This window comes from Rattus norvegicus, chromosome 9, assembly GCF_021556685.1.
Source record: "Rattus norvegicus strain SHRSP/BbbUtx chromosome 9, alternate assembly SHRSP_T2T, whole genome shotgun sequence".
NCBI classification, from domain to species: Eukaryota; Metazoa; Chordata; class Mammalia; order Rodentia; family Muridae; genus Rattus; species Rattus norvegicus.
Window position 1 is genome coordinate 74,057,091 of NC_141542.1, and position 116,261 is coordinate 74,173,351.

General features: G+C 41.5%; 3 protein-coding genes, 2 long non-coding RNA genes and 1 other non-coding gene across 19 annotated transcripts; 3 read left to right on the plus strand and 3 right to left on the minus strand.

Annotated features, from left to right (window-relative positions):
* Nucleotides 1-5,277: 5,277 nt before the first annotated feature.
* Nucleotides 5,278-9,970, plus strand: LOC120094688 (uncharacterized). Its single transcript, XR_015629572.1, has 4 exons — nt 5,278-5,350; nt 8,212-8,368; nt 8,661-8,806; nt 9,881-9,970. It is a non-coding gene; the product is annotated as an uncharacterized LOC120094688 (long non-coding RNA).
* Nucleotides 9,831-59,828, minus strand: LOC102549484 (uncharacterized). Of its 7 annotated transcripts, none has more exons than XR_015629571.1 (4): nt 59,771-59,828; nt 59,196-59,310; nt 57,718-57,987; nt 9,831-10,081 (listed from the first exon to the last, which is right to left on the minus strand). It is a non-coding gene; the product is annotated as an uncharacterized LOC102549484 (long non-coding RNA). The 7 variants fall into 7 exon arrangements; XR_015629567.1 differs by having other exon boundaries at nt 59,755-59,828; XR_015629568.1 differs by having other exon boundaries at nt 59,736-59,828.
* Nucleotides 59,829-59,960: 132 nt separating this feature from the next.
* On the plus strand, nt 59,961-68,479 carry C9h2orf69 (similar to human chromosome 2 open reading frame 69). Of its 2 annotated transcripts, none has more exon segments than NM_001108219.1 (2): nt 59,961-60,293; nt 65,836-68,479. In NM_001108219.1, coding segments are annotated over 2 exon segments (1,098 nt in total). In that variant the 5' UTR covers nt 59,961-60,017; the 3' UTR covers nt 66,658-68,479.
* A 2,640-nt stretch (nt 68,480-71,119) lies between these two features.
* On the minus strand, nt 71,120-89,194 carry Tyw5 (tRNA-yW synthesizing protein 5). 7 transcript variants are annotated; one of them, NR_033170.1, is made up of 8 exons: nt 88,843-89,194; nt 83,979-84,114; nt 79,898-79,967; nt 77,151-77,195; nt 76,473-76,610; nt 74,465-74,552; nt 73,701-73,817; nt 71,120-71,632 (listed from the first exon to the last, which is right to left on the minus strand). NR_033170.1 is itself a non-coding variant. In NM_001170473.1 (8 exons), exons 1-8 carry the CDS (start codon nt 88,918-88,920, stop codon nt 71,376-71,378), a joined length of 948 nt encoding a protein of 315 aa, NP_001163944.1. In that variant the 5' UTR covers nt 88,921-89,194; the 3' UTR covers nt 71,120-71,375. The 7 variants fall into 7 exon arrangements, 6 of the variants coding, with proteins under 6 accessions (NP_001163944.1, XP_087421411.1, XP_087421410.1 ...); NM_001170473.1 differs by having other exon boundaries at nt 83,960-84,114; XM_087565285.1 differs by having other exon boundaries at nt 84,022-84,114; nt 88,843-89,169.
* Maip1 (matrix AAA peptidase interacting protein 1) lies at nt 88,907-96,835 on the plus strand. Its single transcript, NM_001004251.1, has 5 exons — nt 88,907-89,687; nt 92,457-92,528; nt 92,901-93,027; nt 94,379-94,526; nt 96,585-96,835. Exons 1-5 carry the CDS (start codon nt 89,238-89,240, stop codon nt 96,661-96,663), a joined length of 876 nt encoding a protein of 291 aa, NP_001004251.1. The 5' UTR covers nt 88,907-89,237; the 3' UTR covers nt 96,664-96,835.
* Nucleotides 96,836-104,669: 7,834 nt separating this feature from the next.
* LOC120094912 (small nucleolar RNA SNORA17) lies at nt 104,670-104,797 on the minus strand. The gene has a single exon (XR_015630040.1). It is a non-coding gene; the product is annotated as a small nucleolar RNA SNORA17 (small nucleolar RNA).
* Nucleotides 104,798-116,261: the final 11,464 nt, after the last annotated feature.

Sequence of the window (116,261 nt, forward strand, 5' to 3'; positions counted from 1 at the left end):
AAAATTATTACTGAAAACTTTCTAAATGCCATGGGCGCAAATTGGAAGGGTGAGTCCTGTAGTCACTGGTGCCGATGTAAAATCCACACCTATTGTTAGTACAGCCTGGAGCTTGGCTTTGCCTAGGGAGCTGACCTGCCCACCTGTGGTTAGATGGTCACAGGCCATTTGTATTTGTAAAAACTCTGTGCCCTGGACTTCTCTTACTTCTGGCCACAGTTTCAACCTCATCCACCCCAAGCCAGAGAGAAGGTAAGTGGGATTAGGTTCTGCTCCCTGGCAAGGGTGAATTCCCTCTCAAATCTGTGTAGTGATGGCCAAGAAAACCCCTACTCAGGCAGCCAAAGAAGAGCTGCCCAGAAAACTGTAAATGTTAATTTTGTTTTCTCTTATAATCTGAACAGAAAACTACTTTTTTATCCAAAATAATTTAGGAAGAAAATATTTAACATTTCCTCTCAACCGACAGGAAGGCAAGTCTGCAGTTCTTCAAGTCTTTTTCTGCCTTAAGTGGAGGAGTTGGGCAATATTTATTGGGCTTAAGCAGGTTTTACTTTTTACAGTTGGTTACTTCAATACTTTTCAATATTCTTCCATTAATCTGATACAATTACTACTTATTTTCAAGCTGATTTATGAGTAATTATACTAAAATGTTTTTAAATTGATTAGTTTTAAAAACTCAGATGCTTGTTTTAGCTTTGTATTTATTTAGTAGTCAGATGTTTTACTGAAGTTTTATCAGAATTGTTTTAAAGACAATTAAAATCATTATTACAGTTTGGACAATTGGGTGATAGTCAACCTCCAAGGAAAAATGATTCTCCCTCTCCCAGAAGGCAGAGCTCTCAGTGAGGGGTGAGCCTTGGGCATCTGTCTCAGCTCTGAGCTGTAATTTTTAATAGTGTTGATCTCTTGCTGGTATCCACAGTTGCTGTAGGTTGATATGTGCAACTGACAGGATAGCCTCAGTGTCTGCTGTGGGTTTTTTTCCTTACAGGCCACTGACACGGAAACTCCAGACAACTTAGAACAATCCAGGCTTTTGTCATTTCTCTTGATTTCCCACCAAATCTATACTATTACTACATCTATACTATGAAGACATCACGCATTTTAGTTACAGGAGATAGATAATCAATCTTGAGTCAACCAGAAAAAAAAATAATCTCTTCCCACTGGCTAGCTTTCATAGTGTTGGAAGGTGCTATTCAGGGTGCTGAAGGTAAAAAATTATCAAAAGACTTATCCAGATGGGAGCTCCATTACCTACAATTATGAATCATCTACCAAGATTCCTGTAGTGCAATAGGGTTCTAAATAGTATAGGGGTAACCAACCACTGTCTAGCAGATTCAAGGACCACTTCACAGGGGAAATCTATCCATAGCACTGTAAATCTGACCTACAGAACCATGGTTGGGGAGTTCGTAGGCCCCAGAAGGGAACCAACTACATTTTTTTTATCTTGCTAAGTAGAGATAATATCAAATACAACATCAAATATCTGGATACTTATCTCCATGCCGGCAAATTGCTTCAGCTCTCAAACCTCATCAGAGAAGATCTTTACGCAGTAGACGGTAGTCAACAGTACAGTGACTAAGTGTCTGTGAAGAACTTAGCCACAGAAAGTCATGTGTGTCATACCTGTCCCCTCTGCCTCCAAGGCTCAGTGACCATGGAAAAAGAGGGGATGGGAATATCATAAAAACTAAAGATCAGAAAGGATTGGACCGAAGACGACAGGACCACTGCGGTCATGAGCTCACAGCAGCTGTGGTTGCCTGTATAAGGCCTATGCAGATCAAGCCAGACAACAGTCCAGTGTGGAAGCGGTGGGGCTCATGAGATTCTGCCCCTACCTGAGGAGCTCTGGAGAGTTGAGGACTTCTTTGGGAAGACGATTCCATTCTCTCTCAGGGTGTGGACTTGTGTAGGTTGGCCATGCTCCAGTGGATAGTCTCACATCCGGGAGCACATGGGTAGCACAAAGAGGACTGGGTAGGTTTAAAGTTAAAGAAGTTGGAACTGGGTGGGGAGGTAAACAGGAGATCTGGACGTTTAGAGGAGGTAAGGGAGTAAATATGATCAAAATATGTTGTATGTATGTGTGGATTATTCAAAGAATTAATAAAAAACATTCTTATTTTAAAAAAGGAAAAAAGTCACAAAAATGCAAGGATCCCCCCCCCCGTGGTGAAACCTTAATACTTAAATTTCTTCCCATATAGTTAAATTTAATTTGATTGAAAACTTCTGGATTGTGACCTTTGAAAGTGACCCAAAGCTTGATATTCATGCGCAGGGATTGCCCATCTTTTACAGCATGTATAGGTACAATGGCCGGAAGTCTCCGACAGAATCACTGGCTGTTTATAAGACACCTGAGGGACTGACTACTGAACTCACTGAAGGTCTCTTAACTTAGTCTAAGAGAAGCATTTTATTCAGTGGCCCAGTTGTATAACTCTAAGGTGACTGTGAGATCATATGACCATCATCTCACAATTTGGAGGCTAAGGCAGGAGGATCGTGAGTTCTAGGCTGACCAGCCTACATAGTATAATCTTGTCTCAAAATCATCAAAGCCACAGCTGCAAAATCGTGTGTGTCTTAGCAATCTCATCTACTTGTTCTTGTCAGTATTTCCTTCCAAAAACCAGAAACCAGACGTTCCTGAGCAAACTCTGAGCCTTTTCACCTCCTCCCCACCCCCCCTTTTAAAGAAAAATCTAGAGAAAGGTAATTAGTGCATGGTTCAAGAGGTTTGGGTGTGCACACACCTGTCCATCTGAGGCTGTTCTGACTATGCCATCTTCCTTGGAGGGCCACCAACAGTTAGATGTTAATGACTTCCAGCTTCAGTGCCTTATGACTCTCTTGACTGTGTAATCTGAAGGAGAATGCTGCTCTACCCTGCTGTGGCAGTCATACATAAACCCAGAGTTATTTTTGAAGTTTACAGGCCTGGTCCGGCCTCCTTAAAAGTCTCCCCATAATGCTACAAAAGCAAATTCAAAGCAAAGGGCTAAAGGGTTTAGGTGGTAATTAAGCCTTTAGTGATGCTATTATACCTCCGTCCCCTGGCAACTTAACAACAGATCTTTTCAGAGCTGGAGGAAAAAGCAGTTGGAGGCAGGCGCTTCAGAGCTTCCAGCAGCCCGACACCATTAATATGGCCGGTGTGAGGAGATAAAAACACGTCACTTGCTCACAGTCAAACTTCCATGGAGCCCTGCACTCATTAGGTCTAAAATTCACAACTCAGTCTCCTGTACTGAAGACCTACTAGGCCATTTATGTGAGCCTGTTTTGCCTAATTAGAAAAAAAAAAGTAAGATTTATATCATCTTATTCCGCCCACGTAAACATGTGTCCTTTTCCACTGTTGGTAAAGCAGGCTCACAGTCTTAACTTGTGCGACCAACCCTCCCCGCACCTTTCAGACTAACTACAAAAGAGGAAACAGGAGCGAAAGCGATTCCCTCTCTTATGTTGTTTCTCAACACATTCTAGCTCCTGGAATAAGAGAGAGAGAGAGCTGATCATGATTCCCAACCCCCCCCCACCCTGAATCTTCTGAAAAGCTTTTGTTCACATTTCCATGTGATTCAATAGCCCCAAATGCTAAAAGACTAAAACTCGCTCTCCTGCAATTTCTTAAGCACACGTGTAGGAAAGAGAATGAACGCTGGCAGGAGACACAGTCCTATGAATCTCAGCAGAAGGAAATTGTTTGGTGTTTGTAATGGGGGTATAATAGCTATAATTCCTTTTGAGCGGCTGCCACTAATAAGCTGATAAAAACTGTGAGTCGAGACCCAGGAATCCATAAGTGTGTGTCTTCCACAAACATCTCTCCAAGTTCATTCAGTCACAGACAGGTAGCCCGACCACAGTGGATGTCACGTGTCTGATACTGAAGTACCCAAACCGCTTGGCTCTTCCCACAAAGGACAAGTGACAGCTGGCTGCATGGTGACTCCAAAAGGTGTTTTGTTTTCCTTTCTTTTCTTTTGGATTCTCTGTGTAGCCTTGGCTGTCCTGGAACTCGCTCTGTAGACGAGGCTGGCTGTGTTTCTTTTTAAAAAATCAGTAATTACTAGGAATTTCACAAACACTTCCAAGTTGGAAGACAGAAACCAAAATGTGCTTCTAGTTAGAGGTGAGTTGGAGTGAAGTCTTCTCATGGAAGCGGTAAAAAATGGCAATCAGAAACTAAGCTACTCTGTTCAGGTGATGGCTGACACTCATCCCCTAGGGACACAAAGCTGCTGACTTGAGTAACAAAACATTTCTATTTAAGTGATTTTAAGCTGCAGATACCGTATGTTTTATGTGTGTTTGAGCATAAAAGCAAATGATATTTAAACTATGCATCACCAAAGGGATGTTTTGGGGGGGGGGTGTGTGACAGACACCTAGTAACATCTCTTGGTAGTGCTGGCCATGAGAAGGAGGCTTGAGTCTCAATCTCCACTGATTTACCATCGGGTGACCCTGTGCCCATCATTCACATGTAATTGTCCAATAGTCCTTGCACAGAAAAAAATGCAGGCTCAATAATAATACTGTAAAGATAGCGTGGACTGTGTGGTAAGAGTGATTTGAACACTGCTTGGCTTTTAGAGAGCTTATTTTTCATGTAACTCTCTGAATAAAAATGATGACGTATAGTCTATGATGCTTATTCCACTAGTGACCAAGCAAGTGGCCCATGAAGGAAACAGTACATGGGGGGTGGGGGGGGGGGGTGAACAGATCCTTCTCAGGATCCTAACAGCACCCTGAACAATCGGCATCTCAGTGATTCGTGCATGAACCAGTGTGCAAACCTGCAGAGCTAAGCTAACACAGCCATTTGAAAAGACCAAGTGTGTACGCCAGAAGAAGTGGTCTATCTCAGTACGCCCACAGGTCCGCTGAGGACCAGGAAGTCCTTCAGGAGTATGGATGCGGTGGGTGGGGCAGCAGTCAGAGCAGCTGCCAGCTGTTCATGCCGCTTTTCCCAGGACCTGCTTTGCTCTGCTCTCAACAGTTTCTTCTGGCTTCTGAGGTAAACGGGCTGCCAAAAAGAGCCCCGGGCTAGAGGCGATAGAATGAACAAAAGGAAAAGGATTCTTTGCTGCCGTCTCTGCAGCTCAGGGTTATTTCCGTGTTCACTAACCATGCAAATCCTACCATCCTGGACAGCAGGGCATTGTGACATGAACACTCAACTCTAATTGTCATCAGACTGGCCGGAGCAGTATCCTGGGTGTACACGGTCGTGTGCACTGGACATGCACATGAGGAACATGATAACAGCACTGGAACAAATGGGCAAATGGCTCTGCCTGCCTGTGAAGTGAGTGGAACTTCCTTGTGGAAGCTCGCTCTTCCACGGGAAGGTGCATGGCCCTTCTCAGCTTAACTTATTCTGCTTTCCAGGCTTCTGTTTAACAAGTAGGCGGATCATTGTGTTGTGAAACTAAGTTCTTGGAGAAATGCAGAAAAGTAGAGGTTATAATATGTTGATTTTTTTTTAATTTAAAAAAAGGCCTGTGACAGCTAAGTAGGTAGATAATAGGTAGATATCGCCATACACCTTGGCCCAGGTGGGTCCTAAAGCAGTTATTTGATTTGTTAAGCTCTTTCTTGTCCTTTGATCACTAAAGTTTCTAAACCAATTTAAAATTAATCTTTCTATGATTCTCCTCCTTGAACTGAGAGACATATTTTCTCATATATGCTACCCAATCATGCCAAAAGTAGGACTTACTCTTTGGTCACAAATGTATTAATCACACACACTTGGGAGGCTACATTAATTCCTTGCAGAACACCAGACATTTGGCAACTTATTTCCCATGCCTGAAACAACATTATAATCAAAAAGAATCAAAATACCTCAAAATATAAGAAAATAACTCAGGATCAGGCTATCACAGTGTGTGCCTTTTTCAAATATCATACCTGAAAAGGAGGAAGGCCCTAGTGAATTCGTTCTTCAAATGTTTAAAGTGGGTTGTTTTGTCTGGGAAAGTTCTCCAAGTGGACGATAGTGCAGTGGCAAAAATGTCCCCTGAATGGCTAAGGTCGGACGCTCTTGCTCTGCAAGTGCACACTGGCCACTGCTCGCCCATTTCCCAGCTGCTTTCCAGCCTACAGGCAGGTTTTCCGCTGCCCGATTATTGAAAACTCAGAAAAATACAATCCCTTGGTTTTTCCAGACATTAATAATGATGAAATAAAGCAACCCAGGCCTCTCTCTTCTGTGTAAACAGAAAAATCACGTTACACAGGGGGTGTGGGTGTGTCCTGGTTTTCATTTGTTTTCAGTGTGTTTATGCAGCTTAATTGTGTCATCAGGCACTTTCCCAACGTAATTATGCTTTTTAACAAATGGTGTTTATGGCAACCCTAACAGTGCAAGGGAAAGGATTAGTCTCATCCACTCGTTCCATGTTCTGATTCCCCATGGACTAGCTAAATCATACGAAGATGCTGTTGGAGAAATTTTCCTTCCCAGCAAAAGGTGGCACAGCCTTTGCTCTTAGAAGGCAGCCAAAAGCAATACCTATTCTTTTTGGTGATTTGGAACAGAAAGATCTGATATGGCCAGCCCATACAGCCTGGGATGACTTCAGGTGATAGACCAAAAACCAGTCCCTGGAGGAGGTGGCTGAGGAGTGGGGCAGGGACAAAGGCCTCTCAGGGCCTATACTCCCAGGCTGCAGTTACCCAAGGAACTCTTGGTGACTGCAGTTACCAAGTCCGAAGAGGACGTACAAGACAAGCATTAGGTTCTCTGGGACCACCTAGCCATGCAGGGCCCTCCTTCCAGAGGAGCTGAACCCCCCACCCTTTCGCACTTACACATCCTCATTTAGTCAGTTTCCCAGGACTGTGGAAGATACTTAGGCATTTCCTTCTCCACCGCCCCCCCACCCCCCAAGGCCAGTCAACCTTGAGAACACATTTTCAAAAAAACAAAACAAAACAAAACAAAACAAAAAAAATCAGGACCTGTTTCTGGTTGTTGTTGTTTTCTTTCCTCTTAATGTAACAAGGGTTTAATGTCACCATTTCTAATCTAGTTTCATTTCTGAAAGTGAAATAATCACCAAATAGCGACTTTGACGGAATAAATTAATTTTTAAATCTATTTTTAATTTTCTAATTATAATTTTTAAACACGGTTTGGAGGAAATTAACATTTATGTGGACATTTGGTTTCTAGCCTAATGTGGCATAAAAGTAAGTAACATAATGAGTGTTAAAAAAAACCCAGGTTCATGATGCTTCGCACATCATCATCATTGTGTAAGGTGTCACAACAGTATTATGTGCGATTATGTCAGATCCAGCCTTCTCCATCTCCGAGTGTTGGCAGGTAGGAGGCTTGTTGGCAAGAGGAGGGTGTTAACCTCAGGATCCTGGACCCATTCCAAGGCTGGTAATTATGTTCTGCCAGCCAAAATTCATTCCATAATTTTAATTGGATGAATCCTTTCTAGCCTACTGCTATGCCTGTCAAACTGTTGCCACATTTCACCCCAGAGGTGTCTGTGTTTTAGTTGCAAGAATCAGTCCCTTTGAGGTTGGCTTATCAGTTGAAATCCCCCAAAGTGTTCTGGGATCTTGTGGAATTAAATATACACTTAGGTAGGGGTGTGTGTGTGTGTGTGTGTGTGTGTGTGTGTGTGTGTGTAGTGAATCTGCACAGAAATGCATGAAGAGATACATATCCATTTCAACGTAAGGATCAATACTCTTCTAACCTCAGCATTTGACCAGGTATTTGGAGTTGGCTTTTAAACCAGAACCTTGTCCTTTGTTTCCCTCATCTTTTTTGCTGAAAACTTGTGTTACTTATAGCTTGAGTTTCCATCTTCCAAAACTCTTCCAATGCCCAAAGTTTCTTCCATGATAGTTAAAAATTGAGGTCCCTGGAGTGGTTCTCAACCTATGGGTTGTGACCATTGGAAGACGCATTATTTCCAGCGGGCTTAGAACCCGAGGAGGTACCGCTCAGTAGCAAACTCACCAGGTGTGAAGTAGCCACAAAAGTAAATGTATGGTGGGGGGGGGGGGGCGTTCCAAGACTATTGGAAACGCGTGTGTTCTGATGTTTGTGACCAACAGGTTGAGAGGCACTGACTTTGGATGACTGATATTGGTAAAAAGCAGGCAGCGTGCTAAATATTCCATGCAACCCTTTCACAGATCTCCAGAGGTCAGCTTATGACACTGGAACTTGTCGGGATTCAGGCTGCAGCATCTTCCCGGAAAAAGATGGCTTCCTACATCCTCTAGCCCTCTTGGCAAAGATCTCTCTTCCAGGAAGGGCCACTGGGGCAGGAAGAAAAATACAGTTCTATAGGTAAATCTTCATGTTACCTTTCCAAGCTCAAATGAATGGGAAGTGGGCCCAGGCCCAGTGTTCTTTGGGGATCTGTCCAACCTGCTTGCCTTCTCACCGTGAGTCACCATGGAGACGGGTCCTTGAGGAGGTCAGCAACAAGACCGAGAGCACTAGTGTGTTCTCCAGTACAGAAGAGCATCACTGTGGGACGAGGCTCTCCCCAGGTTATCTCGCCCACTTCCCTATTTACAGGAGCTGACTGCTCCTCGAGTCTCTCTTTTTTCCATTGTGGCATTCAATTCTTCCATAGAATTGCTTCTGTTGCTGAGTCTACCTGCTGGCCATTGGTGCTTTGGCTTATGACTCCTGTCCAGAAAGAAAGCAGCCCTGTGACAGAGGACAAGTGAGACGCCTGAGCCTTCCGTCGCCCGCCCGCCCTTTCCTCCCACGGCTTCTGTAAGATTACGAGGGGGAGAGCATGCCACTCTGCTTTTTCCATCTTACGAATGGGCAGCGCTTAGATCCTGTAAGAGCTGTCCCTGTGCTGTGTGAGCTGAAGAGGCTAAAGGGGAGACATCCACAACTGTGGCTCATGGAGCTACGGGAGTCTAGGGTTGAGTGTTGCTGAGTTTCCCATTATGCTTCAGAATTTTGAAATACTTTACAGAACAATTCAACTGATTGTGTGTCTTAGTCTCTTTCCTGTTGCTGTGGTAAAATACCCTGACAAAGGCACATTAAGAGAGAGGGAGGTTATTTGACTCTTAACTGGAGGAAGGTCACAGCAGCAGGACTGGGGAGAGCTAGTCACATGACATCCAGTAGGGGAGAGCAGCAGAGTGACACATGGCTGCCAGTGCTGAGCTTCCTTACAGATTTTATGTAGTCCAGGATCTCCTGCTGAGGTAGGGGTTCCAACTGTGGTTAAGATGGGCCTTCCAGCATCAGTTAGTTTAGTCAATACAAGCCCTCACACATCGTCTCACAAACTAACCTCAATTCAGACAATGACTCTAACCATCGCCCTCACACATCTATTTTCTAATTGACTATCATTGGAAGGGTTGGAGAAAACCATGTGGATAACTTCCCTCTGCAAGGCCACCTCCATGTGCGGTGGCAGTGGAGGCCAAGAGAAGGTGACAGGCTGGAGAAACCATGTGGTAGTTAAGAATAGTTGCTGCTCTTGAAGAGGACTGGAGTTCACTTCCCAGCACCAGCAACGGTTGCCTGTGACTAGTTCCAAGGCAGCCAATGCCCTTCCTAGACTCCCCCGGCACTCACGCTCACGCAGGATAAAATAAAATTTTAAAAAGGACCGATGTCCAAATCATGTTACACTTGATAACAGAAACATGCCCATCGCCTATAGTATCAGCATTTGATTAGTTAAATGGTTTTAATCGTTTCAGTCCTAATAACAGAATGAGAGAGAACCTCAGTGACGTGTCCACCAGGAACTGCTTCTTTCATCCTGATATTCTAGACACATAGTTTTGGTTTATTGTTTTGTTTTGTTTAACATAATAGGGAATTCTAGTCAGCTGATCACTTGTCGTGAGGACCGGCACAGCAGAATGGCGGTGTAGTTATTGGCTGGAACTGGGATCACTTAAGCATCTGATTCGCCAAGAGCCACCACATCACATGTAATTCACTGACAGTGCCCCAGTCTGTGATCCACCTTCATTCAGTTCTTGCCCTTCTCTGCTTCCCAGTGTTCCACAGAACCTAGAAATAAAATAAAGAGCATCTGTCCTCTCTGCAAGGCTGTGTTTTCATTGCTGTCAGTTTTGAGTGCCGATAAAAACACTCACAATTTCTGGTAATTTCACTTAAAGAACGAGATTATGTCTAAGGCTGTTACAATCCTAGAACGTATCCTTATATTCAGAAAACTCCATAAAGTGCGGGATGCACTGACCACTAAGTGATAGGAATGGTGTCACCGTGCAAGGTTTTATCATTGAGAACTTAAACTCCCAACGTGAATGCTGAGTGCTGCTGCGATTGGTGAATGCTGAGTGCTGCTGTGATTGGTGAATGCTGAGTGCTGCTGTGATTGGTGAATGCTGAGTGCTGCTGTGATTGGCGAATGCTGAGTGCTGCTGTGATTGGTGAATGCTGAGTGCTGCTGCGATTGGTGAATGCTGAGTGCTATGCTGCGATTGGTGAATGCTGAGTGCTGCTGTGATTGGTGAATGCTGAGTGCTGCTGTGATTGGTGAATGCTGAGTGCTGCTGTGATTGGTGAATGCTGAGTGTTATGCTGTGATTGGTGAATGCTGAGTGCTGCTGTGATTGGTGAATGCTGAATGCTGCTGTGATTGGTGAATGCTGAGTGCTGTTGTGATTGGTGAATGCTGAGTGCTGCTGTGATTGGTGAATGCTGAGTGCTGCTGTGATTGGTGAATGCTGAGTGCTGCTGTGATCGGGAGCAGCCCAGCGATCGCCAGTTACCTCTGTACTTGCAGGCTCCTCTGTCGCTGAGTCACATTTACTCAAGGGTCATTTAATGTGCCTGCATGTCTGCAACTGAAAGGCAATCCTATTGACAGCAAGAAGGTAAAGGCCTGTCCGCGTGAGAATCGCGTGAATGCGTGAGAAGTGAGGGTCTAGTGCTTTCTACCTCCTGATCTCCCCGTCCTGTGTTTGGAAAGAAATGCTCGCTGGAGAGCATCTGCTCAGTTGCTCTTGGGCAGATTTGCGAGCTCTGGTTGCAAGACATTCAGACGGAAAGCTTAATGGTTTTCCTGCTGGCTTGTCCTTTACAGTGCAGCTCAGTGGCTAAAGGAATTTACATTTTCTCAATGTGCTTTTTCATCTCATGTTAGTTTTTAGGAAGAAGTGAGACAGATGAGTTTTCTGTGCTGCTGTTTATAGTGTTTTCTTCATCTTTCCTTGGGCCGGGGTCATTACACAGCACTTTTGGGCTTGAAGTCTAACTCATGGAGACCTTTTTTCTTCTCATTTGTTTTGAGACTAACTCTTTAAGACTAGGTAGCCCAGGTTGGCCTTGAAGTCAAGATCCTCCTATCTCAGCCCCTACATACCCCCAAGTGCTGACTTACAGGCCTAGGACATGAGAACTAGCTTGTGGAAAACATTTGATTGAAGCCTTCCTTTAATCCAAGCATTCAGGTGGCAGAGGTAGGTAGATCTCTGTGAGTTCAAGGCCAGCCTGGTCTACAGAGAAAGTACCAGTTCAGCCAGGGCTACAAGAAAAACCCTATCTCAAAACAAAAACAAAAAACAAACAAAGAAAAAACAGACCTGAGATTTTGAGTGCTGGAGAAATGACTTAGGAGTTAAGAGCACTGGCTGCTCTTCCAGAGGACTGGGATTCAATTCCCAGCACCCACACGGCAGCTCACAACTGTCTGTAACTCTAGTTCCAGGGGATCTGACACCTTTACTCAGACACATGCAGACAAAACACCAAGGCACATAAAAGAAAATTAAATAGATTATAAAAGAAAATTCCTTGGCATTCAGGGCAAAAGGGATCTATTGAGTTCATCTGGCATTTCCTCAAATCTCTCTCACCTAGATAATGTCTCACCTAGAAGGATGCACTGAAGAAAGAATTGTGTTCTAAGAGGGCACACGAAAAGTCCCTTGCAGGTTAACACTGTCCCTATTTCTGCTTTCCTGAGGCCCCTCCCTGAGCTCCAAGGTGTCTTTTAAAACCAGTAATCAATTCAAGTACCTTTCATAACAACATCATTCTTTCTTTTGAAGATTAGTCTGTAGTTCGAAAGGAGAACTAGGGTGTGCTGTCAGAATGAAAGCACTGTGGAATATAACTTTATAAGTTATTGAAAGGGTTTTAATAGTTGATAGAAAGGAAAATAAATACAATCAGACTTTTAAGTCTAGAAGGATCCATCAAAGGTCTTAATTAATACACAAAATGGTTGAGAACCCAGAAGGATGAAATTTTGGGAAGGAGGAGGAAGGAGTCAAGAGTGTGCAATCAAACAGAGTCGACAATTACAGCTCAGACAACAGCAAGGAGGAAAGCAGTATGGTTACCGTGTCATTAACTATTGGGAAGACTGTAACAGCCCTGCCCTGCCCGGGGCATCTGTCACTTCTAACACTGGTATTTTTATTCCTCTATTTTGGGCAAAAAGAGGGCAGTATTCCTTGTGGGGAATTTTGGGTGGCTGTGAGGTGGGTGTATTGGTTTTAGATATGACCAGTTTTTGTTTTCTGTGCTCAACCCATTTTCTATCACAAGTTACAGCATTCGATCTATGATCATAAATTCTGAATGTCCCAGACCTGTCCTCAGCAATAGTTTCAACCACCCACATTTGAAAACCTAGTTCAAATTTTAAAAAAATTAAAAAAATACTAAAAATATCTAAAGATAATAAATTTTGTAAATCAGAAACAAATATATCAAACATCTGAATGCTACTGGTTTTATTAAAATTTACAATTATCATCAGGTTTTATTTATTTATTAATAGAAGATATGACTTATTTCTCTAAAATAAGAATACTTGTGAAGTAATTATTGAAATTATTGAGCATATTTTAAATTATTTAGCTTAGATTGTCTACAGCATTGATAAAAATATAAGAAGGAGAGAAGGTTGAGTAAAAGATACTATAAGACATTTTTCAGAGGGCTGGAGAGATGGCTCAGTGGTTAAGAGCACTGGCCTTTTTTTTTCTTCCAAAAGGACCCTGGTTCAAAACCTAACATGCACACAGCAGCTCACAACTGCTGCAACGCCAGTTCCAAGGGATCTGGCAGCTTTTTCTGCTCTCCGAGGGCACCAGGCATGCACATGGTACACATACTCACAGGCCAAACACCCATACACATTAAACAAATAATAAAATGTTTAAAAATGAAATTTATATGGGGGGGGGACAACCTCAGTTAATTATTTACATATTCAGCAATAAACCAATTGGAAGGCTGCATTCCACAGAGTAACTTGCCCTCTCAAGTATGTCCAGGCTTAGAACAAACACGGTCACTTGAATAAACATGTGTGATATTACTTATTTATTTCTGCATAAGGACATGTATGGTGCATATGCTTGTGTTTGCACGCTTGTTGGCCCACATGGGAAGGCTGCCCTTGCACATGTGCACATGCATATGGAGGCCTGAGGCTGAAGCCGCGAGTCTACCTCAGTTCTCTACACCTCACACACTGAGGCCAGGTCTCTTGCTGATCCCCAAGTTCCCATTCTGGCTAATCTGGCTAGACAGCTTCCTTGTCTTTTTATCCCATTGCAGGTTACAGGCTTACCACAATGTCTGCTTGGCTTTTATGTGGACCTCAGAGGTCTGAACGACAGTCTTCACAATCATGGGGCAACTGGGTTACCTGTGTATTCATCTTCCCAGCCCTTAAGTTATAATGAAAGTAAATATCACACAATATAATTTTTGTGAATGAAAGGCTGCTTCTGACAGGTGTGACGGAACTACCCATGTAATTCCAGCACCAGTGAGGCAGAGGCAGGGTCGCTTACCACAGATTCAAAAGCAATCTGGCCTAATCTTCCAAGCCAGGGGACAGTGACATTCTGCCTCAAGTCCGAAAGGTATTCCTGTATAGACAGTATTTTTACTACTAAATGTAATAGAAACCTAATATATTGTTTCCCTGATAGATTAACTTATTGCAAAGCAATTTAAAATGGAAAGTAACACTGGACACGAATTCCTACAATATTTTCAGCTAAAGAAGTAAATTGTCATGTGCCTCAATTGACTTTATTTTAAATTTAAAATGCCTAGGAGATGAAGTCCAAGATCCCTTCCCTAGTAGCCCTTCCTACTCTGTTCTTTCAGAGTTTCCATCGGCCCTAGTTAGGATTACTGTTGCTGTGATAAACGCCAGGACCGAAGGCAGCGTGGGGAGGAAAGGTTTCGTCTGGATGACACTTGCATTTCACTGTTCATCACCAAAGGAACTCAGGACAGGAGCTCAAACAGGCCAAGAACTCAGAGGCAGGAGCTGATGCAGAGGCCATGGAGGGGTGCTGCTTGCTGGCTTGCTCCTCATGGCTTGCTCAGCCTGCTTTCTCATAGAACCCAGGACCACCTGCTCAGTGATGGCGCTATCCACAGTGCGCTGGGCCCTTCTCCATCATTCACTAGACAATGCTAGTTTTCTCATTTGAGGTTCTTTCCTTTAAGACAATTGTTTTCAACTTTCCTAATGCTGAGGCCCTTTTATATAGCCCCATGTTGTGGTGACCCCCAACAGTTGATTATTTTGTCCCTACCCCATAATTGTAATTTTGCTACTGTTATGAATCCTGATGTGAATACCTGATATGCAGGAGATTACGTGACCCCTGTGAGAGAGTCTTTAACACCCTCCTTCCACAGGTTGAGAAACCTCTCTAAGATGACTCAATTCCATGTCAAGGTGACAGGAAACGAGGAGTACACATGTTTTTTCCAACATTTCCCATTGATTTTATATCTTAGCAGCACATACTCACCACATACCTTCCATGATTGTGAGCCTCTTCTGTTGTCACAGAATTTCAGTCTGTGACTTCACCCCTATCCCGCATGCAATTCCCAGCCTAAAGTCTCCCTAAATTCTACACTCTTTACCATGATTTCTTCTCTGGCTTTCCTGTCCTCAGAATGTCTCACACTTAGGAATGAGGACCAGTCATGCCCTGTTACTACATCATTTCATAGCTGGCCATTTCTCCTGTACTAAGTAAAAATGAGGCAAGTTTTATCGTATTCGTAGTGTCTTGAGTCACGGTGACACTGAAAACTGGCTGCACAGGCAAGTGGTAAATTAATAGATTAACGAGAAGATAAGTGCAAGCAAAAATGAGTAAGTGGACAGATAAATGAACCAACAAAGCAGTGAATGACTGTGTGAAATCCCTCAGTCTTGCCTTTGCCTTTCACAGATTGCTATAGGCATGAGCGTTTGCCTGTGTGTACGTCTGTATCACGTGTACAGGAGCGTGGGGATGTCAGAAGAGGGAGTTGGAGCTCCTGGAACTGAAGCTACTCTTTGTTGTGAGCCACCCCGTGGGTTCTGGGAACTGAACTGGGGCCTCTGCAAGAACAAGCGCTCTTAAATACTGAGCCATCTCTCCAGCCCCTAGCCTTGTCTTTATTAATACTCTGATATGGGACAGTTCCTTATTGTCAGCAGCTTCTCACTTCTACCCACTAAGCTGCGGCTCCTTCAGACGTCGGTTACTCTCCCCACGAGAGAACAGCTACAGTAGATGGGCAGATGACCAGATGCAGAGATTCCGGGAGATAGTGTGAATTAGAAACTTGCCTGCTTCGGTCCAGTACTTTTTCCTTTATAATTTAGCCTTGCCAACATTCAAATTCAACTCACAAAATATTCTTAAAACATGAGGCCAAAACTAAAACTAAGCAAAGTCTAATGAGTCAGATATTTATAAGTAGCACGGGAGTAAAGCTACGCCTGTTTATAAAAACTCACCTGGTTTACCAACGCCGTCTAAAAACACGGTTCGTCTGCAGGCAGTTGCTATGTGATTATGTGACTCTGTCCAAATGTATTCCTAGCAGCTTTTAAAGTTCTTTTCTAAATGCCACTCCATAGCGCCATCTTGTGGATCTTACAGGAATTTGCTAATTTCTGATTAACAGGACGGGTTTTTTTTTCTTTTCCCCAGAAAATGAATAAAAAATAAAGAAACTATGTTTTGAAAAACCAAAATTTTGCTCCTAGAAGTATCCTTCTAAACTCCAAATTAGGGACACAGAGAGATTAGACCTCAAGTTTGGTACTCAGCCAAGAGTCAGCATCTGGCTTGCACTTCAGCTTCCTTTGGCCTCAGGAAAGCCGACTAACCACATATCTTCATTATCACCAGGTGACTGTGTGAGCTACTGCTCTGTACAGTGAATGAGGCGAGGGCGCTCCACTAGGGAAGGCCATCCTGCAGTGCTTTTGATGCTTGAACAATTGTGGGGAACATACAGATATAACTGGGAACTAAAATTTCCTCCTCGTGTGCTAGAAATCCTGGAAGAGCCTAGGGGAGATGGTAAAACTCCATGACGTGAAGAAAGCACAAAACCCTTGGAACTATTAAATTCACAGTAGGGATAAAGACTGATAGTAGTACTTCCCCACAGGGATCAACACCCCATCGCTCTGACCGCACGGTATTTTGTGTTAGAAGGCTATTGACTGTTTCTTCCATCTGACTCATTGAAAACAGCTCTAGAATGCAGATCTAGCCACTGAGAATGGCTACAGTATTATCTGGTTTTGTCTAAATCTCCCTGTCCCTGTAAGAAGGCAGTCCCAGCTGTGAGTAACACACTTTGAGTTACCTAGGGATGTCACTGGTTGGCCCAACGTCGTATATGGAACGAACTTCAGGCTGGACATCAAGGGGAGGGACATCTTTGTCACCCAGAATGCACCATGGAACAAATGGCATTTCCTTTCTGCAGCTCAACTCCTTTAACAGTGTGGGGGTGGGGTGGACTCTGAGCTCTTCAGTACTTACAGTTTGGTTTAACAGATTAAGATTCTGTGAATTGCACGCCCAGTAAGAGCACAGCTTAATTTGAATTTTGCAATCAGCACAAACAGATGATTTGAGCCCTGTGTCTTACATAGCTTTGGGATCTAACAAGGTGATCCTGCCCCTCCTTCATGATTAGAGGTGCAAGATCTATCAGTTAAGGCTTTTACCTTGTCCCAGTACTATTTTTTCTCCCACATACACATCAGAAAATGTTTTCTTTAAGTATATGATGGCAACCTCTAGTTCTGCTCTTTCCAAATCAAGACTCCAATTCTCTGAAGCTTTTATAATGTAAACACTGTAATCACTCAAACTTTATCTTACAGCCTCTCCCTGAAATGGGCCCATAGAATATTTATTCCTTTCCAGGCCCTCAAATGCAAACGGCGACGTTGGATCTTACCTTATGATTTGCCACCCCCTTAAGGATCCACAGTGGCTATATCATTTTGACAATTCTGGAGGCCATATTTGTTTGTACTTTCTGAAGGTCTTGGTGGGCAGTTTCTTTTTTAACAGGATCACTTTTTGGCTTCAGGAAATAACATTAGCTTCAAGTCTATGCTTTAGCCTCTCCTGACATAGAAGCTATCCTTAAGACTTCATGCTTTCTTAGGACTTCTTTTCAAGCCCTTTATTTTCATGGTATTTAATCATACAATAATATATACTAAGAGCCTTAGAACTCTCCTCTGAACAGCAGAATGGCCACTTGCAGACAATCGAGCTTCCTCGGCCAGCCCAGGAAGTGAGTACTTCGCATGAGGCATACGTCTCCTGTTCTTTGGACTGTCGCTGCCATTTCCAAATTAGATATGCTCAACGAAGTAAGGATTAAAAACATTTCCAAACTCTGCTAACAGATTCCCTGGTGCCGCTATGTTCAGACACATTTTTACAATGAAAAGCATGCTCAGTAATCAGTGGACTTGAAAGCCACGGAGTGGGACTGGGATTTCTTGAAAAGATAGTAGCACACAAAAGGTATCTTGAGAAGTAATGAGAAACTCTGGGTAAAACCGGAACCTTCTGCACCAAGAGTCACAGTGATGGCAGGCAGTTTTACCTGCTGCTGGGCTTGTGATTAACCTCTGCCTCCCTCCTAGGGAACAGGACACAGGCCTGGTAAAACCGCAATTCCCTGTGTCCTGAGCTGGCTATCAGCCAATAGTGGGACAAAGGTGCATAGTCAGTTAAAATCTAGGCTTGTTGAGGTGTTCAGCTTAAACTTCGGACATTCTATAAAATGCTGGAAATGTTGGAGATGACATAATTTATTATAATTAAACAGGAAGTTATATTGTCAGGTATTTTGTTTAAAAAAAATAGCCAGGAAACTTTCAGAAATTTGATTTTTACACCACTAGGCTATCTTTATTAATCTTATTGGAGTTATAAATTTTAGTTTGTCATCGACTGATGACAATTTTGTTTCTATTTTAATGCGGCGTAGAAAGGTTTCTCATATCATTGTGATTTTTCTGTTAAACTTACATGCAATGCTGTTTTTTTCTTATTTAAAATTTTAAGTCTATTCAAGCTACTAATCTACTTTTAAAGTTTAGTGAAGAAATACTTTTAAAACGCATTTTCTGTGAAAAAAATATTGAAAATATATAATGCTCTATGAAATCCCCACCATCTCTGTCTCCGTTCCTGTAATCCATGCTTCCTTTTGAAGAGGCCTTTGCCAATGTTTCTGCAAACTATTTTTGTTTGAAAATTTCAGGGTGGAATCGTTGTTTTAGATGAAGGAAACTGTATTCGCAATTACAGCTTATGCAGCAAAAGAAAACCAAAAATTCACTTGGGCATCTATTTGACTCGAGGTCAAAATTAGATTTCCTCTTCCTACAGCATTGAATCTGAACACCCCGAGACACACACACACACACACACACACACACACACACACACACACTTTCTGTAAGTAGACAGAACTCAGGTTGGTGGCGTCAGCTGCAAACTGTAAAATATGCTGCATGAATTCTAGGGTTAAAGTATAATTTTAAGTAAGGAGCTAATTTAATTTTGACCTTATCTTTTAAAGTTATTTTTCATCTTGGTACTGGTGACATTTTTTATACTTTAATTCAATAAAAACAGTGGTTTTCAAAAATTTCAGACTAACAGGATTATAAGTCGGAATCTTTCATGCTCACATCCGGCTGGCGAGGAGCGCAGGTGGGTAATGGTGTCAGTGACTGCAAAGTAAGGTATTGGGGTCTATTATGCTGCAGAGCCCATTGGGCAAAAATGTATTTGAAGAGAGATAATTCCTGCCATTTTCCCTGCATGTGAAATTGTCTTTCTCTGAAAAGGCTTTCATGGGAAATGTTCATAAATCAGTCTGAAGCTGTTCTCTGAATGAGAGCATGTGGGACTGGGTAGAGAAATTGCTCCTTCCTCTCATTATTTGAATGCGTCCCTTCACTTACTGGAGCCTCTCACAAGCAATTGAGAATTCCAACCCATTCCATCCACATTAGTTACTTAATATGTCAGGCTGATGTTTATGTATGAAGTCACAGAGTGTTGAGCTGAAGAGGATCTGAAAAAAGAAATCTCTGATGAGCAAAGAAAGAGGTGTGTCCCAAAGCAAGGAAATGGACTTCTGGAGAAATGAAAAATGCTGAGAGAGCCTCAGAATATAAGACCAACGTGATGGCGATGTGACAGTTTATAGACCTTAGAAACTGGCAGTCCCACTGGGTGATGACAGCACCAGCAAGTGGCTGGCAGTGGATGGGTCACGGTCCTGTACCTTACTCAGTATCTGGCCACATTTCCCATTACTTTCTTTGACTTCCTTGATCCTTGTGTGAGGGAAATGTTGCTTCCCTATGTAAAGGGTATCCACGAATCCCAGACAACGATCATCAAAAAACAAAAAAAATAAATAAATAAATAAAACAAAAACAAAACCAACCCTGCTACCAGTGATGCTGGGCCAAGTTCCATTAGAAGTCATGGCAAAATGTTAAAAGTACTATTTTTTGTCATATGAGAAATTTTCTCATTTAAAGAGAAAATAAAATAACACTTAAAAGAAGGTTTCCTGGTCAGATTATATTCACTGGGCAATGCAGATGTTCAATGCTCTGAGTTCTTACATGGGACAGTATTTGTTGACTTTCTATTATGAAATTATCTCAAGTGCAAAGCAAAAACCGGTTGTATACTGAGCCCCGATGCCTGTCTTCAGAAATGACTGCCGTGTGTGGCCGATTTTATTCCATCTGCACAAGTCTGTGTCTTGCCCCTCCCTCCCACTCACCTTGCCCTTCTAAGGATGTCCTCAACTAAGGGAAGCTCAGCTGTTACATTCCACCCCTCAGTGTCAGAGGAGCTTTGTGAAACGAACTTCTCTGATCTTCGCAGGACTTATGTCTGTTTTGGAAAAGTTCTACTATCTTTACCCTAATTCACTCACCTGTGGCGTTACCTACAGTTTATTCACGAATGTGCTAACGTGAGGACTTGGCTGGCAAAGTGTGAAGGGAACTAATAGTCTGTGTTCATGCTTTATTGTTCTGGAAGTAGCAGTCTAGTGTTAAGTAAGTTAAGACAAGAAGCCTTTTCAAACTCCTCATCCCTACATCCCTTACCCCTCCCCCACCAGGCAAACCTCCCACCCCTGCTCTAGCCTCTTCATTAGCTCTTCATATGGAGATTTTGTTCTTGATTCCAAGTTTCCCAACCCACCCCTTCTAGAAAACTCTAGAAAACAACAAAAGTCTATAGCACTGGGGAAAACAAAACAATAGTAAATTTCTAAAAGTCTGCATGTAAATGGTAGCTAACAAGTTTCATATCTCTCACGTCCCCACGCCATATTCTCCCTGGTACAGATCACTCCAGGTGGGTCTGAGAGAACAGAACACACATGACCACAATTTTATCCCTGAAGGGAGTATTAATAGAAAACAGGCAAACAACCGTCCACACTGCCAGGACTGGGGATGTGGTTTCTAAATTAGATAACACTAATAATATACACATCTCCACGTAAAACTACTGTATATCCCTAGTAACCATCGGGCATTATATTTTTATATATTATCCTAAAATAAATGACCATATGAGATTAGCTTCCCTATAAATCAGTCTGCAAATTAAAAACCGATGCTTAGAACTATAAAAAGATAATCATTGTTTTGTGGTAGTGAGTACTAATTCAAATCCCTTTTAGAGCCATCTGTGGCAATTTAAGTTTTAGATGCTTCAAACTTGACTCTTTTTGGTACTTGGTTGAAATAAACTCAATATTTAAGTCAAACATTATATACCATTGATGGAAAAATATAAAACAATATGTTGCTTTTAAGAAGTATGATGTTTCTTTTGTACTTTAAATTAAACGGTTTGAGCTGTTTATTTCCCCCAATCAAAAACTCAAATTACAATGTCCTATAATACAAAATATTTTCTGTCATTGCTTGTTGGCAGTTGAGAATATAAATGGTTTCTAATTTTAAGGATTCAAAGATTTAATAGCTAGATGAATTGTGTTTTAAAATTCCCATTAACCTATTTTCAAATGAAGAAAACCCACAACTCTAAGAAACTGATTATTATGGGGAAAAGGCCTTGATTTGTAATTGTACCCAAATATGAAAGCCTACATTTTGTAAAGCATAAAAATTACATTCTCTTCAAAAGATTTGCAAATTCTCATAGGCACATAACTTAGAGAATGAGAAGATTGTAATTTGAAAAATTACAGATTTCATTGTTTTTTGATGTGTGAAACCTATAAACAAGTATCAGGAGATTGTATTGCAAAACTGAAACTCTCTTGTTTAGTTTTGTAAAGGACAGTGCCCTATGTGGCTTACACAACCCTAACTTAAAAGAAAAAAATGCAGAGTAATGCAAAAGACATTCTAATCACTGCATCTAATTACAAAGAAGAACTCAGCTGAAATTGTAAGGGTCCCTGGGCGGGCGTGCGGTCTAGTGGTCAGAGCATGGGGTTTCAAGTCAGTAGTCTAAATTTCTATTTTAAACACCACTTTCGAATGTCTCCATGACTTTCAGCATGCCATTAACTTTATTTTTAAATAAGAATCTGAGATCTGTTCTTGATAATTATAAAGCTGTTCTAAAATCCTCCAACACGGCCATCAACCGAACAAAAAACAAAAATAGAAAAGGAGGGACAGGTGAGTTCCTGACTTCTTAGAAACAAACTGTCCTTGACAGGGAGCAAAAGCCACCGGTGTGTTTGTATTTGCCTGTAGGTCTGAGCGGTGCTCTATCTACCCCTGTGCCATCGCTCAGCGGTGTGAGCATGCGCAGTCAGCTCAGAGGTCTGGTAACTTCCTTCAATAACTTCCTGCTCCTTTGTGTCTGAGGAAGGAGCGTCCCCACAAGAGCCATGCTGCGTCTTTTATACAGACTTTTGCTGTCAGCTCTCCCGCCACTTGTCTGTTTTGCATTCTCCTGTGGTGTTTTTCAGTGTCCCTCCAAATGTAGTCAGGCGAATGTCCATGGGTGTTTTCTTTAACCTACTGCAGCGGTGTTTCTAGGGATCCCTGTAGGTGATTCAAATGCTAACACTTCCATTTGTCTCTGTATCACAGGAATTTCCCCTTGAAATAACTGACATTTGAATTTGGGAAACGTGATTCCCCCTCTCTTGGAACACCCCCCCCCTTTTTTTATTCTTTTCTCCTTCCCTCTTTTGCTTCGTTGGCATTTTTGAGTCGGATATTCTTCTTTGGATTTTAGTCCTCGTTCAGCTAGAGTGTGCCCTATGGTTGAAATGGAGTCTACAAATTAGAAACAAAGCGCAGAATCAGGAAAAGGGCAAGCTATTGCTACAGTACACAATGAAACTATTCAAATTTGGCCCATATTTAACCTCACCGAACATAATCTATCGCACAATTTGCAGTATGAATGTAGCCTTTAAAAAAAAAATCCATTTATCAAGATAACGCTCCATAAATGGAAACAGAGGCCGCGGAGAGTAAAGTGAAGCGACCCACGATGGGCGGCTGTTTTATGTTTTCTGATTGGAAACGCAGCCAGGGATACCTTGCGGAAGCACCTCCGGCGCTGTTAAGTGGTCCAAATCTCAGGTGGGAAATCACAGAGTTAAAGGATCAAATCCCAGCAGGATCAGTTTGGTCTCTGGCTTTGTGTAGGATTGAAAGGGGCCTTTCCCTAAATTACTTTGTGCAGACTATGCAGACTGGAATCCTGCCCCGTGGATTGCAGGGGCCAATGGTGGGTGCCTCTGGATTTCCAGAAGGGCTGAATGTGGAAAGCAAAGAAAACTAATGTAATAAAAATTTAAAACTTGATAGGCTTATTTTCTCTAAAAATGTGGGTTACGGTAAACTAGGTATTTGTACTACATGCAGAGACTCACTTCCAGCCCCTGAGTTGCTCTAGGTATAACTCTGTATTCATAGTCAGGTAAAGGAGGGAAGGAACGGATCTCGCCAGAAACTGCAGCATAGTTTTTATGACCAGTATGTGATCATGGTTCTGTAACACAGTTAACATATTCATAATTTTTAATTCTTTTGTCATTGTTCTTTATTTTACATTTCCTACTGCAAAATGATAATTTTGGGAAAAGATAAAGTTGTAACTTTCATGGTGGTATAAAAATGAACACATGTTAAAGATTTGATTTTACTTATCATATAAAGGACTCAGGCAGGCATCTTTTACTGATTCAGAGAAGCCAGACAGCAGAGATCTTAGAGTAGAGAAATGTTGAGATGAATTACAAATCAAACAAAATAGCTTTGTTGGGAGGAGAAAATTAATGCAAGGCAAGGTAACATTTACATATCTAGCAGTTACCAACAATTAACAGAGTTGTAAAGTATCTCAAAGCCTGTGAAGAGACCTAAAATCTGAAACTCTGAAGGATATGGGATACGGGGTGCAGTCTCTCACTGAGGCACATTTGCTTTACAGACTTCACCTTTGTGGCAGAAACATCCTTGGCCACAAAACTAGATTAGATTGGTCTCATTACTTTGGCTTGATCCTATACATAGGTGTGATAAGACTGTTGGATTTCTATGTGGGCCTTTGTATGTGCATGCATGCATGCTTGTGTGTGTGAGAGGGTGGGTTGTGGTGTTGTATGTATAGTGTGGCTATGGGGAGGGGAGGGAGAGGTGGGAGGGTGTGTGTGTATGTGTGTGTGTATGAGAGAGAGAGAGAGAGAGAGAGAGAGAGAAGTTGTGGTGTTGTGTATGCAATGTGGATGTATGTGTGTGAGGGGGGGAGACAGAGGGAGAAGGAAGAGAGAGAGGTAGAGGGAGGGGGAGAGGGAGAGATAGAGATTGTGGTGTAGTATGTACAGTTTGGATGTGTGTGTGTGTGTGTGTGAGAGAGAGAGAGAGAGAGAGAGAGAGAGAGAGAGAGAGAGAGGAGAGAGGTTGTAGTGTTGTGTGTGTAATGTGGATGTATGTGTGTGAGGCGGGGAGAGGGAGAGGGAGGGGGAGGGGGAATGGGAGAGAGAGAAAGAGAAGTTATGGTGTTGTGTGTACAGTGTGGATATGTGTCTGTGTGTGTGTGAGAGAGAGACACGGGGTAGGGGTAGGAGGAGAGGGAGAGGTTGTGGTGTTGTGTGTTCAGTGTGGATGCCTGTGTGTGAATGTGAGCACTTGTGCCACAGAGCAGGGGTGGAGGTCACAGAACCACTGTGGATGTCAGTTCTTTTTTCCACTTCTGTGTATACCATACCAGCTGCCCCATGAGCCATCCCTCTCAGCCTGTTTTTCTCTTCTTTATCTGTCTTTAGTGTGTTCAACTTGCAGGGCCCCAGTCAATGAACATATACTAAGGGAAGGAAAGTGTTTCCTCTTCTCTTATATTAAAATTAAAACAAAAAACATCCAATAAAAATTTTTAAAGGGCCAAGCAGGGAAAACACCAGTTATAAACAAGTTTTTATTTTAATTTACAAGAGTGTAGTCTACAGATTTTTATGGGTTATAAATGCCTTCTGAGACGAGAGAGAGCTTTTTTTATATATCTGGACAAGGCAACATCAAACCATCAGAACTGTTCCAGACAAAAGCTGTAACCAGGCGTCTGTTCTACTCCACTGCATCTCAGGTCAACTGTTCAGAGTCCCATCAATGTCCTAACGAGAGCTTTGGAAATCCTGATCCAGCACATCAGTATAAAGTACTGAATTATGAAAAAACTTAAAGGTTGTTTAAGCCACAAGAAGCCTGTATCCAAAGCACTTGGCATAGCTCTTCCATGGGATGTAAGATGAACTTTATTGAAGACGAAGCCTAAAACTGACTGACCATTTTGTCAACCTGACACAAACTGAGGTCATCTGAGAAGAAGGAATCTCATTGAGACGATCCCTATAACAGACGAGCCTATAGCAAGCCTCTGGGGCCTGTTCTTGATGATTGATGTGGGTGGGACCATTCCACAGGGGGCAGTGCCACCCCCAGGCTGGAGAGTCTGGGTGCTATAAGAAAGTGGCTGTACAAGCCTCTGCGAGCACGTGTGACATGGCTGGTGTGTCCAGAGGACACCATTATTTTGCAGCATTCCTAACTCTGGCTCTTGGAATCTTTTCACCAACTCTTCCACAATGCTTCCTGCACCTTATGGGGAAGGAGTGTAAAGGCTCAATAATAATATTTCAGAGTTTAATTCACCTAAGACATGCAGTGTGTGGTATACCTTTTAGGGAAATCTGTCGATGAGAAGGTGGTGGTGTTATTGGTTTGGGTTTCCTTGTTGTTTTCACAGACACAGACACACTTGAGATGTTGATATCTGCATCCAGCCTGTCTGGGATGCCAATAATTAGTCAGGGCTTTGTTTGACCTATCATACTCATATGTCAGCCTCTGGAGGACAAGCCCCGTGATAGATGGTCCCTCAATACGTCCTGTTCTGTCACCATGTTTGAATGTTAATGTTCAAATGCTGAATAGAAGAGGATATCAGAAACAACAAAAACCTCATGTGTGTATCCAAAAGAAATCTAGCGTATTTAAATATTAGTTCAACTTTATTATCTTCTGGAACTTTAGAAATATTCAGTCAAAATAAAAATGTACTGAGAGGTAAGGCAGAATAAATCTTCTTACAGAGATTCTATATTTTAATTTGTATAAATCAGATATAGAAAGATTACAACTTCACACTGAAGGTCACAAGTCTTTCTGATCTTGGAGACAGACAGACAGACAGACAGACACAAAAACGACGTACAGCTTCTGTTTTTAAAACTTACATATGGTAGGTATAACATTAAGTAAAAACACTCACCAGTCCATACCAAAGTGCTACTCTCTTCTCCGTGAGTGGAAACAATCAGTTTGAACTTAAAATAGACACCAGAAAAGATCACCAGCTGATACTTCATCACCTCTCCCTCCACAGATATTTACAGAGATCACCCACACTGACTATAAAATACAGATTCCCACTGGGGAATAACTAAATTAGTCACACATAAACCAAAACCAAAGTCAGCTTAGGGCAAAATACAAATGATAATAACAGGGTTCTCTCATCAGTTTGGATTTAGCCCTGATGACCAAGAAAAGATGTGTTGTGGCTTTAAGTGCTATGTACTTCCTTGGCAACCATGTTTGTCCAGCTCTAGTGGGTGGAAAAACCATCACATCTCTGGATTGTATTTCCAAAACTGTAAAAGATCGTGTTCAGCAAAATATAAAAATTATGTCTGTCATACATATACAAAAAGGAAGCCATATCAAGTAAAACCATAAGTGTAAAGTGATAGGTATCATAATTATTTTTAAAAGGTCAAACACATAGGACTAAGGAATAATGAAGTGAATTAAAATTGGATACAAAACTGGCGGTTGTGGTGAGCAATGGAGTAAAAGCCGCCTATACAGATCTATAAACTTAGCAATAATCAACACTTTACAAAGGGTTCCAAAATATCTCAAAGATAACAACCTGGGTAAAACCTGATGATGGCCTTGGAGGGTACACTACAGAAAATGCAAAACGGTTTTCACTGAAACATGTTGTGTGCGTGTGTGTGTGTGTGTGTGTGTGTGTGTGTGGCAATTATATTCTTTATTCTTTGAAACATTTATAATCGAAGTACCTAAATACAAATTTCCTTTCTGTCTTCCAAGGCATATTCAGAACGTAACAATTACTACTTGGTTTTGAATGCTTTATGAATTGAAATAGAGATTTATAGAAGATGCAACATAAATGTGTTTCAAACATGAAATTCTTGAGTAAAAGATGATTATTCTATTATTCCATACTTCTGTGATAACCCTCCCTCATTGTTCCACTGGAAATGCAAAGAGTTGCAGGAAGAATGGAAAACAGATCAATATAGGTTCAAAACTTGGGTGGAATCGGTTCTAGAGTATATTCTATCTATAGAATGCTGTTCATAAATTGTACTGTGTGGTAGGATATACATGGAATCATGGTAGTTTATTTAGTCAACTTCAAAACCACACAGGTAAGACAAGCTGGGTATTCCAGACAAGCCAGGAAAAGAGCTAGGACAAGTAGCAAAGGTTGCACGGGGAACAGATCACAGAATAGGAGAACTGAATGTCAGGTGCAGGAGAGGAAATCAGAGGGTTTCTGAATTTGTATCTTGCCTAATTAATCCCTTAGAATCCACTCGGGGGAAAAATAATCCGCTGAAGCTGAAGAGCAAAGTAGAATTTCTGAAGGGAAGACACAGAACCCAGAACCTAGAGGGCAATTTGTAGTCGGATAATTTTCTTTTAAGGCAGCAAATGCCCACACGAGGACTTGGTTAAAGGGAATTCAATTACAGGGGCACTGGGGATGACTTAAGGCTTCTCATTTGCTCAGAAGCCAGGATGAAAGACTGACTTTCAAGAGTAAACCCAGTTTAAACTTTAAACAAACATGTGTGAGTGAGAGATCTCCTGACTATTAATGCTAACAGAATATGATGAGGTGTTTTACAATGACTTTATCTACTATCAGAAATGTTAGTATGGTTTGCTGAGTTGAACAGTGCATCATGTTGTGATCTGAACGTCTGTGATATTTTCTTGCTTTATTGTCATTGCTCTGTTTTTTGAGACAGTAGCCCTGGCTGTTCTGGAACTCACGCTGGAGACTAGGCTGGCCTCAGACTCAGAGACTCACTTGTCTTTGCACCCAGAGTGTTGGGATTAAAGGCGTGCACCACCACCATTCAGCTGTGCTGTTTAAATTTAGTACCGCATAATAAATTTCCCTCAAACCCAGTAGCTTAAAACAAATATTTAATTATGATTGATCTTTAAATCATAATAAAAAGCAGAGATGGACTGGGTGAATCTCACCCCCGCTGTGGCTTTAAGGCAGTGTGGTCCTGGTCTAGGCTGGTCTATAAGGGCAGATTCCTCTTCCCTAGTCTTTATGCATTTGTTTAGAAGGCCGGGCTTGTGCTCTCCCCTAAAGACACTCAAACTCCTTAAGTGACTGGTGCTCAGGATCCAAAAGGGAGCTGTTTTAGAGGCCAGACTGCGGCTAGAACTTTCTCCAAAATTCAAGAACATTCTTTCATCTAAACCAAAGTCCAGTTTAGACTCCAGGATTGAGGCATAGACCTCTCCACTCAAAGAGAGGGTTTGAAAGGTATGTGGCCATCTTTTATTCTCCACGATGGACTTCTGCTTTGCGGTATGCTCTCTCACACCGGCCTTCTACAGTTTAGTTCCCCAGGAAATCAGACATTGATAGCAGATTTCAATTTTCACATTTTCCAAACTTTTAATGTAAATATTTTCAAAACTGAGTTACCTAACTCAGGAAAATAAGAAACACTCCCACCGATGTTGAAGCTAATCTCTAGCAAACTATTTGAGCTTATTTGCTTTGATCTCCTAAGATCTTCAAACTGGCCCAAAACAATAATTATGTTTCGCTTTCTGCCTGCCTCTTCAGTCCCGATTCTGTATTTACAGCATTGCATCACTAACTGGGAAAGTGCTAGGTTACCAGGCCCCAGGATGTCAGTGCTAAGGTTGTGATAAAAAAAAAAAAATCTGAGGGTATGCAGAAGACAGAACTGTGGGCCAGGGGCTGTCAATTAGCACGGTTTCCACCCTCCGAGCAACCAGCAGTTACCAGGAAAGGGTGGAAGCAAAGGCTACTTCAGCATTGGCTTATAAAGTGGAAGTTTAAAGGTGGTGTCATTGGGGTGCACAATACCGTGGCTTTTGCAGCTGGGGAGATTTGGACATCTCATCTAGGAGTGAAGAAGAGCTACCTCCAAATGGGGCTTGAATTGGCTTTAAAAACTGTGTTCCTGTTTGCAGATGCGAGCCTGTGGGCTAAGATTCCCATTGCTCTCAATGCAGCCTTAGTGATATTTTATAATACTGCACTACCCTGCAGACCATCGCAAACACTACAAACTTCTAAACTACCATTCTCAAGCCCTGCTCTCATTCTCAATCACTGACCCAGCTTCCTTCACAGACGTTCTCAATTTCCTGTCCACCTGTTCCCCAGAGTTCCTTGTGCTCGTGCTCATGCTTCCTCATTAGCACATGCTGTCTCTTTTTAGCTCTAGATCAATACGTGCATTTAAGTTAAACTCCATAAGGAACCAGGCTAAGAATAACTGAAGAAGGCAATCTGACTTCATAAGAAAGTCAATACTCTGTTCTGTCCTTGGGTTGCATGCCATTCACCTGTTAAGCGGGAAAGCCAAGTAATACTTTTTAGAAAGGTGCACCTGAAGACTGGAAAGGAAGTAAGGGTCTAGCCAAAGAAAGAGCAGAAGAAAGAGTGAATTCGGCAGAGAAAGATGAACCTTGATGCTGTGAGAGTTGGGATGCACTGAAAATGTTAAAGAGCAGTGTGGCTGGAGTGGGGATAGGAAGGATGATACTGAAAGGCAGGCAAGCCTACAGGCCACAGACACTTCAGTAATGAATTTCAAACTATGCATTACAGTGAGAGTTACCGGCAGCCAGAATTTGGGGAAAGGGTAGAGTAGCTGAGGAGGATTGGGGGAAATAAGCTTGAGCCCAAGAGCCAACCAACAAACCACTTTTTCACATCATGATTGAGAGATGGAGGGAGACGGATCATGACTTTGAGTCTAGTCAGGCAGGCACGAGGCCTTTTCCCAATAAAACATACAAAAAGCTCAAAACCCAAATCAAAAAAGGCCATATTGTCAGTAGAGTGTCTTCGTGGATATATTAGATGAGGTTGAACCTTTAGGGAAAGGATTCAAAATCAACAATACAGTAAGTTCTTGTATAATTCCCCTAAATAATGAAGTGTGTGTGTGTGTGTGTGTGTGTGTGTGTGTGTGTGTGTGTGCGCGCGCGCGCACGCGCGCGCGCGCGCACGTGCCTGCAAAGTTCTCAGCTCAAACCATAGACTTGAGAACTGGTAGCCCTAAACAGTAATCAAACCACTGGTTATGGCTGGGGCCACTTTGGGGAAATGTGTAAGGGTGAGTGAGCTTAGAGGTGAACCATAATTAAGTGTCGGAAGGTGGACAGAGAAAGCTAACTAGCAAAAGGGTTTAAGAAGGGTTAGTCAGAAAGCTGAGGAGAGAGGGAGCGTGGTGCTCTGGAAGAGACTTGGGAGAGAGAGCATGCAGACAGGAAGGGGTAGGGAGGGGGACAGTGCTTAGCTGGAGAGCAGCTGCCTGGAGTTCAATCACAGCATCTTCAAAGAGCCCCAAACAACAAATGAGTGAGTTCCTGACTGTTGTATAAGGTGTGAGGTATAAACGGAGGCTGAGGATATGGGTTGTACCTAGCAACACGGGTAACACTGGAGGACGGACAACACAGTGCCCTTGAAAGTGAGTACAGGAGAAAACTGGACTGAGTCAATCCATCAGTGAGAATTAAGTTAAAGAGATTCAAGAAGTGCAAAGATGGAGCTAGGGTGGGAGAGAATGGCAGTGCAGGACAGACTGCAGACAGACTCAGAACAGGAGACTGCATGGAGACTATCCCCAGACCGCATGGGAAGAAAGAAAAATGGCACGTATGATCATGTTTCCAATTCCTGCCCAAGGAATTCTGTCCTCAGTATCAGACAATATCATCAATTGATATAAAGAAGGTATGAAATAATTGACTCAAAGGGGAAAACTACATTTATTTATAGTTTAAAAGGTTAAATAAGATAGTATTTACACATACTCTTGATTGTCCCAATTAAGGTTTGTAACTGTGAAAATATGTGAAACTTCTTAGTTGTACTTAACCTGCCCTAAGAGCATGGATATTATTTGTAATAATTACAATTGTATTGTTATAAAATAACAGAAAATAATGTGTGGCAATAAAGGAGTGGCTACATTTTGGGAGGTAATTACATAATGAATCACCATGTGCCTATGAAATAAGTAAGCTTTTGTGATGATAAAGACAGAGTTCTAAGAGTAATTACTGAATAGAGGAACAAAGTATAGAAAAACTCAGCGTTGTGGGAGTTTCTATTAATAGTGTATAGAGAGGGGAGGGACAGACCTAAACTTGAGGACTTTAAGAAAAGCAAATGTTTCCTTACTTACTAGGGTTCAGAACTGAAACATGAGTCAAAGCAACAGGGTAGAAGCCAGACCATGACCTTCATTACGCTGATATATTAACATGTTAACTTCTCCAGTGTCTCTTCAGAAGGCACTGAGAAGCAAGGCTGTGTGTGCTCAAAGGAGCCACTGCAGCCATCACTACAGAATCTAACTGTAAGAAGAAGTAACAGGAAAGAGGGGAACACTGACAGTAAGTGTGAGTGGACAATGTTCTAAGAGTGCTCAATGAACAAAGTGCTGAGCGATCGCCCGCCCGGCACACCCACAGTACACGGAGAAAGAGGAGGGTGCAGTCAGAAGTAATGCAAACTCAGGTCCCGGTAAACCTGAGAAATGACTGTAGGAGCGTGCAGGGGAAAGGTGGGGCAGGGGGAGAACAAGGAATTGAGAAAGCAGATGTAGAGTGGGTTACCCCACACGAGTAATTAAATTCTGAGGACAAGGAAGAGGAGGAAGCAGAAGAAAAATCTTTTTACTAATCTTCAATGTATGGGAGGTGAGGAAGGACATTAAATATTAGTAATGGAAGGAAGTAGATGAGTTATGAAGACTACAGAAGAAAACAAAATGACTCGAAAGCGTTACCCACCTTAGCTCTGAGACATCTGGGTGTGAGAAAGAAAACAGCTAAGTGTCCATAGGGAAAGGCCATAAAAAGCAACCAAGTCAGAGCTCAAAGGCAAGAAACAGGTTCGGGGCACAGGGCAGTGAGCTGGTATAGAGTGAGCCATGCGGGGCGTGACGCAAGGCAGGGTGGGGGAGACATAGAACAGACCGAAATAGGGAGAAGGTAGGCAGATCTTCAACATGAGGTCGCGTAAGCAGTGAGGAAACGACACAAGAGAACTGCATGTCTGAAGGTTTGTGTGAACTAGGCGGGTGAAAAGACCTGTGAGACATGATATTTCTGGTCTCTTTGAGAAAGGTGGCCTTGATTCTAAGTGTAAGCTATCAGTGCTGGTTTGTGGACACTGCAGCGGTGGGGCAGGAATTCACACTGCCTCTTTCAAGAGGTGTGGGCCAAGGGTGCCCCTCAGTATTAGAGCATTTGCCCAACACGCTCAGAGCTGACTTCAATCTCCGAATTGGCAAAGCAAGGATGTGAAGTCGGAAGGTTTTCAGTATTGAGCCATTTTAGTTAATCGTCCTCTCTTCCCATGACTGACGCGGGACTTCATCAGCATTCGTTCTCTTCCTTGGATCCACAAAGCCAGCGTCGTCATTAACATGTCCTCACCTGTCCTCATTTCCCCGGCATGTCAATTCACCTGGCATTTTCTACCCATGCCAAGCTTTCCCACCACCCCGCAAGGACGGGGCGTGGCCTTGTGTCCGTTTCCTACTCTACATCGTCCCTTCCCTGATTGCAGAGTAACCACCAATCTTATTTGTGTGGAAGCTCCATCGGACTGCCACTTTAAACTCTTTCCCTAACCCCTTCAGCAGTCTGGTCTCATAAACATCCCACTTGGCCAAAGGTAAGTTCTTAGGGATGACGCATCTGTCCATAATGCTTCCTATCAGAAAACTGTTACTGGATAGTATAATCCACCAAACAGTAAACACCTATATATTTTTCACCACAAAGGTGTCTCCCCATTCTCTTCCTGTCTTCCTAGTTACTTTTGTCTACTCTAAAAGGATTAGTGTCCGCTAATCCCGTCTCATGTACTCACTTAGTTCCTACTTCCTGGTCCCTTGCTTCCTTTTACAGCTTCTTACTCTCTCCTCTCTGTTCTCTCTTTGCTGTCAAGTAAATCCGGGTTACTTCATGAGTTTTGCTACATCTCCACCACCATGAGATGAGAAATCGTCTCCATTCTTCACCACTACCTGTCATTTGTCACAGAAACACATACTAAAACCTAAACAAAGGGAAACTGTAAGAAAAAAATACACTTCCCAACATTTTGTAATTTAGCAAGACTGTACAAATGCCAACATAAACTCTGGACATTTTTCTTGTTTGGACCCATTTAGCACAGTGGGCAAAGGATTCCTACTTAGGCTGTGACTTGAAGACAGTCATAAATGTTGATCTTCCAGCCACAAAATGTCAAGTCCAAATGACTTGCATGTTTAATGGTAGACCCTCGAGAATGTGCTAACCAGTAAGTAAGTGGTTTTGAAAAATGTAGTCATCTTAGCCTACTTTCTGAGGCTCACAGATCCTCTGAAGCCTAATAATAACACCATTAAAATATGTTGATATGAATTAGGATTTGGGCTAGGCAGTGGTGGCACACACCTTTAATCCCAGCACTTGGATGGCAGAGACAGGCAGATCTCTGTGAGTTCAAGGCCAACCTGGTCTACAGAGCGAGTTCCAGGACAGCCACATATTATACAGTGAAACCATGTCTCAAAAAACTACAAATAAATAAATAATGAAATAATAATGTTTTTAAAGTTAGGATTTGGCAAATATAAAGTTTTCCTTATTTATATTTTTTAATTCCCCCAACGAAAATAGACATTTATAGTTGTTCAAAAACAATCCTATTCTATATACAGCTTAAAGGATCTTATAAAATAAATTCATTGCACAGTGGATTTGTCAAAGAACTGACAACACTGGGTTAGAAATTATAATGACACAAGGCACTCAGTTTTCCCATCTGCAAAATGGGGTGATTAATATTAACCACTCATCCTGCAGCATAGAATAGTATTTGTAAAACTCACAATAGCTGTGAACTTTCTGGGCCCCCTCTGGGTAGTCTCTTATTCAGGCTGTTGTTTTCTTAGACTTGAAGTAGATTTAATGCTGTGGCTGTCTCTTCAGCTATTCTGTTTTCTGGGAGTGAACACCTGCCTGGAATGTACCTAAGGAGTCAGTCCTTTGTTTTCTGATAATTAACGGACTGCAGTGCTGATGGCTGACATCTGGATCCACTTTAAAGCATTCCCTGTGTTTTTCTGGCTCCGGGGAGACTCATGAAGTATAACGCAGTAGATGGAAATGTGGTGATGTGCTTCATTTCGCAACGGCAATTTTACTCTCGCTTTGTTATTTCCCCACTGCGGTGAGTAAGAGCTGCCAGGCTATTGCTGGCTCCGAGAGGTTAAGGGGGCTGAGCTGAGCTCCAGAAATTTAATACACTATATAATGTCTGATTTATTTTTAATCTGGCTTTGACTTGAATTGATAAACTCACTGGGGACTTTTGTGCAGAATCAATATCCAGGGATTGATCTTTATGTTTTTAACTTTTATTTTTAGACACTGGATTCATAGGGAACATTAAAGTTCAAATCTCCCACTTCTGATACCACTAGAGAAAAAGAAACTTGGGAAAACATTTTAATATTACATGTAATTTCCACTAGGGTTTGTTTTCTTGTACTATATACTTTTGTTTCAAATGGTAATTTTTTAGCCTGTTATACTTAACAGAATCTACTTTGACTGAATGCACAGAAAATAACCTTACTGAAAGACAGGAAAGCCCAGAAAATCCCCAGGAAGCTAGAGAACAGCAAGGCGACAGACCAGGTCACTTTAACGCTTAAAGCTCTCCCCAGACCTGGCCAGCAAGAGTGTCTGTGGTGGTCGAACAGACCTGACCCCACAGATGCATGTGTGAATGTGTGGCCACAGGGAGTGGCACTGTTGGGGGTGTGGCCTTGTTGGAGTAGGAAGTGCATCAATCAGAGCCTCTTCCTGGCTCCCTTCAGATCAAGATGTAGAACTCTTGGCTCCTCCATCGCTATATCTGCCTGTGTGCTGCCCTGCTTCTCGCCCTGATGAAAATGGTCTGGTCCTCTGAAAGGGTAAGCCAGCCGCAATTAAACATTTGCCTTTATAACAGTTGCCTTGGTCCTGGTGTATATTCACAGCAATGAAACCCTAAGACAGTAGCTCTCATGACTGATCTGCCAGTATTAAATATGGTTGAGGCTACTCCCCTTGTCCAGCCAGCCACTGCTGCCTTAGGAATTCACCTATCAGGTGCCTTTAACACAAACTGGATTTTTAGCAGTCTCCCTCCCTTAAGATGATAACATTCAAATCACCACCCATGCCAAAGATCAAGAAGCAGTTTTAGGGTCCTCCTTGAGGAAGCCACAGACACCGCGTCTCTCTCTTTTCTTGTTACTATGATAACACACCCTGACAAAAGCACCTTACAGACCAAAGCATTTAGTTTTGCTCTCAGCTCAAAGTGCAGTCCACTATAGTGAGAAGGCAAGTCAGCAGAAGCTTGACTGAAACAACTGGTCCAGTCAGGAAAGATGGAGTCAGGTTTGCCTGTGCTCGGCTCACTTTCTCCACTTACACAATCCGGAGGCTAAGCCAGGAGAGGCACCACCCACAGTCAGAAGGGCTTCCCACCTCAACAAAGTCAACACAATCCCCCAGAAGCCTCCTCCCACTCCCACTATACTGGAGTCTATCAAGTTGACAGTTATCCATCATGCTATGTACGCTCAGAATTCCCTAAGCAAAGAAAAACACAGTTTTAAACGATAAATCCTAGAAAATGTTAAGAAGTCTTGACAGGAAAGAATTACTTTTGCTTAAGAGTACATGTTAAACATTACCTCTTTAAGTCATGGCTTTAGTTAGCCACAAAACAGATACTGTGATGGCTTTAATTATGGGGAAACTGAGGTTCAGAAAGGTTATTTACTAGTCCCTGGCCATTTTGCTGGTAAAACAAAGAATGAAGGTTCCTATTCAAGCCATTTCCACTCATAATCTTGTTAGTTTTGCAGGTGACTCTGATTTCTGCTTTCCCATCTCTAATTCATGCAGAGGCAGAGGGATGCCAAATAGTGCACTGGGGAGTGGTGTGGATACATCAGCTTTGGGAGATGGAACAAGAGGTGTGTTACCTACACAGAAATTTAAAAGCAGTCATAAAGCCAACCAGATAGATCCACTCAGAATCCTGTGGTGAAGCATCATTACTAACCAAGGTGAGCAGTAAAATAGTCCTTCTTCTTGATGGTTCCCCATTTGCTGCTGTACCAATGCATGTAAAAAGTCCTCAATTTTATTGCAAGTTTGTAGGCTGGTGACGTAGGTAACTTGCCTAGGAAACACAAAGACTTGTGTCTAATTCCACTCCTGGTTTCACTATCACCATCACTACCACCACCACTGGAGAAGAGGAGGAGCGAAAGAAGGGGGAAGAGAGAGAGGAGGGGGAGGAAGAGGGGGAAGAGGGGGAGAAGAGGAAGAAGAGGAAGAAGAGGAGGAGGGAGAGGAAGGGGAAGAGGTGATGGTGATGACACTGGTGTTAGTGAAGGAAGTTGTTATCACTTAAAACTTGTCACTGAAGAGCCATAAAGTCTCAGAACAGGATAGACAGTAGCCATTTAAGACACAATATGCCTAAGATGCATATCTTTTAACATGGTTTACAAGAAAACTCCAAGTTCTATTTGGAAACACATCTCCTTTTCAATTTTCCCACGAGGGTGAGATGGTTTCTCTCATCTGCCAGCAACATCTGATACAAAGGCAGAAGCCCCTGGGGAGTTCCTTAGGCAGTAGAGGTTTTCTCTCCAAGGTAGCTGTTGGTAAGAAAGAAGGAAGATGGTCCTAGTGATTTACACAAGGACAGGAAGGAACATTCTAGCTGCAGTCCCAGGAATGGAGAACTTGAAATCTTAATGATATGCTTCACGCTATTGTAAAATTGCATACTGAGTTCATAAATCTGGCATCGAGAGAACCTGTTGGAAATGTTTCACTTTTTTTTTCTAGGGCACAAGATTTGTGTTTTCAAGAATAACCTTCAGCTCACTATGTAGCCCAGGCTGGACTTGAACCCAATCATCTTGCCTCTACCTTCTGAATGCTGGGATTACAGACCTGCCCAGAAGGACACCTAATGATCTAAACTTAATTTTCAGCATTTCTCCATATGGCAAGTGTTAGCATTTCCTCTAGGCTCCACCTAACAGTTACCTAGCAACGGCTAGGTACAAGCCAGGAGCCATTCACATAAGGTGTGTTCAGCTTCTCCCTCTTCCTCTCCTCCCTCTCCCTCTCTGTACCTGTCCTGTCCCTGGCTGGTCTCTTCCTTTTTCTCTCTTCCTTTCTCTCTCTCTGTCTTTCTCTGTCTCCTTCCTTTTTCTGCCTCTACTCCCTTCTCCAGACCCCCTTCCCAGGTCCCAAATAAACTTTCTTTTAAACAAGGCCAACTGCATGGCTGATACTTCAGGGGGATGCCTCAGCTAAGGCCGGCTAAGGCCCCCTCCTGCCACATCCTACCGTGTTTTATAAAACACAACAGCAAGTACAGAACATTATTATTGTTCTTTGTTGCGTGTAGCTTTGCTATCTCCCCTAAGCTCTGGGAATGGGCCACACTGCCAGACTCCACCCAGCTTCCCTTGAATCCATGGATAAAACACACACACACACACACACACACACACACACACACACACACACACACACACACACAAGTCTAGGAAGAGGGAAATTGGTTTCTCAGTGGATCGCGTCACAGGGTTTCAGTGTAGGAAACTGGAACAAAGGAACACAGCCGCCCTGGCAGGGATTCATCCTGCAGGGAAACTGTAAGAAGCAAACAAAAAAGCTGCCTGCCTCCAGTCAGCAAATATCAAAGGATGGATTTTAAAAATTTGATTTAACAATTTTTAGGATAGAAGAGAATATACAGATTTTGCCCAAGCCACATGGGGAACACCTCCCCCCACCCCACCCCCTGCCCTCCAAGGTTCAGAACTAATAAGAGTTTGGGCTCAGAGGCACTGGGAGCCCCTGCTGTAAAGAGACGGGCTGCTGGGAGGAAGGCAGAGAGAGGCAGACAGTAGATGCTGCCGGCTTCCTACAAGCAAAAAATCAAAGGATAGGAATAAATATGGTTTGATTTTATTGTTTTTAAGGTAAAAAAGAATATACAGTAATTGTTTAAATGTTTATGAGTATACAGAAATATTGAGCTCCACAGAATGGAGAAGTTAGGGAGACTGAGTGAAAAAATGCTTTAGAGAAGATTTTAAAAGGTCTTGCTAGGATAATACTCAGAATATTTGAACGTGGGCTCCACGGGAATTCTGGAATTGTTTAGCCTGGTATAACAGATTAGAAGCCTAAGAATAGACTTATACAGTAGGCAGACAGAGATATTAAAATATTGAGGCATTTGATCTTAAAAAATTAGATCGAAGGAAGGGAATAGGGTGCCTAGCCTATCTCAGACAGTAGAAATTTAGGCCTTGAGAATTATATAAAGAGAGGGCCTGGAAATAGGCTCAAACAGTGAGTAGACAGAGATATTGAATAAATACTTTCAGCCTTGAGCTCATGAAGGGCAGGGCAGGGGACAATAGAATCACTGTCTCAACAGATAACATTTGCTTTCTTTTGCTTTGAATTGTTTTAATTAAAAAATGAGTGTGATTTTGAGTTTGGTAGTTATATTAAAATTAATGATTTCCTATTACTGGATCAAGGATGTGTTATTTTGGGAGAAGGGCTCTGCATTTGTGTTGACAGGAAAAGAGAAGAGGCTGTAGTCCCTTCCAGAGTGATGTGGATCAGGTGTGGCCGGGGAGACCCCTTGAAGACTATGAAAGTTCGAGAAAATCGAACAGGACGGGTAAAGATTCATGGTGCTATCCTTCATATGCAACAAATGAAGACTTATTATAAGATTAACTCATCAAAAAAACAGTTGTCTCCCACCTGTTCTAACAGGGAGCAAGATTTCAGCCTTAATTGATCTGTGAACCTTGCAAGAGCCATACAAATAGCTTAACGGTACTAAAATGTTGGTTGTGACATTCATCTATTACAGAATGTACAGCTTTGGTGAGATTCATCCTCAGAGATGCTGAACTGACCACTTGGGCCCCTGCTTCTGGTTGCTGCCCAAAACAGCTTTAGGAATTGCCACCGATTCCAGGTCACCTTGCCTCATCAAAACTTGCAGATGGATCCAGTCAGAACTTCAGGCAAACTCTGAGTCTTTTAAACATACAAAGACTGGATAACAGATACTAAAGCTAGCTTTTTTAAGTCTAACCACATTTTCTAATTTTCCTACCCCTCTCCATCCCTTTAAAGAACTTTTCATCACCTCTATTCATCAGGAAGAAGCTATGGAAGAGTCGTCAGCTCAATTCCTTGGGTTGGGTTATCTGGTAATGATTATTTTACAAATTATATAAAAGTTGTCATTTTAAGGGACAGTTTGGGAATGGTCATAATTTTGAACAGAGAGGAAATAGATGGGATGGATTACTAAATTTTATCCTTGAACAAAGCATTGTGTAGCCATAATCTTTACTGGTAGAAATGTTTATAATTGATGCAAAGTTGAAGTTATAATTGCTTGTATTAGTACAGAATTTATTTTGATACAGAGTTAAGGTTTTTTTTGTAGCAACCTCTTACAGGTTTTTTTTTCTTTTTTTAAAATTGTATTTTTTTATTTTTTTAACCTTATTAACTTGAGTATTTCTTATTTACATTTCAATTAGTATTCCCCTTCCCGATTTCCGGGACAATATCCCCCTAACCCCTCCCACTCCCCTTCTATATGGGCTTCCCCTCCCCATCCTCCCCCCATTACCGCCCTCCCCCCAACAATCCCGTTCACTGAGGGTTCAGTCTTGGCAGGACCAAGGGCTTCCCCTTCCACTGCTGCTCTTAATAGGCTATTCATTGCTACCTATGAGGTTGGAGCCAAGGGTCAGTCCATGTATAGTCTTTGGGTAGTGGCTTAGTCCCTGGAAAGTCTGGTTGTTTGGCATTGTTGTTCATATGGGGTGTCAAGCCCCTTCAAGCTCTTCCAGTCCTTTCTCTGATTCCTTCAACAGAGGTTCCATTCTCAGTTTAGTGGTTTGCTGCTGGCATTCGCCTATATATTTACTGTATTCTGGGTGTATCTCTCAGGAGAGATTTACCTCCGGTTCCTGTCAGTGTGCACTTCTTGGCTTCATCCATCTTATCTAGTTTGGTGGCTGTATATGTATGGGCTACATGTGGGGCAGGCTCTGAATGGGTGTTCCTTCTGCCTCTGTTCTAAACTTTGCCTCCCTATTCCCTGCCAAGTGTATTCTTGTTCCCCTTTTAAAGAAGGAATGAAGCATTCGCATTTTGGTCATCCCTCTTGAGTTTCATGTGTTCTGTGCATCTAGGGCAATTCAAGCATTTAGGTTAATAGCCACTTATCAATGAGTGCATACCATGTGTGTTTTTCTGTGATTGAGTTACCTCACTCAGGACGATATTTTCCAGTTCCCTCCGTTTGCCTATGAATTTCATAAAGTCATTGTTTTTGATAGCTGAGTAGTACTCCACTGTGTAGATGTACCACTTTTTCCGAATCAATCCTCTGTTGAAGGGCATCTGGGTCCTTTCCAGCTTCTGGCTATTATAAATAAGGCTGCGATGAACATAGTGGAGCACGTGTCTTTTTTATATGTTGGGGCATCTTTTTGGGTATATGCCCAGAAGAGGTATAGCTGGATCCTCAGGCAGTTCAATGTCCAATTTTCTGAGGAACCTCCAGACTGATTTCCAGAATGGTTGTACCAGTCTGCAATCTCACCAACACTGGAGGAGTGAGTGTTCCTCTTTCTCCACATCCTCACCAGCATTTGCTGTCACCTGAGTTTTTGATCTTAGCCATTCTCACTGTGTGCAGTGAAATCTCAGGTTTGTTTTGCATTTCCCTTATGACTAAAGATGTTGAACATTTCTTTAGGTGTTTCTCAGCCATTCAGCATTCCTCAGCTGTGAATTCTTTGTTTAGCTTTGAACCCCATTTTTTAAAACAGTTATTTGTCTCCCTGTGGTCTAACTTCTTGAGTTCTTTGTATATTTTGGATATAAGCCCTCTATCTGTTGTAAGATTGGTAAAGATCTTTTCCCAATCTGTTGGTTGCCATTTTGTCCTAACAACAGTGTCCTTTGCCTTACAGAAGCTTTGCACTTTTATGAGATCCCATTTGTCGATTCTTGATCTTAGAGCATAAGCCATTGGTGTTTTGTTCAGGAAATTTTCTCCAGTGCCCATGTGTTCAGGATGTCTCCCCATTTTTTCTTCTCTTAGTTTGAGTGTATCTGGTTTGATGTGGAGGTCCTTGATCCACTTGGACTTAAGCTTTGTACAGGGTGATAAGCATAGATTGATCTGCATTCTTCTACATGTTGACCTCCAGTTGAACCAGCACCATTTGCTGAAAATGCTCTTTTTTCCATTGGATGGTTTTGCCTCCTTTGTCAAAAATCAAGTGACCATAGGTGTGTGGATTCATTTCTGGGTCTTCAAATCTATTCCATTGGTCTATCTGTCTGTCTCTGTACCAATACCATGCAGTTTTTATCACTATTGCTCTATAATACTGCTTGAGTTCAGGGATAGTGATTCCCCCCAGAAGCCCTTTTATGGTTGAGGATAGTTTTAGCTATCCTGGGTTTTTTGTTATTCCAGATGAATTTGCAAATTGTTCTGTCTAACTCTTTGAAGAATTGGATTGGTATTTTGATGGGGACTGCATTGAATCTGTACATCGCTTTTGGTAAAATGGCCATTTTTACTATATTAATCCTGCCAATCCATGAGCATGGGAGATCTTTCCATCTTCTGAGGTCTTCTTCAATTTCTTTCTTCAGAGGCTTGAAGTTCTTATTGTACAGATCTTTTACTTGCTTGGTTAAAGTCACACCGAGGTATTTTATATTATTTGGGACTATTATGAAGGCTGTCGTTTCCTTAATTTCTTTCTCGGCTTGTTTCTCTTTTGTGTAAAGGAAGGCTACTGATTTATTTGAGTTAATTTTATACCCAGCCACTTTGCTGAAGTTGCTTATCAGCTTTAGTAGTTCTCTGGTGGAACTTTTGGGATCACTTAAATATACTATCATATCATCTGCAAATAGTGATATTTTGACTTCTTCTTTTCCAATATGTATCCCTTTGATCTCCTTTTGTTGTCTGATTGCTCTGGCTAGAACTTCAAGAACTATATTGAATAAGTAGGGAGAGAGTGGGCAGCCTTGTCTAGTCCCTGATTTTAGTGGGATTTCTTCAAGTTTCTCTCCATTTAGTTTAATGTTAGCGACTGGTTTGCTGTATATGACTTTTACTATGTTTATGTATGGGCCTTGAATTCCTATTCTTTCCAGGACTTTTATCATGAAGGGGTGTTGAATTTTGTCAAATGCTTTCTCAGCATCTAATGAAATGATCATGTGGTTTTGTTCTTTAGGTTGTTTATATAATGGATCACGTTGATGGTTTTCCATATATTAAACCATCCCTGCATGTGGGGGAGTAAGCCTACTTGATCATGATGGATGATTGTTTTGATGTGCTCTTGGATTCGGTTTGCCAGAATTTTATTGAGTATTTTTGCATCGATATTCATAAGGGAAATTGGTCTGAAGTTCTCTTTCTTTGTTGGGTCTTTGTGTGGTTTAGTTATAAGAGTAATTGTGGCTTCATAGAAGGAATTCAGTAGTGCTCCATCTGTTTCAATTTTGTGGAATAGTTTGGATAATATTGGTATGAGGTCTTCTATGAAGGTCTGATAGAATTCTGCACTAAACCCGTCTGGACCTGGGCTCTTTTTGGTTGGGAGACCTTTAATGACTACTTCTATTTCGTTAGGAGTTATGGGGTTGTTTAAATGGTTTATCTGTTCCTGATTTAACCTTGGTACCTGGTATCTGTCTAGGAAATTGTCCATTTACTGCAGATTTTCAAGTTTTGTTGAAATAGGCTTTTGTAGTAGGATCTGATGATTTTTGAATTTCCTCTGATTCTGTAGTTATGTCTCCCTTTTCATTAGTCTGGCTAAGGGTTTATCTATCTTGTTGATTTTCTCAAAGAACCAACTTTTGGTTCTGTTGATTCTTTCTATGGTCCTTTTTGTTTCTACTTGGTTGATTTCAGCTCTGAGTTTGATTATTTCCTGCCTTCTACTCCTCCTGGGTGTATTTGCTTCTTTTCGTTCTAGAGCTTTTAGGTGTGCTGTCAAGCTGCTGACATATGCTCTCTCCTGTTTCTTTCTGCAGGCACTCAGAGCTATGAGTTTTCCTCTTAGCACAGCTTTCATTGTGTCCCATAACTTTAGGTATGTTGTACCTTCATTTTCATTAAATTCTAAGAAGTCTTTAATTTATTTCTTCATTTCTTCCTTGACCAGGTTATCATTGAGTAGAGCATTGTTCAACTTCCATGTATATGTGGGCGTTCTTCCCCTATTGTTATTGAAGACCAGTTTTAGCCTGTGGTGGTCTGATAGGACGCATGGGATTATTTCTATCTTTCTGTATCTGTTCAGGCCTGTTTTATGACCAATTATATGGTCAATTTTGGAGAAAGTACCATGAGGTGGTGAGAAGAATGTATATCCTTTTGCTTTAGGATAGAATGTTCTATAAATATCTGTTAAGTCCATTTGGTTCATGGCTTCTCTTAGTCTGTCTATGTCTTTATTTAATTTCTGTTTCTGCCCATTGATGAGAGTGGGGTGTTGAAATCTCCTACTATTATTGTGTGAGGTGCAATGTGTGTTTTGAGCTTTAGCAAGGTTTCTTTTATGTATGTAGGTGCACTTGTATTTGGAGCATAGATATTTAGGATTAAGAGTTCATCTTGGTGGATTTTTCCTTAGATGAATATGAAGTATTCTTCCTTATCTTTTTTGATGACTTTTAGTTGAAAATCAATTTTATTTGTATTAGAATGGCTACTCCAGCTTGCTTCTTCTGACCATTTGCTTGGAAAGTTGCTTTCCAGCCTTTCACTCTGAGGTAGTGTTTATCCTTGTCTCTGAGGTGTGTTTCCTGTAGGCAGCAAAATGCAGGGTCCTCGTTGCGTATCCAGTTTGTTAATCTATGTCTTTTTATTGGGGAGTTGAGTCCATTGATGTTGAGAGATATTAAGGAATCGTGATTATTGCTTCCTGGTATATTCATATTTGGATGTGAGATTATGTTTGTGTGCTTTTCTTCTCTTTGTTTTGTTGCCAAGACGATTAGTTTCTTGCTTTTTCTAGGGTGTAGTTTGCCTCCTTATGTTAGGCTTTACCATTTATTATCCTTTGTAGCGCTGGATTTGTAGAAAGATATTGTGTAAATTTGGTTTTGTCCTTGAATATCTTGGTTTCTCCATCTATGTTAATTGAGAGTTTTGCAGGATACAGTAACCTGGGCTGACATTTGTGTTCTCTTAGGGTCTGTATGACATCTGTCCAGGATCTTCTGGCTTTCATAGTCTCTGGTGAGAAGTCTGGTGTGATTCTGATAGGTCTGCCTTTTTATGTTACTTGACCTTTTTCCCTTACTGCTTTTAATATTCTTTCTTTATTTTGTGCATTTGGTGTTTTGACTATTATGTGACAGGAGGTGTTTCTTTTCTGGTCCAATCTATTTGGAGTTCTTTAGGCTTCTTGTATGTTTATGGGCATCTCTTTCTTAAGGTTAGGAAAGTTTTCTTCTATGATTTTGTTGAAGATATTTACTGGTCCTTTGAGCTGGGAGTCTTCACTCTCTTTTATACCTATTATCCTTAGGTTTGATCTTCTCATTGAGTCCTGGATTTCCTGTATGTTTTGGACCAGTAGCTTTTTCCATTTTACATTATCTTTGACCGTTGTGTCAATGATTTCTATGGAATCTTCTGCTCCTGAGATTCTCTTTTCTATCTCTTGTATTCTGTTGGTGATGCTTGTATCTATGCCTCCTTGTCTCTTCCTTTTGTTTTCTATATCCAGGGTTGTTTTCCTGTGTCCTTTCTTTATTGCTTCTATTTCCATTTTTAATTCCTTCACCTGTTTGATTGTGTTTTCCTGGAATTCTTTCAGGGGTTTTTGTGATTCCTCTCTATAGGCTTCTACTTGTTTATGTTTTCCTGCATTTCTCTAAGGGAGTTCTTCATGTGTTTCTTGAAGTCCTCCAGCATCATGATCAAATGTAATTTTAAATCTAGATCTTGCTTTTCTGGTGTGTTTGGATATTCAGTGTTTGCTTCGGTGGGAGAATTGGGCTCCAATGATGCCATGTAGTCTTGGTTTCTGTTGCTTGGGTTCCTGAGCTTGGCCATCAGGTTGTTTCTGGTGTTACCTTGTTCTGCTATTTCTGACAGTGGGTAGCCCATCCTATAGCCCTGTGTGTCAGGAGTGCTGTAGACCTGTTTTCCTGTTTTCTTTCAGCCAGTTATGGGAACAGAGTGTTCTGCTTTCGGGCGTGTAGTCTTTCCTGTCTACTGGTTTTCAGCTGTTCCTGTGGGCCTGTGTTCTGAGTCCACCAGGCAGGTCACTTGGAGCAGAAAAGTTGGTCTTACCTGTGGTCCCTTGGCTCAAGTTGCTCCTGAAGCTGCTGCTTTTGAGCTCTCTGTGAGGGCGGCAACCAGAAGGGCCTGCGCCACCTTTTCCCAGGGCCCCCGTGCACCGGGGTCCCAGATAGCGTTAGGTGTTTCCCTCTGGAGTCAGAAATGTGGGCAGAGTGTTGTCTCTTCTTGCTTTCCAGGCGTTTCTGCCCCTCTGAAGGTTTACCTCTCCCCTCCCCCCATGGGATTTGGGTGCAGAGATCTGTTGACCGGTTCCCTTCAGGTCCGGGCGGTGTCTCTTAAAATTTTATTTAATATATTTTTTACACTCCAGATTTTTATGCCCTTCTCTCAGCCCACCCTCTGACTGTTCCCTATCCCATACCTCCTCCCTTCCCCAGTCTCCACAAGGATGTCCCCAGTCCCACCCCCACTCCACTGGACCTTTAAACTCCCTGGGACTTCCTGTCTCTTGAGGGTTAGGTGCATCTTCTCTGACTGAATCCATACCCAGCAGTCCTCTGCTGTACATGTGTTAGGGGCCTCATCTTAGCTGGTGTATGCTGCCTGGTTGATGGCCCAGTGTCTGAGAGATATAAGAGGTCCAGGTAAATTAAGACTCCTGGTCCTCCTTCAGGGCCGCCTTCCTCCTCAGCTTCTTCCAGCTTTTTCCTAATTCAACCATAGAGTGAAGACGTGGTTTTTCAGATGGCATTACAGACTAAAATCTAAACATAATTTAGGAATAGAATCATAATTCTTTAAGTTAGGAATGATGGTAGAGTACTTTATCTAATTGACAAATAAGATGAACTAGATGTCATTTGTATACCATACTTTGTAATTTACATGATTCTAATTGTTTTGTTCAATTTATGTCTGAGAGAAGAAGGTTTTGTTTTTTGGGTTTTTTTTTTTAACTTTTTTTTAGGACAGAAAAGGTGAGGTATAGGGATGGTTCTGATGCTAAGGTCCTGTTTCCCAATTGGTTCTTGATCTGTCAGTAAAAAAAAAAAAAAAAGCCATGGACCAATTGGTCAGAAGGGATAGGTGGAACTTCCAGGTCCCTGGGAGCAAGAGAGAGATCCAGGGAGAGAAGAGTTTTCCATGCTTCAAAGACAGAAAAGCCAAGCAGCCACGTGAGATCTCAGGAGGAGCAGTGGCCTGTGGCCACTCCTAGAGGCAGGAGCTTGGGGATGTAGCTGAGCAACTGAAGTTCAGGCCAGGTGGAGAGGTGTGGGGCTGAGGATTGATGGGGGCACGCTTTTCCAGGTGGGGATAGGTAGTACTAGCAGTTGTGTCAAAAGGCAAGTTGAAAATGAACAATTGTGTGTATCTGTGTCTTTTATCCATGGATTCAAGGGAAGCTGGATGGGGGCTGGTAGTGTGGCCAATTCCCAGAGCTTAGGTGAGGGAGCAAAGCTACATGCAACAGCTCTTAGGATATTTTTATTTTAAATATAAACTTCTGAATGGATAAGAAAATTGTACAAATAGTAGAACTTAGTGTGACATTAATGAAAAAACTAAATTGAATATACAAAAGAAGCGATCTGAAAATAACATGGCATTGAGAGGCCAGACCTTGGGTTCAGAGTCCATCTTAGAGAACCTGACCTAAGGTTGAACTCAAGTTAACTAATAGGCCAGTAACCTAGCACTAGTTTCCAGTTTACCTCCCCAAAAGACCTGCATATGGCACCAGTTTCCAGTTTATTTCCCAACAAATCTGCACCTCCAGGTTATAAGCCTGCCCCTGAACTTCATTTCCTAACAATCACCAATCAGGAGGAATGCAGAAGTTAAGTTTATGGTTTGGCTCCCAGCACCAGACAATTATGTTAAATGGGCCTTCAATCAGATATGTACCAGGCTACATATCTCCTTCTTGCCTCTATAAATGCTTGTCTGAAACTGGGCTCAGGGGTCCCTCCTTTTCTCCTGCAGCAGAGACTGCCGTGTGGCCCAAGCTCAAGCTTGAATATAGAGCCCCTACTGCGATTGCAATGGAATCGGTTCCTTGGTGGTCTTTTTGGGGCTCACAGGCATTTTCTGGCACAACAACATATTATTCTTATACTTATTGAATTAATAGAAACAATAGCCATTTATATTAGGATTTTAAAAATAGGATGTGTGTGTGTGTGTGTGTGTGTGTGTGTGTGTGTGTGTGTGTGTGTGTACGTATCTAGATATATACATACATATGGAGAGGAGAGAAAGGGAGATTGAATTATAAGGAATTGGCTTGCACAATCAAGAAAGCCAAGAAATCTCAAGATCTATATCTGGCCATGTGTGGGATAAAGAGCTGACTGTCCCAGTCTGTGCCTGAAGGTCTGAAAGTCAGGATAGGCAATGGTGCAAATTCTAGTATAGCTCCATGTCTGCACACAGGGGACCAGTGTGGAAATAGCAAAAGACTGGATGAAAGCCACTCACATTGAGAAGAACTATCTATTTCTCTCCATCACCAACGCAAATGTCTCACCCAGAAACAATGGCGCAGACACATTCCAAAAGATGCTTTGCCATACACCCTATGATCCAGTCAACTCAACCCTGTGCACTGCACTGTGCTTAACAGGTCATATGATTGTAAGGGGATATACATGTGCTCTTACAGTCCACATGTGGAAGAATATAAAACAAATTAAACAACTTTACAAGGGAGCAGGCAAATACCGGATGTGATAGTAGAACTGGACTTGGAAGCACATCAAGGATATAAGGTGTGGTGCCTATGTTTTTTTTTTTTTTTCAATTCTAAAAATGAAAAAAGAAAAGAACCTAAAGTGAAGTGGAAATGTTAAAGGTTCTTGGAAATGTCAGTTGTGTTGGATGGTGTTTTCCTGAAGTGGACCCAAGTGAAAGGCTAAGGCAGACTTATGAAGGAACGTTTCACTGAAGTTCACACAGGTGAAAAAATGTTCAAAAGCAAGCCTGTGAAAGGACACTTGATGAAGAAATCTTCACTAAGGAAATATGTATTGGTCCACCTTATATTGTATAGTTCAGCTCCATTTGTCAGGACTCCATAGAAATGAACCAAAAAATTTCTGGTGGTGTGCTGTGGCTTCTTGCCACTTCCAGGGACTCAGGCTGATCAAAAGAGTGATGCCAACTGAGACAGACTCACACTGACTTGTGCTAATTCAGACTCATGTGCTGAGGCAGATACATGATAAGGCAAGACCTGTGAAGGACACATGGGGTTTGGAGGAAGTATAAAAAGGACTCAATGAACCGTGAGAGGCTTGGTTGGGCTTGCCTGTAGAGCTAGCTGTGTAATGCTTGTTGGTCTCGTGTCTTCACTGATCTTTGCTTCAATGAGAGAGGCACAGCAGAGAACTTTTCCTGATGTTTCCATTGGCCATGACCCCTCCTGCTGACTTGTGCTGATTCAGTTGAGGCCTGGCTGCCTCTGCTAGGTAGTACCAACACTGCTGATTCGTGTTTGCTATCCCGACTCTACTGCTGATTTCCTGACAATGCAGATTAAATTTGTTCCTAAGAACCATTTCTAAACAGTTCTACTTCTCCCATATCCTTTCTTTTCTGCTTCTTCTGGTGGGTGGTAGGCTGGAAGCGGGGCTAAAGAGTTTAATAACCATCATTAAAAACAGGACCCCTGGGGGCTGGGGATTTAGCTCAGTGGTAGAGCGCTTACCTAGGAAGCACAAGGCCCTGGGTTCGGTCCCCAGCTCCAAAAAAAAAAGAACCAAAAAAACAAAAAAACAAAAAAACAAAAAAAACCAGGACCCCTGTTGAAGGAATCAGAGGAAGAACTGGAAGAGCTTAAAGGGGCTCGAGACCCCATATGAACAATTCCAAGCAACCAGAGCTTCCAGGGACTAAGCCACTACCCAAGACTATACATGGACTGACCCTGGACTCTGACTTCATAGGTAGCAATGAATAGCCTAGTAAGAGCAGCAGTGGAAGGGGAAGTCCTTGGTCCTGCCAAGACTGAATCCCCAGTGAACGTGATTATTGGGGGGAGGGCAGTAATGGCGGGAGGATGGGGAGGAGAACACCCATATAGAAGGGGAAGGGGGGGGTTAGGAGGATGTTGGCCCGGAAACCAGGAAAGGGACTAACAATCGAAATGTAAATAAGAAATACTCAAGTTAATAAAGATAACAAAAAAATAGGTTTTGAAAAAATTAAAGTTACACCAAATAAGAAGAAAATCTGAGTAGATGGGACAATTACTGTGCATGTGGCCAAGCCTGGCAGGCTCTGAGCCTCATGATTAATATGAGGAGGAAGAGTTGTTGCACTTGTTAGAGCTCATAGGCAGTCCACATATCTAGAAATGAGCTCAAGCTAGAGTAAGGATTTCTGATAGATTAAAGCTAGCATAGCTAGAAGCTTGTGAAACTGGTTCCCATCTGCCAAAAGGGACCTATGGCTGCCTGTGGCACCTATCAGCATATCAGAGCCCATGCTGGCTTTCAGAGTCCAACCTAGTATCCTGTCCTTTCCCTCCCCCAGATACTCATCTTCCTTAGAATCATCATGATTTCCCCGCCCTACTCTCTCTTTCCTGCTACCCTCCCTCCCTTCTCTATCTCTATCCTTTTGTTCTCATGGACACTCTAGTGTCTTTTTCTCTCTCCACTGCTCTCTCCTACTCTCTAGCTTAACTAGCCCCGGTCATGGCCAGCCTCCTTTTCTTTCCTCTCTACTCAGAATATTTTCTTCCTTTTATGCACACTAAAAACTTTCCCCACTAACCATGAAGCATTGATGTCAGAGTTCACAAACAACCCCTCACAAACAACACTATGTTACCTTTGTGTTTAACAATTTTATTCAAAATTCTAAAATAGAAATAACTGACTGGTAATCTAGATAGTTCTCATATTGGTTTATTTGCTAAAAGCAGTGGCTTTGATGATTCATCTCTTTCATAATGAATAAGACAGTGTTTTAGACATTTTATTTCCTAAACATCTTTCAAATATGCTGCCTTTCCTTTCTGGCCTATTCAGACGCTAATACCATTTACCTAGATGGCCTTTACACATTACTGACTGGTCTCCTTTTCTGCAGGACATTTAAGCAAGACATTATGAAATTTACTTGCTTATAACATCTGCAGTGCAAACTCTTTTGACTGAGTGCACAGCAAAGAAGTTTACTGAAAGATGGGGAAACCCAGAGAATCACTGGGACACTAAAGTACAGTGAGGCAACAAGCTTGGTCACTTTAATGCTTAAAGGTCTCTCTCGACTTGGCCAGTGAGAATAATTGTTGCTACTGATCCACCAACATTAAATATCGTTGAGGCTATTCTGCTTGTCCAGTCAGCCACTGCTGCATTAGTAGTTCAGCTATAATTCCTGAAATGACCTGTAAGCTCCACCTACCCAGGAACCAGCTAACTTCCTGGAATGCTAGGAATCACAGTTCTTGGTAAATAACAAAGCCTCATGGCGACCTATAGGTTTGTCCATATAAGCCCCAGCAACACATAGCTGGAATCCATTCTCAGGTGGGAAACTGCAGGAAATGATCCTGGCCAAAGTCCATCTCTCAGTCAGTATTTAATATTTAATAAAGCTTGCTTCAAATATAGTCCAAAATGGTGGGGCTGGTTTTTCTGGAGAATGTCAGGATTAACAGCCTCGTCAGGGTTTCTAGCAATTATGAAATTATTATGGATACTATGAACTTTACTTGATTAAGATCTGCAATCTCCTCTACCAGCAAAGCTTTCTTCAAGATATGGCTCCGTCCTACCTCTCCAGTGGCATCCCTAAAAATGTTTTCAAACTGTAACACCCAAGTACTCTAAACTCTGAAAGTTTAACCTGTAAAGTTCCCTTAGATCTTCGTAGTGCACACACTGCTAATTGAGCTGGCTAGCCCATACTCATTTCCCTCTCCAACATTCAAACAGCATGAAGTATGCTCTGCTGGGCGTTCTGTTTTTATAGTAGAAGAGGAACTATAGGAAGGCATAGTTCTCTCGTCTGATCAGCTAGCTTGTAAGCTATTGTTGAGAGAGCCTAGATAAACCAAATACATACAATCAAAACAGAAGGCACAGGATACACCCTAAAGAATTTCAGGGCTGTGGCTTTAAGGAGAGAATGCTTAATTCCAGTTTTAGGATATAATGGGGGCACACAACTGAGAAAAGTTAAAAGCACTCAAGAAGAATAACAAGTGGGGTTTAATACTTAGAGATGCCCCAAATTGAAGGTGGAATTTAGGTTCCTATACTACTTGTATATAATGATGTAATGTAAGACTAGAGAGTTGTCCCGCTGAGCATGTAATAGAATGCTGGAAAAAGCGGATACAAGTTAGATGTAAATGCTGGCCAAAGAGTATTTCATTTCGAAGGAACTCCAGTATGGTGAAAGGCAGTAATTAGAAGAAGACCATTCCAATAATAGTGCCATTCCAGGTAAGGAAAAGAAAGTGATTTCTCACCTTCCACAGCCCAAATACTGGCCCTGTTAGTTATTGGTGAGGCAACCTTGATCATGTCATTTAACCTTGCTGCCTACATTTCCTCATTTATTAAATTTATATAATGAGATTTTCAGTGTTCAAATGAGTGATTTATTTCAGCTGCAAGGAATAAAATCCAGATCAAATTAGCATAAATGAATTGATAAAAAGACTACTGACTAGGTAAGTGGAATAAAACAGAAATATATGCCCCTATCAATGTAGCGACTGATCTTTGATAAAGAAATTGGACAATACAAGGGAACAAACCCATTTTTCCCCAACACATGCATCTTTGTATTCACATGAATAAATGTAGACTTGGGACATAAAAATTTTACTCATATTAACTCAAGATTTATTATAGGCTTAAATCTATAATGCAAAATCATAAACTTGCTGGAAAACTGGCAGTTCAGTTTCCTTCGTGAAAGACAGTTAAAGTAGTGTCAACTGAGAGGAAGTTCCTGAAAGGTGCTTTCTGGTGCAGGACTGGTATCCAAAAAGAAATAAGAACTCTTACATCGAAACAAGAGAACAGATAACCCAAATTTTAAAATGGGCAAAGTATGTACAAGAAGTGTATTAGGAAGTGGGTTACAAGCTGTTTGTGTTACATTTTGCCTGTGTCCCTAGAGCTTAAGTGAAGCTCAAGTCAGAAGGAATGGACTCGGGGCTTGAAGACAGCTCCGTGAGAAAAGCTCTTGTTGTACAAGGCTGGCAACGTGAGTTCAATCCCTGTTGTGTTTAGAACTCTTAAAAGCTGTCCTCTATACATGTGTGCAGCTACATACATAAAACACACACACACACACACACACACACACACACACACACTTTTTAAGGTAATGTACTAATTTAAGACAGCAGTCAGATGGTGTCGTGGTTAGGAATCACTGCTCTTACCCAGGTTTACAGGGAGAACAGAGATGTGGAAATATAGTTTGGTGAGGAAAGGAGCATGGCAAGGTAAAGATCACAGGTGAGGTTAAGATCACTTTGTAGCCTAGCCTGGCCTCAAACTTGCCACCATCATCCTGCCTTAGCTTCCTGGGGGCTAGCATTACAGATGTGACTGGCAAAAGGCACTTCAGATTAAGGGACCAAACATGATATAGAGCACCAAGGACTAGTGAGAGAATGGCTAGCGGTCCAAGTACGTAGCTGTGAAGATATATCAGGAGCATTGAGAGCTGTAATTGTGAAGGAGATTGCTAGTATTAAACCGAACCCCTGCTTTGAACTAGGCCATCAGAAAGATGCTGAGGACAGGCCCTGCCCATCGCTTGAAAGGAGAGACTGAGAATGCTGCTGAGGGCTCTTGCTCAACTATAACTCTCCAAGGATGTGTTCCCCAGATCATCCTAGAAGGCACTGAGAGAGACGTGTGCTTGTATGGAGGTAGACTAAGAGAGCTTACTTGTGCCATGGGTGGCTGCAGGACTTCACATAGCCCCTGGGGCCTAGTCGATTCTGTCACAGGCCCCAGATGTCAGGAATGGAACTGCAGAGTGTGGTATTTGCTCTGTATCAGTCAGTCTTGCCTTGATCTGGCATTTCTTTGCTATGCCTCTATTGCCCCCTTTTGTTATGTTGTGCCAGTGTACAATGTGTGTATGTTACTTCTGAACAGGGCTCATGGGACTTGCCTGAATCTCAGGAGAGACTTTGGGCTTTTGAACAGAGTTGACGTTGTTAGACCTTGCAGACTTTTGAGGTCATAATGAATGTGTTTGATATTATCAGATGGCTGCACACCACTGGGGACCAGTCCTAGAATTCTCTGGTTTGAACATGAAATGTCCGCACTGGCTCCCGTGTCTGAACGCTGGGATGTAATACTTCAGAAGGTAGAATATTGGTGAAAGACTGGGCCATTCCAGGAGGGCCCTGACACTTGATATCCTGGCCCCTCTTCTATGTATTTTTTTTCCTTGACTGTGGACATACTCCCACTGCCATGCCTAATTCACCTAGAGGAACTGTATCTCTCTTAAAACCCAGAGCCAGATTAAACCTTTCTTCAATTTTCTTCTGTCAGGTATCCTGTCATTACTATATATGGAAAATCTCTTGAATATTTTGAAAACCTATCAAATGACATCAAAAGCAGTTCCATCATTCTTATCAGCCATGCACGAGCCTCCTAGCGGTGCATGAGCATCACAACTTCCTGTATCATTGTCAACACTTGTTATATATCTTTTTTAACTATATCCCTACTAGTAAGCATGAAGTGATGCAATGGCTTTGGTTTGCATTTCCCTAATGACTAATGCTGAGAACCTCTAACATGAGTCTTGTCCATTGTATGTCTCCTGCGAAATGTAGAACCTTTCTGTATTTTGAAACCTGCCTTGTCTTCATTATTAAGTACCAGGGATTTCTAATGCATTTTGATATATTTCTTATCAGGTTTGCAATTTCCCCATACTTTATTTTCATTTATTTTGGGGACTGTCTTTTTCATTTTTTGACTAGTAGAATACAAAATAAGAAGTTGTATTTAGCTAAAATTAAGTTTGTCTGTTTTTTCTTTTGACTCTTTTTCATTTATTAAAAAGCATTGGTTTATTAATGTATATGATTATTATTGATGAAGATTATTCCTATTTTTCTCAAGATTTTTGTTTGTTTTAGCTAATATAGTCAAGTCTAATTTTCACACTTGATCTTAACCAAAAGGCCAAAAAGCGATCAAGTCTAATTTTTATTCATCATTTTGAATGTAGTACAGAATGGAAAGAACATCTCTATTTTGCATGTCTACTCAGGTGTCCCAACATGTCATTAAAAACGTTTCTTTTGCACTGGATTATTTTGCCACCTATGTTGAAAATCAACTAACCATTGATGTAAGGTTGGTTTCTAGACATTGAATTCCATCTCACTGTTATGTGTTTCTGCCATAATGACTGTAGACACCTTTTTGATCAACACAGGATTGCAGTTTTGAAATGAAAATTTGTGAGTCTTCCAACTTTTATTATTTTTATCAAGATGAATTTGTATTTCAGATCCCTAGCCTTTAGTGTGCATCTCAGGTCCAGCAAAAACGTCTGATATTTTAATGGAGATTGCTCTGAAGTAACAGATCAATTTTGAAAAAAAGTACCAGCTTAAACAATATAACATCTGATTCATTGACAGTGAATTTCTCTCTATTTATGGTTTCTTTAATTTTTAAATAGCTTTGTAGCTTTTAGTATGCATGTTTTATATTTCTTTCACTATATGCACTCATAAATGTGTTTTTTACTAGAGCAAATACAATTTTTATTACTTTTTTGGATTTTCCATTACCAATGAACTGAAAACACTTGGTTGTTGCATATTGATTTTTAACATTGCTTGACTCATTTATTACTTTCCATAGGCTCCTGTAGATTTCCCATACAGCATCAAGCCATCTGCATGTGTTTTGTCTTCCTCTCTAGTCGAGATGCCTTTTTCCTTTTCTAATTGCTTTGGCTAAAACTTCTAGCATGATAATGATTAGAAACGGCAAGAGCAGGCATTTTATCTTGTTCTGATCTTAGGGTTAAAATACTCAATCTTTCAACCATGAAGTATTACATTAGTTGTAAGTTTTTCCTAATGACTTTAATTAGCTTCAGGAAATTCTCTTCTATTACTAGTTTGCAGAATGGTTTTCATCTTGAAAGTATGCTAGATTTTGCCAATATTTTTGTGTGTCTATTAAGATGTCTATGGTATTTTTAGTTTTATGATATTCATATGGTATAGAATGTTGATTTTCAGATGTAAACCATCTTAGATTCCTGGAATATGTCTCTGGAATTCAGGAAGCAGTGTCTTTCTTGCTGTCCTCTTGAGACAGGGTGTTACTATTCAGCTTGGCTGGCCCTAAATTCATCATAATCCTCCTTCCTCAGCCTCTGGGCACTGTGATTACAGGTATGTACCATCATAACCCAGCTATAAATCCCTCTCGATTATGATCCAGAACTCTCTTTACACATCATTGGATTTATCTTGATGATAGTATTTTGTTGAAAACTTAAAAGTTTTTAATCGATTATATTTTTCTTGTCCTTTAACAGCAAGTAAAGATAATGTGTGCACATACCATTAGTTAACCATTATGCAGGAGGTTTCACTGAGTGCTAATCTATATAACTTTGATATACATGCATTGGTGATTGGTTCTAATGCTTTGAATTAATGTAGCCCCCAAAATCAGGAATCTTCATGTCCAAAGCTAAAGGTCCTTGCCCCCATTGGTTTTTGATTGATTAATAAAGAGTCAACGGCTAATGGCTGCACAGGTAGACTGAGGTGGACTTTTGGATTTGCACAAGATAGGGATTGGAAGAGAGAAAGGGAGAGATCACCAGGATGAGGAAGAAGAAAGACCAGACCTAAAGCCCCCACCCCCGATCACATGGGCCACTTCCCCAGTTGTGTTTAGGGTAGCAGAAATGAAATACAGATTTTAAAAGATGTTAACTCAGAATACTGAAGGCGAGTGTTTGCTAGAAGCAAGGAGGATTAGACGGCCCAGCTTTTGAGCTAATCAAGGCATATATAAATGAACTAGTGTGTGCGTGTGAGTGTGTGTGTGTGAGTATGTGTGTATATGCATGTATTCATGTGACCCATTGGGTGTACAGAGTGGCTAGTCAAACTACCACTACCTACATGGTTTATATTTTAATAAAGTGTGCATTCAACAGGAAAGCAGAGTGTAATATGTCATTTTAGCTAGTGAAACTTGCCAAAATAAGCTTGCAAATCCTTAAATGGACTTATTCTCTATCTTCACTCCATCTAGAATGTTTGGGGCAAGTTTCAGCAGAGGCTTGTTATACACACACACCACCACCACAACCACTATAACTGCCACCACCACCACCACCACCACCACCACCACCACCACCACCACCACCACCACAACCATCATTCAAAACAAAGAATAATTGAAAAAAAATTCAGTATTTGGAAGAACATCAATTAAATCACATAGTTTTTCCCTTTCCGTCTCTTAGAGGGAGCCACATTTAAAGATCTTATCTCTTTCTCTTCATCTCCTGGACTTACATAGCCATTTGTAACCTTCAACCAGAAAAGTTAAAATATTTGTAGCCTATGTACCAAATCTGACTTGTGTATACATTTGATACAAAATCAGTTTAATTACATACCAACGTTTATAGGTTAGCAAGGGATTTACCCAGATAAAGACTTGAATGCTGGCAGTGTTACCTTCCTCTTACAGCTGCGCTGTGGAGGTTTGCACACTAACAACAAGATGCCTGCTGAAGATCACAAAGAATCAGAAAGGAGGAACTTTACTCAACTGGGTAGAGTAACTTTGTTCTTGTAAGACCTCTTATTGATATTGGAAGTCTGGTTCTGAGAAAGAATAAAAGGCCAGAAGGTAAAGTCCATTTGTACAGATGACTGTAGGGAAATCGGAATTAGCAGGATCGATTTTGTGGAGATGAAGAAGATGAGAGAAAACATCATGGTCACCAGGAGACACATAAGAAGTAGCTACAGTCTATGACACGGCACATAAACATCACCCATACCTCTGAAGACAAATTGAGAGAGAGCTGCTGCTTTCCTGTGAAAAGGTCCTGCAGGGTTGTAACTCTTTGACTGGGGGAATGGGGAGTTCTCTTTTCTTCTGCTTGTTTCTTTGCTCTTCAGCTCTTCTTTTGTATTTCTCAAAGGCCTCAATTATCTCAGAGATACTAAGACTCCTTTGAAATATTTAGCATTTGCTACAATTATTTTTCTTTCTAAACACAAGTACTTCCTGTTCCCTTCAGCATATGATTATTCATTCATCAGTCCACCTGAAAAAACAAAAACACAGGAATCAGAAGCTACATTAGCAATATATGTCCACACTTGGAGTTGTAGACTACAGCTTAATAGTCTTAACTTTGTGGTAGGAATTAAATAATTTTTCTTGGTTTCTATCTTAGTTACTTTTCTATTGCTATGATAAAACACCATAACCAAGGCAACTCATAAGAGAAAGTATTGAATTGGAGACTCATGGTTCCAGGGGGTTAGAATCCATGAGCCTCTCGATGGGGAGCATGACAGCAGGCAGACATGGTTTGGTGCTAATGTAGTAGCTGAGACCTTGTATCTTGACCTACAAGGATGGAGGAGTAGAGGGCAAACTTAGAATGATGTGGGCTTTCAAAACCCCAAAACCACCCCATAGAAACACTTGCTCCAAGAACTCTACACATCATAACCCTTCTCCAACAGTTTCACCAACTGGGAACTAAGTATTCAAATATGAGTCTGTGGGGGCCATTCTCAAACAAAACACCTCAGTTACATTTACTATGTCAGTTTATATCAAAGTAGATTGGTAAATATCTCTACGAAGCCACTAAGAAAAGGTACAAAGCAATTATATTTTATTTTCTAACTAATACAAGAATTTTAAAACTAGAATAAGGCTTGGGATATGACTTCGACGTTAAGGTGCCTGCCTTTTTCCCCAAGCCTGGGGGCCTGAGTTGGGTTCCCAGCATTCACAGAACACAGAGGCCAGTAGCCTACATCTGTAATCCAGGAGCTGGGAAGGCAGGCACAGGGCAACCCATTGGGCTTCTTGGCTAGCCCAGTCTATTCCATGAGCTTCAGTTTCAGCAAGATACTGTCAAACAATAAATCAATAAATAAAAAGATTTAAAAGATGAAGAGGACTACTATTGGTACACGAAGCTGCTCTCACCTTAAAGGTGAGCCAAATATGAGTTAGCAGAAGTTTTACAGTACCAAAATAGAAAATAGTATATAAATTAAGACCTTTCAAATAAGGAGATATCAGATGGAAGATCTCTGCTATAGGCCTCTGATGCGATCTGATAACAATCCTTAGCTTCTGGGCTGGTGGAAGCTAAGTTAATACATTTCAAATGTTTCATCTGATACTCACCAGGATGCTGGCTGTTCAGGTACACAGGTTGGCTAGGAAAGACTTTTAATTAAAGGAGCTAAAGAGAGCTCAAGATAAATTTTAATCAGGCTTTGGACTTACAACATTATAATTTCTCCCCAGTCACTGAAGTTTTAATCAGCTAATCACTCCTGCAGAAACTTCAAGTTCTGACTTCTTTCCAGGAATCTCCTTCACACCCAAAGTCACTTCAGGCCTACAGCAGCAAACAAACGCATGTGTTTGTTCAATGTACACACACGAAATGTTAAAATAAGATTCACTTTTCCCATCTTTAGCCTAAGTTTGGCTCAGTCCTATTTCTACACTATTTTAAGAAGTTGCTATTCCCGTGACTTTCCTAACGTGGTTTCAAAACCCTAAATAGGACATTCAGTAAGCTGTAAACACCCCTACAGTAAATGTGTGAACAAGTAGGCCCTTCCTCTATCTTCCCTAAACCAGGTGCCCAGCTCCCTCTACCAATTAGAAATGCACTAGACTTGGTGTGGAAGCACAAATTCCCTAACTAGGTAACTTCAGGACATAGGGGATTCCTTTCATTCAGAGCAAGTACAAGACTTCCAGAATCATTCTACTTTGTCTTTGACTAAATATGCCTCACTGTGAGGACGAAACTACCAAAGATTTTATGCAGAACCTGACGAAAGTCGGACCCTGAGCAGCAGCTACTGCGCATGGGCCCAAACAGCTGCCCTCTCTCAACTCTGGCTCTCGGACTTCCGTTCGAACTTCCCGGCTCGGGCTGAGTCCACCAACCACAAACGTCCTTCCTCGGGCCGTGCCCTCCTCTCCCCCTCCTCCCTGACGCACGCGGCGCGCTGACGTCACGGCGATCGGGGCCGTTGGGCTGCTGAGGCCCCGCCCTCGCCGGCCGGTGTGCGGCCCTGGCCGCTCGAGCCCATGAAGGGGTCTCGGTGGCTGCGGTCCCCGGCACTGGTGCTGCTGCTCCTGAGGCCGCTGCTCGCTTCCGGAGACTCCGTGTCCCGCCTGCAGATCCAAACCATGAACCCGGGCGGCGGCGCGCGGGGCTTCCCAGAGGGCAGCCACCGTCTACTGCGCTTCACGGTGCCGGGCTCTGACCCGGAGCGCAGCAATGAACTGCTCCTGCTGACGGCCGGGAAGGGAGACTCCCCTGAGCAGCCGCACCACGTCCTCTACTTCCCCGGGGACGTGCAGGTAACGCGGGCCAGGCCTCCCCGACACGCCCCCGCGGGTTCTCACTTGAGGGTGTGGGGGCGCCCCCTGTTCCTGCCAGATCCCTTTCCGGGGAAGGGGCCTTGGAGGGCCACTGTCCAGAGAGTGGCTGTCAATCCAGGTGCCCCTGGGTGGAAGGAGAGACGTGACAGGGAATGGGACATGTACACACAGCTCCAGTCTCATCTCAGAGGACTCTGTGTGCCCTGACTGACTAAATAAATACGTCCGTTCCTAAAGTGTGACCTCTCCGGCACCCCTAAAACATGGCAGTGGAAGGAATGTAATCGACAAGAATCTAGTGATACTGAGACCCATTTGAATTCAACACATCTGTGTGCTTCATGTTACTTTTTTTTTTTTTTTTTTCCGGAGCTGAGGACCGAACCCAGGGCCTTGCGCTTGCTAGGCAACCGCTCTACCACTGAGCTAAATCCCCAACCCCTGTGTTACTGGTTTTATAGCTGCAGACATAACATCTCTCTGAAGCTGCCCTGAAGCTGGGCTTTAAGCATTGTGCAGTGGATACATTAGCCACGTGAGAATATCTGAATAAGTTCCTATGAAAAGTCGGGTTCTCTATCTCACTAGTTGTATTGCCAAGTGTTGAGTCATGAGTCACCCTAGGTGACTTCCGTCTACCTAGTTGGACAGCGCAGATATAGACAGCATTTCCATTGAAACTCAGTCATCTCAAAGAGTTGTTAGCGCTAGGGTAGATATTCAAGTTAGAATACAGCTAGATGGTTTCCTCATACTAGAAAACAGTTAGTTATTGTTTTGAAATAGGTGCTTTAAAATGATACACCTAAAAATCAGAGTGCTACTATTTTCTCTTGCTCTCAAATCAGTTGACTTGACTAGTTGACTGCTAGTGGAAACTGGAAAAAATTCGAATTTAGATTCAAGAAAATCTACTCATTTTTGGTGCCTTTATTCCCAGAATGAAAAACAAGTGTGTTGCTTCTGACATTAACTTCCCATGACTTGTGACCAACTACTTCATTCCTTCCAGAGGTGGTAGTGGTGGCACCGGTGGTGGTGGTGGTGACGGTGGCTGAGTACTTTCTGTCGTAAAAGTGTGCCAGACAGAGCATCACCTGTCTTATGTGAGGCCTAAAGTGTTCTAGATATAGTTTGAGGATCACCTTTCATTTCCGGTCATCTACTCCATCAGCCTTTAGGATAAGGACAGAGAGGTAATTTGTGCCAAGTGTGAGTTTTATAGAGCATGAGGTCTTCTGGAAAAGAAGTCCACTCTACACTTTTTAGCTGTGAAGTCTGTGCAGATGTTAAATCTCTCCTTTGAAGTACACCTCAGACATAAAATGAAGACACTAGGTGAAACGGCCTCAAGCAAGCTTAAATTCGGTTCCAGCCCTTTCTCGCCTTCCATTCTCGGGATTTTTCTCCACTCTTTCAGTGGTCTCTCTTCATCTTGTGCCTTTACATATTGCCTATGCAGTGGCAAGCCTTGGCATTTATTTAGTCTAGACATTAGTGGATGTTTATGAGTTCACCAATCGCACGCCCTTCCTTCCTTTGGATATTTAGTAGCCTTCTAAAACTAAAAATCTATTGAAGCAGCCTTCCTCATGCAAGTTAGTGAAAATACCTCCTCATACAACCTAGAAATCTGACGTCATCTGTAGACCTTTCATGCCTCCTCTAATCCAGCAGCATGCAGTGTCCCCACCTCTCTGTATCTAAAGTGGTGGACCGCTGGCTGACAGCCAAGGTCTCATTAGTCCACCCTCTTCAAACCATCCAATGGCTTCCTGATCTTCAGCTGTAAGAACCAGAGTCCTCTCAAGTGCTAGGAGTACAGGTGCCATCACAGCTTGCTTTCCTAGAGGGTAAGTGACAAGGGTGTGCCTAGTTCTCTGGGTCTCCTTGCATTTCCTAAGGCAGTTCCCTTCAGCTGGATTCTTGCTTGCTGCTTAGTTGGGCTGTGTACTGTATGTTCTGAAAAGGCATTCCTTTCGTGGTACATTCTTGAGAGAAGTGTGGCTCTTAGCAGTATAGCTGTCCTCATTCTCTGCAGTCTGTTCAAAGGGTAGTCCATCTACTTCACATCCTTAACATGAATGTTTCTCAACCCTTGCAAACATAAAACTTTTCTGAAAAGATTCTTTGGACTTCAGTCCAGGACAATGTGGGATGGACCCCTACATTTGTGCATTCATGAGCATCCAACGGGGCTAAGCACTCCTTGCTCTCTGCAAGAGATACCTTGTTGTCTGCTTCACTGGACACAAGTGAGACATAGCCTCCATTTCATCCCTCCTGCATTATATTGAAGATGCAAACTTTAAAGAAAACCCTTTCCATAGTTAATAGCCTGGGTTGCGAACTCAGTTTGACTAAGGGGGCATCTGGTCCTCATTTCAGGGCATGCAGGTATTTATCCATGGTTCTTGGGTCTGAGCTTTGATACAGCAGTAACAGCCCTAGTTTTTGTTTTGAGGCTCCGTTCCTCAGAAGTCACATTTCCTTTTCTTTAGATCATGTAACCTGAGGCTGCCAGAGGGAGTGATGTTTAGGTTCATCACGCCTTCTATGAGGTACATCTAAATTGAGATCCATAACATCTGCTTTGCTTGCATCCATTGAATAATTAATGTAAGTGATTGTGCAGCTTCAGGACCTTGGGGTTCTCAATTATAAGCTTGCTTGCGTATTTATTTATTTATTTATTTATTTATTTATTTATTTATTTATTTCTAGGTGGTTCAATATGTATAACCCAAGCTGCTCTTGAATTCTGGATCCTCTTGGCTCAGCCTCCTAAGTGCTAATGGCATGTGCTTCCACACTTAGCTTGCAAAAATGAAGTAGGAGGCAGGTTTAAAACCAGTCCAGTGTTCTTCTCAGCTCCATAATGGGTTCAAGGCTAGCCTAGGCTACATGAGACCTTGCTTTAAATAAGCACATTCCTTTTTTTCTAAGAAGCCAGCAAGATGGCTTAGTGGGTAACAGTGCTTACTGCCACACTGGCCAACCTGAGTTCAGTTCCCGAGACCCACATGGTAGAAGGACAGAACAACTCCTCCAGGTCATCCTCTGCCCTCAAATGCGCTAGCACACACAGAACATGTTGGAAACAGTAACAAAAGGCAATGCAGAAGCCCTTCCCTGATATAATCTTATGACAGTGTTTATATGGTAAACTTGGATGTTTAGAAGGAAATGGCAAAAATCCATAAAAAGTCAACCTAAGATCTTCCTGGAATGTATTGAAAACATACATAACAAGCTGCTAATGGACCTATATGACAAACTCTTAATGAAACAGAACTGTTAAGGAGTTGAACATTACAGTGAGAAGATTATCAAAGGACACAAGGATAGTTAACAAAAGTAAAAAATAAAAATGCAGACAGAAAAATGTTTAACTATATCATAATGCAAATGAAATCAAGAGCATTACATAATCTTATTCTACCTGAACTTTTTTTAAATTAACCTTTATCGTTTGCTAAACAATGGTGTGGAAAACAGTGCATCTTGTACATTTCTAGTGTCGGTTCTACTGTTACTGCCAGTAGTATTTTACTGATGTTTAAAGACAATTATGAACATTTGTATTGCTATAGAGTCATACCTTTTAGACTATTTTTAAGGGAAAATTATACCTAAGCTGTGGTTGCTTAATAGAGAAGGAAAGAATATTTTCTTACATACATAATTACATATGTGTGCGTATTATTTGAAGACATGGAACTGCTAGCCAACTAAATTTTAATTATTTCTAATATTGGTGAACTTAAGACCATTTCTTTGTAGATTTAATTTTTTGTAGTTTTTTTCTTTTTTCTTTTTTTTTTCTTTTTTTCGGAGCTGGGGACCAAACCCAGGGCCTTGCGCTTGCTAGGCAAGCGCTCTACCACTGAGCTAAATCCCCAACCCCTGTAGTTTTTTTCAATAGGAAAATGTACATATCACTTAATATTTAAACTACAAAAGGTTTTTTTTGTTTTGTTTTTTGTTTTTTTTTATTAACTTGAGTATTTCTTATATACATTTCGAGTGTTATTCCCTTTCCCGGTTTCCGGGCAAATATCCCCTTCCCCCCTCCCCTTCTTTATGGGTGTTCCCCTCCCCATCCTCCCCCCTTGTCGCCCTCCCCACAACAGTCTAGTTCACTGGGGGTTCAGTCTTAGCAGGACCCAGGGCTTCCCCTTCCACTGGTGCTCTTACTAGGATATTCATTGCTACCTATGAGGTCAGAGTCCAGGGTCAGTCCATGTATAGTCTTTAGGTAGTGGCTTAGTCCCTGGAAGATCTGGTTGCTTGGCATTGTTGTACATATGGGGTCTCGAGCCCCTTCAAGCTCTTCCAGTTCTTTCTCTGATTCCTTCAACGGGGGTCCTATTCTCAATTCAGTGGTTTGCTGCTGGCATACGCCTCTGTGTTTGCTGTATTCTGGCTGTGTCTCTCGGGAGAGATCTACATCCGGCTCCTGTCGGCCTGCACTTCTTTGCTTCATCCATCTTGTCTAATTGGATGGCTGTATATGCATGGGCCACATGTGGGGCAGGCTCTGAATGGGTGTTCCTTCTGTGTCTGTTTTAATCTACAAAAGGTTTTAAAGTGAAAAGATCTCTGACCTTTCTACCTCCAGCCTCCTAGTACTCAGGAGCTAAGATAGGCAAACTACAGCCTGGACCACAGAAGCTGTCTCAAACAAGAACAAACACCCCCATTAGTAAAACTGGGAAAGGAAATTATAGAAGTAGTACAACCAAAACAAAAATATATCATTACTTTATATTAAATGCATCTAAACAAATAAAATCTGTGTACAAACAGGCAAAGGGTAAGGACAGACAAGAGCAAAAACCTAAACGGTAGTAAACAAAGGAGCAAAAGTTTAAAGTCATCCTAATTTTTAATATTAAATTTGAGTCATTTAAACTTGAGCCTCCCTAGACCTGCGAAATTGAACAAATTAAAAAGAAAACCATAGAAGGCAATTTTGTACTCTATTACCAACTTTAAATTATAATTATGTCAGACCTAGTTAGAGATACATACTAAAATTTTCTATGATATTGCAACAAGCAAATTGAAGTCAGACATAGCAGTTGCCAGCAGAATATACATGCCTATGATAGATTTTATAATAAATATTGGAGGACGAGAGCTCACTGAGAAGGAAATATTTTTAAATTATGTCTTGATCAAAAGGTTTGTGATGAAGCAAATTTATATTTTCTGTTGAATTAGGAAACTTTGTTACATACGTACTAAATTAAAATTATAATTTGTAAAACTAAAATTTATCTATTCTAAATTGTTTTATTAGAAATTCTTAATACTTGGTATATTTATTACCCTAAAAAAATTTAGCCTGAGAGTAAAGTCTTCATTCAAAATCTTATAACCAAAAAGTGATAATAGGTTTTTAGGTTTTATTTCTAGTACATTAACTGTAGGTCATCAAAACTTTCTCAGTAATAATGAAAAGCTATTTTTATAGGTAAAAATACACGTTTAATGCTTATTTCATCTTTCTTTTCAGAATTACCATGAGATTATGACTCGTCATCCTGAGAATTATCAATGGGAAAATTGGAGTCTAGAAAATATTGCTACCATTTTAGCCCGCCGTTTTCCCAATAGTTATATTTGGGTAATAAAGTGTTCCCGAATGCATTTGCACAAATTCAGCTGCTATGACAATTTTGTGAAGAGCAACATGTTTGGTGCACCAGAACACAGTCCGGACTTTGGAGCCTTTAAGCACTTATATATGTTACTAGTTAATGCTTTTAAATTAACTCAGAACAGTCTGCTGTCCCAAAGCATGAGTGTTTGGAATAAGGATTGTAAAGCATCTAACTGTGAGTCTAATTCTTCTGCTAGTAATGGTGGCCAGGAGAAAAACGGGAGGACCTGTGAGTATGCTGACGAGCTGTCCATGAGTTTTGCTCCACTGTCATTGGATGGTGCATCGTTTACTTTGATTGGATTCAGTAAAGGCTGTGTTGTTTTGAATCAGTTGCTGTTTGAGTTGAAGGAAGCCAAGAAAGACAAGAACATAGATGCGTTCATCAAAAGTGTAAGAACAATGTACTGGCTGGATGGCGGACATTCTGGAGGAAGCAATACGTGGGTCACATATCCAGAAGTCTTGAAAGAATTTGCTCAAACAGGGATTACTGTTCACACTCATGTAACACCTTACCAAGTACATGATCCAATGAGATCCTGGATTGGAAAGGAGCACAAGAAATTTGTTCAGATACTCGGGGATTTGGGTATGCAAGTGACCAGTCAAATTCATTTTGCGAAGGAAACTCCTTCCATAGAGAATCATTTCAGGGTTCATGAAGTATTCTGAGACTATTAATGTGCTTACTTAATGGGAGAATAAATATTTTGAGTATTATAAATGCAGATGATGAGATGCAAGGTTAACGATGTATCAACAGTTTGTGGGCTAAGAAGATGCACATTCCAAAGTATGAGTGTCAAATGCAATAGGATTCTTTGCTTGTAAATGTGAGCAGTTTTAAATTCTGATTGGATTAGAATTAGTTTGAAATCTAAAAGGGTAATTTGTGCTAACTCTATGACCATTAAAATGAAAGCAACCATGTTAGTTTTTTTAAAAGATAACAAAATTGGTATTGGAAATAGCTGACTTTCCTGAGACCTATTTTAATCTGACTTTGGTAGTAACAGCATTGAGCTGTTGACTAGAGACATTTCACTTCTCTCTGTCCATCACCCTCTCCAGACAACTGCACTCTGCATCCAGACTCCTGGGGTTTCTGAACCCCTGGACTTATTCTCAGTGTTCCACCAAGTGTTTTGTTTTGTTTTGTTTTGTTTTAAAGTCAAAATATATTTATCCCCTCATATCCAAGATCATAGAATTGTATAGTTGGGTTTTAAAACATATTACACTAAGCACTGTAACGTAATTCTTAATTGTCGGTTTTTAATTATTTGTTAGTGTGCTTTCAAAACAAGACAGATTTCACAGACCTAAATCAGCATTTCTTCAGAAGCATGGTTTTGTCTGCCAAGAGAAAATAGCTTTCTTTGGCCAAATGTAAAATTAAATTGATGAGATAAGAAAGGTTACAAAAGAAGGTTTGAAGACACAAATAATTTAAATTTTGGCCCAGAAACTGAATTTGCTTAACACTGCTACATAATTTGGGCACATTTGTCTTTACTAGAAAAATGCATTTTGAGAAACCTAGATCTAATGAATTTCAAACAATATTGGAACATAGCTGTGTAGTTTTAAAAAGTGGTCAGGCACTTTTTTATTTATAAATAATGAAATAACTAAACAAGGAACTAAAACCTCTGCTTTGGGATTGGCAAGAAACTACTAGAGAATGGCACCTCCCAGGCCCAGTGAGCTTGTCTATCAAATAATATGAAAGTGTTAAGTTTTTGATTCCTTCCAAAATTACATCTTAATCAACCTATAACTATATTCCAAATATTCACTCATGATAAAGAATTCCTTCACACACGGTGTTTAAAAATGAACATGATTCCATCAATTAAAGTTGAGTGTACATTTTCATAAGTAATTTTATATTGTTCCACTTTCTTTGAATATCCATTCTTTTGAGATCAACACTACTTCTCACTGTAGAAACAACTCACCTGGCTTCTAACTTACTGTTTCCTTAATGTTAAGCACTGTGACTGGATGGCTATCTTCAATTTTTTAATAATCCTCAAATGTGTCAATAATGTAAAACTGCTTAACTACTGAATGGTCATACAGAGGGGAAAGGCTTTTTAGTTCTCACAGGATTAACTGAAGTAGAAAGAGGGGTTTTTAAGAACTCACTGAGTTAGTTCTTCGCCTCTCCACATAAATGTTCAAATGTTACAAGTTAAAGTGGATGTTGATCAGACAGACACTGAGCCGTGGTCACCTCTGGAGAGTGTTAATACAGAGTGTTAGTACAGATGCTTAGGAGTGGAAATGATTGAGTTGACCCTCACACAGGTATTTCTGTTTAATACTTCAAACTGGTCCTTTTCTTCATCTGTTTAAAATTGTATGTTAATTTTTTATGGTAAACATGCATCCTACTTGATTGTGCCTTTGTAATGAGTCACTGAGACAAATGTGAACGTTGTTACCACTACAGCATGAATGTATAATTATAATTAATAATAATAATCCACAGAAATGTTATTTGGATGTGTTTTCTCTGTTCACCCAGATCATTTGAAAGGAAATGTTACACCTTGATATTTTTGGTGTCTTTTTATCCTCATAAAAGACCTTTGGAATATAGTGTGATACTCTCATTTCTGCAGTGTTCAAGCACTCATGTAGTATAAGGTGAATCTAAGCCACAAGAATTTAACATCAAGTCCCAGCATGTTAGTGGGGAAATACAACAGCTTAGAGCTTAGGAAGGAATGTCTGAAACAGTATTGTAGCTCATTCAGAGGCCTTCAGAGAAACATAAATTAAGGAGTCAGGAATAAGTGGTCTCATCTGTGGTTCACATGCTTAAATGTGTGGGCCTTTCCGTTCTGAGTCATCACCTGAGTGATGGGAACATAAAAGTCATTTTACTCTTTCCTATATTTAAGACACCCACACATTTGTACCTTTTGAACAAGGTTAAAACCAGAGTGCCAGCCTATGAGTTCCTCCTGACCCATTTGTTTCCCAACACTGGAGGAAGGAGTCACATTGACACAGTCCCAAATTCTGTCATAACCTGCCCTTCACCTTGCTGAACCGCCTCTCCTACCCCATAACTCCATAGATTTAACTTTTTATAGGCATGAGATATGCCTTGTTCTTGGGTTCTTTGCAAATGTTCATATAGCTGCTACAAAAGAATAAAAATTTAGCTTTGTTGCATTTCATAGATTGCAAAATTATGAATAATGTATTCATGTGCTAAGACAATAGTGTCATGGAAAGCTAATGTTTTGAACACAATGTACAAAGCTACAGGTCTGTCTCCCCTGTGACTTCTCAGCCTCATCTCAGGCAGTTGCTGTCACTGGGTTGGTTGTGTACCTGGTAGAGTGCATTCTATGTGAGCAGTACATAGAATATGCATTGTACAAATGGCAGCAGTTTTTATGTAATGTAGTTGAACAAATTCGATGCCAACTCAGAACTTTCTGACTCCTTGTTTCACATTTTGTATCAAATTTTGCCTTCTTCCCATTGACTAATACTTTAATTTGCATCCATGTCCGTATATGTTAAGCATCACATTGTTTTGCTGGGAGAAAATTATTTGTTAAGCCCTGAATCAGCTGAAAAAATGGGGTATAATGACTAATATGGTCACTGCCACTGTAATCTCGGTTTCTGTAGCAGAACCAAATTCTGTTCTTGCTTAACCAGAACCATCTGTGCAACCCAGGATGGTTAGATCATTCCTAAAATTCATTCAATAAAAAATTTCAAGTCCAGTGACTTACATTAATGTATATTCATTTGGCCTTAAACTAAGATTTAAAGAAATGTGACCAGGAGGATTGTCTTAAAACTTGTCAAAGAATTCGCTGCAGTGCTACAGTCCACTACAAGCCTAGTTAACAAGTTTGAGAAGAAATACAGAGTAACTAACTAGCACCACCCATATGTGTTTGTTCTTAAGTGGCTTTTGTAGTGTTGTATCAATTATATTTTCAAGATTTGGTTCAGATTGTCACTTTTCTACATGATCCTGGCTTTTGGTATGGTGTCTGAACCGTTAGCCATGCTAGGTAAGTGCTCTGTCACTGTTCCCAGCCCTCTATGTGACTCTGGTGGATTTACTCAAAGCTAACTAAATACTGCATGAACTAAGGACTTCCAACTCTTTCCTGAGAGAAAAATCATTAAATAAGTGCTGTATTCAGGCTGAGAAGTAAAGATTTAAAATAATCTGGTAATTTAATCTATGTTTATCTCAATCATTTGTTTCATCTTCCATTTGCCTAGGATAAGTCAACTTTTTAATATACTTTTCCTTTCTTGTCTATTACCATTTCCGTTGAATGCCTGAAATTAGTTCAACTCTAAACAGGGCATGATTTACTACTACCTTCAAGAGTAAATACTGCCTCTGTAATTAAAATGTATTAAATTGACGGCCTTAGATTACCTTTGATGGACACATGTTCATAAGGTCAGTTCTTCAATGGCACTGAGTGAATGAGGTAAGGGACACACGCACATGCACACACTGCTTACTCTCTTCAAACATTACATTAGCGGGATTTCTCATCTTTAAAAGAAATATCGGAAAAACTAGAAATACCATAGAAGTATTTGAAGGGAATACTTCAAAAAAGGCTAGCATCAAATGAGATTTCCATTGGGTAAGTCCCAGAACTCATGATCTATCACAGTATCTAATTTACTTATTCTTGGTCCTGATAATTCAAAGCACCCTGTTTTCTTAAATATCTAAACTTAACCATTCTGCCCTCTCAATACACTTCCTGCACCTCAAGGAAGAGCAACCCACTCCTATGTGTAATTTTATAGCCTGTGATAACAACAGACTGACTCATTGATGGGCAGGGGAAGACATTCAAAGCATTAAGGCTAAGGGAATTCTGGAAAGCTGCTTCATGTAAGACAGTGCCCGTGGATCCCAGCCAGTCTCCTCCACCGCATACAAATGAAGACACACAAGGCCCCAGCTGCTACTGGCAATCATCCCATGACCACGAGGGCAGCTAGATCTAGGATGATGCCAATCCTGTGGTGGAAAGACAGTAGGGTGGGGGTGGGGTGAACAAGGTTTTGGTGGTATTACTAAATCACTGGAAAAAACAAGAAGGCCACTCCATCAGAGGACTTTTATGTAGTGTGACTCAATAGATTAGTTTTATTAACTCTGAATTTTATTTATTTATATCTTAGAGCTAAAGAATAGTCCTGCTAAGCATTTTCAATATACCACGTAGAAATCAGATGTACATTCCTTTTATACTATAAATCTCAGCCTTCTCTTTCCTATTTTAAAAAGTATCTTTAAATTTTATATTTTGTTATAGTTTTCAAATACTTGAGCTGCTTTTTATTTTTAAATTTTGCTACATTTAGTTTATTTTTCACTCAGAGTTCTTGCTGTAGGCTTTGTCTTGAATACGTAAGACCATTTGGCGCGCATAGAAGTCCCTGTATTCCTCTGGTAACTCAGCCAGTGTTTTCAAAGCTCTGTCCAAGATCTGCATGGCTCTGGATGCTGCCACAGGATCTTTGTTGCCATAGGTGTCTGTTGTGTCATAGCATTCCGATGGAAGGTGCTTCAGGAAGACATTCACCCCCACTCCAAACTCTTCAGAAACTACATTATGGAACCATAAAGCTGCAGAAAGTTTAAAAAAAAAAAGTTAAAAATAAAACCTACAGTTTAAAAAAAAACAAATGTCAGTGAAATATCACAAGTTGCATAAAGCCAGTCTGTAGCAAGCTCCCGTCGCTTGCATACTCCCTGCTTTCTAGTCACTCACTTATCATCTGCCAGCTCGCTCAGTGTCAGGAGCACAGGCCTTGTTCCCAAAACGCCTGAGGAATTGTCATTTTCCCATCTAACTCAAAGACATAAGAAAGTTGTATTTGCTTTGAGATTCACAGATTCAGGGCAGTCTTTTGTGTTCCATGTTTGCATTTCGTGATTTATACAACCACATCAGAACATGGAACATTTTGTACACAGGACATTTTAATTATTTAAAAACTATGCCTGGTCCTTTGTGACTCGATATAGTACTTGGTCTCAACAGTTGCTGTTCCAGTGGCAATCTGCTTCCTCACTTGGGCAGCATGCACCGCTGCTTTGGTTTTTACATTTTTTAAGGTACTTAGACCCATTTCAGGTCCTGTACCATGATTATGAAAAACTACAGCAGCTCCTTTGCTAGTAGTGGTGATAAAGAAACTGGATCACATTATTGAGCTGGTTTTTCATTTTCACTAGAAAGTTTACTGTTTTCAACTAACATTTTCAAAATGGACGTGCTAGAAGAATATTAAAGAACACCTCAATGTAACAGATGGAATGCTAACCATGCCAAGAAATGGTTAGTTTGGTGAAAGGAGGGTTTAAATCGTAGAGACATACATTCTAAGAGTGCTCATGGAGAAACAATACTTTTACTAATAAAAGTAGTCTTACAACAGTTTTGGTTTTAATTATAAGGTCTTTCAGAATCTTCTTTCACATGTTAATAGAACAAGCTAACATTCTGATAATTAAATCTAAAGATGGGAATCTCGGTTTTATATTAAAATTCATGCAAATATTTAACCTACAAAAACTAAATACAGAGTAAGAGAAAACTACATAGCTCTAGTCATGTTCTAAAGAAAGGAAAACCAGAACTTTACTGTACAGAACGGCAATAGACTTAGATAACGGCGTTGTTGCTGTAAAGAGTACAGTAGTAGGTCAATGCACCACGGTCGTGAGTCAGCTGTATGGAGTGCTGCTCTTTGGAGAATATAAAACTTAGCAAGAACATGGCTCCTTATGCTCAAGGAATTCACAATCTAACCGAGTATGTCACCTGATTTTTACTGTTTATGGATGTTTCAAAAGTTAATTCTACCACTGAAGAAAGGTATCAACAGTTTAGGACAACAAATGTATTGATTACAGCAAATAGAATTACATAAGTAAAATTGGGCAATAAATCCCATTACTTTTGGTCTTTATAATCTTCAGTTATTCACTTAAGTATTAATTATAAATATTAACCATATCATCATAGTTACTAACAACATGGAAATTTTATGAGCATCTAATGTGTATTTATTGAACACAGAAACTATACAGAAAAAAATTTCAGATGTTGATATATCTTTTATAAATGGTCTATATACTTTGGAAATAAAATAATTTTTAAAAAACAACCAGATAATCTTTTCTCAGGGGCTGGAGAGATGGCTCAGAGGTTAAGAGTACTGACTGCTCTTCCAGAGGTCCTGAGTTCAAATCCCAGCAACCACATGGTGGCTCACAACCACCTGAAATGGGATCTGATGCCCTCTTCTGGTGTGTCTGATGACAGCTATGGTGTACTCATACATAAAATAAATAAAAAAACAAAACAAAACAAAAAAAACCCAATCTTTTCTCAGATATGATATTCATGTTTTTAGTAAAGTAACTCACAATTATCTAGCAAGTTATGGATTGCTTTACAAGAGGAATCTATTATGAGAAAGCATGCAGTTGTGTGAATGACAGACGGAATGGCCTACTTCACCCCTACACTAATGGTACAGCCTATTGCTAAGGACGTATAAACTTGCAGAAGTTTACTGCTCTGAAGACTATAGGCAGCTGTGATGCAATGTACCTGCATATCTAGACACACACACACACACACACACACACACACAAACACATTAGTGTGGTTTAGAAACCTTACCAGGAATGAACAGGACATCACCAGCTTCAAGGGAACATTCATACCTCCTTGCCTTAGGAAAGAGTGGGTATTTATCCAGGTCTGGGCTGTCGATATTCAGCACTTCTGATTTAGAACCTGAAAGTCACCAAGAGAGATCACATAGGTTGAACCAAGTCCACATTTTAGAAAGCAATCGCAAATATAAACTTGAAACTTAGTTCTTTTCAATTACTGTATTCACACTGTAAGAATTAATTATTCTTCTGGAACCTAAGATAATTTTCAATGACCATTCTTTAAATATGACAACTGACATGCATTATCTATGCAATGCTATAAGATAATCTGAAAAGTGTGTGCATGTGCGTGTGTGTGTGTGTGTGTGTGTGTGTGTGTGTGGCTTTGTTGTTGTTGAGATAGCTTCTTGAACATCCCAAGCTGACCTTAAACTGTATGCAGCTGATCAAGGACTGGCCTTGAACTTCTGATCCTGCTTTGTTTTGTTTTGTTTTGACACATGGTTTCTCTGTGTAGCCAGGGAGGTCCTGAAACTCACTCTGTAGCCCGGGCTACTCAGATCCGCTAGCCTCAGCCTCCTCGGTGCTGGGATTTCGGGAGTGCGCCACTACACCTGGCCTTGAAAACTCCTTCACACTGCCTATCAATCACTGCACACACCAACGGAAATACAGTACATTCCAGAAGACGTATCCTACAACATGGTCTTGCTATATTATTTAAAAATAACTGAATAAACTCTAGAAACATAAACTAAATCATACCTGATAAATATAAATATTGTGCATCCCGAGGACTGAACAGTGTAATTCGCTTCTTTCCTGTCACTTGTATTAAAAAGTTATCCATTACCTAAAGATCAATAAGGAGCTGTGTAAGCAGTATCCAAAAATCAATTCAATGACATTCTAAATAGTTAACTTCAAACCCTATTTTTTCTTTATTTTGGGGGGGGGGATTTTCACAGGATCTCACTATATTGCCCACACTGACCTTCTGATACTCAGTCCTCAGCTTGTGAGCCCCTGGGATCACAGACCTGAGTCACTACACGGTACTTAAACTCTATTCCTTCATGAGATCTGACTTACACAAACCTCTTACAGTCATAATTCAAACCAAACAACAAAACATTTTTATTCCACATGAACTAGGGCGGCAATGGGGGGAGGGCGGCAATGGGGGGAAGATGGGGAGGGGAACACCCATAAGGAAGGGGAGGGGGGAGGGAGATGTTTGCCCGGAAACTGGGAAAGGGAATAACACTCGAAATGTATATAAGAAATACTCAAGTTAATAAAAAAAAAAACAAAAACAAAACAAGTGTCTTTATTGAAGACATCTCTTCCCATGTTAAGAAACATGTGAAGGACCAGCAAATCAGGAAAACCAGAAGTGGAAATACAGTGTAAGTATACCTGAGGCTGCTTTTGGTTGATGTTTATCTTACTAAGTTGTTGAGGAAGGTCTTGGGTCTAAAGGAAAGCACTAACACCACTACTGTTAAACACGGCATATGCATCACCTACAGCATGGTCATGGAAACTGTGGTTATAAGACTATTTGCAAAGGACTACACAATCAGGCAAATTTCCATAGTAGGCTTTTCAAGGAATAACTGTTAACTTTCCCTCTCTTGGTGTAAATTGTGCAAATGTTAAAAGGCAGAGGTACATGACTCAGTTGAAGAATTAAGGCATTCACTGAAGGAAGGAATGAGTGAGTGATCATTCGTGGATCGTAAGTACTGACACCAGCAAACCATCACTCTGTAATCATAACCTCTGTTACTCTGAATTCTTTTTAAGAAAAGCACTATATTTACTGTAATTCATTGTCAAAGGAGATCCTCCGACCTTATAAAGTATAATCTATCTATATGGCTAAAAATATATGAAGCACATCATCTTGTCACCAATCATTCCAATACAACTTTGAAAATATGCTAAGATTCATGTCTCTCATCTAATGATAGCTATGCTGCAATCCCCTGGAAATTTTAGAATGTACTAGAAGATTCATATGCATGGCATCACAGTTTGGCATGTTGTCACACTCCTAGATTCCTGCCAGTTGGGAGGCAGAGAAAAAAGGGTCTAAAGTCAAGTCGCCAGGGGTTCAAAGCAAAGAGTACCATTTCAAAATACCAAAGGCTCGGAAAAGGACTGCTTACTGCATTAGCATCTTGTTTCTCCGGCTGCCAACACCAAACTGCACATACCACCGTCTAAAACTTGCTTATTACATTTACATGTATATTTCAGCAAATAAAACCATAAGAACACAGAATCAAAGACTGCACATCCTGCTCATATACAAATCAGCCAACATCTGATATTCTCAAAAGATATATCCTAAGACCTCCAGATACCTCAAACTCTTATCCTTGCAAATCCCTCCCCATAAGCTCTACCTTCTCCTAAATATATGCCTGGGGCAGCCAGTCACCTGTTTCATTAAGACACTTTGTATCACATTGCTTTGCTTTTCTACATCCCCCTACTAGCCCCAGTGACCCCTTTCACAGGCCAAAACCGTAACTCCATTTTATCTACGATTTATTATGTTTGCAATGACGTAAGAACCACACCACTGAGAGCATGTAAGAAACTAGGCTTTGCCCTCAGCCGACTCCACATTACTACTGCCCCTCTTCTTCTCAGCCAATGACACTGTACAGACCTACAAACTAGCCAATAAAGCTCAAACTATGAACATTAGACCCATAAGAGCGACAGACTTCTGAGCCTTCACATTCCTTATGTAACGTACATCATAGTGAGTCCAGAGCTGCAATCCAGGTGAGCTAATTCGAAAAACACTGGAAAAGAACTGTTCCTCTCTGAAGAACATTGGAAAGGTAATATCTTCTCCTAATGACGGAAACTGCTGCCTGATGTCTGCAATATCCTGAATTGACAGACAGACATACAAAAGTACTTGATTAGTATCTGCAAAGAATTTCATAATAAACACAACACAGGCATAAGATCAATGTAAGCCACCTGCACGTCGAGTAATAAGGACAAAGAGGCAGTCTTCATTCCGTGCTTTAAAGCCCGATGATGGCAAAAGCCCAGCAGGAACACCCAACCTTCCCAGTGGAGGAGTTCTTCTACTTTCAGCAAGACTCATCTATTTTTTTCTTAATAATTGGCCTCTGAATACACATAAAGGCTCACCTAATAAATGTTCAGCACTTTCATTTATGTCATTAACTGAACTACCTAATCTGTCAATGCTTAGCAGTAGGGAGTCTTTCTGTGTGAAAATGAGGTGACTCCAAGATTCTACAGTTCTGAGTAACTAAATATCAGTGTTTAAAGATTTCTCATTCAGGGGCACAGATTATCAAAAGAAACAGATGACAATGAAACGGGTTACATGTAAATGATAATGTGATATGCTCACCGACATTTTAAGTGACTGCTTCAAATCCACAACTCTTACCTTCCTCGGGTCTTCTCCAAGTGACCGTAAGTAGTATCTCTCATCCTTAAACACAGCAAAGAAAATACTATCAGCATTCGTTAAAAAAAATAAAAAGAAATAAGGGAGTAAATCTTAACATATGATTTAATTAAATTATACTAAAAGTTCAATTACCTTACCCTTTCTGTTGATGCTCCCTGGTGGCCACATAAAGAAATGTCTTTATATGTTGCTCAAAATTAGATCCACAAAACAACAAATAAAAAAATCCTTACGGCAACATAAGCACTCCTGAAGCTCCTGGTTAACAGATACTTCAACTTACATGGTTTTAACATTTGATAATAATGAGTGCACCAATAAACTTGATACAATATAAATGAGGTAAATAAAAACCTTATCCTTTAGCACATTAAAAACCAGGAGACTGCATTGTGCCAGACTGTGTCTATCCCCAGTAACCTGCATTCTCACACCAAGACCTTCTGAACAGTCAGCTCATGCATGACTCAGAAATGCACCATTATATAAAAGCAAAATTATGTAAGTAGTTTCAAAAGTTATCATTTATACTTCTGACTACCTGAGTAGCTAAATAAGAGAACCAATTATAAAACAGTCACTGTAGGGCTAGAGCCTATGTTCCCAGCATCTGCGGCACCCTGGATTCTCAGCACCACGAACAACAAAACCACCCCTGCTGTCTGTGTACATTTCTTAGAAGAACAGAGGACTGAGATCAAGCAGTTCAAGTACAGGCACAATCCAATGGAAGAATTCTGCATTCCAGAAGCCAATGCAAACTGTACTGCATAAACCTCAAGGTATATCTCATTGAACTTTATAAATCTACAATCATAAGTTAACAATTTAGCTGTTTTAATATTTTTAGTGCCACAATGAAATAATTCTTTAAATAAGCTTCAAAGTATGTTGTTCGAAATTTGAATTGTCATTTAGCAGACATATTGCTCAGTTCATCAAGAAAGAGCTCTTGCTTATTTGAAAAGAATGCATTTAGCTTGGGGCTGCCAGCCGTCAATGTCTTCATGTTCACCTCAGCATCTGACCCAAGGTTACATCGTTCACATAGCATAGACCCAAGCAATAATCAAAGAAGATGGTAAGAGGTCTAAAAGCTGCCACCTACGCGGACTCTTCGGGTGGATAGTCTTTGTTCAGGGTGTCACAGGGAATTGGTAAACTGCCAGCTGTATACAGTTGTGTTTGATGGTTCTCCACCACACACCAGAGCACACACCCCACCCAAGTCCTCTCTAGCTTCCTCTTCCTTCGTCCCACAGGCATTACTCCCTGATGTTCTAAGACCATTCCAGTGTCACTTTACTTATGACTTAAGTGAGAATCCATGTTATTCTATTTATGTACACTCCTTAATTTTTAAACTTAACCTTTTAGTTTGTCTCTGATTCTTTTAAGACACATTTCATGGCTATTTAAATCTATGCCATTCATTAACTTTTGAAGGGCAAATGAATCCTTAAAAGTCAGTACTGAGGAACTAATCAAGGCTGGTTTTAAGAGACACTCTAATCATGGTCAGGCTGGAAGTCCACCCTCTGTGTTTCTTCTCAAGATGGCTGTCTACCTTGTTTGCTGAGACAGCTCACCAATTTGGCTATTCTGGTGGGTCAGTGAGCTCCAGGATCCTCCTGTCTCTCCAGAGGATTAGTCCCCGGCACTGAAATCACTCTAAGTACGTACTAGGATGCCCAGGTATGGGGATCACACTTACATCCTCGTGCTTACCAACTAAGGGATCGCTCCAGCTCTCACGTAAGTTAAAACTGCGCTTATGTGCATGCTTTAATTAAGGCCCCAATTAAGATATTTAAATGCATAATTACTCAGAACTACACTATAATGTAAAATCCTGCTTTAATCTTAAACAAATGTTACACAGATAAAAGAAACGGCTGGTAACAATAAGCTGTGGAAATTTTAATGTAAGATATGGAATGGAAGTTTTCTATTAACATTTTAATTTTTTCAGAGAAAGTAGGATTAATGATGGGTAGTTTCTGTGTCAGGCACACTGCTAAGTATAGATTATTTTATTTGCTTAGTCCTTACAAAAACCTTATGAAATAAGTAGTTTTTAATCTTCATGTAAAGATAAGTATATTTAAGAAAAAAATAATTTGGCCAAGGTTTGAGAGTTAATAAATAGCAGAGCTACAGCTTGAAGAATAGCCAGCCAAAGTTGAAGAATGGCTATCACACTGGGAGGCAGAGGCAGGCAGATCTGAGTTCGAGGCCAGCCTGCTCTCCAGAGTGAGTTCTAGGATAGTCAGGGGAACCCTGTCTCAAACAACAAACAAACAAACAAACAAACAAACAAACAAACAAAAAACCCCAAAGAATGGCTATTAGGGATTAGAGCTCTGGGACATCATTTTGTAGAAAACAACCTACTGGTCCTTTACAAAGAAGTCCATTGAGGGACAGCTCAATGGATAAGGTGCTTGCTGTGTAAACACGAGGCTGTGTTCAATACCCAGCACCAATGTAAAAACAGCTCTATGTGGCAGTGTGTACTTATAATTTCGGTACTGAGGACAAAGGCAGGCGATACCCTGGAGCGTACTGATTTTAGCTAGACTTCCAAGTTCCAAAAGGCCTTTCCTCATAAAAAATAAGGTAGAGAGTGATTGATACCAACCTCTGACCCCCACACTCATGCACACACTTATAAAACCCATTTTCTATATGGCTTTGATGATTTCTAAAATTAAAAAAGATACCTGTGAAATGAAGAACTCTTTATGTGTTTCTTCGGCCGCTCTCTGGACCAGCTTGTTAAAAGGTAAAGTTCTGAAATACACATAACAGAACCCTTAGATGTCAAAGTAGATACCCACTAGTAATTCATTCACTTTGTACAAAGGCTTGGTAGAGTTGAGTGTCTCATGCTTTGAAAAATGCAGTTTTTAGTATAATCCACGTGGACGGAATTCTGAATAGTCAAAACTCATTTAGCAGTATATAAATTTGGCCTGTTACCTGAATTTTTAGACTTAAAGATTTTAAATATATGGCACAAATGGACCTTTAAGGTCTTGTATCCTCTGTTCAAGTTACTGAGCGCGATGCTTCCACAGTGTCAGGTTACTCTGGAATCACACGCACTAGAGCTGGAGAGAGGGGTCAGTGTTTAAGAGCACTTGCTGCTCTTGAGAATGACGTGCACTTAGTCCCCAACTCCCACACGCACGGCTCACAACCGTCCGTAACTCCCATTTCAGAGGACCTGGTGCCCTTTTCTGGACTCCTTGGGCACCAGACACACAGGCAGTGCACTTACTGCAGGGCACATACATGCAAGCAACCCATCCCCGCAACATCCCATACACACAAGCAACCCATCCCCGCAACATCCAAGTTTAAAATTAAAATCCAGACTCTGGAGCTCTGCCTGGCCCTTGTCTGGAAGTGTCGTGGGCAAAAAAAGTCTTGAAAATGGGACAAGCTACTAGTCTCACCCACGAGATACTAGGGAAGACATTCCCACTGCTCACTCCTGCCTCTGGGCTCCACCCCAGCACAGAAGGCAGGGATGCTGCTCCCACCCTCCTGCTCTACCTGCCATCATAGCTTCTAGAGAAAATGGCTAGACAGTTAAGGAATGATGTTTGTTTCCAGTATACCATACTCTTCAAGTTAAGAGTTATCTTTGCTTCAGTTGTCCTAGCACTTTCCAGAACTAAAAAGTCTTCCTAGATGTAGTTTAGCAGTAGAGGGCTTCTTAGCTATCACCAGATTCTGGCTTCTAACCCTATTACCAATTAATTAATTAATTAATTAATTTTTTAAAAATTTCAAAACCATGTCCCAGTCATGAAGATAGTACTATATCAATAGCAAGACAAAGAAGTCCTCAAAAGTTTGTCCTCCAATACCCCACTGAAACTCTGTTGGTCTCATTACCAAGTATGTGTATAGGGATATGAGGTGGAAGAGCTGTTGTAGTGGCTTGCATATGCTTGGCCCAGGGAGTGGCACTATTAGGATGTGTGGCCTTGTTGGAGGAACGTCACTGTGGGGGTGGGCTTAGAGACCCTCCTCCTAGCTACATGGGAGCCAGTTTTCTCGTTTGCCTTCCGACCAAGATGTAGAACTCTCAGCTCCTCCAGCGCCATGCCTGCCTGGATGCTACCATGCTTCCTGCCTTGATGATAATGAGCTGAATGTGTAAGGCAGCCCCAATTACATGTTGTCCTTATAAGAGTTACCTTGGTCATGGTGTCTATTCACACTAATGAAACCCATTACTATAAACAGCTATAAACTATATCATCTATGAGATGATGACTTGGGCTAACTTACTTTTCCTAGTATTGTTTTCCTAGAAACATTCTAGAAAAAGATGAAGGTTTGATGTCAGCTATGACACCAGATAATGCTGTTTACAAGAATGTGGTTTTCCTGTATACAGTGTATCAAAATGCCACTTAAAGAAATTTATAAGCTATTGTGATCTATTCCAAGCCACTGGTTTTAGGGAACACGTATCTAAGCTGGGGCATGTTTCAGCGCTACCTCCATAGTCTTGTTCTATTAGGACGAAGTTATGTCTGCTTGGCTAAAAATAACTTGGATCTACAGAATTCACTGATAACATTCTGCTAATGAGAGGCTTCCAGCCTCTCATTCTTCTGAAAAGCTAAGAGACTTTTCTGTCATACTGTGGAGTACGGTCTTGCAAGTGTGAATATCAATCTAAATTGAAGCTATTACTGGGAGTGGTGTAGAGTGAGCACTCCAGAAAGGGCTCTGATATTTCCTGTCTCCTACTACAAAGCAATCTTACTTGGCATTCTCTTATTCAATGCTTCCTACGGAAAGCCTCACTATACACACACTTACCATCCTTGCCAAAGCCTCCTTTAAGATCTGGGGAGGTTAATGTGGCCCATAGCTACCTGTGTAATTACTACCTGTAGTAAGCACCCCCTTACTAGGGAGAAGAAAGGAATGCTTGTAACAGCTTTTCCACAAAAGCTAGGCTGACAAATGACCCTGCATCCAGAGAAGCAGAACCTTAGTTTGTCCACAACCTTGTCCCTACAACTGTTGGGAAGTTCCCCAGTCTTAGGCTCTGTGTACCCCATAATGCTCTAAGCAAGAGGATCTTCTATTAGTGTCTTTTCTTAGGACCAGCAAGATGCAGAACAGTGAGATTATCAAAAGAGGGTTTCCATGGTTTCTGTGACAGGCAAATTTGAATACACCCTGGGTTTTATCATTTTAAACTATATGGTCTTAGACAAATCATTTAATTTTAATTAAAAAAAAGTGTTACATATATTTATTTGTGTGTAAGGAGGAGGATGTGGACAGGTACGTTCACACCATGACGCACTCGTACATGCGTGTGTGCCCGCGTGCCTGTGTCTGTGTGTGTGTGTGTGTGTGTGTCTGTGTGTGTGTGTGTCTGTATGTGTGTGAGACAGGACAACTTGGCTTGGAGGAGGTGGTTCTTACTACCATGTGTCCATAACATAACAAACTTAGGTCATCAAAGCTGTAACATGCACTTTATCCCCTGAGCCCCAAGTTACTTTTTTTAAACCTTCATTTTTCTCATCTATAAAATCATCACAGGCAATGTCTGTATTTACCACCTTATATTTTAAATGGAAAAAACCCAACACATCTACTTTTTTCCTTGCACAAAAATAACTGTCCATGTTTCTAGTAGCTCTAGTGAAAGGCTTTGAAGAAGCTGGAATAGAAACTATTACATTATGTATGTGTTCAGAAAGCAAGTTTTAAAAAGTTTAAGACATAAGAAAACATCAAACCCATTCAGGACAAAGTTCCAGTACCCACTGTTCCAGCATTAGACTAGGAAAATAAGTAATATTAACCACAGGCTGAGGAACACTCATTGCTCCAGTACTTTTTTCCACCTTTTTGATTAAATTAAAAGTACCAAGCTCTTACCCTTGGAAAAACTTATGGCAGTTAAATTCAATCTGTGGCCTGTGAAGTATCCCAGAGCTACACTGGTGACTAGTACTGAGAAACAGAAGTGCTGTGGCAACTGCCGCACAGGCTTGGAAAGTACTGATGAGAGGCGATGGCCCCAGGGCAAACTAGTTAGCTCATCTCTAAACTGAAACCCTCTGAAATAACAGGCTCTTCTCAATAGATTTAATTTACTGGGAACTGCACATGCTCAGAATGTGAACACTGTTTTTTAACCTAACATTTTTAATGAATTGCATGGGAATAAATAGCACATGAAATTTACAAGTTCAGCAACCGATGTACCCGTCATAGATGACAGGGTATCAAACAAGCATGAAAGATGTTATCAGCATGTGAGGTCATTTCATCAGGAGAAGACTCAGCATGGGTTTTAAATGCTACTAAACCATAAAAGTGTACACCAAATCTACGCTGCCCTCTGCTTTCTGAGAGGTAGAAAGCAGTGACAGGCTTTGAGAACACGTCCTGTGCTCGGTAATGGCAGCAGAAACGGGTCAGTAAAGATGGGGCAACACAGCACTCAACTTTACAGGCGACCTGACCTCAAGAATGGAGGTTCTCTGTCCCATGACTCCACAGAACACAAGGGTGCACCCTATATTTAAAAAATAAACCTGTGGAAAATGTCTCTGTACAATTATGTAAACTCAGAATTCTTGTCTTTTAAGCCACTCATTAAAAAGAAATAAGTTATTCCACGATTACATAAACTAGAGATGAAATGCAGCACGGTCTTTATATGATGATGTAAAAGTGTTTTTAAAGATTTGAAAAGTGAGTTGTATCCGCAGAGTAACCACAGAAGAAAATACCTATAGACAAAGTTCTTACTAATGAAGTCCATCTGCGCGACTGCAGCGACGTGAATCTTCACCTCTTTCGTCCCTCCGACTTGACTCAGGTAATCCACTGTCCATTTGCTTGTGCAAGATCCTAAGTCGAGTCCTTCCAACACAAGAGGCTTTCTCTGTAATGAACGTGAAAATCACAGCAACTGTGAAAACCAGCACTCCACAAGTGCTGCCTTGGCATCAAGGGTCTGGCTTTCGTCTCAGCCTAAGATGTCCAACGTATAGCATCTATAGTTTGTGCTATTACCAAGCTATGTAGATAACCTACATAGACACCTAGAACAAACTGACGAACAGGAAAACAAAACAGCCTCATCAACAGATAAATTCAAACACTAAAGTACTTTCACATTATTTATGGCAAAAAAAATAATTAAAATTTACCGTATTTTTGTAATTTTTAATTGTAATATCATTTTAACTTTCTAAGAAATGCAAGAACCTAAGTATTTCCCAAGACCTCTCTACTTGACTCCCCAACTTTCCAATAGCACTCCATTTGCGTTATCACTACTCACAAACTCAGTGTATAAAGATAGACATGTTATTAAACCTAATTTTTCTGGACCTTTTCAAAGTCAAATTGTTAACATCATGTCCTCTCAGCTCCAAGACTTAAGTATATCTTCTGAAAACAAAGCTATTCTCTTACAGAGCAACAATCAAAGTTGTATTTCACACTGACATATTATTATGTAACATACCAGGTGCATCTGAATTTCACTAATTATCCCAATAATTTCTGTAGAGTTCTTTCCCTTGACCCAGAATCCAGGCTGAGATGCACATCAGATCAGTGAGCACAGCTCTTTCCATGTGGAATGGCACGTCAGCCTTCTTTGTCTTCTATGACCTTAATATATTTGAGCACACAGGCCAATTATTTTGTTGAATGCCCTTGGATTTGCGTTTATCTAGTTTCTTCATGATTAGATTTTGGGTTATGCAATTTGAGTAAGGAATGTTCTACAGAAGGAATGGGTGTAGAACTCGCAGGACACATTGGCTGGCACATGATACTCTGCCCCAACATCTACTCAAATCTCTCAGCCTCCAGCTTTACTGATATCATTTTAATGCTCAAATTATTGCAGATTTGAGCAGAAGGCTGGTTTTTTTTTGTATGTGTGACTTTTCAAACTAAATACTTCCTTACTTTATAGCAAAATAAGATGATCCAGTTATCTTTCTTATTTCCCTGCCCAGCCTTGCAAACCATCATTTAAGAAAACTCTGGTTTCTTTTCCCTGGGAATGTTCCTTCTGACATTTTAATGTATGACTATAATGTATTTTTATTATATTCATCTACCCTCCAGGAGCTATTTTAGTGCTATGTCATAACTTCTGCCTTCTCAATACTAAAACCAAAAGACATGTACTGGCATATTCAAATTCTAGATATGCAATTACATACTTATCTCTAACCATATATGTACTGTATGTACATATACATAAATGGAATGCATTATGAATAATACATATGCCAAGGTTAAATCTAGCCTTTATTGTATCTTTTCAAATTTTTTGTTCAACAGTAAAAAAAACTTATTTCTCACCATCAATATTTAATCATCTGCAAAATTCTAGAATTTCCAGAAAACACTAGACCACCAAGCTAGAAACACAAGTCTTATAACTAGAATTGTTTTCAGTCCTTTTCACCATTAGACTGAAGACACACAATTAGAGTATTATTTTAAAAGAAACGTAGGTTACTTTTCCACTCCACAACTCCAGACAGGCTTGCTTGTTGTTTATTTTTTTACTTTCAGGTTGTTTTTAAATCATTTCTCACTTCTGTTGAATTCTGTTTGAGACAGTCTCACTATGTAGCCCTGCCTAGCCTAGAACTCATTATGTAGACCAAGATGGCCACAAGAATCACAGAAATCCAACTGCCTCTTCCTAAGTCCCTCTTTGCTTTTCCTGTATTACTCTAGACTGTAAAATATTCCCTCAGGGCCAGCCATCTTACCACATTCTCATACTTACTCACCCTTTAGGGACAGTCAGTTAACTTCCTAAGTACAATTCCTGTACTTTTTTTATTCGAAGTACCCCAAACACAAGTTTGCTTTTTTCTTCTTAAAAAACAAAAACCCCTATGTTTTCTTTTTACAAGTTTAAAACATATACTTTGAGATTTATTGCTATCAGTTCCCACATGTTATTCTTTTTTATAGCTTATATATCAAGGAATGAGCAATAATTTATCTAATTACAATAATAGATTCCTGTAGATATTGTCATATATTTAAAGAAATATCTGCAAAGTAAATCTTAAATATGAAATTTCTATAAACCCAGTGGGAGACACACACACACACACACACACACACACACACACACACACGGAAGTAGGAGAGATTCATTGACAAGGGCTGCCATGGGAGAGGGCGGGGATGAGAGTGAGTGATGGGAGTGAAAAATGAGTAAAATTCATTACTTTCATGTATGAAACTGTCCATGAATTAAAAATCACTCAGTTATAAAGTAAACATGTAGTTTGTAAGTTGTACCAAGAGTCAAATCACTTAGTATAAACCAGTTGGCTGCTATTTCAATACACCCTCACCAAGAGCGAATCAAAGCTTCCTGACCTCAGGCAACATAAATGATTAAAAACTACTATCTCAGTACAGGAGTGAATGATATGACGAATGATGAAAAACTACTGTGTTTTTCTATTCATTTGTTTTGTTTTATTTCCAACAGACTCACTGCAACTGAGGTAAGACAGAAAGACAGGGAAAATTAAGGCCATCGGAAGGAAAGGTCCTCACCCTGAAGTCTGACATCCCTCTCCAGTTGAGAGGTAAAAATTCATTCAGCACAACTAGTCAGGATGTAACTGCACATGCCTTTAATCCCAGAACTCAGGAGGCAGAGGAAGGTGGGTCTCTGTGAGTTTGAGACCAGCCTGATCTACACAGATCTAAGTAACAGGACAAGTAGGGCTACACAGAGAAACCCTGTCAATAATAATAATAATAATAATAATAATAATAATAATAATAATAATGAGGAGGAGGAGGAAGAGGAGGAGGAAGAGGAGGAGGAAGAAGAAGAGGAGGAAGAAGAGGAAGAAGAGGAGGAGGAGGAAGAGGAGGAGGTAGAGGAGGAAGAAGAGGAGGAGGAGGAGGAAGAGGAGGAGGAAGAAGAAGAGGAGGAGGAGGAGGAGGAAGAGGAGGAGGAAGAAGAAGAGGAGGAGGAGGAAGAGGAGGAGGAAGAAGAAGAGGAGGAGGAGGAAGAGGAGGAGGAGGTGGCGGAGGAGGAGGAGGCAGAGGAGGAGGAGGCAGAGGAGGAGGAGGAGGAGGAGGAAGAGGAGGAGGAGGAGGAGGAGGAGGAGGAGGAAGAAGAAGAAGAAGAAGAAGAAGAAGAAGAAGAAGAAGAAGAAGAAGAAGAAGAAGAAGAAGAAGAAGAAGAAGAAATAATAATGTCTAAGGCCAAAGCATATGTGAGGAGGAGGAGGAGGAGGAGGAGGAGGAGGAGGAGGAGGAGGAGGAGGAGGAGGAGGAGGAGGAGGAGGAGGAGGAGGAGGAGGAGGAGGAGGAAGAAGAAGAAGAAGAAGAAGAAGAAGAAGAAGAAGAAGAAGAAGAAGAAGAAGAAGAAGAAGAAGAAGAAGAAGAAATAATAATAATAATCATGTCTAAGGCCAAAGCATATGTGACGGGGTACGACTTATCCCCTTTCCTTTAGACCAGTTATTTTCTAGGATTCTGATGAGCAAGATTAAAGCTCCCCTAGCAGTAAAAGACTTGTCTTTTTATATTTGGGGGTTTTTTGTTTTTGTTCGTTGTTTTTTTGAGACAAGATTTCTCCGTGTAGCCCTGGTTGTCCTGGGACTTGTTCTATAGACCAGGTTGGCCTGGAACTCTGATCTGCCTGCCTCTGCCTCCTGAATAGTGGGATTAAAAGCACGTGCCACCAACACCCTGTAAAAAGACAGATCTTAACCTCCTTGTGCAACATTAGTGAACCATGGCTTTACTGGATCAAACTACAGTATTAGCCCAAAATTTCTATTAAAGCATGAACTTAAAAGTTCTTAATAAAGTTAAACTCCGCTTTATACTGACTCGATAAGAAATTCTTCTAGTGTCGTCAGACATCCTATCTTCTCAAAGGAACACCTCGACTCCTCCGGCAGCATAGTGTAGCTGTTTCTACAGATCCCACCCTACTACCGCTAACATGCTGAGAGGTTTGTTATTCTGAAGCTTGGACTTTCTTGAAAAGTCCTGGGAGCAAACTTTTTTTCTTTTTTAAAATCTAACTACTTTCTGATACTTTTTTTCTTTAAAAAAAAAAAAAAAAACTAAAGGGCTTGTGAAGCCTTAATTATGATCCAGGTTTAAATCACAGAATGGCCTGTACCAGAGAAAAACGTACGGGAAGATTCTCATTGGTTTCCTTGTTGTAATCCTTTAGACTGAAATACTGAGCTTCAAAAATCTGGTATCTCGAAATAGTTAGGGGCAGTTAGGACCAAGAGAAGGGCGAGGGATCCTGAACTCAACTTAAGGAAACTTCATAGAAAAGAAGCCCGCGAAAAGCCGCATGAGTCTCAATAAGACTCCCGCCAAGTCCGACCTCTCAGTAAGCTTTGGTAAAATGCTTCATGCCGCCCAGCTTTCTCAAGTCATCCTGCTCCCCAAAAATATGGGACCGTTTTCTCCAGGGTTTTTAATTCCCGAGCCGGTCTACAGGTCCCTTCCGCTCTCTTCCCTGGCAGCAAGCCTCGGTCCTTTCCCCGCGAACGTCTCTGGGTTGCAAGAGGGCAGATGGGCGGCCAGAAGGTTTCGGGGTGTCTCCCCGTTTTCCTGCGGTGGGCCTCCTCACCTGCGGGTAAAGATGCTCCATGAACTGCTCCCGCGAGACGCCCCGAAGCCGGGGTACCGGAAGACGCTGTTCGGCCATGGTGGCTCAGGCTAGTTTTCCCAGGTCTCGGAATTTGGACGAGTTCGTCCACGCGTGATTTCTCCCCGTAAACACCACCTCGGAAGAAAAGGTCCGCGAAGGTGACTGACCCCAGAGGGCGGCTGGTTCGAAGCGAGCGGCGGGGAGCCCAAGGGCCTCGGCCTGGATTGAGTGCGAACACAGTGGAGATGGGAGGACTCACCAGAGGTGGCAGCAGCTAGGCGGCCTTGGCTCCACTTCTCCAACAACGGCGAACAGGTTTCCCTCCGGCCTGCTTTCGGTACTGCACAGGCATGCACAGGTGAAAGGTCACAAACATGGCGCTGGCCGCCCGTCTCCTACCTCTTCCCCTGCTTTCTTGGTCGCTGCCCGGCCGGGCCACCAGACTCAGGACTCTCCGTACCACCGAGGTGAAGCTGACGCTCAATGAATTTTGCTGTCTGTGCCGCCGTCGCCTGGGCTCAAGCGCGGCTCCGATCCCTCGCTGTACTTGGGCCTGGGCAAGCCCGACGATGCGTTCCTGGGGCCCCCGAAGGCCCCTTCTCGGCCGGGCAGAACATTCTCCAGCCCTCGCTTCTTTACCCGCTAGTCCCATTCGCAGTTACAGCACCGAGGAGCAGCCCCAGCAACGCCAGAGAACCAGAATGATCATTCTGGGATTTTCCAATCCCATCAACTGGGTCCGGACTCGAATTTATGCCTTCCTTATCTGGGCCTATTTCGACAAAGAGTTCAGTATCGCTGAGTTCTCTGAAGGGGCAAAGCAGGTTTGTTCGCCTCCCTAACTGACCTCTCTGCCTCGTGCACTCAAAGCTTACGTGCTCAAGTGTTTAGCCATTAAGTTTCTTCATTGCGATCCATGTTATCCAACGGTGGTAGTGACTTAGACATTGAATCTTTCAGTCACTTCTTTTTTTTTTTTTTTTTTCGGAGCTGGGGACCGAACCCAGGGCCTTGCGTTTGCTAGGCAAGCGCTCTACCACTGAGCTAAACCCCCAACCCCTCAGTCACTTCTTGAATTTAATAAGCTTCTACGTGTGTTCGCATGGTCAAGGAGGAGGGGTTCATTTAAGAAACTAGGGTGAAGGCCTAAGTTCAAAGCCTGTTTGTTCCTCCCACTTTAAAACTAGTTAATCCTTTTTCTGGGTATGATTCTTTTCAGAATTAGAAAATTAGAGAAGATAGTGCCTGACACACATAGTAGGCACTTCATAAGTATTTGTTAAATAAATTGAATGGATGAAATTATGGTGAGGAAAAGATAACATTGCCAAAGTAATATCATTTCAGGTACAAAGGCAGAACTTCTTACCAGCTGTTTGACAGGGCTGTATTGCCTTCCTCATCCTCCACCTATATATTCTGTCAAGGAAAAGAGTTTGCTGAGGCTGCTGGTCTGCTAAGTCTAGCACACTGGTGATTCCTAGCTCTGACTTTGCCCATCGTGACCTTTCTGAAGGGCAAGCGATGTTACCTGACAATGGGCACTTTGAATCCGGAGATCATTTACAGAGTTTAGGTGTACATGTGTTCCTTTTTAGGATAGAAGGCTATTTTCATTTTCCCTTCAGTTTTCCTAGTTTGTCAATCCCTAGCATTTCAGAACTGTTGATTAATACAAAGGTAGAAGCCATAGTTTATTTCCCAGTTCATACTGCCATAGACCATCAAGCGTAATAATTTAACAGTATTGACTATATGCTGGTATTTATAATTTTACTCCTGACTTATTCAGAACTTCCCCAGTTCCTAGCCATTTATACCCAGCTCATGTAGTTGTAAATGAGTTTTCAACTTCGTGTAATCAGGGTCAGTACTAACTCCTGTTTCCTTGCATCAATTCTTGGCTAATATATATGCTTGCACAAAAATAAAAGTGAGCAAGCTTGAGTGATACCGCCTACCTCAGTCTCATGATGAAAGGTTGGACACCGAGAAGTAAATTGGTGTGACCCTACTACTTACTCTGCCGTGTCCATGCGTGAGTCTACTTCCCCACCATAACTACACTAGTTCAGGAATGGAAATCATCATGTAACATCAAGTTGAAAGGGCCTCTTATCCAGTCCTTGTTAAGACATGATGAACCCAAGTTCTACAAAGGTTAAACTTGGTGTGCTAGTAACTACACTGTCCGAAGGTGGTCTTGGTGCTAGAAAGATGACTCAATGGCTACAGAACATCTTTCAGAGATCCTAAGTTCGATTTCTAGCACCCACAAGGTACCTCATAACTAACTCTAATTTGAGAGAATCTTACTAGGGTAACCTCATTATGATTCATTATGACATTTTAGGGCAATTTGCTCAGATACAATCTTGACCACACAAACTAGAGATGAGGTTTCTGTATAATGGTCATAGTTCCTATCATCCAGATTATCACTCATGCCGTATGTGAGAACTTACCGAACATACAAGATCCCTGACCCTGAGTGTCTCTGTAGTGTTCAGGGAGATCTTGAATCCGTTTGGATATGTGCGTGTTCTCAGAAGTCACCTGCATTGGATTGTAGTAGTTTGCTAGGGCTATAGTAGAGGGGGCTCAGACTGAACAGCTTAAACAAAAGCGTTCTGATAGCTACATATGAGATGCTTTGCTTTCTCCTGAGGCCACTACATTGTTTGTGTCTGGCATCTGTACACAGTGATACACTAACCACCTCATTTTTTAAAAATCACTTCTTTAAAGGTATTGTCTCCAAATGGTATCACATCCCAAGGTCTTAGAGTTTAGGGGCTTCAACATGAACATGGCAGAGAGGTGGTTCAACTAGTAATAATTTGCAGAGTTCTCTGTCTCACGTGCTCTCTTTTCTTCAGCCAGTATTCAGGTTTCAGCTACTTTAGGGAGCCCTCTGTGGTCCTCCAAGATTAGAGTAGATGGTTCTCTATATGTTTTTTATAGCTTATATTCTTGACCTTGTTGGCCAACTTGTCTTCTCTCAGCCAGCTTAAAGCTCCGGAAATACAAGCTTTTTTTCTCATTGCCAAATTGGAGAATTGTGGTTTCTCTTCCCTCTCCTTAAAATAAGACCTCAGATCTCAGGTCTGAGGTTCACTGTCTTAGATTATAAACTCTTTCTTTTTTCTCCCACTTCTAAACTTAATATATATCTTAGAAAGGTTCTGTCTATAATCCAGATCTCCAGACTTCAAGTACAATCTAGACTCTAGAACATCTTACTTTCTAATTGCTGTCTGTAAATGATTAAAAGGTACATCATAGTTGTCTATATCATCATTTTAAAATAAAATATAAGGTAATTTTTTATTGAGGTATCTAGTCATTTCCCAAGACCTAGAAGTGGATTCATAATTTGTAGTCAGCTCATTTGCAGCTGTATATGCAGCCAAGCCATCTGAGCAGTCAGTCAACTTAAAGGCAGTCATGTCCGACATTGTTGTAATAGTTGTAGCTATCACGTTTACTGTAAAGCAGTTCTTGCTATACTAGCCATTTAACTATGGATGCTGTATGCTATTTTATGTGATGTTTTGAAATAACTGTCATCTTTACCCTCCTGTTTTTTCAAGGCTTTTGCTTATGTATCCAAGTTGCTGTCACAGTGTAAATTTGATCTATTGGAAGAACTTGTAGCCAAAGAGGTAAAGTGTTCTTTTAATTTAAAAAGTCTATGATTCTTGCAATAGAATGATACATGCATGGTTTCACTTCTGCTTTCAAACAGTACATGTACCAGCAAAGAGTGTCTGTCCTTAATGGTACTTTGGGTCATAAAAGTTGGAATGACTCCTGCCACTTAATGCCACAGATAGGCAAATGTTGTGCTTTCCAGTTGTTTTTATGTGCACTGTTAGGAATTACCTAGTTGAATAACTAGATGCCTTTCAGTTTTGTTTCCGAGAATGAGTAGATGAAATATTTTAAACATAAGTCTTGAAAAATTCCATAATAAACATCACTTTTTAAAATACTTTAAAAACTGAGCAAGTAAACTGCTTCTTTTCCCAACTCAGGTGCTGCAGGTATTAAAAGAAAAGGTTGCTTCATTGTCTGATAACCATAAGAATGCACTTGCTGCAGACATAGATGATATTGTCTACACATCAACAGGCGACATCTCTATTTACTATGATGAGAAAGGTAACGGTGGCCAAGGCAACTTTACATGACCAATAATTATTCAAATAAACCAAAGCTGTGAGTACCACAGGACAGAGGACTTCAAATGTCTGTAGCCTTTCAAAGCCTGAATCACTTGGCTAGTTTGCAAAACCAACCTAGTATACATAATAAATAAAAATATGAATATAGAAAATTACCATATTTTATTTGCTGATTACAGACCTAACTGGAAAAGTTGATGCCTAGTAGTAGATTCTGGCTAGATCTCTACCTGGTTACTGGTTACTGTGCAGCAGGGAAATCCAGGGGCAGGTGTGGTTCTTAGGCCTTTAATCCCAGCAGAAGCAGGAGGATCTCTGGGTTCAAGACTGACTAGGATTACATAGAGACCCTATCTCGAAAAAAGAAAAAGAAAAAAAATCCTTACATATGTTGATGAAAATGGGTTGTTCAGGATAGGCTCCTCCCATGTCTTAAATAAAAATATTAATGTTTCAGATTTCCTAAAGTGTAGGAAACATGACCTTTTTACATTTCTAGCTGCACATTACATGGAAGGAATGAAGTATAAAAGAAAGCCGAAACAGAAATGCAGATAAAGACATATAAGAATAAAGATTCTAAAACTCTGGGTGGAGTTAGGTAGTAATGGTAAAGTTGGAAGGAACTTTGGTGGTTATATGGTTCTTTTCCTTTTCCAGAGCATCAATTTTTCAATAGCACACCTGAAAGTTCATTGATTAATCATACCATCTATAGATTTTTGTATGCACATTACAAGGCGGGCACACAGGAGAAATAGCCTCTGCTTATATCCTTAAGGCAGTGACAGTAGAGGACTTGCAATAATTTCACATGCAAGTTAATTTGAAGTATTTGGGAAGGTGTCTTGGATGATAATTTCTTCTTCGTTAACATTTCAAATTCCACCTTAGCACCATGGTTATTAACTGAGTTACACAGACATTATGAGACTTAAGGCGCACCCGAGTAAGTGAAGGACAAAGGCCTACCTTTAATGTAGGGCAAAAATGTAGATGTGGCTTCTTTGTTCACCAGGTGTTTGCCTTAAGGTTGTTTTAATTTTAGAAAATGGTGTAAGCTCAGGATAATCATGAGGTACACGTAGTAAAGAATATGTTCAACACTATAGTAGATTGGTTACTGAGCTACGAAGCGGGTAGAAGCCCAACGAAGCCCTAAGAGAGTTTTCCGTAAGGAAGGCAGCGTGACTTCATATATTTTAAGTTACACTGGAGTGTGCAGAAAGACTGGTCTGCAGCAACTTACTGCCTATTTCTGATTTTGTTTTGGACGTGTGGCTGATAGATTATTCTGATTTTGCGAATGTGTGTGTTTTCTCTCTAAGGAAGGAAGTTCGTTAACATCCTGATGTGCTTTTGGTATCTGACTAGTGCCAACATCCCCAGTGAGTCTTTAAGTGGAGCCAATGTGTTCCAGGTGAAGCTGGGGGATCAGAGCGTGGAGACTAAACAGCTGCTCAGTGCGAGTTATGAGTAAGTGTGACTGCGTATCTCGTTTCCTTGTCAAAGAGGGGAAGCTAAAGAGAGCTTTAGGACTAACAGAATTGAAATTTGGCAAGTTATTTATGAAGAGAAAAGTCATAAAGACACACTGAATAAGAAACAGGATTGTTAAAATTTAAATGAGGTAGTACTTCTGCTGGGCGCAGCGATGACACGGACTTTTCACCCTCCCCCTCAGGAGGGAGAAACAGGTAGATCTCTGTGACTCCAAAGTTAGTCTGGTCTACACAGTGAGTTCCAGCCCAGCCAGGCTACACAGTGATACTGTGTTTCAGAAGGGGAAGAAAAAACCACCCACAGTCAGCCCTTCAAACAACTGTTGGTTTTGCCTGTGGCTCACTGCTTTGTGAGTTGTGGAAGTTTAGCTCGGTGGCTTCCTCTGCCTAACCTGGCATCAGGGACAAGAGATTCATTCCCACGGTGGCTTCATCTGTCATATGTGGCATCTCTTTCTCTAGAACTTTTGCAGCTTGGCTCGTAGCCTTAGTTTAACTTGTGACACCATTTGCCTGATACTGGATGCCAAGAACTTGGAAACTGATAAGTGTGTAAAGAGAGCTAAAGCAATGTTATTTTGCTGTAGTTTGCTGTCAGAAAACTCACAGGATTTGTACAATTTAAAGGGCATCTAGATATACCTTACTCTCTATTTTGAAGAACAATAAATAGCACTAAGTAGCAATAAAGGTCACATTGCAGAGATGTGCACGAGGGATGAAGCATAAGGTGCCTACATCTTTGAAATTTCCAACCTGCCATCGTTGTCATAAGACATTTATCTATAACCTTCCATATTCTAAACACTCCAGTCAGATGCAGTATTGAAGGGACACTGCCTGCTCTTAAAGAGATTAAAAATGGGAGGGAATTTTGGAAAGGTGAACAGCAGTAAAACAAGTCAGTGGAGACAACTCTTTAAGAGAATAACTACTGTTATTTGCCAGCCATATACAAGTTTGCTTTAAAGTAACAAAACAAATGCTGAACATGTTCTAAGGGAAAAACTTCTTCTGTTTTACTGAGTTACAAAGTTCCTGAGTTCATTGTTTTCACTTGTCTAAAGGTTTCTTGTTTGTGTGCTTGGGTTTTTTGGTTAGTTTGTTTTGAGACAGGGTCTTCTTCTATTCCTGACTAGTTCAGACCTTACTATATAAACCAGACTGATCTACAACTAACAAAGATCCACCTGTCTCTGTCTCCCGAGTGCTGGGATTAAAGTAATATGCCACCATGCCTGGCCTGAGAAATGTTTTGTTGTTGTTTTGCTTTTATGTTTTGATTGTAATCCAAAATTTCTCTAGATACTAAATACTTACTCAATTTAAATATATTAGTTGCCTCTTTTAAAATATGTTTATAATTAAGCTCTATATCATTGGTACTAGGTTTGTCTCTTAATATTCCTGATATGACCAGAGTGGCTCAAACTACTGAGATTGGAGATTGGGAAGATGGGAAGATTCAAATTCAGCTCCCAAGCTGTAATCTAGCTTCAAGGAGAATAATGAGTGCACATGTACACACACACACACACACACACACACACACACACACACACACTTAAAAATGAAATCTTTTTAAAAATCCTGTCCTCTAAAGAGTGATTTAATATATAAGAACTGAACCAAATCCCATTATTTTTCATTAAATTGGTAACTGATTTGTTAAACCGACTTTCCTGAATGCTTGTTTATATCTTTAAAGTGCTGTTTGTATTGCCAGAGTCCAGTTATTTCTGTTCATATTAGGCATGAACTTTAAGTAAGTATTTAATAATAAGATCCAAATTTCTTTCTGGGGCTATTGGGTGTTGAAATAGATCAGATCATTAAAAGTGCTAGAGGTAACAGTGTACTTGAACATTTGTTGTATTGTTCTGATTAAATTAAAAGAGCAAACATTTTAATTTTGACTTACCATTAATCATTGAATTAGCTTCTTGTTAATACTGCTTTTAATTCATACTTGCCAGTTGTAGTCTGAGAATATTTGAGTTGATGGAAATCACGGTATTTATGTTTTTCCTAGATTTCAGAGGGAATTTACACAAGGAGTAAAGCCTGACTGGACTATTGCACGGATTGAGCACTCAAAGTTACTAGAATAATCTTTCTTGGAAAAAAAATCAAGGCGTGAACTCTTAATAATTGCTGTGAAAAACTAAGGAAGACAAGTTTCTGGATGATTTGCTTTTAACTTAATTAAGTCTGTGGATTACTTTTGTATTATTTGGAAATACTCAGCATACTGACCTAATACAATAAAGCATTTTCCACAGATTGCTTGTTCTCTAAAGGAGGTCGAAGTAACACACAAATGTTCAGTGTTCTAACGCTACATCTGTATATATGTAACACACAAATCTAAGGCACCACATTGGTGTCATGTTCAGTGTTCTAACGCTACATCTGTATATATGTAACACACAAATCTAAGGCACCACACTGGTGTCATGTTCAGTGTTCTAACGCTACATCTGTATATATGTAACACACAAATCTAAGGCACCACACTGGTGTCATGTTCAGTGTTCTAACGCTACATCTGTATATATGTAACACACAAATCTAAGGCACCACACTGGTGTCATGTTCAGTGTTCTAACGCTACATCTGTATATATGTAACACACAAATGTACAGCACCACACTGGTGTCATGTTCAGTGTTCTAACGCTACATATGTATATATGTAACACACAAATCTAAGGCACCACATTGGTGTCCTGCCGAGTGTCATTCAAGTGTAATATATGTACATGTGTCACAGACTAGCTTTATAGATGTGAATTATTGAAACTACTATATATCTCCAATGATCCGAGTTTCTGTAAGTTTGGTTTTTTTTGTTTTGTTTTGTTTTGTTTTGTTTTTTCAAGCCACTGAGCCTAGTATGTTTTGATCAGTATCCGGATAAGGACTGGCTAGAACCACAGTAGCTTGATCTCTGTAGGACATCCGTGTATGTTTACTGTTCACAACAGAGAAGAGATGGAGCCAGGCTAGATGTCCATCAGCAAGCACTGGAATACATGAAGAAAATCTCATGCATATATATACACAGTGGAAATGTATTCAGCTGTAAGGAAGAGTGAAATCATGATATGAAGAAAATGAATGAACTGGAGATGATTCTGCTAAGTGAAATGAGTCAGACGCAGACAGTGATTGCATGGTTTGTATTGAGGAGTCTAGACTTTGATTTGTGTGTGTTGGGGAAGGCCATGAGAATAGAACTCGTTCTAAACAAGGCATGGAGGAGATGTTGGGGAGAAGAGGATAATTGAACACGTGTGATGTGGAATGGAAAGGTTTAAATTGGGGAGGAGGGCTGGGGAGGGCACAGAGGGTAGCAGGAAACAGATGAGAATGACTATAATGCTATATATGTGGGACGCTCCTAATAAAACTCGGTACTTGGTATGTTACCTTAAGACATTGATTTTAAAAAGGGAACTTTAAGCATAGGAAAGCACAAGAATCAGAAATGGCACTGCGTAAAGTTGGTCTTACATGCTGGGATTTGAACTCCAAGTTGGGTCAGGGAGACAAAAACAGTATCTTAGGGGAAAAAATGGCTAAAGATGATTGATGAAAACTATAAACCAGAGCTAAGAAATTCAATAAGCGAGATCTTTTATTTTTGAGATTATAATCTAATTGTACCATTTCTTCTCTCTCCTCCCTTTGAATTCTCCCATATATTCCTCCTCGCACTCTTTAAAATTCAGGGCCTGTTTTTCACTGATTGCTGTTACATGCAGCCTATAAATGTTTTATGAGTGTTTTGACCATTAGACAAACCAATTGGTGTGCTCTTCCCTGGGTAAGAATTTGTCCAACTCTGCATTTTCTACTTGCTCGACATTATTATATAGAAGGTAGTATATTTTTAAAAGATCTCATAGGGTATCATAATGAAATTAATCAGAAGCTAGGCAGTATTGCAAAAACATCTGGAGTGCAGGCGCTATGGGTTGAGGACTGCAGAGTCCATACAAAGAAACCATGGAGAGGTGAGTGTATACTTTTCTCAAATTTCAAGTGGAGGTATTAGGTAACATCTTTAAACATTGACATAGAGTACTACTTTTAAAAAAAAAAATGAATGTGACAGGCTTTCAGAGAGAAACTATAAACAGACTTGTTACTAATAGATAGATTTCAGAATTGCTAAGGATGTTTGGACAAAATGAAGTTCTGAAATAGAACCATACATATATGGACAAGTGATTTTACCAAGGTATCAGGAATTTAATAATGAAAAAAATCTTCAACAAATGAAACAGTTGATGCTCACACAGGATTGGAGCTTTAAAAATGGACAATAGACCTAAAAGCCAAAAGTAGAGGTTCTAGAAAGAAGCAGGAAAATTTTTGCTATCTTGGATAAGCAGAATTGTTTTTGGGAGGGCTGAGGGGTGTGGGCAGTAAGCATAACCAGCAAAGTTTTAATCAAGGTGAAATTGCTCTTTAAGAGACAGCCTTAAGAACCAAAGGTTCACAGGTTGTGAGGAAGTGCATGTATGTTGCAAAGGCATAGCTAGAATGTATAAGTAATCCTTATAGCTACATAATGACATGCTAAACTGTGGCAGATATTAGGCAGACACTTTGAAGTAAACTATGTTGTAACACTAACATATATAGCTGCACCCCAGTCATCTGGAATTGTATTCTGGTGACACAAACTTACCAGGACGGCTTGTGACACTGCTGCTTTAGTCTTTATTTGATTGCAATAACCACACCGAGGGGTGTGTCCTTTGGGTCAGTTCTGCAGGTACAAGTGGCTGCATCTGGTGATGGCCTTCTTAGAGGACCTTACCTGTCGGATGTGGGAGCACTTGGGTAATATGTCTCTGACCCTTTACAAGCCACCAGGAGTCACAGTCCCACCCAATGACCTCATTCAAAGACCTGCCTCCAAATACTATTGATTACATTTCACTTCCTTTATAAACTACAATAAGGACCAAGTTGCCATGCATAAAGCCTATGAGACCACAAGCAAACTAACAAATTTGATACCAACTGTTGAAGTAAATGAAATTCTTGTATATTGCTCATAAGAAAACAAAAATAGTGCAGGCACTTTGGGAAAAAGCTTGGCAGCCTCTTATTAAATACAGACTTCCCATAGGATCTCTGGTAGTTGAATGACAAATCTCCTATATAGGTTCATATACTAAACACTTGATCGCAGTCAATGACATTTGGAAAAGTAAGAACAAAGGAAGATGTTGAACCTTGGAGGAAGTACATCATCTGGGCCAGCTTTTGAGAGTTTCTAACATCATTCCACTACTGGCTTGCTCTCCTTCATGTTTGAAAATAATCTCTCTCAGTTTCCTGCTCTGCCTGCCTTCCCACAATACACATATCATTATGGACTCCCTCTGAAACTGTAAGCCAAGATAAACTCTCGGAGAAGTTTCTTTGGGTCATGGTGTTTAATTGCAACAAAAAATATTGTAGGATCACTCAGTTCCATTCTCAGACATTCACCCAAGAAAAGAAAAAGTAAATTCTCTTCTATATTATGACTTGCATATGGATATAGCAGGGGTTTGGCTGTTTTGTTTCCCCTCCCTCCCCCCACCCTGTCTTCAGACTGGACAGGCCTGACGAACACAACAAATGGAGAAGAGACATGGCAGAGGATTGCTTACTCACTGCGTGATTGTATTCCTGAAGAACTTTAGCAAAGATAGTCTACAACTCAGTAGGTGTTAGTCTACAACTCAGTAGGTGTTAGTCTACAACTCAGTAGGTGTTGTGACTACAAAATCAGAGCTGGGGGTGGAGGGGGGGGGAAGAGTGGAGCTTTGATGGCTAAGTTATCCACAGGAAGTTTGGGGGTGTGATAAAGATGGTGTATCTCAGCTGGTAGTGGTCACAAGACTTTAGACAATTGTAACTCATCAAAGTCAGCTTAAAATGGGAGAATAGTGCTGTTTTTGTGTTTGCGGTTTATAACTAAAGTTTATGGTAATGTTTTTTAGAAAATTAAGATGAAACGATTCTATTTTTGTAAAAGTATTTAAAAACCGAATTTATAATCCCTCTATACTTAGATCTAATCTTCATGTGGTTTCATTTAATACTTCACAGATGAAATACACCTAGATGAAATGAAAACGATAATAGTTAAAGTAGAAAGGACTAAAAATTGCAGCCGGTTACCACTTGCTATCAAGTTTTAAGATACCCAAAGATTCTAAAATGGATGAGGAAAGTTGATTTACAATCAGGTATTTCTGTTTGCCAGTTATCCTTCAGTAAAGCTGGAGCAGGGTTGGGGCAATATCTAATGCCTAGATCATGGTCTTCACGGTTTCAATGAAAGTATTCTTTAGTATATTCTTGGTGTGCAGAAAAGAAGGTAAGTCTGAGAAGTACTCATGTATGAGGAAAACACCATCAAAGATCTAGAATAAAGTCCAAGCCAAAGAAGCCAACTTGAAAGAGCTTCTACTCAGTAAGATGGGCAGTCAATAAGATGGGCAGCAGTGAGGTCAGGGGTGTGGAGACTGTGGCACAACAGTTTCTGAAAGCCATTAGGTTTTGGTTTTAAATAATTCGGAAGGTCATTAGGTATTCAACTAATTTCATCATAAAAAATGATCAGGATGAAGAAGCATTTGTGATGGTTAATATTGATAATGAACTTGATGGGCTCTAGAAGCACACAGGTGACCAGCCTCTGAATACCTGTGAGGGAGTTTCTAGATTAGATTAAGGTGGGAAGACACTATTCCCTGGCCCGGGGTTCTAATTTGAATAAAGAGATAGAGAGATGGGTACTCTGCTTCCATACTGTGGATATAATGTAACCAGAAGCCCGGAGCTTCTGCCTGTGGATATAATGTAACCAACCAGAAGCCTGGAGCTTCTGCCATCATATTTGCCCCACCATGATGAAGATACCCTGAAGTGTGACCCAAATAAAACTTTCCTCCCTTCCGTTGTTTTTGTCTGGATATTTTATCATAGCCATGGGTATTATTGTGAGAGCTTAAAGTAGTCGGTCACTTTACAAATAGTTCAAAACAGAAGAAAGAAAAGCAAGCCAGGAGCAATGAATACTGTGTTCAGCTCACATTTTCCCTTTCATTCAGTCCAGGACCCAACCCAGGGAGTGGTTCTGCCTACTTTTAGGATGGGTATTAACACCTTAATAACTTAGCAACATGATCCCTCAGAGGCTTGCCTCCAAGGTGACTTCAGACCCTATCAAAGTGATAAGAGTAACCACCACTCGTAACAGACCCTCGACTTAGAAGTTTAAGGTGGCATCATTCATTCTGCTTCGGTTAGGAATCTGAGCCTGGATAACTTAGCACTGTTTGTTTTTGTTTGTTTGTTTTCTGGCTTTTCTTCACCTTGCATCACCAGGGTCATTTGAAATTCTATTTCATCCTTTTTTGGTTTTCATTAAGCTTTCTTTTTAGGCTCTATCTAGAGTAGCCCTAACCCTAAAGGAATTTGGTCTTCGTGGTGGCTCGAATGAGGATGGCCCCCATTAGGGTCATGTGTTTGAATGCATGGTCCCAGTTGGTAGAACTGTTTGGGAAAGATTAGATGTGTCCTTGGGCGAGGTGTGTCACTGGGAGGCAGGCTGTAAGATTTCAAAAGTTAATGCTGCTCCCTGTTAGCTCTCTTCCTCCTGCTTCTGGATTGGATGTAAGCACTTGGATACTGCTCCAGTACCATGCATACTGCCATGTCCCCTGCCATGGTGGTCACAGACTACCTCTGGAACCATAACCCCCAAATTAAATGATTTCTTTTATAAGTTGCCTAAGTTATCATGATTTATCACAGAAATAGAAAAGTAACAAAGTGGTCTTGTTATTATGAAATAGCATTTATGGGCTTTCTACTGGATGTCCCAGCTGTTCAAATAAGGCAGCCTGTGCTAACTAGAGGAGACTGACTACGTTCCCAAAACAATAGGTCTTTCTCAGTTGATCATTGCTTAACTTCAATAGAATCTTGTTAAATACCACAATTCTGAATGCATAGACCTATATTTCCCAAGAAAGGATGGTATCCAGAATAGTACAAGAAAATGAACAAATCCAAATCATTTAATGTTTAAGTCATTTAAAATTGCACCACCTTTAAAATGACTTATAATGTCCCTCTGGCCCTTTTAACACATTTAGAATATTCATCTTTTTTTCTACGACTTCACAATACTCGAGGGATCTGGGGCTGTGAATTTCACATTATGCACTTCAATCCCATTCATCCTTTCCTCCTCTCATACCACTCTCCATCCTTGCCACCTCCCCATGAACAGAGAAAAAAACCTTGTTGTGGAAGCTGTAGTGTGTCACAGTGTGTCCCACAGTATACCCCTTTGTTCATACTTCTTTGCCAATGTTCATTGCAATGAGTCATTGGTCTGGTCGGAGGCCTCTGGCTTCTGCTACACTGTCAATGCTGGATCCTCACCAGGTCTCCCCTCAGATATCCTGCTGTTGCCCTGTGCCATGGAGATCCTGCAGCTTTGCATCTGTAGGACTGGCCTTTATGCCTTTCCAGCAGGAGTAGATGTTGGGATGGGCCAATTTAAAGGCCTGGTTCTGGACCTGAGAGTTGTTGGAGGTGGTCAGTCCTCCAGTTCTGCTCTCCACTCTCAGGGCCAGCTCACCAGCAACTCAGCAACCAAGGCAGCTCCACCTTGCTGCCCAGGAGAGGTGCAGGGACTGCTTTCCCATATAGTACAGCCCGGAAGGGACAGGGACAGTTCGTCCACTATAATGACCCTGGGACCAGCTCTCATACCTGCCATAGATGGTGAGAGATAAGGGGAAGAAGAAAGGTCTCTCTCTCTCTCTCTCTCTCTCCCCCTCCCCCTCTCTGTCTCTCTCTGTCTCTCTGTCTCTCTCTGTGTGTCTCTCTCTCTGTCTCTCTCTCTCTGTGTCTCTCTCTGTGTGTGTCTCTCTCTGTCTCTCTCTGTCTCTCTGTCTCTTTGTCTCTCTCTGTCTCTGTGTGTGTGTGTGTGTGTGTGTGTGTGTGTGTGTGTGTGTGTGTGTGTCTTTCTCTCTCATCTTCACCACCTCCCAGCACATAATTGGCAGGCTGGCTCACCTGCCACCCCCACATCCTGTGACAGGTCTACTGAGCTGCCCATGTGAGGTACTCTCCCAAGTGCTGCTGCAGGTAAGAGGCAGGGCCGGCTCTCCCATTCTCATGACTTGCAATAGGTGGCACAGGGTGAGGGGAGGGGAAAGGAGGGCATCTCTCCCCCACCCATACTGCCACACGGCAGACAAGTTGTGGAGCCAGTTTTCCCACCCTTATGCCCCAGAGGCCTGCTCAGTCTCACCCCTGCCAGCAGGGTCAGCTCTACTGTGCTGCAGGTGAGGTTCAGGGCCTGCTCTCCTAATGTGTTGATCCCAGATTCAGGTCTCCCACCTACCACAGGTGGTGAGGGGTTGGGGGGAGGGTATCGATCCTTCATCCATGCCACTTCACAGGAGATGAGTGGTAAGGCCAGCTAGACCACACTCATATCCTGGGGCTGGCTTACCTGCAATTTCTGCAATGTGCAGAGCCCAATCTCCCAAGTACTGCAGCTGGCTAGGGGTGGGGTCAGCTCTCCCACAATGCCTAGGTAAGAATAGGACCAGTTCTGCACAGCCTTCAGGCATCAATATGTTCCCTGGCAGCAGTGCAGACCAGGGACATCCACCTGGCCTCTGGTAGTAACAGACCCCTGGTGCTGCAGGGCCACAGACCCAGACGCAGTCATAGCAGAGGCCAGGACCCCACCGTGTTCCCAGGTGGCATCGCCAGCTACTCACATCCCGTCCTGCCTCTCTGTTGTGCCACAGCCTTCTGTTTCTTTCTCTTCCATTTCTCCACCACTGACTTGCTCCTTTGAGTGGTGCCTGGGGTCTCTGAGTGTCTGGGGTCATCTCAGGAGTGCTCTCAGGAGTGCTATACCCTGCTTGTGAATTATGGCCCCAGGCAGGGGTCACCTCAGGCATAGTCTGCCCCGCCCCCATGCCTGCAAGGCCTTCAACTGGTGGTCATCTCTGGCAAGCTCCAACAGCACGCCGGGTCTGGTGGTCCTCTTGGGCTGGAATTTTTTTTCAGGGACTACTAGGATACTAATCATTCAAATGTTCATGGGTCAGAACACTAGGCATAGACATAGCCTCTTCTCTGCCACCTACTGATGCATACGTGACACACCAGTCACACCTGCAATGCCTCTAGGGGCAGGAAGAATATCTTATAAGTTATTTGTGCATCTTATACAAGATCAGCACGAGCACTACGTAATTTCTCACCATTCCATTGTTTAGGGTAGCAATAATGAGAATCCTTAATTATGAAAACCAACTTTCCCTTTTGTAATTAACAATCAGTCTGTAAATAATAGTTTGATATCTTGTAGATAACGCTACTCACAACCAACCATTCACAAAGCTGTGGTGAGGGTAAAATGCCCACATCCTATCCCCAGACGTCCCTACCTGATCCCTGCTACTCATGACTATGATGCGTCCTATGGAAGAGAGAGGGGGGGGGGGGGGGGAGACCGTGCGTATGATTGCATTAGCGACCCTGTGCTATCCTGGTTCAGGTCTGTGGTGATCAGTGTCGTCCGTGGTGTTTTTATAAGAGGATGGAGGGTCACCATGGAAGGAGGTATGATAACTCACGCACAAGTGAGAAAGACACGGGTTATTGAGAGTCAAGGGATTAAACGTCGTTGTAAAGCTAGAAGAGCACGTTCCCTGGAGGCTCCTGAAGGAAGCGGCAGGCTAACCTGGTTTGGATTTCTGGCCTCCAGAACTGCAAAAAGATAGGGTTGTGTGGTGATAGATGACCACACTGGGATAGTTTGTTATCTCAGCAGCCAGAAATCAATACACAAGATCAGGGTTCAGTTATCATTTGTAAAATAATCATTCGTTAATTCTATACTCTTTTCTACTGTCTTTTTTCTTTTCTTTTTTTTTTTTATAAAGCGGGGCCCTGTCTCTTGATACTTAATCATCACTATAAACTTTTGACTATTTTAAGTAAGTGTAGTATCAATTGTAGTTATTATTCATGATGATGCTTGCATATTCTCCAGTTTTCTAAGTGGGAGGCCCGGGCCCTAGTTTATACACACATTAAAGGTTGCTATGACCCAACATTGTTTTTTGAGTTGTGCTGTGTTTTCTGGCATAAAAACACATCCTGGGATGTTCTTTTCCTTCCTTCACAGATGTGGAATAGGTGATTTCTCTAATGAGCCCTGGATTCTGTTCAGTGTGATGAAGTTTCAAAGCCAAGATATATACATCTTGATGCTTTTCAGTCTTTCAAGTCTGTAAGAGAATGCTCACACAGAGAGTAAAATGTGGGCTGCCTGGCGATGTTTCTGTTGACTTTGTTCAGAATAACCCCTCCCCCATCAATCACCATGCTCTAAGCCTGATTTTATCAAGGCATTGTCCATCTAACTGGGGCGGGAACTTGTAATGGCTGCCTCCCCCTATCTAGGAGAACTCAGTAGGTGTGAGCTGAGTGAGTGAACTGTGACTCTTACTTCCCTCCAGCTTCCTAGATCACACAACAGAAATAACCTCCCTTTTACTCTTGACTCGATATCCTAGAAAACTGGATGTGGTTTTTTTAAATGAAGTCCAATCCCTGCTCAAGGATTATTGGGTATGTGACCTTGCTTTGTGGTAGCCAATAAGTGTCATTCATTCCAAGTAGCCACATGGTGGAGCTAGCTGTGTGTGGAATCTGAATGCCAGCCCTGACACTAAGCTTGGCAGGTTCTGAAGTCACCGAGGAATGGAGGATTGCTTCACTTGCTGAGACACTTTTGTAGCAAAGATGTCATAAGTCACTTCACTAAAAAGGATTAATGAAAGTTAACTTCATGTTACAAAGATGACGTGAGGCAGAATCGAAGAGGCCTTCCCCACATTTCCGTGGTGGCTGAAATGGACGATAGCACTCTGTCTCTCTGGTCCCTCCTCCTCCCTGAAGTCTGTTCTTGTATTCTAAACTGTGTCAGTTCACAGGCAACAGTAACAACTCTAACGCAGTGGATGGAAATAAAAGTGAGTGCTTATTCTGGGGTCGGGGTGTGTGTCTGGGAAGACACACATGGACCCATGTACAGGAGTAGATATCTGCCACTGTGGACACTGGCTAGTGGCAGTTACCGCACGGTACCACAGTAAACCAAACACACAACTCTACAATGTCTCACATGAGCACTTACAGGTTGAACTGGACAGTGATGAAGTTCAATGACCATGGCTCCCTCAACCATGAGGATCCAGGAAGAGCAATGTATCCCACTCCTGGGAAGCTACTGCTGCACCAGAGGTAGCAGGAGGCTCAGGGACACAAGGAGCTGTTTCCAGATCTGTGACATAATGCCAGCTGATAACTTGTAGGCATTACAGGACTCTGAAGTTTTGAAGAAAACGCAGAAGACAACTTAAATCCCACTCCTGTCTGTTGAGATCTGCTCAGGTAAATAAAACACCTTTAAATTAAGGGAGTGCCATATGATGCCAAGAGTGTTCATATAACACATTACATAATGTTATTCTGACTCTAAATTAGTCATTGGTCAGTTAATCTCACAATATGGGCAGATTGTAGAAATAATTGGTTTTGGTTGTGAGTGCATGAAATTGAAGCTTTTAAAACTGGCAGCCACCCTCGTTTCCTTGGCTGAGGCAAGAGGATTGCTATGACCTCAAGGTCAGACTGGACCACATAAGGAAGTGGAGGCCAGTCAGGGCTATACAGTAAGACCTGATCTCAAAATACCACCTCCATCACAGGCACACACAGAACAGTGACTTTAGCAACAGATGTCAGTCTCTGGCACAAGGGCAAGTCCGAAGTGAAGATGCATGGTCTGGTTTATCAAATCCACAAAGCCCACAGGGACCCTGTCTCCCTCTGGTCACTGCTGTCTTCCTTAGGATAGGATCTCTGTCCTCGCTGTATAAGATTGCAGACAGAACTCCATCGTCCAGGGGGTAGATCAGAGGCAAGGAAGAAAACGATAAAGGGCACATGTACAAACTGCTTTATTAGATGCTGTCTTGAAACCACCCCAAGGAACATACTTAATTTTCCTGACTAGGGATTAGTCATGCATCACACAATTCTGTTGGTTATGAGAAATGCAGTTTTTTTTAAAAAAATATTGTATATCTGATTACCCCACACACACTACCACCACCCAAAAGGAGAAAAAGAAAAAGAACGAAGAGAGACTGGATATCTGACTTAGACAGTTGGGCTAGTTGAATTGTGAACCAGTGCAGATCCCAATTTCTCATGGTTTCTTCCAGCTAGAGTCTGGAAAGAGTCCTGAATATAGCCAAGTCGTTTATAAATGTAAAACAAAGTAGAGAGCCTAAAGAGAACTTCTTCCTTCCAGAGCTGTTTAAATGTTGTCCTCAGTGTCATAGGTGGACCTCTGAGTGTTCATGGCCTGCTGTTCCCACCAAGAGGGCCACCTTGCTGGAGAAGCCTGGGTGTAGTTTATTCCATCTTCCCTATTGTACATTCTGGAACCATTTCCCTCCTTAGCAAACTGGGACTCCCACTTTTTTTTGTGAACCCAGTCTTACCACAGAGCCAATAGGAATGGGCAGCTGACAATGGTTAGAAACCTCCATAATTATGAACCAAAATTTGCCTTTCCTTTTATTTTAGGCATTCGTGACAGTATGGCGGGCTGTCTTTGTCTTGCAGAACAGCCATGGGCAAGGCTGTGCTGGTCTATAGAACACCCGGCCTGCCTGACACTCCGCCTCCCATTCTGGCCTCGCTGAGTCTCCCGTGTGCACCGCAGTTGCGTCTGACCGTCTGACCGTGGCAGCTGGGAAGCTTTCCTAGGGCAAAATGGCCCTGTTGTTCCCCCCACCCCACCCCCACTTTTGACATCCTTCTTATCCTGCAACATTGGGATAGCCCCCTTCCAGACAACAGTAACAATGTGATTGCATCTCAAGCCAGGAGGAATCAAGTCCAGTAACCAACCTTGTCATTGCTAAGAAAGAGATTTCTGATTACTGCCTTTTAAAGCAAAACAATAACCAACCAAAATGAAAACAATAAAAAAGTTTAAAAAAATTAAAATTATATCAGGTCTATATGTTTTAGTTCATCAGGTACTTGGAGGCAGGTTTTGTCTTTGGGACCAGGTCAAGCAGAAGCACTGTCCGGTGGAGGCCGCTGTGTAAGGCCTTGTTGGAATTGTCTTTGACTTCTCATCGCCCTCTGTCTGGGCCTCAGCCATAATTAGGTCCCTATTGGCCGAAGCTATTTTCCCTCGTTGTGCCCTTTGTCCAGACCATCAAGGGGGTCACTTTGTCCTCCCACCTCTTCAGAGAAGACCTTCCTGGCCACCTAAGAGAAAGCAATCCCAGGCCCCCTCAACCCTATCATGTGCAAGAACGTTCCCATATCAGTCCTCATAATTTGTCCTCGTCTGCCCCGCACCCGTTAGAGTTGTGCCCTAGCGCCTCACTGTATATCTTCTACTTGACTGGGTTCCATTCAGGAAAGGGTTAACTAAATGTCAGACTAGTGACATTTGAGAATACATAATTTTTTTTTTAGATTTATTTATTTTTCTGAATAAAAAGTGTTCTGCCTGTATGTATGCCTGCAGGCCAGAAGAGGACACTAGGTTTCATTACAGATGGTTATGAGTCATCATATGGTTGCTGGGAATTAAACCCAGGGCCACCAAAGTGACGACCAAAGCGGCCAGACAGGGCTAAACGTTAAATACTCTCTTGAGTACTTAGCTGCTGTTGTGACTGTTAATGTGAGAAACACCTTTTTTTTTAAAAATCAAAGGTTGTCAGCCCCAACAATGGCCCATTTCCTCAACCCCACCCCTTCCTCTTTACAGCAATTAACCCATTGTGCCTGACTGTGACAGGCAAGGAAAAGTATCTGCCCAGGACACCCCAAGAACAAGTTCTCAGCACAAAGGAGGGACAGAAGGCAGGGATAAGGGACAAAGACAGGAGGTAGAGGAAGAGGGGAGGAGACAAGGGAGATTGGAGAAAAGGGCCAAGGGAGTGCGGAGGGCCGTTTGTCCGAGGGGAATGAAGGACTGACTGCCTCTGGATAGGGAGGAGACAGATGTGGTCCATTGGCAAATGGCAGGTTATAAATGTCAAGGGGGACCCCAAGTTAGGAGGATGGGTTTAATTTTGATTGGGCACGTTAGTTAGGTGAGCCAAAGGGGATTTGACTGCTGGACTTCAATACTTTGAGAGCTGGACATTTGTAGTCAGCCTCAGGAGAACTAAGTGGCCAAGGGAATGGAACTTGGTGGCTAGCTTTGGGAATGTAATTTAATGTTGTTGTTGTTGTTGTGGTGGTGGTGGTGGTGGTGGTGGTGTTGTTTTTAGCAAGGCAGAGGGAATGGGGGAGAAGGGTAAGGATGGCCAGAGCCAGGCCCTTCATGCTAAAGCTGTCTAGAGTCACCTTCAGTGAAGCCCAGGGTCCACCAATGAGATGAGTCACAGTCACCACCTATGTTGGGGATAAAAGACAGAAGCCATTTTGGCTGAATGTGTTGGTTAGCCGTGTTTGGATTCTGGCATACCATTAAAAAAGAAAGAAAGAAGAAAAGAGAAATTACTTTGCTGAATTATTCTTCCTGTGTTCCTTCATGTGACACAGATTACTCTTTTTTCCAACACCACGAAGTAATCTTGTCTTATGCTAGTAGTAGTTGTCACTACCTAGTGTCTATAGTGCTCTAGGGACTCACACTCAAGATTTCCACCTTAAAGAGGGGTCGTCATTGTCTTCATTTTGCAGATAGGGAAATGGGGGCATGGAATGATTTACAAACTTGTCTAGGTTCGTGCCATTGGTAAAGTCTAAGAATCGAGCCGAGGCACAGACTGCAGAACACGGTGGGAACAGGAGTGGGCACTGCTGTGAGAATCTTTGCCTGCCTACCCATGAGTGCAGAGACTGGGAAACGAGGGAGCTCCCACCCTGTGCATGCATTCCGAGTGAGGTACGACTTTCCTTTCTAAGCCTTAGTTACTGTTCTCAGTCCTCATCCTAACAGTAGCACACAGGATTCTCTTAGGAATTAAACGCAACAGCAAACGTAAAAGTACTTAGCTGGTTTCTGGCATGTGGCTAGTTCTGAATTTCTTTTCCTTCCTCTTCCTTCCGCTCCACGCCCTTAGCACTGAAAGTAGTTCTTAAACACCTTGGTCAGACAAGCCCACTGGGAAATCTAACCTTTAAGAAACTGTACGTTCACTGTTCCAGATCAGAATTTTGGCGAACAGTGTTCTTAGAAACAGCCTGTCAGGCTGGCATCTTATCCCACTTTGCTAATGACCAATAGTACCAGCCATCAGCATTAGCCCGCTAAGCCAAAAGGGGCTTTTAAATCTGCGCTGATTGGATGCCTTGGGGCTGGGTTGACAAGTAGCCTCCCATTTCCCCTGACGTGAGTCAGTGAATTAATAGCCTGCCCCATTGTGTTCTGACAACGCCAATTAAGTGACCAGCCCGAATCTTTTGGCCAGCAGGCGGCAGCCTTTGCTAACATAATGGTTGGTATTTCTCTACCGGGCAGAACCCCACCAAAAATTGAGTGCCAGTGAAGTTTACAAGGTGTAGCATTTAAATTGGGGCGGGGCACAAGTCTCTGTGGATAGAATTCCGAGAACGGGAATGGGTGAAAACACCCTGTCGGTTTTCTAGCTGAAATTAAGAGTTTTGATTCAATTGTGAACGCAAGTCCTAGATAACTTGCAGCTTCCACTCCAGGCAGCTAGAAACACTGCTCGCACTCTTCACTGATTTAAAATTGCAGTAGCTGTGGAACCTGCTGCTGGCTCTTGTGATTAAACACATTAACAAATAAGTACACGTGGAACCATATCACAAATCTGTTGGTTTTGTTTTGACATTTTAATGCCTACCTTTTGATATCACTGGCTTGCTTTGAACCCTTATAGACTGATTTATTTTGTTTTAAGTGTATTTACTTTAAAGCATTTTTTTAAAGATTTATTTATTTATTTATTTATTATATATAAGTACACTGTAGCTGTCTTCAGACACACCAGAAGAGGGCATCAGATCTCTTTACAGATGGTTGTGAGCCACCATGTGGTTGCTGGGAATTGAACTCATAACCTCTGGAAGAGCAGTCGGGTGCTCTTAACCACTGAGCCATCTCTCCAGCCCCTAAAGCATTTTTTTTTTTTAAAGAGGAGGAATCTATAGACTTCACCACTCTGTCAATGAGTCCATAATTTAAAACCAGTACCAAGAGCATCCAGTGACAAGGCTACCAGAACAGCCTCTGGAGAAAAGAAGGTCAAAAGACTTTTTGCACTCAGTCGTTGTGTCTTTACTCTTATCCCTCCGTCTTTTCTAACCCTGTGTTGTTCCATGTCTGTAGGAAACTGTTTGCCACGACGCCTGACAGAGCCGAGTTTAACCTCAGGGCGAGATTTTGGTGTATTCAGATCATATCACTAACAAGAGCATTAGCGTCTAGGGCGCTTGCCATCGCCACCTAGGGAAGGAAGACACATGCACCCAGCTCTTCCAGCTGCTTTCACATCTTAGTTCTGCTTGACTTATTTGCCAGGACTCAGGGATCCCCTAAGGTCGCCGACAGTTACTTCCTTTCCCGCAAGAAGCCCTGGCAGGGTCACTTCTGGGGTCAAGTCTCCTTTTCCTCCTCCCTTAAGAAATATTCTGAAATACGTTTAATAGGCGAGAAGACATGTTCTTAAACACCCTCACCTCCTTATCTCCCTGTTTCCTTTTTCCCAAGTAAGGGAAGCCACACTAATTGGGCAGACCCAGCCTGGGGCCAGACATTGTCCATTTTCCTGATACTTTATCCTGAGTGTTGTCATGGAGACTACAGGAACCAAACAAATCCACTGAAGAATTGTTACCTAACACTTTCTGATCCTTGATTTCTGAACTGCCTTCCCAGCCGGATCTTCCAACTGTCTCTGTCCTCACTGCTCTCCTTCCCAGCCTTAATCAAACATGTTTTCTTCTACTGTGATAAAGTATCATAGCCAAGGCAACTCAAGGGGAAGAATTTGTTTTGGCCCACAGTTCCTGAGAGACAAGGGTTCCTTTGGGCAAAGCAGAGTCATACTAATAAGCAACAGGCATGGCCAGAGGGATAGAAAGATGAGTCTGAATGCCAAACAGCAGCCATAAGCAACAAGAGAGCGAAACCAGAAACTGTAGGAGGTGCTTTCTTCCAAAGCCCAGCCCCGGTGACATACTTCCTAAAGCAAGACCACACCTCCTATACCTCCCCAAACACTGTCACCAATTGGGGACTGAGTACCAGATACCTGTGATTATTACAGAGGACATTTTCATTTGAGCCACTACCACACCCCCTATACCCTAAAAAGACACCAACAGCGTCTACAGTGGCAAAGTAACAAAAGCAGGAAAATGCTCTCTTATTTCTTGAAGGCTGACAATGAGTGAGTACCTCATGGCGTATCTTAACTGTCCCTGTCATGTATCCTTTAAACCAATCATTGGTGGTGCCCACCAAATCTGCATCTACCAGGAAACTGAGACCCTGATCTTTTTCAGGGCTTTCCACACATATCCAGAAGAGCGTTCTGGGTTAGGGTGAGTCCTGAGTCTAATGACTGGTCCTCTTGAGATGAGAAGAAGGCATGAAGAGATGATGAAAATGGGGGCAGTCACTGGCCATCACTGCTATGAGCTGAGGTGGCCGGGGGCCACCAGAAGCTGGAAGAGAGGAGGGAAGACTCTGAGGGACATGGACCTGCTCATATGTTGATTTTTGGAACCCTAAACTCTGGAAAGGTGGAAGAAAAAGACCCAGCTGTTTTGAGATGCTAATTTGTGGTTCTTTGTTATAGCACTAACACAACAACAGGAGCACACCGTGTCTACTTTACAATGGAGACAGTGAGATGGCTCTCACCGCTCCCACTTGTCAAATGCAGAAACACCGGCAGAGTCAGAGGACGCAGAGATTGGCATAGCCTGTGGAGTACTGGCATTTGAACTCTGATCTCAGTAATCCTAATGACTTTCGCTGCCCCTGGGTGTCAGATCTAGTTATCTGTTGACTGTGCCTACTGCTCAAAATGATTCCCAACCCCGTGGTAGCTGTGTTGTCAAGGGGAGTAAGGACTTTCTAATGGATCTTCTGCTTCCCCAATGGAGGGAAGATTGGAAGGGAAGCTCCTGGTAGACACAGGGCTTGCACCCTAGTGCCTTTCTGGGGTGCTTTGGCTTCCTATCCTCTCTGTCATTCCTACCCAGGCTGTTGTGAGACTACAGCTGTTCGGGGGAGCTATGGAGAGCATGCTCTGAGGCAAATGTCTCCTCTTCAGAGCAAGCCTCTTGTTTCTCAGCAGATCATATCATGACCATTTTAATAAGCCAGAGCAGTTCTACAGAGTACCGACTGTCACTCTGCTTGGGAAGAATGGCGAGTGCTGCTTTGTCCAGGTCCACGATTCTTTTTATTCAAAGGGACATTTCTAATAAAATGAAGCATGCTCCTTATATAAAATTATTCCATTTCCTGTGGCTCAGGTCAGTTTTTCTCATACCATATGCCCTGCCCCCTGGTGTTTGGGTTCCAGAGATGACCCACTACAGTGAACTTCAAGCCAGGTCCACGTGCTGTAAGGCTGGCCCGTGACTTGCTATGGTAATAGTGTCAGGGATTCAATGATGTCAGCTGACACGGCTAAAGGGCTTGCAGCCTATCAATGTCCCAGTCCCCAGCTTGTCAAGAGTTACCTGGTTTGAACTGACAGCACAGTTTTCATTTGCCGGGGGGGGGGGGGGGGGGACCAAAGGAATTTTACAAGATCAGCGTTTGCTGTAGCAGTGCCAACCCTTCACTTCAGGTGATGCTCAACCAGTTCAGGGGGCTGCTCCAGTCTCAGCAGGTGGGTGGCCTCAGGCATGTACCTGAGCTTCCACTGTGACAACATTGGCTCATCTCAAAGGCTTCTTCTAGACTGAACACTTCAGTCAAATAGGAAATATAATAAAAAAATGAAAGAAAGCAGAATTTAAAAAAAATGTGTTATCTTCTTCCAAACGTAATAGGAGGGTTATAATAGGATGTGGATAGGACCAGAGAGCCACCTGTCACAAACAAGAAACAGCAAATTTTCCTAAATGAGAAAAACGGAAACAAAGAACTCACTGATTCCCTTCTTTCCAGTTCCTATCTAACGTTTAAAAGAAAAAAATAAATGCTAAGACTAAAAGCCTGTGCTGAGTTGGCATTTTATAGAACATCATATAGTGTTTTTTTTTTTATTATTAATTTTGCGCCATCAGGACACATGGTCATATAGCAGAGTCCTTATTTCTAGTGTGTAAGCCAGGACACATGTGCTCTCTCCTAGAGTCTCATCATCAGTCAGAAGAGGTTACTCAGCAACACCAGTTGGTCTCACTTCTCCACAGGAAGGAGGAAGCAGAGGGCTGAAAGTGTCTAGCGTTGCTAGTCTCCCTTCCCCTACCTGTAGACAGGGGCGACAGTCCCTACCTTACTTTCGTCTGGATTTTAAGAATGTAGAATGATGCCCGGCTTTTGAGCCCCATGCTAGTGTGTGAACAGCCAGGCTCGGTAATACCATGAGATGGTGGAGCTTGCCCCAGGCCTGCCTTTACTATTTTGTGACACTGGTGAATTTCTTAGTGGGCTTGTTCCTCACGGGTTTCTGATAGGGTTAAATCACACAAAAGCCTTTGGTTCCTGGTACATGCTGAGTGCTTGTTTATGGATATTTAAAAGAGATTTTATGATTTTTATGTGAGTGACCATTCAGTAAAGTAGTAGGGAATTAACACATCTAGCTCTTTATCATGAAACCATCTACCATCTACCAAACCAGGCGCCTGGTCCAGCTTCTTTGATGACCTTTCTGACTGCCATGACTGTGTAACCGATAAATTGTTGCCCCTCCTATATTTTTTTAGAACTTACTTAATTTACGTCTGTGGCAATGAGGATTGGATCCAAGGCCTCATAATGCTCGGCAAGTACTTTACCATTAAGCTGTATCTCTAGCCCATTTTAAAAATTTAAATTTGTATCGTGTGGAGGGAAGGCACACATGCAAGTGCATGTGCATACACGTGGAGGATAGGGAACAACATGGCGTCTGTCCTTAGGCATCACCCATCTGTTTGTCTGTCTTCCTTCCTTCCTTCCTTCCTTCCTTCCTTCCTTCCTTCCTTCCTTCCTTCCTTCCTTCCTTTGAGACAAGGTCTCTCACTGGTTTGGAACCCTTGAAGTAGTCTAGGCTGGGTGACTAGCAAGCCCCAGGACCCGTCCCAGTGCTGGGATACAAGTAGGACACCACACCCAGCTTTTGAAAAATACAAAATAAAAAAAGGTCCTGGGGAATGAACTCAGGTCTGGTGTTTACAAGGCAAGCATTTTACAGAGTTATCTCCACAGCCCTTAGATTTTTATTTTGAGATACCGTCTCACCATGTGGCTCAAGCTAGCTTCAAACTCATTATGTAGTCCAGGCAGGCCTTAAAGTTGAGATTCTCCTGCCTCAGTTTACCTGATATTACTGGATGTGCTGCTGGACCCAGCTTGAATTGTCTCTGTCCTCTCCAACACTGGTGGAGTTTACAGTACAGCTTAGCCG

What these genes read in the sequence shown, in the direction of transcription:
- C9h2orf69 (XM_087566119.1), top strand. Translation starts at nt 60,018, where the DNA reads ATGAAGGGGTCTCGGTGGCTGCGGTCCCCGGCACTGGTGCTGCTGCTC.
- Tyw5 (NM_001170473.1), bottom strand. Translation starts at nt 88,920, where the DNA reads ATGGCCGAACAGCGTCTTCCGGTACCCCGGCTTCGGGGCGTCTCGCGG. An exon ending in TTGGAGAAGACCCGAGGAAG is followed by an intron (nt 76,611 to 77,150) that starts GTAAGAGTTGTG and finishes CTGTCAATTCAG; the next exon opens with GATATTGCAGACATCAGGCA. An exon ending in AGCTCTGGACTCACTATGAT is followed by an intron (nt 74,553 to 76,472) that starts GTACGTTACATA and finishes ATTGATCTTTAG; the next exon opens with GTAATGGATAACTTTTTAAT.
- Maip1 (NM_001004251.1), top strand. Translation starts at nt 89,238, where the DNA reads ATGGCGCTGGCCGCCCGTCTCCTACCTCTTCCCCTGCTTTCTTGGTCG. An exon ending in TCTCTGAAGGGGCAAAGCAG is followed by an intron (nt 89,688 to 92,456) that starts GTTTGTTCGCCT and finishes TGTTTTTTCAAG; the next exon opens with GCTTTTGCTTATGTATCCAA. An exon ending in AAGAACTTGTAGCCAAAGAG is followed by an intron (nt 92,529 to 92,900) that starts GTAAAGTGTTCT and finishes TTCCCAACTCAG; the next exon opens with GTGCTGCAGGTATTAAAAGA.